We start from the raw sequence: 110,483 nt of genomic DNA, 5'->3' as shown, positions 1-110,483 counted from the left end.
CAGGTAAGCTCCTCCCTGCATAATCGATCATAAGATGCGGAGCATGCACACCATTTGAATGGCATTGCCCATGAACCTGGGGGGGGTAGCCTCAAATATTTTATTGGGGGGACCGAAGGGACCTCCGCCCATAATGAGTTGGCTCCTATGGACAAGGACTGGGAAAACCACAAGATCCAAATCCTCACTTAGCCATGCAGCTCACTGGATGCCCTTGGGCCAGTCACTGTATGCCTAACCTACCTCACAGGGTTTGAGGGAGGATAAAATTGGGAGAACCATGCATGTCACCTTAAACTCCTTGGAGGAAATGTGGAATATGACTATAATAAATAAAAGTGTCGAGCATGCCTTCCACCAAAATCAGTAAGACTTGAAAATGGTGAACCTTGGCTGGATCATGGGCTGTAGGGCTTACAAAGCAGTATATGTGCGGGAAAGCTTAAGCTTCTAGGAAGTACTGTTAAGCTAATTGCTGTTCCTTAGGATTAGAATATTTTATGCAGCCAATGGCCAAGATGAGTCCCTGTTCTAAATTTGAGGAAAACAACTGGCATATGCTGGGCAATTCCCCCCCCCCCCATTACCAATAATGAATAAACAACTATGTAAAATGTGATCCCCCCCCTTTTCTGTAAAGAATATATTAGATCTATATTGTTGAATGGAGGAAATTTAGAACCTATCTTAAAAACCATTTAGGCAGCCCTGTTTAGGGAAGCTTTTAATGTTTGGTGGATTACTGTATTTTAATATTTTGTTGGAAGCTGCCCAGAGTGGCTGGGGAAGCCCAGCCAGATGGGTGGGGTATAAATAAATTATTATTATTATCATTATTATTATTATTATTATCATTATTATTATTAAAACTTGTTAGTAGGATTGGGATATCACTTGTAGCTTAATGGTGAATTTTGGACACAATGGAGATGTTAAAGATTTGGATTATCATAAAAGATGCAGGTGGAAATGATTAACGATAGGACCCACAAAGGGAAGGAGGGAAGTCCAAGAGATTCCTTGGAATCTTGTTTTTATGTTGTATGTTCGATATGTGACTAAATTTTAAATTTTGAAAAACCAAATAAATTTGTAATAAAAAAGATCAATATTATTGGTGCTCATTTTATTTCCTTATCTTTTTGCTAGTTCTACCAACTTATTTTCCTGCTCTTTCAATGCCCCTATCCATTCAAATGCCAGACTTTGCAATTTTCATCCGAATTTGGTTTATCAGAACTCATAAATGCTGAAGGAAGCTTCATTGCTTTTTAATGTTCGAATACAACTGCAGATGAATTACATCTTTCCCCCCAACGCTCTCCTAATGATCCCCAAGCACTCTACACCCTTTGGCACTAGCTAGAAGCATCTGCCCTCGGGGCATGTGTCAGTTAAGATGCAGCTCTACTTGATGGTTAGAAGGGTGAACAGAGTTTGAGCGCTTTTTCGACAAGTGACTGTAAATTGCTGGGACCAGGCTCATCTCTTCTCTACCAGAACTTGACAATTACATAGGAGAAGCTGCCTTCTACTGATTCAAGCCATCAGTCCATCTGTCAAGAAAGAAGAGAAAATATGGAGGAGGGAAATGGGGTTACCTAGAAGGGGAAAGTGGGTTTTGGGAGATGTTAATTGAAAGATAATTAATTTGCAGTTAGCGAGCAACCAAGAGCAGCACTGAAGGAGGGAAGGAGTGCCATTTCAATCGATTTTTTAATTTATTTTGTGGTGACCCACGTAAAAGAACATGTGTAGGTGGGGGATGCATGCCATAGCTGTCAACCCTCCCTGCTGTTTCCCAATCCTATAATAAGGGAATTTCCCGCCAAAAAAGGGGGAAAGGTTGACAGCTATGGCAATCACATACCATCAGCACTTGAAGTGTTTAGAGCTAAACCCCTAACACAGTTATTATGTATATGGGGCTCAGGGTTGGACAGGCGCTCACCTTGGATCTACAGAAGCTGTTCAGTTTAAGTTCCTAAGGCAATTTCCCCCCTGTTCTGATTGCCACCTTTTGTATGGAAAAAGCGTGTCAGAATTTTGACATTTTGAAATGCTTTTTCCTTTGCATATTTCTGATGTGCTCCCCATGACCCTGTTGACTGAAAAATAAGGCTGAGGTATTTAAAAACTTTAACTTGTTTGATCAACTGATCGTTCATATGCCATCTTTGGGTCCTATGGTTTATTGAAAACACCATGACTTTCGTTTTCTTGTAATTCACAGCCAGCCGTTCTCTTTGGCAGTATCCTGAGAATGCCCTCAGCAATGTTTTTAAACTCACTTTTGTTTCAGAGAAGTATGGCATCATCTGCGTATAATAATATAGAGGTGGCTTTTGTGGCCAATTTAGGGGCATGATACTCTGGGGATGTTAAACTCTGGACAATATCATTTATATATAAATTAAACAGTGCGGGAGCCAGGATCAACCTTGCTTAACTCCCTTTGTAGCTGGTACGGATCCTGTGAGCTGCCCATTTGTAGAGCAATGCACTTTCAGCACAGTGTTTTTATATAGACATTTAATCAAGAACAATAATATGTTCTCTATACTTGAAGAGTTCAACTTATCCCACGGTCTTACTCGAGAGATTGAATCGGATGCAGCTTTCAGATCAATGAAAGCTGCGTGTAGCACACCACCTGGTTTCTTAACAATACTTAACTATAAAATGGGCTAATACAAAGCAATGGTCTGTAGTGGATCTTCCTTGTCTAAATTCTGCTTGCTCTTCGGCAAGAGCAGCTTCATCAGTTATCCAATCAACTAGCTTATTGTAAAGATGCTTTGCACATAATTTGCTAACCACAGGTAGCAAACTAATTGGTCTATATCTAGCCGGATCGGATGTAAGGCCCATTTTGAATATAGGGATGACTACTGCTGTGGCCCAAACTTCAGGAAATAACTTTGAAAGTTATTTCCGTCTAAAATAAAGCTATCAATGGCTATCAATGGCATCAGAGCTTGTAAGTCTCTAAATACTAGTTGCTGAGTGCTGCTATTTATTATTATTATTATTATTATTATTAATAATAATAATAATAATACATATATACATACCTCATCTCTTTCCCTGACAGGGACTCAAGATGACCAATTGCAGTCATTAACAGTCGTCAACAGGTTTTCCACACCCATCAGCCAATCACCCATTCCCACCACCCTTCTGAGTAATACCCTTCCCCACTCCCTCACTATATATAAGGGTCTGGTGGCTTCTGTTTCAGTGTATCTGAAGAAGTGTGCATGCACACAAAAGCTCATACCAAGAACAAACTTAGTTGGTTTCTAAGGTGCTACTGGAAGGATTTTTTTATTATTATTTATTTTTTGACTATGGCAGACCAACACGGCTACCTACCTGTAGATAAAATAAGAATAGCTAAGAACATAAATTGTTCTAGCCCAAATGTGTGGAAGGATCTGCATTAGCCATGGAAATTGGTACGTTCTAAGAAAATGAAAAAGGGATTAGTCTCCAACTGTTTACCCATTTATCTGGAAATAAAACCTATGATTAAGATGGCACTGTTAGTGTTTTTAAAAAGTGCTGATTGACAGCATCACTTGGCCGTTTTTAGCTAACCAACAAAAATGGTACCATGAGAAAAAGCTTATATATTTACATATGCATAAAATTATGTGGTAGAATACAAATAATTAGTATGGTTTTAATCTGCTTCAATTTCAGTTGACCTTACAAAAAAAAAAAAAAATCTTGGGATTATTATTATTTTAGGTTTGTAAGTTGTCTTTGGCCACCCCTGAGGCAAAAGATCTCTGAAAGTGTTATTTGGCTGCCCCAGCCTCAGAAAGTAGCATCTTCATTCCAGGATCCCTTTCATATCAGAACTGGCTAGTCAGGAAGGAGGAGTGCTTTAAATGAGTCTTTGCAAAATTGGGTACAATACAATATGCCAAGATAATGGTTTCAAAGTAATGGCAAGTACAATACATTCGGGGCTCTCGCTCTGCATTATGTTATTAAAAACTAATTTTGTCTGGAGGCAGCTGTTGTGCTGGCTGGCCATTACGGTAAAATAGCTGGCTATATTGTTTATGTTAGTATTCAAGGGTTACATTTCAACTGTCTTATAAGACAGCCAAAAAGCTTTAACATCTGAAAGGAAATAAAAGGGCATAGTAATTTCAGACTCAAAAGGCTTATATAATAAACTTTGAAAAGCAGCACTTATCAGTTACACTAGAGTCTAGCCTCATCGCAGGGGGGAAAGGTCAGGGGGTCATTGCTGTGCCTTTATTTGCCTTGTGTCAAGTGCTTATATTGTTTCCCACTCTGCCTCCTGAGGACATGGCTTAGAAATACATTTCAATCAATTTTCAATTCATACCCAACCTTTGAAATTGCCTTTTCTCGCCCCCTCGCTTTCAAGATTTGCCCAGATTATGAATCCCACTCATTTCTAGACCACTTCATGCTGTTGCTGAAGTAGGCTCTAGATACAACACAACTTACAACACAATAGATGTGCTTTTTTATTTCTGGCATTTAGAATCCACTTCTCTCCTGATATAAAGATTCCTGTTGCATCTAAGATACATTGTTGTTCGTACTGCAACAGATTAAGGACAAAATTAGCCAAGGTGTGAGAGAGCTGTAAAATTTTAAGCAGCGTTAGGGAGGCCTACATTGGCTCATGGCCTTGCTGCATGGGCGGTTGTGGTATTTTAAACCCTTCTCTGCTCATTTAGGATAAGACTTCTGCCATAAAAATGTAACAGATCTTAAACCAAATATGGATTATTGACAACATGAAAGTGCAGGGATGCCCAGTTAAGCCCCACCCTGCATAACTGATCACAAGATGCCCACCATTTGAATGGCAATGCCCATCAACTTGAGGGGGGGTGGCAGCACCCTCAAATATTTTAGGAGGGCTGAAGGGACTTTGACCCCAAGGAGTTGGCTCCTATGTGAAAGTGCTGTAGTTGGATCAGTTGAAAGGAGAGCAAAATTTCCCAAATTCTGAGGTAGGGACAATGAAGGGGAGTGGTTGCAGGATGAAGAATTGAATGTAGAAGTCACATGGAGGAAGGATGGAAGAAAATGGCAGTTTGGGGATGGTCATTGGGTACAAGTTAAGTCTGAAAGAAGGAATGTCAAGAGACGAGTAAAAATTATTGGGAAAGTGTGTTTGTGTGTAAATAGAAAAAGTTTTCCACTTAAAGCCACTAGATCAGTAAATTCTGACTAAAATGGGCATGCTGTGTCATGCAGTCTCCAGAACCAATGTCTGTACATGAAGAAAACTGAATTCACTTCTGCAAGGAAATCACAGTGGCAAAGAACAAATTCCAAGAGGGAGTAGATACCGGTATTTTAAAAGTCAGTAATTATGGTTGGTTATGCCAATCTCTGCCCAGGAGCATAGGAAGGGGGCGGGGGGCAGTTCGCCCCAGGTGCCATCATGGAGGGGGGTGGCAAATTATCAAGGAACAATTACTGCCCTACTAGGGCAGTTCATAAAAAAAAACTTTAAAAATGCCTGCTCCAAAGGTTTTATCTTACTACACTAGGGATTATATAGCTATATATGAAATTTCATGCATATCAGTTAATATTTTGACTCTCCTCCGTGAAAATAGCTGTTTACGTGGCCATTTTCCTATGTCGTGAAGGCTGAAATTTCAATTCAGTGGAGCTGGGTCAATATATTAACTGATATGTATGAAATTTCAGATATACAGGTGAAACTTGAAAAATTAGAATATCGTGGAAAGGTTCATTTCTTTCAGTAATTCAACTTAAAAGGTGAAACGAATATATGAGATAGACTCATGACATGCAAAGCGAGATATGTCAAGCCTTTATTTGTTATAATTGTGATGATTATGGCATACAGCTGATGAGAACCCCAAATTAACAATCTCAACTTTGGGGTTATCATCAACTGCATGCCATAATCATCACAATTACAACAAACAAAGGCTTGATGTATCTCGCTTTGCATGTCATGAGTCACATATTAAACTCCAGTAGCTAATGAAAAATATTGCTTACATAAATGGACTTTTCCACGATATTCTAATTTTTCAAGTTTCACCTGTACCTATATAATCCCTAGTTTAGTAAGATAAGACCTTTGGAGCAGGCATTTTTTAAAAAAATGGTTTTTATGAACCGCCCTACTGCCCTACCGTCTGCTGGGCTTCCTTCCCCCACCTCCAGTCTCCGTTGTTGTGTGTCCTGGCTAAGTGGAAAAACAGAAGACGGATGGACATCGGTCAGGGATAGGTTAGTTGAGATTCCTGCATTGCCCCAGGGGTTTGGCTAGATGACCCTCAGGGGTCCCTTCCAACTCTACAATTCTCTGGTGCAGGCTTATGCAGAGTTTTAGGTACAAGTTGGATGCAAGGGGTGCATAGGATTGCAGCCCATCTTATGCACCGTTGGCTCAGGAATAAGTCCCACTGATCATGATGAGACTAGATTGCTGTTGCGCAGTCCTGTTTTTTAAATAAATGTTTTCCTTTTCAGATAATACAGAGTATGGTGAAATCACAATAAATAAAACCTCCCCTTCAGTAGTTTAAAGCACTACTACAGGTTCCACATAATATCTGTACTGCATTGTTTACTGTGACAGCACCTGTACTTTGGAACTCCCCGCCTATTGCAACAAAGCCCGTGCCTTTGCTAGACTCTTTTCAGGCACCTGCTAAAAGCATTCTGCTTTAGGCAAGCATACCTAGATGCTTAGGAAGTTGAAGCAATTTTAATTTTAATGTTTTAGCTTTAGTATGTTTTAAGGTAGGATTGTTATTTTTTTGTTTTGTTTTTACTGTTGTGGTGTTTTTTGTTTTGGTAAACCACTTTGCAGGTTTTTAAAAATAAATTTTTAGTAAATAAACAATAAATATAAATAAAACAACACAAGCCAAAACACAATCCATCCTGTAGATTTAAGTACCGGTATCTGTCCACAGTCAACTACTTGTTATCAGAGGCCCAGAATCCACATTCCTTTGTAAGAAAATATGAAATAACGTAAAACCATTTTTGCAGGCAAAAAATAAAAATAAAAATCAATGTGGGTGGGTGGGTGGGGGTGACAATAAATTTTCTGCACCGGGTACCACCTGACCTTCCTACGCCTCTGTCTCTGCCCCCATTCACATCCATCCTGTGACTAGCTCTGCCCTTGGACCACTGCCTCAGTAAATTTTAGCCCTCCCAAGTGGGCCCTGAGGATGGAAAGTTTGAGATGAAGAAGAAGAAAGACATTAAACCAGGAGGGCTCCAGTAGAAGTGCATTCATAAACCACATAACTTGGAGACTGACGTCCTCCAAAGAAAGGGCTTTGAATTTTGAGTGGAATATCTGACAAGAATTGTTCTTATGAGTTGGAAATCCTATCCCAGTACTCTCTATTTGTGAGAAAAAAATGGTTTCTTGCAATCTATCAAGCTACACAGTGGATAGATTTATTCAGTGCTTTTTTCCTAAAAAAAATGTTTAGAGGTACTCTCATTTTCCTACTCATATTGAAATATGAGGCCAAACCTAGATTCACAAAATGTTTAGGGGTATGTGTACCCCTGTGTCCTCCCAGAAAAAAGCACTGGATTTATTTGAATAAGGGCTGCTTTGCACACTTTGTCATAGAAGGCTTAGAAGAAACAAGAGGAAAATCCTGAGGCCACCCAGATTTAAGCAATGCTGTAAATTATGTAGTAACACTTCCCTTCCCCCCCACCCACACTTGCAGTTAGGTGTGATCTCATACACCTGTGGTATATGAATGAATATCACCACAATGTTGCTGAGCAGATTGGGTTTTTCCCAATCAGTTGTTGTCTTTTTTTCCTGGTAAAGTGAAAATCATTTCAACGAAACCCGTACAATCAGCCCTGCCTGTGTGGCAGAGTACTAGGACACTTAATTTATAACAGACAAATTAGCAGGGGAATGATCAAGTAGGATGCCTTTAGGAAATGTGTTTGTGGAAGAGGCATTTTGTTCTGCAGCCTCAAAAGATTTACTAACTGTGTCTCAGACAACAGTCCGTTGGGGCTAAGCGAATAATGGCATTATTACGAAGCTTACTTAACACACTGCAAAAAGTTTTGAGAAACTTGGGTGCAATCCTACCCGATCTCCTGATGTTGATGACAGAGGATGATCCTTCTGAGGGGCTTGGGTCTCAGCTGTGCCTGCCTGGAACTAGTGCAGTAAAAAGAAAAAAAAGGAAAACCATTACTCTCCCATGAGCATCTGCCCAGAGGCAATGGAGAAGCCGTTACTCTGCACTTCCCAGGCCCCAACTCATATTGTTCTGTTATATAGAATGTACTATAGAAATGTAAATATTGGATGCAACTTGTTCAGATAAGTACAATCATTCGTTTCTAAGACTTCTACAGATTCTGAAAGCAAGCTTCAATTTTATTTAGAGCCACTTTTAAAACTAGGCAAACGCTGGCAAGCTAATAGAAAACTCAAGTGGTGGGTGACTGGCGGGTGATAGATGCATGTGACGTGACTGGGTGGGGGACACTTTGGTAACAATAGACAAGCTCACTATCAGTGGGTGACGATTAAGGCAATGCAGACACAAGCATTCTCCGTCTTGATTAGACAGATCAGCTGTTTTCTCCAAGTTCTAATCCTGACTGGATGAGTTTTAAAAACAGAAATAAAACGCACTCAATGTAATAACATCTTTGCTGGTGTAGCAGAGCACTCATTAGCCAAAAAATAATTTATAACAAATAAATATTTTTCAATATGAATGGACTGCACAAATTATTATTTTTTAACCAAAAAAACCTCCCAAACAAACCCTATAGGAACTTATGAATATAAATTCATTTGCACAGAACCAACCTGTCAATCAGACCTGCTGTTCTGTAAGGATTTGTGCATCTGTTTGATGTCTTTCAGTTAAATAACATCCCTTTATATCATGCCATACCAGCTGCTTGCAATGTCTGTTGCCTTTATTTCAGAATTATGTGGACAAGATGCTGGCACAGCTCCAATGGGTCCTTTTTCTCTTGGACTCTTGACCTAATTAATACCCCTCATAGGCAGTGTCAACTTGGGGGGACCCTAAGTGTCGAAACACCCACAATTTTTCTTACTGTGGGTGCCTGGCTAGTTGACCGAATGCAGTGTGCGCATGACGTCACACAGCACAATGTCATCTGCATGCTGTGGCACGCCGTGCGATGTCACCTATGCGACATGCATGACATCACATGCAGGCGGCAGACACCCACATTGTGGGGCGGAACCTGGCACACCTGATACCCCTATTGCACCTAGCAATAACTTGCCCACAATACTCATGATGTGCAGCTTGATGAAACACCTGTAAGGCTGAAGTGGCCTATGGATAAGTTGGCTCTCCTCACGGTTGGCATACATGTGTTTGAGAGGCATGTTGAGTCTTTTTTATATAATGAATGTGGAAATAATACTGTACATCATTGCGTGGACAGGCGGAGTCCCCCCAACCCCAGGCGACCCCCGAGTGGAATAATGACTCAAGACAACATGCTATGTGATTAAAATTGGCCACAACTTTATTAAGTTTCAGATGTAGGGAGACCTTGGCTCAGGCATTGGGCTTATCCTTCCCAGTCCCCAGCCAGGGATCCGGGAGATTTCAGGGTTATCCAGAATGTGTGGGGATTGGGCTGGCTTTGGAGAACGTATGTTCAAGCAGAGAGCCTTCCCCTGTTTGCCGCCGTTGCAGGGGAGAGCAATGACAACCTCTCGGCGTATGGCTAATTCCTCCCCCTTTAACAGAGAACCCTGGTATCACTGCCGCAAGGGGGGGTGTGGGTCACCACTTCACACCCCCCATTTAGGAAGATAGATTAAAGGATTCCGCCGAAGGCCTGAAACTGCCAAAGTTGTGATGTTTTTCTATGGCAAAGGCAAGACCTGCCAATCAGAAAAATTCCTTTCCGGCCCTTCAACAGCAACCCTGACGTAGCAGCGCCTGTGTACCTGTGGACAAGAGGTTAACCTGGAAAAGAAGACTTAACTGAAGGAGGGCTGGGTGGGAGAAGCTCTGGAGCCAACTGCTGCTTCGCAGGTAAGATTCACCTTCTGTTGTGTGGGCAGGGCAGTCCCTCCCCTTACCTGGCCAATCCCCTGGCAATGCCTCCCCAGGCGGGATTGGGCGATTGGCTGAGGTAGATGGAAACCTCCAAGTATCCAGCCTGGGGAGGATGAAGCCAGCCCGAACTACCAGGAGTCGCACTGGGATCCGGGGGGCTGCGCACGGCCACCCAAAAGGCGCCCCCCCAATTGATGTGGGGAGGAGTCATTACGATTTTTTGTTTTAGTTAATTTAACAATGTGCAAAAACAATAGAATTTTGGTTTAATTTTTTTTAAAATTTAAAAACGTATATTGTTGTCCTTTGCTATATTATTGTACATGATATGAATTTAACTTTAAGAGACAGAGAACTGAAGGGCAGCCTTCACCATCATGATGCCCTTCAGGCAGCCATCAGCCTCAGACAGCACAGACTGCTTTCCGTGTATATGTGAAGGCCTTTTTCATCCACTGTTAGGCAACTCATGCAGTTCTCAGATTTAAAACCAGAAAAATAATGTTTTGGCTCTTCTACCAGGCTAGCCCCTGACTAGTACTCTCTGATGAGGGCGGGGGAATCTAGCTAGGCACTCTAGCTAGGATTCTCCTGCCAAATGGCTGAAGTGTATGGGAAGACAAAACGTTAGTGATCTGACACGGAGCCCTTCCTGCCTCTGTTCCTTCCCCCTCCCTTATTGATGGTATGAGAACAGTCTTTAATGTCCTGAGAAAGTTGGGAGGAGGTGAAGTCCCCACACACAGCTGCCTTAATCAGTTGAGGAGGATAATGCCGGGTACCTTCTTTGATGCTGGACATTGTTTTGAGAAAGCAAGGCGTTGGGAGCGGGTGGCTAATGGATGATCTGCACGTAACCAGTCTTGGAAGCCACACAGGCTATCTATAAAATCGGACGGTTTGGGCAGAGCTTCTTTGAAGCTCATGCATGGACTGATCGGCTGCAGGGCCCTGCAAACTGAGGCTACCTGGGGGAGTCACTTCGCCGCTTCTTGGGGGCTTCCAAGTGGCAGGTTGATGTGCCTGATTGGTATGTATACATTGCTTGCTGTCTTGGAATAAAATCTTTAAACTTCTCACTCACTTGTATATTTTGTATTGCTTCTGAATCTCATTTCAAAAGAACCACAAGAAGCATGAGAAGTAGATACACGTGGCAAACCCCAAATACTTAATAAATGAATGGATTTCTTGGATTAACATCAGTGGTGATCTTCTTCCCCCATGTCCCTATTAATATTTGCAGGATGGGGGGTTAATGTCACACGTCCCTTTGGATCCAGCTATGGCTTTTGCCTTCTGTATGTGGAGCCCAGTAGTTGCTTTGTGAGTGTTGGTGATGACTAATATGAGCTCCGAGAGCCCATCAACCTCGCTTCCTGCAACTGAGTTCTCCCACTAAAGGCATGACCTATTTAGAAGTTCTTAAGATACAATAATGATCAAATGTCAGCAGGACGGAATGAGTAATGACAGCTTTGAAATTTATCCCTACTTAGACTGGAATAGCTGGGGGTTGGTGGGAGGGAGGAGAGGCACTTGCATAGGGTGTTTCAGTAGACAGTTGCGTGTTATGCTGCCAAGCACTCTTGTCCACTTGAAAACACATTAGAGATTAGGCGTGCCTTTGTCTGCTTGGAACCGGCGAAGTATGCAGCATTATTTTCCTTTTGCGACCTGAGAGTTTCTTTTGATCTCTTCTCCTGGCACAACTTGTTAGTGGTAAATCCAAATTGTAGGCCTTTTTGAGGCCAAGGAGCAACAGGGCATTTTCACACGGCATGAAACAGATCTAATTGCTTTTGCATACGCAGGGCAAACTGTCAATCAGGCGTTCGATAGGTGGCTTTCAAGAGTAAATCTGAACATTTGCTCACCACCTGGGCACCATTTCAATGCATTTTTCATAGGTTGAGTAAAGAGCCCAGGAGAGCCTCAGTGACAAGCTGACCTGATTTCACAGTTAGCGAAAGCTGCTAATTATGATGACTCCATTGCAAGGTCTGTATGCGCCGATTCTACAGATGGCCTGGTTTGCAGGGCTAAACAAAAGGAAATGGTGGAGGGCTGCTCTCAGATTTTCTTTGATTTCTGTGACTTTTGGCAACTATGTGCAGTAGCGGTGATCTGCATATTACCAAACGATCAGCCCATAAAATATTGCCATTTCATTACTGTGGATGGACGTCTCTCCCTAAGGATTTGCCATAAAAAGAGATGCTCAAATAGAATCATGCTACCAGAGCAGGACTTTGAGGCAGAGGCCTAGGACCCAGGACACCACTCAACAGAATGAGTAGGAGAGCACTTCCCTAAACTAAGCATTAACCAGATGGTTGGTTTGAAAGCCACACTTAACAGTTTTGTATTTTTACAAGGGGTAGGGGATTGACTTAAAATGCTGAGTTCATTGCTAACAGGACCAACATCAGCACCGGATACCCTTAGGCAGCTGCCAGGGATCCAGCACTTTGTGTGGGACCCACCTTTAATTTTTATTTCAGCTCATCTCTCCTGGTCACTATCTGACATTTGGATTTTATGTTGTAGCATCACTCTGGGCAGGAATGGCCCACCCATGATGTAAGGGGTTAATTCAATGGTGTAAAGAAAATAATCTTATGCTTAACACCAAAAAAACCAAAGAACTTATAATTGACTTTAGGAGAAAGAAAAGTGTATTTTTACCATTGCACATAAATGGCGAGGAGGTGGAGAGGGTTGGCAGTTTTAAATACCTGGGCATTTACATCTCCGAGGACCTCTCATGGACTGTAAATATTAATATGGCTGTGAGGAAGGTGCAGGGGAGGTTGTATTTCCTGAGAATGCTCAGGGGATTGAATCTATCTCAGCACCTACTCCTGTCCTATTATCACAGTACCATTGAGAGTGTCTTAACCTATAGTATACTATCGTGGTATGGGAGCAGCTCTGTAACGGATAAAAAGGCTTTACAGAGAATAATTAAAATTGCCCAGAATGTTATTGGGCTCCAACTACCAACCCTGGACGAGATCTTCACGTCTCGCTGTTTGAAGAAGTCACACAACATCCTGAGAGATCCCACCCATCCTGCTCACAACCTTTTTGAACTGTTGCCTTCGGGCAGAAGATACAGGATAATGAAAACTCGAACCACACGCCTTCTGAATAGTTTCTATCCAAGAGCTTTGATTGCACTTAATAATGATCTCAGGGTCAGTAGTAAGTAATAGTAAGCAGTGAGTAGTAGGGAATGAGACAGGCTCTTAGGTTATGCTATGCTTTTAATAGGTTATGTTATACTCTGGATTATGTTATGTTTTAATAGATTATGTTTTAATAAGGATGAGAGTGTTGGAGATATGTGCAAATGTGTATGGTAAATCCGGTCTTGGGTGTTTGATTTTCGTTGTTGTGTATACTGTGTATATACGGACAATGACAATAAATAAATCTTATAAGGTGAGGCCACCGCCTCAGGCGGCAAAAGCCACGGGGGCAGCAGATCCGGAATGCATCTCCTGCCGCTGCCGCCACTGCCTGCCACTGCCATGGTGGCAGCGACAGCTGTGGCGTGCTCCTTAGAGGAAGGACCTGCTGTTTCCTTGGCAGCCCCCCTCCCCCCCAAAATAGTGCCTTTCCAGCAGCAGCCTCTTGGTGAACAGGTTCCAAAATGTCTTGGGCCAGCCCTGGTTCTGGGAGGATGAAATGGCAGCTGCTAGGCACCTGGTTGCTGCTCAGAGTGCTAATGCTGGTTGCCACCACTGCCATATCTATGAAGTAAGCTTCCCAGGTCCCAGAGGAGAGGGCCTATCCAAAGGCCTCCTCACACCTGCCACTAAGCCTGGTTGTTACCAAGTGCTTCTCCATCTCCATGTGCTGCTTCAAGATATAGTGGCTTGTATCACTACCCTCATCATTATCACTATTATTTCAATTTTTCATGGGCCCTTCACTATCTGGTCCCAGGGAGGGATGCTACAACAACCATTTAAAATTCAATACTCAAAACAGTTCAAAACAAATTATAAAGACAGGGGTAAAGAAGCGCATTTTCAGCATATGACAGAAACTGTAGACTGAAGGTACCAGGTGCATTCGGTGTGGATGAAACGCCACAGAAAGTGCCCTCTTGCAGGCTGCCAGCAGCCCTCAAACACACGAGGGCAGTGCAACTACCAAGATGGCCCTCGAGGGGATCTGTAGGGAAAGATGTGGTCTTCCCTATAGTGGGGTCCTGAATCATTCAGGGTTTTAAACAGTAATGTAAGCACCTTGAATTGGGCACAGAAATGAACTGACAGTCCAGACTGACATGGACAATGCTTGACAACAGTAGGCAATTGCAGTTTCCCCGTGCTGGTCTTTTAATTTAAAAAATGCTGCAGCACCCAGTCTTGCCTTTGGAACAGTTGTTTTATACCTAGGGCATTATAGAACAGAACTGTTGACGTCAGTTACCAATTTTTTTAAAAAACACATCTAGTTCTTCATTTAGAAAGGAGTAAGGTGTCATAAGTAGATTTTACACAATCCAGACAACCACTCGAAGATTGTGGCACTCTATTTCACGCTATCTCTGTGCCTAGAGAAGATAAATCTTATTACATTCTTTTTCCAAGAGGCAATGTTATTAAAAATAGACTAAACTAGTCGCAGGATAATTTATCAGCATTTCTTATGCACTCTGTTTTAACCTACCAATTAAAGAAATTTTGACCTTTCCACATAATTAGTTATGGTGTTTGTTTTGTTTCCAAATTTAACAAAGAAAAGTCACCTTTCACATGAATTAGTTCAAACAACGGGAAACATAAAAATATGACTGAAATATTATCACACTGAAAACAGCCAAAGTTAGTAAGGAAAGCAAATTAGCCATTTCTGACAGCAGCTAGAACTTGAAATGATAATATGCCAATAGATAAGGAACCATTTATCATCTCAGTATGGGGAAATGGTAGAAATGTTTCCACCAGTTGTACATATTTGTGTGGTATCTGATTTTCCTCACTATATTGCATTAAACATCCTGTGGATACTAAGTCTAAGAAATTTGCTGCTGTATACTGACATGTTGAAATGTTGATGATTATAAGTCCTATCTGGGCGTTCAGACTACTTGCATGTAGGGAGAGTAGGAAGTGTGTTGCAAAGCCCTGCCCCCTTCAGTCAGTCGTCAGCCCTCCCCAAGTTTGAGGGCAACTGAAGCAAGGAGCCTCCCCCCAATTGTGGAGTAGAGCAATTGATGTTCTAGACTCTAAATTGTGTGGAGTCTCTATGCGTAAAATACGTTTCCTGCTTCATACAATCACCCCCAACTCACAGAGGGCTAAAAATGGACTGAAGGTGACACACTGGAGGGAGCAGGGCATTATTTGCACACATGCACATAATCTGGACATCTAAATAAGGCAAAGGTGGCCAACAAATTAGGACTGTCTTTCTTCAGAACTTGGTGGAGGCAATCAGATTTCAGAACTCTGTGGGGATCTTTTCATTATTTTTGAAGACTGCCTTTTTGAGGCAGTGCAGATCTGTGGAAGTGCATGTTGATTACTACATTTCTTGACAGGGCTTCTGTCCCATACCCTACCTTCACAACAATGTCCTCCTGGTTATAAATGAGGCGGTTGCAGCCCATCTTGTTTGATGATCCAGCCCATCTTGTTTGAGGTAGCACCATTTAATCACACTCTTGCAGGATCAATAATTCGTTGCTCAAACAGGGTGAATAAAAAGGATATATTTATACACACCCATAAAAGGAAATAAAATTCTCTATTCCTGATCTGTCTAAGTTGGGAGGTGTGTGTGGAATACAGTAGCTTCAAGGATCAGAGAATAAGGAAATAATAATATTTCATCTCCTCTGGTTTGTTTGTATTTAAATGTTGGGGTGGGATACCTTCCCCCTGTGGCTCTGGTGTTCTCATGGGTGTACATGACTCACAAAGAACTATTTGCATATGGAACTTGGTGTTTTTTATGCTGTTTTCTGCAAACAATAGGGAAACTTCTCATACATCCATAAAGCTCTTCAGCTCATTAAAAAGAAGAATGTAACCATGTCATGTGGGAAGCTCAGCTGCTTATAAGCAGTTCCTAAACCACAGCTGAATACTTTGTTTTTACAGTGCAACATTTTGGTATAAAATGTTTCGTGTTTTACAAAACTGGATGAAGGAGTGTTGGCTCTCAGCACATTCTGGATACTTTTAACAACCTAACTGGAGATGGATCTCCATTGCAAGGCTGCTTTCAATGGCATTGGATCCAGTCATGCTTAGGGGAAATATATTGAAAAATGGCTTTACTTAATTTACACTGGCTTTACCTAATTTATCTGCTCTGTTTTTACTTCATGGTTACATCACATTGGACACTTCTCTAGTAGAATAATGTTGAATCAATTTAGCTGCTCAAGGCACTTTTGAATGCAAAAGAAAAAAAACTATTTTTTTGAGTTTGTGTATTCAGTGGAGAAAGAAGTATAGTCGATGGGCATTTAAACTGTGGTGATAGATTACAGATAATGTGGTTTCTTCCCTGTTCAGGTGCACATACATGCAATCCTATTTCAGCTATTGTGTCAAAGGTCTGCACCATGAATCCTGCTAGTAATTGGTGCCTGCAGTTTAAAAGTAAATAACAACTTCCTTCAAAGAGATCCAGTCCCTTTCCTACTGAACCTAATTATCTTGTTATTAGGTCACCAATTCTCAAAGCCTGTTGAATCAACACTTTTTGTGAAAGTCCTATCTTCTGCAAATCTTTATTATGGCAAGCACTCTTTCCCCTGGGCAGATGTTTTAAAGAGCACATTAACAAGAGCAGATATAATCCGTAAACAATGGCTTTATACTTGGCTGGCTCAAAATAGCTAATTGCCTTTCTGAGTAGAATCTAGGAATAGAACATCTAACCTTTGCTCTCTCTCTTTTTTAACTGTTAGCAGCATTCAACGTTTGCACGAGCAGACTATTTGGAGCCTTGTTAGCACTTCGGCTTCTAGTCAACTTAACATAACTTGCAGTATTTCCATTCCAACAGGACATCTAGACTGCACATGAACCCTAAGGCATTCAAAGATGTGGGAAACTCATACACTTGGATGCCTCTATATTAATAAGGATTTTGGACCAGGAGCTAATGTGGTCCATAGCTGTCAACCTTTCCCTTTTTGCGGGAAATTCCCTTATTATAGCATTGGGAAACAGCAGGGAGGGTTGACAGTTATGTTATGGTCTGAAATGTACCATACCTCTGAAGTCCTTAATGGCACATCAACAGTGGCCATGAGTGCTTTCTACCATCTTTGACTGGTTTGCCAATGGCAACCTCATCTGGAGCGTACATTTTTATAAGTTTGAGGTTTGAGAAACTGCATTCACCACTTGCCATTAAACACTGGAAGTGTGAGAAGGATCCATAAAGCAACAGAAACATTAGGCCCATTATTCAGGATTGATTTATTATTATTATTATTATTATTTGCTGTAGTATGAAGAGAAGTACTCTTTGTGGCAGCATAGACTTTGAACGTCTTTGGGCTATTGTTATAAGTTCACAGCACAGCTCTTCATCATCAATATCTTTGTTTCCATTGTGGATTTATTATTTTTCCAAATTCTTGCAGGCCTTAAGTACATCATTAGTAGATTTTAAAAATAATATTTCCAAGTAGGGCATTATATTGTTGCATCTCTTGTACCAACAGATTGTATGGTCATGTCTAAGAAAACACAGGAGGAACCTACTTTGAATTTCTGCTTTAGATCTTGTGGTGCCTCTTCTTGGGCCTCATACTCAAACTGCTATTTCTTTCTCCTTTCCTAACTTGATCTGTTGCAAGGTTTGGTGGTATTTCTAGCTCCTTGCGATCTCAGTAGCATTTATCAAAACTTTGAAAACTATGCATTCCACAAGGTAATAATTGATCACTTGTAATTGGCTCGTAAAGGTAAAGGGACCCCTGACGGTTAGGTCCAGTCACGGATGACTCTGGGGTTGCGGCGCTCATCTCGCTTTACTGGCCGAGGGAGTCGGCGTACAGCTTCCGGGTCATGTGGCCAGCATGACTATGCCACTTCTGGAGAACCAGAGCAGCACACGGAAATGCCGTTTACCTTCCCGCTGGAGCAGTACCTATTTATCTACTTGCACTTTGACGTGCTTTCGAACTGCTAGGTTGGCAGGAGCAATGGGACCGAGCAATGGGAGCTCACCTCGTCGCAGGGATTTGAACCGCCGACCTTCTGATCGGCAAGCCCTAGGCTCTGCAGTTTTAAATCAGCTTCCTTGTTTTTTGATAGCTTGTTTGTAAGTTTGACTTCAAAAAGGATGTTGTCCTATGTAACAAGGGATCTCACAAACTTGAACTTACAAATTGAATCACCAAGGGCCTCATATTCAATTTGGGAATTATTTCCAGATAAACCTTTTAGGCTTGTGTCATCAAAGATTTAAAAAGAATGCATTGCATGGTACAAAAAAGGGCACATGGGTTTATGTCCAGGACTCTCTTTCGTATGCCATTTTTCTTTGATTTTCATGTCACTCCCATTAGTGAAAGCACACCTCTAGTTAAGAACAGTTTCAGGTTAAGAACGGAATGAATTAAGTTCATAACTAGAGGTATCACTATAATCTCATTTGCGCAAGCTGTCCAAAACAGTTTTTGTTATAAAGGCACCTGTTGTCTCCTTCAGGAGAACAATTCCCAATAAATATTATCTTAGATAACCTGAGGCCCAGACATATCATTATCTGACTGATTACATTGACATAACATACAATCATTGTCATTTCTTCTACATGACTAACATCAGATGTGAAGTCCAGAATAAATGAGTAGTTTTCATTGAGGAGGTAAATCTCTGTCTGGATGCTACCATTGCAGATAAGGGCTCACCTGATTGAACACTGTACCATATGAAACATGCCCTCTGAACAGAAAACGTATGGTGTTTTTGAGCCCAGGCTTGCTCCTGATAGGATTGTTTTCTATGTGCAGGGTACTCTAGGGATGTGGCCAGAGGTTGCACAGGCTGGACCACAAATTCTCTATGTCAGTCAGATCTACATCATCTAACTGTCCAATTCTCTGACTTTAAAGATAAGGGTAAAGGACCCCTGACATTTAAGTCCAGTCGCAGACGACTCTGGAGTTGCGGCACTCATCTTGCTTTACAGGCTGAGGGAGCTGGCGTTTGTCCGCAGACAGTTTTTCCGGGTCATGTGGCCAGCATGACTAAGCCACTTATAGTGCAACGGAACACCAAAACCAGAGCAGCGCACAGAAATGCCGTTTACCTTCCCACCAGAGTAGTACCTATTTATCTACTTGCACTTTTTGGTGTGCTTTCGAACTGCTAGGTTGGCAGGAGCTGGGACCGAGCAACGGGAGCTCACCCCATCGCGGGGTTTCGAACCACCAACCTTCTGATCAGTAAGCCCAAAGGCTCAGTAGTCATTCTCTGACTTCACTAGTAAATAAAACACTTTGTACTATGCATGTATTAAATTTCAATGGCTTTGAAAGTTTATAAACTATTTTGGAGCACACTTGTTCATCCCAATCTAGAGACACATATCAGGATGTGGATATGACTTCTTCTTGAAAAATCCCCTTTTCTGGACTGGAAGCAACAGTGGATAGTATCTAAATTCTTCCCTCTGTCCACATGCTGGCATATGAATAGTAGCTTGAAGGATGTTTCTTTCAAACTGGTGTTAGTTCCAAGTAGGCCCTGGAAAACATCTTTTTCCAAGTCACCCTCCTATGCTATTCTGTAAACTGCAGTACCACAAGTAAAATTTTACCAGGTGATCAAAGTGATACAGGGATAGGCAGTCTTTCAGTTCATATGCATGTAGGTCTGTTCATGCAGTCTAATGAATGCTGGTAGGTGTGTGTGTGTGTGTGTGTGTGTGTGTGTGTGTGTGTGTTGGGTAGGTGGTCGTCTTTTGACATGCTCTCCTCTATGCATGTTCTCTCATTCAATTTTTTTGTTCGCAGAGGGCTATGAGCTTTCCTTCCTGAAAAGTAACAATCCTTGAAAGTTACTGGCTTGCAGTTCCTAGTTTTTCTATTGAAGCGAGCTATGATTAGACAAAATTCTGCCCCCTCCCCAAATTTAAAATAAAAACAATGTATATTGCTTAATGAAAGGATGCTGAAGATAAACCACATATCAAGTAGCAAACCACTCCCCTTAGAATGCCACACATGCTGAAGTGCTTTGTGTTTTTTTTCTCTCTTCTTCTTCCAGGGCCCAGAAGACAAATATAGAAACAAGGGGAACTGCTGGTGCCCTGTGCAGCGTTATCATCAATGACCTTGGTAGAAGGTGTATATAAAGTCCAGAGCAAGCACAAACCTCTTACTTGGTCCTTTACTTTTCAGGGTAGGTACCAACCTCTCTTCTATATATATATATATATATATTTGTAGTCCAGAGTGCTGTAACCTTTTCTCAGTATTGTATTTTATGCTGCTAAGATGTAAAGGTTTTAGTTCTGATAGCCGTGTTTAAGCAGCTCTGTGATGCTGCCAGCTAGCATGGGGGATCCGGGAAGAGATCTTTCTGCTGAGACCCGCAAAGCCAAACGCTCAATCAGCTGGAAGGAACCATATTCCTTTTGAAAGGAGATTCCTGTCCTTGGTATGCTGAGGGTGGATTGATCATTTATTATATGCAAGTCATGTTTTCTATCTTTCCAAATACCTCAGGGAGCTTTTCAGTTATACAACTTAAATGCTCCAGTGGATCAGCTAGCTAAAACATGCTTAGATGAAAACGAGGCTGGAGCACCTTAGAAAATGCACAGCTTAAGCCAGTTTTCAGTGATATTGCAGACAAGAAAACACTGGTTGGGATTGTAGAGGGCAAAAAAATACAAATTTTTGCTTTGGGTTTCAGTGGGGAAATAATTCCTTTTAACTTCTCATTGTGTTTCACTCCCTGCCCCCTCCAGAGGCTGTATTTCCTTCGGAGACTATAGGCTGCTCCGTAAATTTTACTCATCCCCCTTTCAATCCCGAGCTTTCATACCCACACCAGCATTCATGCCCAACACCTGTTTAGCCCAGGAAGTATGCCCTAGTTAAACTGTGTATAACCATCACATCATTCATACTGTGCACACAATGCATTATTTCCTGGGAATCTGTGAAACTTGACTAATACTGAAGAGCCTCAATGATTGGAAAGGCTTCATGAGAGAGTCTCTTATGAGTGAACTCAGTTCCAGGTAGTTCAGTCTGCAATCCTTTACCTAAGAATGAACCCTACTGAACTCACTGGGACTTTCTTCAGAGTAGACTCATTTAAGAGTGCAGTGTCAGTCTCTGATGCATGAACACATACAGATCTGAGACAGTGAAGACACGAGAAAGAAACCCTGCCGAGTGTTCTTATATTTGGTAATGAGATTGCAAGCTTGGGTCAATTGCTATTGATGTAGTCTAACGTTAATGAGGCCTCTGCTACATAGAGGTTAGGTGAGCTTTCTGCCTTCTTGTTTTTGACAAGGCTGTCTTGTTGTAACATCATGCATTGACTGTTAGAGCATTTGTCTAAAGTTAAGGAGGAATGACAGCAGCATGTACACTTCAAAACAGAAAAAAATAATCTTGCAGTTGGACCAGAATATTTTGCTCAGTTGTTTCAGTAATAAAGTATCATTCGGCACCCAAATACAGTACCCGTTGAGAAAAACCCAGTGCCAATTTAATGTTTCCCAATGCAACCCTTCTCCCAATTGGTACTTGATTTTGGAGATGAAAATATATCACAGCAGCAGAACCTGCTGCAGCAAGATCCAAAGGGACACTTTTAATACAAAATTCACTTTGGTGCAGGATGAGAATAATGCACAAAAATGAATGAGAGCCGAATGTCTATTTCATTTCCCTTTAAATGAAACTTCTCATTTAAAGATGGCTATGATTTCAGGCACAGGGAGAGTGATGTTTCAGCACTTCCATTATAAACCTGCAAATGGTTTTCAGTCTAGCTGGTCTCTGCTGGCCTACATAGATGAGAAGCACAAGTATTGCATGACTACAGACTGTTCTGTCTTGAATCTTGTGTTAACTGAAGGTAAAAGTTAGCTATCTTTCCCCAGATTGCTCTTCTGTCTCTCTGCCTGTACACTATGTCACTAAATACAGAAGGCTCATTATCCAAGCGTTAAATATATTATTATTTAGAAAGCAAAACACACAAGGATCCTTCCCTCACCCATGACTACCACAAGTATTCTGGGATGAATAAGATGAAAGGACCTGTTTAAGGTGACAATCCTGTGCATACTTACCTCACTGAACATAACAAGACATTGTTCAAAGTAAGCATCCTTAGGATTGTACCGTTAATAAACTTAATGCCATCAATCTGCTACTCTTTAAGGGCTGCGTGTTTGGGAAATGTATTAGTTTCTGCATGCAGAGAAAATTGATTACTGCCAATCAATCAGTCCTTGGTAAGATTCCCTTTTCCTTCCAGAAGCATTTCTTTATTTCCTGACTATAGATCACTGTTGCGGCTTGTTTTGAGAAATCTACCAGATATGACACAGGATGGGAGACAGACATAGGGTTTGCTCAACTTGGCCTGCTTTACTGGTTGTTTTTTTTTTAAGTGAACTCCTTGAATCACACACAGATTCCTCATCAAGCAGTCTATGTATTGCTGAATCATGAGAGCAAATGATGATCTCTTAAAGAACATTGTGTTCATGGCTCATATTGCTAGCTCTACCTGTGTCCTTAGAAAGCCAGCAGCAGTCTAGAATAGACAAATACTAGGCAAAATGAACTGATGATCTAACTTAGAATAAGGTAGACGAATTTTCGGAGATCAAGCTAAAACGATAGGCCATTTATTTTGTCTATGTTTATTGAATTGTCTTTTGGATATGTTGTGAGTTGTCTTGAATATAAATGAATTAAAGCTTTCAGTGAAGATTAATTACAATAAGTAAATACAATAAATGTGCAACAAAAAAGAGAAAGGAATAGAAATATTTTAAAGAAATAAATTAAAATCAATGGTACCAAGTAGTATAGGAAACAGCCCTACTAGAAAAACTAACTAACCAGTAAGCTGAAACTGACATGGGGACAAACAGAAAAGGACACCTTCATATATTCAGTACATATATTCAGTAAAATAGAAACATCGTCAGCCCACCGCACCCATCTCCCCATCCCACTCACCTCTTTCCCCCTTTTCTTCCTAATGTCTCAACAAACAAAACTGATTTGTAAAAATGTTAAATGGAAAAAAATACGAGAGAGACATTACACTACCTTTGTAAATCAAGAAAATCTTTAATAATAATAAAAGAAATAAATTAAAATTCCTTCACCAGTGAATGATGACAGAGAGCTTTCCTGCATTTGTGGCTAAGGAAAGGGCCTTCAGACACAAGTCTTTGTATTTTTACACACACACACACACACACACACAATTTATTTCTTGCAAATCTTAATCAGATCCATGAAACGACCTGTTCTCCAGGTCAGATTTCAGCCCTGAAGTTACAAATCTCCACCCATTCGCCTGAGAGTGGGACAGCATTTGCAGCTTGGCAGAGCCCTGCTGCCACCTTCTGGCTTCCATGTGCCAGGCTCCCACAGCCAATGGGAGATGTTGCTGCCTCTCCCATCAGCTGAGGAAATTTAAACTGGCCTGCCTGCCAATTGGCCAATCACAGGTGGGCCTGTAGGTGGTGCTTTGGGGGGGGGGGCAGAGCGAGGTCTGCTCCCTGGCCATTTAAAGTGGTCTACCTCCTTGCCTGGCACTGCAGTTGCCTCCCTCCCTCCCTTGTCCTTTGGCTTCTTTGTACTGGTATTCGATTGACCTTGCTATGGATTGCTTCAGTCTCCGTATTTGGGGCCAGGGAGGAATTTCACCCTCAGGCTAATTGGGCCTGTCTGGTTTGTTTGCCTTCCTCATAGCAATCATCACAGCTTTGGTGGTTATGGCATTAGTCTTTGCCCGAGGGGAAGACCCTTCCGTGGCAGTGATGTATTCCATTAAATGAATCCAGCGGGAGGAGCTTCTGTCCATACATCCAGGTGGCAGTTAAGGGCCATAGCGCTCCCTAGCATGGCAAAACTGTCAGATGGTATCCATTTGATGTATGTCATAGGTCATCCTTTAGCAGGCTTGACCCACTCCCCCAGTAGCTGACCAGCAGGCAGGCTGGATAACAGCAGAGATGCTCAATGCCATGCCAGACTTGCATCCATACTCAATAAAGTTGTGGTCTAATTTGAACCCATGATGCTTCTCTGAGTCCTTGCTTTAATTGTTGCAGTGAATAAGAGGGTGCTGAGCTGCATTGCTTGGGCATGCAACAAACCAACTCCAAACATGTGTGGGATTAATTTTACGTAACCTTGTACAACTGCAACTTACCTCTCAAATACCACGTTGCAGGCAGCTTTTAGCTGTGCAGAACAGAGTGACAAGACACACATTTAAAAAATAAATGCATGCATAGTTCAGCTTTCCCTGGAAACAGCTGCCATGTGGAAGTGCTATATATCGCTCTGCTTTGGATACAGATAGATAGATAGTAATTTTGTTGTTGTTACAGGCTAGATTGCTTTGTTTTTCTTTTGGGGAGTACAACTTTCTGCTTGCTCGCCAAGATGATGGACATGTCGGAATTTGGGGAAGCTGCTCCCTTCCTCCGGAAAAGTGACAAGGAGTTGATGGTGTTGCAGACTGTGGCTTTTGAAGGTAAGGTGTTAGTTGTTGATTCTGCCATTGACCAGGAAGGCTGAATGATGCATACTTCTATAGCTTATGATTAGAAGTTCTATCTTAATGGGCCAATGTCTTTACAGCAGTCTGTTTAGACTGGTTCCTCTTAAGTGCATTTATTCTGCTGGTCTGACCAGCTGCATGTTCCATATGTAGCGTAATTCTTGAACTGCACTGCAATTTGAATATATAATAGGTAGTCTTTCCATTTTACTTGACAAGACCCCCTTTTCCCATTGGTGATGTGATTATGCTGATGTCAAGATCTTGCAAGAAAGGTTGCAGAACTTTGATGTTCACCATCTCAAAGTATAAAGTAACACTGTCTGGAAATAGCATAGCAGCTCTTTGCCAGTTCGGAGAACATGTATTGTTCTTAATGGTATTTTAAAAAGGTAAGTACGTCTATTGCATGTGGGTGACATATGGCCTGCCTGGTTTCAGTGTGTGCTTTTAGTCATCAAAGCAAAGAACACACAGCTTCCCAGGCATTGTCCTATAAGCATCAACTAGCTGGAACCAGAAAAAAAACTTGAAAGCAACATAGTTCAGAGCGTGATGCCACGTCTTTAGGGTGTTAAGAAAAGGCTGAGGTCATTTGCAGCTCTTATGACTTGCACTGCATACGGTAAGATCAACAGTATAAGTGCATCCATGAAGTATACTCTACCCTGTGGTATGATAGATTTGGCACTGGTACATTGTGATGATGTGCAAATGTGTCAATTATTGCATCTCTGATTCTTGAATTTTCAGCTTGAGTTTGTTGGCTCCTTTGATTTGAGCAGTTCATAAAAGTGAATGCTCCAAAAGTGTTGCAAGTAAAAAGTAAGCTAGTGTAAGAGGGTGGAGCAATGGGGAGTGGAACATTCTTGTAAATTACTCAAATTCCAAACAATAAAATTGTAACTACCAGACTTTTAGAAGACATCTGAAAGCAGCCCTGTTTAGGGAAGCTTTTAATGTTTAATAGATTATTGTATTTTAACATTCTGTTGGAAGCCGCCCAGAGTGGCTGGGGAAACCCAGCCAGATGGACAGGGTATTATTATTATTATTAATTATTATTATTATTATTATTATTATTATTATTATTATTATTATTATTATTATGTGCATTTTGCTGAGTTTAACCAAAAGCACATTTGGGTTGTTGTTGTTTTTGTAGTGCAGAAATGGTGCCAGAGCATTTGCTGTGTGCAGTAGGCACAGGTTATTCATCTTCTGTCTGGAAGGACCAATGCAAGTGGAATATAGTATTCAGGAAAATGAACTACCATATGAGCTGGAACATTTCTAGTTAAAATCTCACTTGAGCTGCTAACTCAAATGATGGTCTTGTGCAAGGCCACTGTCCACTTCAGCACCTTCTCCACCTGTTGTAAGGATTACTTGAGTTTGTGAATGTGCTCTGAGCACATACAAAAACAACACAATTCTATTATATTAATTAATATTATATTAATTCTATTATATACAGTTCGTAATTTATTTTGCAATATTGAGTATCGAATATTTTTGCATAACAACGAAGGACTCGTTTTTCTTTGCCAGGGAAGAAGAAATGCTGGATTCCAGATGAGAAGAAAGCTTATATTGAAGCTGAGATAAAAGAGTCTGGCGATGGCAAAGTCACTGTTGAGACTGTGGACGGGAAGGTAAAGAGTCCCCCCTCCCTCCGTTTGATTAGTTACAAGAATAAAACATTCTAGACATAATGAGGACAGAGAAACAGTTTTTGCTGCGTACAAACTTAGGCCAGAATCAGTTAAACAGAAAGAAGCAACAATCCAAGGATGGGATGGAGGATCACACAAGAGAGAACCACAGAGAGGGCTGGAGATTTCCTTGCTGCTTCGCCATGTACAATCTCACTGTGATTCTAAAACCAAGGGCCAAAATGTGCGTTAAGCTCAACGCGTATATATACAGCTACACCTCCAGATTTTGTTTAATTCATTTTTGCTGTGTGAGGAGGAGCCTGATAGTTATCCAGACCGCAGCACAAGGGAAAGGGAGGCTTATCTGTCTTCCCCCAGCCATGTTCACGATGAAAATCCTCTTTCCCCCCTCTCTCCCCTCCTCCCAGTATAGATAGGATATTTTTCTCTAAGCCTCCTAGCTCTTTGTGTGTATGTTATCTTCATATATCCAGGAGCCTATAAGCAACTGCCTATAGGTGCACATGGGCTTATGAGACTCGCAGTCTTGTGGGGGGGGGTACCCTACAGATATGCCATTTATTGGTACCTGCATCATGTGGGTAGTGTATGAGAAGCCCCCTGCATTTATGTGAAAGCATTTTTGTTTAAGCTTCTACCCATGGCAGTTGGGGTGACTGAGAATATGTGGCACATATGGAAGCCACAAACATCTCCCTGTGATTCCTAGGTTGGAATCCTGGTGGCAGTCCCCCGAGACTAGGGAATACATGAAGAAGGCCTTAGTATATTGAATTTCATTTTATATTGTATGCATCAACCCAAAGGATTAAGCAAGAAAGTCTTTTAAAATCGCTGTTGACACAAACAAATGAATAAAACCTGAGAGGTTTAGTCATGAGTTTGCAACATTAATAATAATAATAATAATAATAATAATAATAATAATAATAATAATAATTTTTATTTACACCCTAGTCACTCTGGGTGGCTCCCAACAGAATATTACAAACATGATAAAACATCACACATTAAAAACGTCCCTAAACAGAGCTGCCTGCAGATGTCTTCTAAAAGTCAGGTAGTTGTTTATTTCCTTGACATCTGATGGGAGGGCGTTCCACAGGGCGGGCGCCACTACTGAGAAGGCCCTCTGCCTGGTTCCCTGTAACCTCACTTCTCGCAGTGGGGGAACTGCCAGAAGGCCCTCAGAACTGGACCTCAGTTTCCAGGCTAAACGATGGGGGTGGAGACGCTCCTTCAGGTATCCATGAAACCGATGCACTGAATTAAGGTTCATGAAACACCTCAGTGCTATGACCTGTAGACTGAATTGGGACATATGTTTTTTATTTATTAAATTTCTACCCCACACCATGGTCCTGCTCACACATGACACTAAGCCAAACAATGGCTTAGCATGAGCAAGCAAACATGTGGGTTTCTGGGCTCCTCCTTTGACCATGACCTTTTCTCCAGGATCATGACCTTTGCTCCTGCACATCTGGTCATGGCTTGTACAAAGCCATGGATTGACTTGGCATTACATGCGAATCAGGTCCGTGTGAGTTAATTGACTTACCAATGCTAAGATGTCTCTGATAACAACAACTGTCCTTTGTGAATAATGAAAATTGTTAATAATATAATTGTTGTGGTCTGTACTTTCTGAATTTAATTTCCCCCCCTGACCTCACTGTTTACAATTACCCCTATCCCACCACCACTTGTATACATACCTACAACCCAGGATAATGCTTAATGCACTTGTTTAAATGGACCATCACCCACAACACTCTTTTGTCATAATAAATTTGTTACTTTTTATGATGCCACAAGGGTCTTCATTGTTTTTGCTGCCATGGTCTAATATTGCTACACCTCTGCTAGTAATTTATCTGCAAACTATAATGCTTAGTAACTGTTTTGTCTTCATTGGTTCCTGTTTTGTTTTAAAATCACAGCAGCTTCAGGTTAATGCTTTGCTATGTCCTTCATAGGCAAATTGGGATAGCATTTAGCTTATAACCAGTTCTCAGTGTTTGACCACTTTCTCCATCTTGCTTTAAAAACTTCAGATGGCCATCATCATTATTACTTTCTTAAAACCATGTATTCTACTGCTTACAACAGCGGGTGGCAGTATCCAACAAACTGAAATGGATAAGAGATGCATTTTCTTTCCCCCCCCCTTTCTATCACTCTCCCAAGACACCAGATATTTAGGATTGTACAGAAGCCTTCAAAGTTGAGTTTCCATTTGTTGGCAGCCTGTCCTTGAAAGTAATCCTTAAACAATCTTTTAATTTTAAAAAAGTTTTGTCAGATCACTCTGTAGTACAGGAAGTTTGGAAGGGCCGTGGTTACAGTGTCTCCTTTTCTTGCAGACGGTCACTTTGAAGGAAGATGATGTTCAACAGATGAACCCTCCCAAGTTTGACATGATTGAAGATATGGCTATGCTGACCCACCTCAACGAGGCATCTGTGCTGCATAATTTGAACAGACGCTACAGTAACTGGATGATCTATGTATGAGTCATTCATTGATTTTCTTTTAAAACTGCATGTTGAATTGCATCTCCATTGTGCAAGATAAGAATCAATACTTCCAGATGGACATTCTGACCTTTGACCCCTTTGTGGTTCCTGCTCTTGGCTTATTATGCATGAGGGACACTCCTCTGTATACTCTCTGCTCCCTTGTATATTCACTTCCGTGATCTTCCTTTGAAACTGAGTTTCTGGTGCGCACTGCTGGTCAGAAATTTCCAGAATAACCGTTGTCAGGGAAGAATAGGCAGACAACCAAAATACCCTTGGGTTCAGTTCTCTCCCCCAAAAGTAGGTTAGCTCTCTATACCCCGTCAAGGTATAAGGAGGTTATTGCTGCACATAGTGTTAAGTATGTGGTTAAAATGAGTGGTAGATTGTGTCATAAAATTGTAATTCCGTATGAGCTCTCTGGCAACTCCTTGAACATGGATTATCTGACATTTGAGCCTTTACAACTACTCAGAATGCATGTTACGGAATGGATGCTATTTTGGAAACCCCCCTAAGAACGTAAGAAGAGCCTATTGGATCAGGCCAGTGGCCCATCAAGTCCAGCATCCTTTTCTCATAGTGGCCAATCAGATGCTTATGGGAAACCTGCAAGCAGCAGGACTTGAGCACAATAGCGTTCTCCCCTCCTGCAGCTTCCAGAAACTGGTGTCCAGAAATTCCCAGAAACTGGTATTCAAAACCATTACCTTTCTCATGTGGTTTTGCCTACTAGGAAGAAGACAGGGATGAGACTGCCCCTATGTGATTTCTTTAATATGCCTGTCTCAAATGTTGTGGTGACACCAGAAAAAAAGGGGGGCATAGAAGGGGTAAAGTATATTTCTAAGTGGGCGAGTTGTTCTCTGAATTAAAAATAGCAGTATATGTTATTTGCAATGATGGTCCAAGTGGGGGTGGGGGATGCCGGATCACCTTGTTTGGAGTGCTAACTCCCTGTCTCCCCTCTGGTGCGCCCCATGTTTGTACTGCTCAGTACTAACTTTGCTCAGTACTAACCTTGCCTCTAGCAAGCTAAAGTGTTGTTTTTTTTAAATCACCGTAAGTGAATTAAATTTTTGTCACTGTCTCTTCTTAGATGCTGAGCAGTATAGCTATAGCATATTAAATGATCAAAGGTTGACTAGAGGGCTACTTTTTCATTTTTTAATGTCTGTCACATCCTTAATTCACCCATTTTATGACTGCGTCTGTGCCTTGGGCAGCTGATAGAGGTCAGAATGTTCCTAATTCTGTCTCCTGAAATACAGGTGGTGTCAAACAGTAGACAACTTGCCTCTGTGCACCCAATCTCTAAATATGCAGGGAGCAGCTCTCTTTCTAATATATTTTAATAACTGCGGGCACCCCTAGAATTTGGGTACATCAGGTATCTGTTTACTTTGTCTCTGTGGCTGAGCCAGCCTTTACCTCTTGGTTTCACTCTGGTTGGACAATAAGTTTTCATGCTTTACACACTAGCAAAAGCAGAATAAAATATGCATATTAAGCAAATACACATGCTGCATAATATTATCAAGATGCAGTAGTTTCCTTTTAAAGTGCAAAGTTTGGATAATTGCTGCAGGATCTGGATGTTTATAGCATGGCGTGTGCCCAGTCCTGCAACAAGAGTTGAATGCCTTTCTTAACAAATATTGTTAGCCATGAAGATTGCTTATCTTTCTAAATGCCTTGTGCATAATTTTATTGTAGTAGATGAAGTGTTGGGTATTGGAAAATCATGTTCCAATGCATACTAGTTTGCAACGAAATTTATCGTTCCTGGCCATGTTCCTCATTTCCAAGGTTAAACTAATTTCTACTTGGGTTGTACTAATGAAATGAGGTTTTTTATTTGTGAGATTTTCTTAGTGGACTTCAGGCTACACATCATCAAAGTCTGGGGATATTTCATATATACCACACCTTTCTTCAGTAGAATTCCAGGTGGCATGGATATGATTCTCAGGTAGTTTTCCATCCCATTTAGTTTTAGAAAGGTTGCTGCATCAAGTGACTATGGACAGTGGATGGAAGCCTGTAGCTCTTCAGATGTTGTTGGACTCCAACTCCCATCAACCCTAGTCAGCATAATAAATAGCTAGGAATGATGGGTGTTGTAGTCCAACAACATCTGGAGGGCCACATGCTCCCCATCTTTTTACCGTTATACAAATCCCTATCAACTAATGTTGCTTTCCCTTCAAAATGTTGTCAGCATTTATATTTACACAGGTTTGCATTTTCAGGTGAATTCTTGGAGGCTGGGATTACGAGGAAATCTTGAGCTGAAAGATACAAGTGGTTGGCTGTGACCAGTATATCCATTGTTCCAAAATGAAGCAGACAACTTTGATACAAACCATTCTGCTACCGATGGGATTCACTTTCATTTTGTGTGTTTAGTATTAATATATGAGTGAATTTCTTAATCAGATTTCCATGCCAGGGCAGTCTGGTTGTGTTAAGCCATATTTTGTTAAAAACAACGACGACAAACCCTACAAATGAACTGCACTGTTGGCATTAGGGCACAGTGTGAAATCTCCATGTTCTTTACCAAGCTTCTTAGTGATTTCTTCTGTTTTCCTTTCCAGACTTATTCGGGTCTCTTCTGTGTGACAATAAACCCTTACAAATGGCTTCCTGTCTACAAGTCAGAAGTTGTTTCAGCTTACAAGGGCAAGAGACGTTCAGAGGCTCCTCCTCACATCTTCTCCATAGCTGATAATGCTTACAATGACATGCTGCGTAGTAAGTAGCGTCATTTGCCCACATGGCCCTTATTTGTTTGTCCTACAACTAAATCTTGCTTTCAAATGTTTTCCAAATGCTGACAAGAGAAGCTTCTAGGAAGGGCATTTAGGCTCTATATCACGAGCAAAGAGCCTGGAGATGGTAAGGTCTGTGATCTTCAGTGCCACTCAGATTAGGGATAATATGTACTGAACTCCTGACTGACATTCTTGAAGTGTCTTGTAGCCTTACAATGCCAGAAGGGCCACAGGTTCCCTGCTCCTGGTTTACAAGAAAGAAAGAGAAATTGTTGAGAGAATTTTTTTTTAATTTCCCCCAGTAACGCTTAGATTTTATAAGACACTAAACCATCATTACACAGTCTTCACATCTCTGAGCAGTAAGAAACTCCAGGGATGTGCAGGGCTTACTCTGAGTTAATTTATTTGAAAGAAGATCAATGAAAGGTTATGATAGTTTTTAAGCATTTGAATTTATTTACAGGTGCAGAGCTAGATTTAATATTCCAACAGAAAGCCAAATTCATTGTCATGTGTCAGGTCTCCAACTTCCCTGACACAGTTTGCTTACTGTGCTCCTAAAAATTCAGCTCTCTGTGCCTGTCTCCCAGAAACTAGAGTTTATCCCTTTTGTTCACTTCCCAGGCACACACAGACCTAGCTTACAGCATCCTTAGCTGGATAGGGAAAGAACCCACCCTCCCACCCACCTTCAGATGACTTAAGGGAGATCCATCTATCAAGAGCAATCAGTTAGTAATCTCCCTTTAAAGGGTTTTGCAACTGTGTCTTAAAGGAGCTTCAGCAGTCATTCTGGCTCTCTAGTCTCTAACACTCTCTTGACAAAACCTCCAATCTTACAACACGATGATCCAGGTCACCTCTCCTGTGTTCCTGTGCTCAATTGGACCACCTACAAACAAGAATTTCTCCGTGGACATCATTGTCAGAGGATGAATCTGTGTACTCAGTAGCCGCATAACTATTTCTGACAGTAAAGTGAATGGCAAACCTTGGTTTGCTTCCATCTCTATGTGCACATTTCTGTTGCTCCTACCCCTGCCTGCTCCCTGTTCACACAGAGAAATAGTCACCCAGTAGGTCAGGGCACTTTCTTTTCTTTTCTTTTTTACAATCCTGCTTCCCTTTGGCTGAAAGAAAGGAATGTACTGTAACAAATGAGCCTTCTTTGAACAGGGACCATGAGGCAGAAACAGTGGTCTCAATAACTGGAGCAACTGTTTAAGAGAAGGAGCATGCGCTCAGCTCTCCTGTTGAAATCAATGTGTGCTAAAACTGCCTGGCTTTGGCTGAACTACAGCCAAATGTTAAAGGCCACTGACTCTAGCCTCCCTCAAGCACTGGAGCAGTGATATAACATCATGCCACCAGAACTGGAGCACATTGCAAATTCATGTCCGAGCAGCAGACATTCTTCCATCAGAGGGCAGTGGTGATGCATGCCTGATATCTGGAGCACTAATATTTGTGCAGCCATTGACATTCTGGAACATTACCAAGGGAGCTTGGGGTTTGTGCTCATCTGTTTTAAATGTGCCGCTGCACAGAGCACAATAGGTATACTGCCATTGATAACATTAAAATGATATATCAAAGTATGAGACATTTTCCTGTCTTGTGCATTTTGTTGGAGCTGGCTGAGCTATAACAATGGTTGAAGCATAAAAAGCAAAGCAAAATCTATAATTATGCTTGGCACAGTAATGTGTTTGGCTTTCTGGGCCCTTATAATTATAACATCTTTAAATGTGAGGTGCCTGCCCTTAAGAGGCATGCACTATTGTTACAGAGCTACCGGTAGTTTGTCTAGATTCCCTGAACTAAGAACTTTCACCTCACCCCTATCAAGTCACTGCAATACCCCAGCTGTGTGGGTCTTGTTTGCTACTCTTGTATGAAATGACCATTCTGGGGTGGGGAGGCAAGTACTTCAAATTCCATTGACTGTCATTTGCAAAATAAAGCACATGCTTGCCCAATATAACATAAATTCCTCTAGATTCTCTCCTCTCTCAAATCACTTGCAAAAAAAATATTGCTAAGCTGACATGTTATACAGCTGCTACTATCAGACAATCTCTATGCCAGAGAAGGGGAACCTGTGGCCCTTTAGAAATTGGACTGCAACTTCTATCAACCCCAGCCAGCGCAGCCAGTTGTCGAGGAATATGGGATTTGTAGTCTAGCAGCAGCTGGAGGGACACAAATTCTGCATCCTTGCCCTGACCAGTTGGTTGCCAATGCTGATTTCCTTTTAATTCACAAAACATGCCCTATTATTATTATTATTATTATTATTATTATTATTATTATTATTATATTTATTTGTACCCCGCCCATCTGGCTGGGCTTCCCCAGCCACCCTTGGGGGGCTTCCAACAAATGTTAAAATAGAAAACGAACAGAAGTCCCATGTTCTCGAAATTGTTGCGGGGCAACCAAACCTTTTAAATGCAAAACTTGAAATTTCACTACGTTTCTTCCATGTAACACAAATAGAACAGGTTGAAGGGAAGCATCTAACACAACAGGTTTAGGAACCCTCTAATCCGAATGTCTTTAGCTGAATGTGTTTTCCATGTTACAGAGCCTTTGATATGCTAATTAACCCCAACCTGTCAAAAACCCATCCTTCCTTTGTTTCTCTTTGCTCTCTTCATTCCTACTTCCTTTGAAGAGCCCAATGAATTTCAACAGCACACCTTGCTCTTGGAATTTCTACCAAGAAACTGATCTGGTTCAATTGTCTTTCGTCTGCTTGTGATGGAGTCATGCAATGGCTTTTGCAGCTACCTCCACAGCAGGGATACGGCACTAAATAATGGAGAGAACCCAAAATGAACTGGATTTGCAGGCCAATGCATTTTGCCAAAGCACTTAAAATATACTAAACAAGATATTTCCCATGTTGCGGGAAGTTTGCCTGAATGGGTTTCTTCTTGTTTATTTCTGTTTGTATAAGAAATTATTCCATGGTGACTACATAGCAAGTGCAATTACAGGTTCCTTTTTTCCCTTCTGCACAGATCGAGAGAACCAGTCAATGCTGATCACGTAAGTGGATCTTTTTCTAGGGAGGTTATTTATGCAATGCCAAAAAAGGGAAAATGCATCTTCAAAAAGATGGACATAGATTCACTTAACATTTCCATATGCTAATTATAGTATAGAGGCAAATCGAGAAATAATTGCTATAATATAAATAAAAATACAATATATCCCACCACAGTGGGAAAGATTGTGACCAAGTGATCTATGTGCCTACTCAGTAACTATTTATAGTTACTTCAAGGCTCGTTCTCCCTTCTTATCTTCAAATCTGATCAGACAGTCCTTCACACAGAGGACTCCTTCAGAAGAGGACTGTTCTATGTAAAATAGGACACATAGCCACCCCGATCTTTTCAGATGCCTCACATCAGCAAAAGCAATTGGTTTCTAGTATGCTTACCAGAGCATACAAAACTGAATACATTTTATTTCAAAGCACATATTCACCTTTGCTAATTTGTTTGCATTTTTTTCAGCATGGGCATTAAGAGAAGTAAATTTTACCCTTGGGTTCTGGTTATAAAGTTAGTTATTGGGTCAAGAGTAAGTACTTAAAGAGGGAACGCCTGGCAGGGGTGAGTGTGAGCAGAAAGGCAGCGTGGGCCTGGGTGGCAAGGATTAACCAGGGCTCCCTGGCTGCTGTGCTTAAATATTGCTGTTCCTGATTGGATTTACCTGAGGTGCATTGAGCCTGTTTCTAAGAAAGAGAGCTCTGTTGGGTCACAACTCAGGTTCTGATACTCAGGTTTTAGTCAGTGTATATTTTTCTGGTACCTTTGTTCCAGAAGAAGAACAACAACTGTGTTGTATTAGACCAAAGACCTACTAAGTCTGGGCCCAGTTTCCCACAGTGGCCAACCAGGTGGCTCTGAGAAAACTCACAAGGAGGGCATTCAATGGCGCACTGTTGCCTCCACCAACTTCTACTCAGTGGTGTTTCACATGGCCATCAATAAGACTAAGGCTTGTATCTAATGTAATGCTAAATAACTTGTTCCCTTAGCACAAGCATTTGCCCTTGAATAATTCTATTTCCCCTCTCTCTGCCCCCCATGCCCTCCCCTTGCCCTCCTCAAATCTGCTCCAGAAGGCTGGGAGAAAGCTCCATAACAGATTTAGGAGGTGAATGAGAGGGGGAGAAAGTTCCAAATGTAAATTATTGCACTGATGGAATGAGTTAGTGGTTTACTGCCCTGATAGCTACTGATAGAGCTATCCTTTCCATATTCCTACCCTCTTGTGTGCCCAGATGTCACGGTTCTCAGCATCCCAACTTAGAAAACAAAATCAGACATAACACGGTGTATTTGGGTCAAATAAGGCCACAACTGGCCTCCTTTTATAGGCTACTCAAGGAGCAGACCCAAGTGAAGCCTGCTGCCAGTTGGGTACGCTCCCTGGCTGAGCACCCACCGCTTAGCCTGCTCACCATTGGCCAATTTAGCTGCAGACATGGATTCAAACTTCTTGGCAGGCATCCATCACACAACAAGCCTGTGTCGAATCAGTGCCAGTGGACTTACCTGTAAACATTGACTGAAAGTGAATTCCTTAAAGGTGAGGTTGCTGAACATGATTCATTCAAATGTAGCACAGTTTAGAGTTTGGGGGGAAATGCAAATGTATAAGGCTGATTGAAGTGAAAAGCTTGAGATTAATAATGTCATCTTCCTTCTGTTTTATAGTGGAGAATCTGGTGCCGGCAAGACTGTGAACACAAAACGTGTCATTCAGTATTTTGCCACAGTAGCAGCAATCGGTGACCATGGAAAAATGAATGTAAATATTCAAATGACTGTTTTCTTCTTCTGCACGAATAATATTTATTACTCAACAGGTGGAAGACATTCTGTTTCCAAGGCCCTGCAAGCACCAGTTAGCATGATAGTTAATTGCATGGGGATATGTGAGAAGAAGCTGTAATATTTCAAAGTGATTCGGGGGAAGCAGAGCTCATGGGAGTTTGCCCAATGAGTCTGGCTGTTGTTTATCATCATATCACCATATTTATTGGGTTCTGAATGTGAAGAAAGGGGCAAAATGGAGAGTAAGGGTATAGAAACTGGTTCAGTGTTTCAGAAGACAACGGTCCACTTGAGCTGCTTTTAATTCTGTTTGAATATTGCAATTTGTGTAGTATCTTGATCTGTGAGTTGTAAGGCTCAGTCTTCTATTCCAATGTTGTTGATGGATTAGGCTTCAGTGGGTAGGTACATTTGATGTCCATTTTGTTCCAGAAGCTCCTGAAGAGGTTGGTGAAGGTTACTAAGAATTTTATATTAGAGATCTCTAGTCCTTCTTCCAGGATGACAGATCCCAGGGAGGAATGAATGATTGTAAATCCAGTACAAGCCTGCAGTGTAAATGTACCATGGGGACCTGGAGATAGAACAGTGTCATAACTGGTAATGTTCCATTAACAGCTATGGCCATTCCTGGTTCTGCTGTACTAGCACAAGCATTCTCCACCTCTGATCTGTCACCTCTTTTTCCTGTGCGTTGCAACAGAGTCATCTGGACACACTGTGAAGCATCAGGAGTAGCATAGTGTGAATAGGGACAGAGCCCGTGCCTTGCAAATCTAGTATGTTGGGTCAGTGGCTGGGCTTCAGACTCTGATTATGGGTGGTTGGATCTAAAACATGGCAGGGACTGATGGTTTAATACTGACAGCTTGATAGGTGTAGGAACAAAGCATGTGCAAAAAAATAAAATAAAAAATCGGGTTCTGAATGTGAAGGAAGGGGAAGAATGGGGAGTATGGATATAGAAACTGGTTTTGCAGCCGTAAAGAAGATCCACATATGATCCTATGACTGGATGCCTCTTCTTGGTTCAGGACAAGCAGCTTAGAAATGTTGGGAAATTTACTCTAGAAGTTTCTGCGGAAAAGCACAGCAGCTGCAGAATAAAAAAGGTCTCTGAGATCACAAATAGAGAGCGATTGATAAGCAATGTCAAATGATACTTTCTAATCACTTAGACTAGCTGTTTGTTTAATTGTGTTTTCGTTTTTCTTTGAAAGCAACCAGCAACCAAGACTGGGGTAAGTAGATGACTTTCCTGTAATTGAATTTGTATTTCACAGATTTTGCTGAAGTGCTGTGAATGTTGTTCACAGGTGTATGTAGAACTTCCTTTGCACTTGCCCTGCTTCTAAACCTAGAACAACACAGCTGAAATTAATTTTTGTTACAAAGCCAACTCAAAATCATAGAAACTGGCTCTGAACCATCTAACTGTGTATGATTCTAAACATTTTTAGCTTTCTAGACCAATCCTATTGCATCTTTTTATTCTTAGTGTTTCTTTCATTTTGTGGAGCTGGGGTCAGCCTAAACGAGAAGTGCTTATGTTCTGCTGATTTCAACTGGTGAATATTAGCACAGGTTTCATTCAGTGACATGATTGTTGTTGTTTTCGCTTTTTACACAAACTTGCCCCTTCTTTCCCTTTCCTTCAACTTTGTTGCATGTCTTCAGCATAAAGTATGCTGGCAAGAGACTTTATTTTTTTCAGTAGGCATTAGACTACACATCAAATCTGTTGGTTTTTTTAATATTTTGTGTTTCATTTTAATGGCAAGTACTATAGGTAAAATAAAAGGAGAATTCCCTAGATGCCTGAGATTCAGGTTTGGGCAAGTACTCTTTGGTAAGAGAGCCTCAGCAGAGATTTAAAACCACAAAACATACAGCATAATAAAGTATGGAAAGATAGCCTGTAAGACTTTTTAAATATCCCCTTCTAAGTTGCTTCCCAAGTTCCCCACTTCCCTTAGCATAGAAAGAGACCACACATTTGGCATCTTTGTAAATCGCTTTCAGGTTTCTTTCTTTCTTTCTTTCTTTCTTTCTTTCTTTCTTTCTTTCTTTCTTTCTTTCTTTCTTTTAACAGTTAAGCGGTGCATAAATTTTATGAAATAAATATTTGGGAGTTTCCACAAGCGCATTTTTTTAAATGGCAGAGATGCTTTCTGCCAGAATCGTGGAGTTTCCACCAAATCTTAAAGCCCTTTAGCTAGCAAATTGTGAGTGCAGGGTTGTGCCCTAAATGTACTTCCATCTTTTGCATTGTAAGGGAACTTTGGAAGATCAAATCATCCAAGCCAACCCAGCCTTGGAAGCCTTCGGGAATGCTAAAACTCTGAGAAATGACAACTCCTCACGCTTTGTAAGTATGCCTTATTGCTGTGGTACTTTACCAGTCTGCCTTCATTAGTAATACCATATTTATAAAAAATGTTCAGCATTCAACATAGACAGCAGTACGGCTGATACTTAGGGCCTTTTCACACCTACCATTTACAGTGGAAGAGTTGTTGTTTGATCTGACATTTGTAAGAGTGAATTGGTAGCTAGTTATCGACACTTTTGCTCACACATCGTTATTATTAGAGAGCAGTGAAGGGATTTCCTGTCAACGTGATTGGCAGGTTGTGCCTGAGCTGAGAAAAGTTCAGTAACTGTAGTCACACCCCTAATGAACTCTCGTGTTCTGCCAGCCAGTAAATGTCAGAGTTATGAGCATGTGCATGGGGATAGCCCTTTCACGGCTATTTAATCAACTAATTCCAGCATACCGACCTTCTGGAAGTATAGGAGTTTAGAAGAGGAACTACATGCCTGCCTGAGGCAATAGCAAGCCTAGTTCCTATGGTGAAATTTTGTCACGGCCAGTACTTTGCCTCAGTATCTTTGTCTCTATCTGCCACATTTCTTCTCTGAACTGAACTTGCATACCAACAGCTTGCACCCATCAGAGAGAAGCGGCATGAAACAGGCATCTCCCACCCCACCCCCACCCTCCCCACAGAAACTTGGATGGTGCTTGCACACATGCCATACAACTGAATATATTGAGAATCCATTCTGGATCTTTCACAAAAGTTTGGGGGGGGGGGGTTGCATTCCAAGAAATATGGGGTTGTGAGGCCATTATTCTGGGATACTAGCTGAATGATACCGATGTTGTCTAGCAATATGCCCCCAAATCTAAATCCCCAAGTAGCTATTCCACTGTAAATGGTAAGTGTGGAAAGGCACTTATTGAAACATCTACAGATGTTGCTTCCAGTCCCACCTTTTGCCCTTCTGACTAAGCACTTCGCAGTAGTCTCTGCCATGTAGCGGGTGGAATAGGACTGAAGCAGCAACCCCTGTCTTCACCAAACATTCACCCAGCCAACTACACAATCCATGCAACTGGAGACATGGCTTTTTGCAGAGTTTCTAAACTTGCAAGGCAGGAGTTGTGCGGACAAGCTTTGAATACACGTTGGCTTTGGCTGGAGGCTGCTGCCATGATCTTGCTTCTCCCTGTCACAACAGGTGTTTATTGAACACATTGCACTTATTTTGAATGTCAGCCAGCGGACTTGAGTTCTGTTTGGACAACCACTTGATATTTATAAAGCACCCGTTACATCCTCCATACAGATATTTTTGGACCACTTCACAGCAAAATAACAGAGCTTGCTAATTGGAACTAGGAAGGGATGGACATAGCAGCATGCATAAACCACAGGAAATGTCAGAAAGCAGAAAGGTGCATATATCCATGCAAGAAGGTTGTCAAGGGGATAATTTGACCAATTAATCAAGTACAGCACTGACGTATCAATGAAGTGGGTGCTGCATCCTCCTGTCCAGCAGATGTAAGGTGGTTACATCTTCTGAATGGATGAGTGGGATGCAGATAACAACTGCAGCACAGCACAATTACAACCTTCCGTTAATAAAACAGAGCATAACACTGTGTTAAGTAAAGCACACAAGTCATGCGGAACAATGCCCAAAGGATGCAAAGCAACCTGGTCACAAGTCAACAGAAGGGTGCTGTTGTTATAATTATGGTATGTGGAATGCAAAGCTGCTGAAACCATAGTCTGTCTCTGCAGTTTCCCAGTTCATTTACTTAGCAAAGACAGAGGAGATGTGAGAATCTTTAGACACCTGAAGGTTGCACAATCTGTTTCAAGCAGATTACATGCCTCCCCCCCCCCCCCACAATCTCACTTCGTACATGTGAGATGATAAACCTTGCCTACCCGAAAGGAATGTTTAAAATTATTTGAATGTATCCACTCACCTTTAAATGTGACAACCAATATCTAAAGCATCTCCAAACAGATGCCCGCCCTTGCTTTTTGTTCATATTTCTAATTGGTTATATATTCCTTTTCTGTCTGTTGGTTGTTGAGGTTATGTGTATTGATATATTCTCTTTTGTACAAATTAGGGTAAATTTATCAGAATCCATTTTGGAACTACAGGCAAGCTATCTTCAGCGGATATTGAAATTTGTAAGCAACATGCTAATTTCTATACTTACTTGAGCTATATATTCAGATTGCATGTTTCAACCTATTTCTCAATGTAATTCTTCATTACCCAACCAGATCTGCTAGAGAAATCCCGAGTTATTTTCCAACAACCAGGTGAAAGAGACTACCATATCTTCTACCAGATCTTGTCTGGGAAAAAAGCAGAGCTGCAAGGTAAGGGAAAGGAAAGACGTAGTGTGTGCAAATTAAGAAATGCAACTATGATCAGCACTGCCAGTGCTGCATTAAAGAATGAAAAACTAAAGACAGATGACTTACAGCACACAATTAGGTTCAGTGGTGGGTTGTTGTTGTTTTTACACTTTTTGTAACTGCTTATTGGTGCAATCCTGTGCACACTTTTATGGGAGTGAGCCTCATTGAAACAAGTGGGGATTACTTCTGACCATGCACACACAGGATTGCACTGTAAAGTTACAATCAACACCCCACAATGGTCATAATTCAAATCAATAAAAGCTCTGCTTTTCATTTTTTCCATTTGGGGTGTGTTCACATTGACAGCTCAAAACATGGCAAGGTTGTTCCCCTCCCCTGCTGTGTTTGAAGCCTCAATTTACATGGTTTTGTTCACCTCAGAGAGAAGTCTTCACCCAATACTCATGAGCTTTTTGGTTTTCCTGTCTCTGCAACCTCACCCCACCCCCACCCCGCCACTGAAGCTGTCATCTGCATGTGTGCAATGGCTGTCTCGAATGTTCAAACCATTCTGCAGTATAAAGCAAATGTGGCTTAATTTTTCTAATTGGATTGAAACTGGTTTGAGAAGCTACAGGGCTGATCTGGATTGGGACTAATGTTGTGTTAATGCATACTAACAGTGGGAGCACACTGGGTGTGGAACTATTATTTGTTTATTTGTTTATTATTACACCCCATCCATCTGACTTGGTTGCTCCAGCCACTCTAAGCGGCTTTCAACAGATATAAAAACATAATAAGACAGGGTTTATGTGAACATACCCTTAATATGCCTTTGGGCTTTGCCATGTCCCAGAAGGTTATTGGTGCTGGTGCTAAACAAAGGAATCGGCAAAACTTCCCAGGGTATCTTGCTTCCACCCCATTGGGTGGATCTCCTTGCTTGATCCCCTTCCATATATTTTCACTTATTCTTTTTTAAAAAAAAACAAAACAAAAATCAAAAACCATTTTAATTCAATCTGTGTTTCATTAATTGCTATACTTGGGACCAATTTAATGTGTACATGAGTTCAAACGATAATGTTATATATAGTTTCATTTCATTTTAGAATAGTACACTGACTTGTAAGGGTATTATGTCCTATAAGGCAGCTTAGAATTCCTTTCAGTAAACAAATGCTGGAAACCATGGGAGGTTACAGTGCTCAGGTGCCCGTGTTCTGCTTGTGGAATCTGGCCACTGTGAGAACAGGATGCTGGAACTAGGTGGGCAATTGGCCTGATCTAGCAAACTTCTTTTTTATGTTCTTATATATTATTCTCTAATATATTATTCTCTTTGAATCAGTAAGATAGGGTTTTGCCTAAGACACATCTTTGCCTCGTGACATTTATACATGCTGATTGTGAGTTGATGCAGATTGCTAGAAATCCCCAGCTAGGCAGTGCTTCTTCTAATATAGCGAAGCATCCCTTTATCCATGCGCTAAATTGCTGCTTGGCAAAAGCAGTAATAATCTCATTTGAGTTCTTGTTATCCCGGCAGAGTGGTCCATCTGCTAAACCCTTAACCCAGTTAGCCTTTGCTGTGGTCTAATTAAGGAAGATTAAAGGAACTGTTTCAAAGTAATTTTGTGCTAACAGGATTTGAACGCAAATATTGTACTGTGAAAATGTACCTTCCATGGTGAATTTATTCCTCTGCTACACACATTTGCAGAGATGGTTGCATGCATCAGTCACCACCCAAATTTTTATTTAACTATTACAATCAGTTGCTCATATGTAGTCCTACTGAGAGAGAGAAATTACTGTTGGTAATAATGTCTATAGTACACAAAATATCCTGTTGTCTTAACAAATCTCCTGAGTCTTCCTTTTGTCTTACTTTTTGGCTAATATTCTTGACTGTCATTTGAATTTCCAGTGCTTTTCTACAGGGGATCAATGCACTGGAATCAGCTGAGGTTCTTTAGTTAACTTAGTTTGTTGGGCCCTGTGCAATTGCTCTTGCCTTTTATCTATTGCAGAAGAGGAAGGATCTGAAAGCATGGCACCGTATGATACCAAGTTGACCAAGATGTGAGACTTGGGGGGGGGGGGCTTTTTGGCCAAGTGGAATTAGCTGTATGAGCACAAGAGCGACTAGGTGGCACAGTGCAGCAAGGTCCATTAATTTCAACTGGCCTACTCTGAGTAAAACATAGTTGAATACCACCCTTGATTATTTGAGCACAGGAATAAAGATCATTTGCAGTTCTACCTCAAAATGAAATCCAGGCACTGCAAGATGTCAGAAGTGGGTTACTTATTTAACCCAGCAACATCTGAAGAGCAACAAGTTCCCTAGCCCATATCAAAGTGGTTTGTGGTGGAGGAAACTTTTATGTACTTTTGTGAACAAATAGCAGGTTGGCTCAGAAGAAATAATGGCCAGACTTCCAAGTGGTGGTGTCCAACTTCTTTCTCCTGGTCTTTCCTGTGGAAGTCATGGATATGGCACTTATAAGTGATCCAATTTAGGAGCAAAAACTCTACACGTTTCTGCAGGTCTAACTTCTTCCAACGATATTCCACTGTCATTGTGATGCCACCATAAACCTTGTATCATGACATTGCACTTATGGGTACATGTTGGCTCATGAGGTATACTCAGTAACAGACCAGATCTCAAGAAGAGAAGCTGTTTTAATTTTTCTTATTTGCAGATATGCTCCTGGTGTCAACAAATCCCTATGACTTCCACTTCTGCTCACAAGGTGTAGTTACTGTGGACAATCTGGATGATGGGGAAGAGCTGCTGGCAACTGATGTAAGATATGATTCATTTTGATTAAAGATTGCAAAATCTTGCAAGCCATAATCTGTTGCAGATATTGCTGTGGTTAGATACTTCTTTTGTTCTCACTAAAATTGTGGCAGCATATTTGAAGAACTGCACACCCAGCCCATGGAAAACGTGATGTAGCATAGTGTAGCTGAGCACAACTGTACTACCAAGTCAGGGCATCTGGTGCATTTCAGTATTTAGGATGCTCTTAGCATAGGGTCCTCTTCAGACAAGCCTCTCTTCTTGCTTTAAGTCTTTCAGAGTAGGAAGAGTGGGGAAATGCAGACATAGCCTTAGGGCTGTGGTTCCCATTACATTTTGTAGGTTTTCATTAGGTCTTGAGTACATAGGAAAATAATTCTTATCTCTATATGTACATATATTATGAAAAGCAACAATAAATCTGTGTCTCAGCATTAATAATTCTTTAAAACTTGATCTTCCATGGCAGAGACAGTGGGTGGTATCCAAAAATTTTGTTCCACAAGGGATTTCCATTGAACATTTGATACAACACAATGGTCATATCATAGAATTGTAGACAGCAGCACTAAGAAAAACACACCAGGTATAAGAAGTCCATTTTGATGTAGGGCAGTGGTGGGTGATTTCCAGTCCACAGGCCGAATGTGGCCCTTGGGACTCTTCACAGGCTATGCCTCTGAGTAGGCCATGCTCTGCAGCCACCTCAATTGTCTAGGCTGTGATAATGCCTATTGCTTACCCACATAGAGGAAGGAGAGACACGTGGCTGGAATGTAGCCTATTGTACAAAGGTAAGAATCAAATCTGTTGTCTCTGATCCCACTCACTTTCTTATCTCTTGTCTTGCCCACAACTGGCATGAAGGCCCCAGAAGGTTGTGCGTGGGATGAAGGTTCCCCATCTTGATGTAGATACCTATGTGGAGATCAAATATTTTGCTCATTGCAGTCTCTGTAGTCAACCTCAAGTAATCTTTTGACAGTTCCCATCAAATGTGAATGGTGCCTTGCTGAGGTACTCTTGGTGACTGTTCCCCAGTTGTAAAATTTCATTCTTCTGGGATTCACAAGATATTGACATCATTATGTGCACATATCCCATAATGGATTTTTAATGCTTTCCTATAATGTGTTTTAATGCTATTCCCTACACTTTTGATGTTCTTAAGTACTTTGTCATACATTCACTTTGCACATAATACATATTTTTTGGTATGGACAACATAGCAGTCCAAAATAATCCCAGTATGTTTCCCCTGATATTAGTATTAAACCACCCATCCTTTTATAGTCTATTTAGGAATTGGAAAGGGGAGAGATCTTACTGGCTAAGGTACTTCTGTATTAACACCCCTCATCTGAACAATGGGAACAACAATTTGAGAGAAAGATAAGCCAATGCAAAAATCACTTGCTTAGTATCCATCAGATAAATTATGTTATTTCCAACAGAGCAACTGAGCAGCAAGCAACCAGAGGACTCATGCATTTTGAGAATGTAGTTTTGGATACGGTAAATGAGCAGAGGGTCCTGGTTTCTGCATATGTTAGAATAGCCCACATGTGGTATTATACCTCACTGAAACTGACACACATGCAGGGCACAATGTTTCCAGACCATTGGAGGGATTGTGGTCAGTGCTGAGAGTGGCAACAGACAGTGAGATTTTAGGTACTCAATGAGAGTAATATAATAACTAAGCAGATTTTGGGGGGAGGGGGGGAGAGAGAATGTAGTATTTAAGGGTTTGATTAGATTCATTTTAGCTGCTGAAAGATTTGTTATAACGAAACTGTGGAAAGAGCAATAGGACTCTCACAGTACATATTGGTTACAGTAAATCTTGGGAAATTACCATTGCAGAAAAGCTTATACATCAAATCCATTTCATCAAGCAACAAGCAAAACAGAGCACCTTTTTTTACAGGAGTAGCTTTTTAATGCTAATAGATTGACAGGACAAGACAATAATAGTGATTTAGGAAAAAAAATCAATGATTTAAGTTTGTGGGGAATTCTCATCGGTGGAATACAGAAGAAGACTCACTGTTATATTTGTCAATCAGGGTGACTTAAAGCATTATAAACAATATTATTTATCCTCCCCCATATTTTAATTGATTTTCCAATAATATATATTAAATGAACACAATTAAATCCACACAGTGAGAAAGGGTCCACCCTCCTCTTGCCAGAAGTAAGTGTTCTTGTTCATATGATATTGTGTATGCTCTTCAATCATATTCATTTACTGTCTATTTTTGTCAATCCTTCAAGCAGGGATCTTCTATATCATATCATCACCATCATCTCCATCAATCAAAGGAGACAAGACATACACAAACATAGTTCTAACAAGGAGGATGCAGCCAGGAAGTCCAGATCTGTGCTGATGGCAGCCAACATAGTGTTCTCCATTCCACATGTGTAAAAAAAAAAGGCCACTAATTGGCACAGAAAGTATCTGGCTTCTTTTCTCCCCTCTATACTTCTACATCATGGGTTAATCTCTCCTCAAGAAGCTTTCCATACATTGCTAAACCATAAATCTAGTCCTATAGACCTTGTAAATTTCACTGTTTGGACTATAAAGATTCTCACTACTAATGTTCTGAACAGACCTATTGTATTAATATATTTATTCATCTCAAAAAGAGAAAGCAGAGACAAGTGAAACAACATTGTTTATGATGCCTTAAGTCTTTCTGACTGATGAATATGATAGCAGTGATTGTCTTCTTCTGTATTAGTCCCGTAGCAAAAAAGAATATTGTTACAGGTCTGGGGCAACAGAGTTAGTGAATGCTAGAAATTAATAAATGGTAGAATTTAGATAATGTTTGGAGTATTGAAGGAAAGATGCTAGGCCAGGGCCTCACATAAGATAGAAGTTATTAAGAATGCAAAAGGTGCTGGAGTCATTAACCCATCAATAAAAACCATCAACAGGGCAAGAGATTTTCTGACAAGGACCTAGTGGGAAGCTCCCATGGTTACCATGGGTGGAGAAAGGTGTATGATTTCAGCTTCCATGACAAAGGAAAACAGGGGGGGCTGTGCCCACAGGGGAAAAAAGCTGTTTTACATGAGGCTTGGGGGTTTTTTTCTGGCAAGGGTCTTTGGGAAGGAGAAGGGTGGAGCCAGAACTCCAGGCAGAAGCCATGCAGGGCAGAACCATCTTGGCAGGCTGGGACAGAGACTCCAATGCTGTGCTGCTGTGGGAAGCAAGTCCCTCTTGTGATGTAATGCTCTGAACTCTCTCCAAAGTAGACCCAGGTGTAAATATGGGTACAATAAACCATATTTCTTCAAGACTGTGCCTTGATTTCCCAATGGAAACACAACCCTGGCTGAGCTCCTGGAACCCCTGGAATCTCAAGCAGCCACTCGATGGAGACTGGGTTGGCATGTAACACTATTATGTTCAGCTGTCGTGCCATTGCAGTTTGGGGCTATTTTTTTGGTCGATGGTTTTATTTGCTTACCTTAAAAAATGAAAAACTCTCTCTCTCTCTCTCTCTCTCTCTATATATATATATATATAATAATCAGTAGATTATTAGCGGTAGGAACTATTCTCCGTATTTGAGGAATAGGGCAGATTGAAAATAAATAGCAGAGGCTTCTTGTTCCTCTAGTTTATTTTTTGAAAGATCAATACCAGAACAAGCAAAAACATCAGCCGTGCCGTGAAGGAGCTCTAGAAAATAAAGCTGCATGTTGTTTCACAGGCAAGTGACAAAACGTCCTGTTCTTTTTACTTTCCACAGCAAGCCATGGATATTTTGGGCTTTGTGGCGGATGAAAAGTATGGTGCCTACAAGCTCACTGGAGCCATTATGCACTTTGGAAACATGAAATTTAAACAGAGACCCAGGGAGGAGCAGGCAGAAGCTGATGGCACTGAAAGTAAGCTCTTCCATACCTGCCCATTCACAATGTTCCATGCCCTGTGTTGAGCTGCAAGGCTGCAAGGAAAGGTCTCTTTTAAATGACTGCAGGGATGCTCACAAGTTACATTCAACGAGTGCACAATCTGTGTACACAAATAGTTGGGCTGTGCACATGTACAGTTATTACAAGTAATGTTCAGCAAGTGTACAGACTGTGTTAAGCTATACATCAAGGGTACAATCTTTCACACAAACACTTGTACATTAGTAGGGCCAGCTTATACCTCTGTTCATTGAAACATGTGAATAAACCTTGTTATTGCTGTATGATCTCTATTCAGATCATACATAATCTTAAAGTTTTAATCCTCTCACTTCTGCGATTGTCATTTCCATGTGATTGGAACATACATATCATGACACTTCAGTGCTCTGCATGATGCTGATATTACTCTCCTGTGGAAAAATAAATGTCAAAACACAGCAAGAGCAGCAGCTAGACATTCAGACTCGGGTACTTGGGGTTAGAGAAACACAGTGAATTCAGGAAGGATCTATGATGTAGAGGCCTGCAATCTTTTAAATATATTAAATTCTAGTACAGAGTAGGTGTTAGCTAGGATTTATATAGTCAATTTTATTTTCATGCTCCATTGTTGCTGTTTAAAAAAATGCTAGTCTTTCCCAGTAAATGAGTGATCTATAAATCTAAACCAGTCCAATCCTGTGTCAGTGAACTTGTTGAAATATTGTAACTCTCTATCAGGTGCTGACAAAGCTGCTTACCTGATGGGAGTTAACTCCTCTGATATGCTTAAGGGTTTGGTGCATCCTAGAGTGAAAGTTGGAAATGAGTATGTCACCAAAGGCCAAAGTGTGGAACAGGTAAGGAGGTGTTTAAACTACATGAGCCAGCATGATACCAAACCCATACGCTGGGATGGAGAACCATCATTCTTTTGAGGGCTGCAGTTCCCTTGGGAGCAATCTGTCTGGGACTGCATGCTACTGGGGGGCTGAAGCCAGCAGTGGAGCTCAAAGTGGGTGGGGTACACTTTTAAGCTTCAATTTATTATTTGTCTGACCCTTTCCAACAAATACCTGTACCTTGAGCTCAGATTGGCTCACAATAATAACAAAGTGTTAAAAATTAGCAAACAACATTTCCAGCATATTAAAAAACAACACAGCATATAAGTGAAGCAAAAACAACAACTCAAAAACAATTAATGCAAGAACTATTTGGATACAAGCCATTGTATTTCTTCAGTACACATTTCCTTACCTCATTTCCTCAGAAGTAAGTGCTACTGATTTTGATACGAGTTAGTTGGGCTTAATGTAGACAAATTTTAAAACCGCCCACAACAATATCATGAAACAGGAAAGTAGCTGGATTTTCATAAAACAAAACTGTAAATCCAGCTTCGAAGATTCCGAAGCTATATTGAAATCCATCTTGCATACAGCTGTTTGAGCATATTTATGCCGAGTTGAAACTGCAAAACCTATGGCTTTGGGCAATTATTAAAGCACACATTACCACACCAAAGTCCTTGCCATTGGACAAAGCAGTAAACTATGCAAGTGCAAAAGGAATTAGATAAATTGCCATTCAGCCAATAAATATGTTGCTTGGTGATGAAAAAATATAATTCCTCCTGCAGATTTCATATGTAGCTATATTTATTCCTATTTTATAGGTCAGGCACTAAGGGTGAGAAATGATTTGCTTTATCAAGGTTGCATAGTTGGATCAAGTATCCCAGGTCCAACACCCTCTATATTGGGCTACACTGATCTATGCTTTAGGTCAATAATTGCATGCTAGGTTTAAACCCAGAATGTCAATAGATCTGAACCTGGCATGTAGGATGCTCAAAGGTAGTATCTTCCGCAGACTTTTGATCACAAGGATTATTATGGTATTGCGTGATTGTTCTACCTCTCTTCTACAGGTTTCCTATTCTGTTGGGGCCTTATCCAAAGCAGTGTATGATAGGATGTTCAAGTGGCTTGTTACTCGCATCAATAAGACCTTGGACACCAAGTTGCCAAGACAGTTCTTCATCGGGGTGTTGGACATTGCTGGCTTTGAAATCTTTGATGTGAGTAATTGCCTCCCAAAATTTTCATGATAGCAATGAATTGATTTAAAGTAATCATGTCTCTGGTGTGCTGTGGTCCATGGGGTCACAAAGAGTAGGACATGACTAAACGACTAAACAACAACAATCATGTCTCTTAGCTAGAAGATAACATTTGTTGCAAGAGTCAAAACAAAATAAAATTAAAAATTCCTTCCAGTAGCACCTTAGAGACCAACTAAGTTTGTTCTTGGTATGCGTGGGAATACACTTCGTGGGTGCGCTTGCACCTACGATCATTTATACCTGTTTAATGTCAATTATGTGCACTATTTTATGTATACTTCCAAGTTAAAGCGAAAGTGAAAGTAGGATCCAGTGGGCGACTTGCCGCTGAGATCCCTCCGCTAAGACTTTTTGGCTCCAAGGTTTTAAACTTGTTAATGGTCAGTTAATCTGCTTCCCGCCCTTTTCAAGGGCAGCAACAGTGTTCTGATTGGTAAAGGTATTGATCATGATGTTGTCTGTTCGTTGTCAATAAAAGGCTGCGGCTCCCCGTGTTAGGCAGATAGTTAGGTTAAGTCGGGAAAGATAGACGGTCCTAGACCGTGGGTTATTTGGGTTGGTTGGAGGGTTGGTTGGGGTAGAAGAGTGTGCAGGAGGTAGAAAGGGTTAGATCGCAGAAGAATTGGCGGTAAAGGTTTAGCTAGCTTAAGAGAGGGATAGATCACGGAAGAATTGGCGGTAAAGGGTCAGCTAGCTCAGGTAGTCTTAGAACGGACAAACCCAGAGAGAAGAAATAGCCTACGCGGGTCAGCCAAAGCCATCAAAAGAAACCATGGTTGTCTGTCTTCATTTCATTTCAGTTTAATTTTTTGCAGTTTATTAGCGCTTAATTTGGTCGTAGTTTTGGGCACCCTTTATTTGGGTATTTTACTTAAGGGAACAACTTAGGAGGTCGCAAGTGCTTGCAGGTACACGTACGAGGCACTTATTCATCCAAACGACTCACGCATCCTTCAGATTAAGCCTGGCGGACAACTCTCTTCACGGCGCGGTGTGAGTTAAGCTCCGGAATTACCGGCCGTCCCTTCCGCAGCCTTGGCCGGCGCCCGTGCAAGGACGCATGTGAGACGCTGGCCACAGATCCCCCAGCAACTGGTATCCCGTGCGCAGTTGACTTTGTCCTGCGCGCGGGAAGCTCCAGCGAAGAATCCCTGCAGGTATGAGCTTTCGTGTGCATGCACACTTCTTCAAGAACAAACTTAGTTGGTCTCTAAGGTGCTACTGGAAGGAATTTTTAATTTTATTTTGTTTTGACTATGGCAGACCAACACAGCTACCTACCTGTAATTGAAAGAGTCAGTTATCAATGTTGTATTAGCAGGAATGTCAGCTCAGATGTTGCTTGACTCCCATCATTCCTGACCACTGGCCATGTTGGGTGGGGCTGATGAGGGTTAGAGTCCAACAACATCTGGAGGGCCACAGATTACACACCCATGTTGTACAGCTTGCTGAGTATCAGGAGCAGTGAGAACTAGTCAGTAATGTGTAGGTGTAGTTTATTTATCATTGATAAAAGCATGAGGAATGTACTCCCAAACCCATCTTGGAAAGCAAGGAACTGTAACTAGAATTAGTCAAGTTCTCATACAAAAGTTGCAAACTTATACTTGCAACAGGCTTACCAGTGTTCAGCTGACCTAATTTATTTGATCCACCCAAGGGCAGTAGGAATGCACATATAAATTCACACACAAAGGCAGAGAAAATGCACATAAATGTTTAAACATAAAATTTTTTAGAAGGGTCAATGAACTGTGGATAGTATTTATATAACTTAGCACCATCCACTACAAGGAAAATGCAATAGTTTGCACAAATTTACTTCTCATGTTCTTAGCAAACAGCCCCAACATTTGCAGGACTTCAATTCTTCTGTCACTGGAAAGTGGAAAATACCGGTATTTGCCTTTTGACAGATACCTTTCATAATGAGTCTACTTCAGCCTCAGTCCAGGAAATGTTGGTTAGGCTTTGACTTCAGTTCTGCTCAAAGTTTCATCCAACAGCAGTTCCAATGGGACTTAGGCACAAGGGGAACTTCTTTGAATCGGCTTCAAGAAATATGCCGGGCATATTATGCCTGGCACACTTTGGGAATTTAGTGGCACTCTTCTATCCATATCTGCAAATTAAGCAGTTGTGTTCTGCACATTAGCACTGAAGTTAGTCTTAAAGGAATTCAGATCATATACTAACAGACTTTACATATATTTGCCTTAGTTCTTGTTTCTCTGTAAATTTAATTTTATGAATTTCCTCCCCCTCATAGTTTAACAGCTTTGAGCAGCTTTGCATCAATTATACAAATGAAAAACTGCAACAGTTTTTCAATCACCACATGTTTGTCTTGGAGCAAGAAGAGTACAAAAAGGAAGGCATCGTTTGGGTGTTCATTGACTTTGGAATGGATTTGCAAGCCTGCATTGATCTCATTGAAAAGGTATGGAAAACATCATTGGGGTTTCTGTTTGATAGTAGGAAAGGCTTACCATAAAGACAATGAGATCAGGGTGGATTTAGGGGAGCGCGACTGGTTTGGTCGCACTGGGAGTGGAGACTTGGGGATGCCACAGACGGTGCCACAACTATGATGTAGAACAGAAGGCAAGATGTGAGGGGGGGGGGCAAATTTTGGCATTGCATAGGGCACCGCTGAAATTTGATACACCAAGGTCTACCAGTGATGTGATATAGTGATTAGCGTGTCTGACTAGGCCCTGAACTAGGTTATGTCTTTGTGCAGCTGTAAAATTTACTGCTTGACCATGGGCCAGTAATTGCCTCTGAGCATAACCTAGCTGACAAGCTAGTTTTGAGCATAAAATTGAGGAAAATAACCATGCATGCCAGCTTGAGTTCTCTGAAGGAAAGAAGGAATACAAACATACTTTTGAAGATTGATTTCTTCTACTAGCACCATGACAGGCCTAAACAACAGCAATACACCTGGTACCTTTTGATTCTTGATGTTTCCTCTGGAGATACAGATATATCTATATTTATTCATTTTTCCATAGCTGCCCATGCTCAGAGATGTACCAGTCACATTCAAAACAAATAAATCTTCTTGATCAGTTTTTTCTATTAGTTAGGAGAGACCATTAAACAAATTTTTACCCACCACGGCAAATGTTGCCCAAGAATGCAAGAACTGCAGAAAAAGACTGGGATGGGTGTCAGTAAGTTGGCAAGCCACGAGACACAGCTGGTAGCATGTGTTCATTACGCTGTGTAGTACGTTATATAGACCTCAGCTATTATAACGCTGGGTTGTTTTCTGACTGATTTATTGAGAAAAGTAAGTCAATCCAAGCCTTTTGAAAACCAAAGCATCAATATTGTGTCAGCAATCTGTATAAAATATAATATTTTCACACTGTGTCGTCAAGTCTGATAGCAGTCTGAAAGAGTAATATGTTAACAGCTATGGTGGGGCGGGGAGGAGATTCTGCAGATGCAGTATTCATTCATGCTAACCTAAATGACATCCTTGGAAAACAAAACCCTAACATTTATCTCCCTATTGCCATGCGTAGCCCTTGGGGATCTTGTCTATCCTAGAAGAAGAATGCATGTTCCCAAAGGCTACAGATATGACCTTCAAAGCCAAGCTGTACGACAATCATCTGGGCAAGTCACCCAATCTGCAGAAACCCAGGCCTGATAAAAAACGGAAATATGAAGCTCATTTTGAACTCCTGCACTATGCTGGAGCGGTAAGTGTTTTTTTTTTTGGCATTTGCAGATGGGGACAATGGCATTAACCTCAAAGCATGAAGCCCTGTTGGAATGAATGGAGCCATGGGCCAAAGTGGTTGCAATGGCAAGAGAGGAATGCCACGCTGTGAGTTTTGAAAAGTTAACTTGGGGGTGAAGTCAGTCGAGCATTCTGAGTGTGCTGGAAGCAGTTTGAAATTCTCTGCTCTTGAAACATATGCCTTAGAATTCAACCACAGAGTCCCTGTCTTCATCTCTAGGCATTTTTATTATTTTTGTCTCTACAAAGAAGGACTGGAACTCAGTGGTAGAGCACATGCTCTGCATGCAAAAGGTTTAATTCATGTGGTCCCCAGGTGGAGCTAGGAAAGACCCCAATCTGCAGCCCTAGAATCAGGAGTGATGGGAGTTGCAGTCCAAGAACATTTGTCACCACGTTAGCTAGCTATGGTGTGGACAAATGGATTAGTAGTCTGACTCAGTAGAAGGCAGTTTCCCATGTTCCTAAGGGATAGGAGGAACTGAAAGACTGGGGAGATGCATGGAAGAATGATGTGGTGATTATTTAGGAAAGTGGAGATCTGATATTAAGATGAATATATTACTGGTAAGACTCCTGAAGTGACCCATAAAATCCCTCTTAATTACCTCCCTTCTTTCAGATGTCCTTTGGAAACTATATTGTGCAGACAGGCCTTGCAATATGAATGTTCTCTTTTCAAACCAACCAGTATTTACTGGTTTCTTTTAATTATGTTTTTATGTATGCTTTTTGTTGATTTATTCTTAGATGTTGCATTTCTCTTCAATTTTTTAATGAAAGTGCAGTTTATAAATACGTAAATAAACAATGTAAATAATAGATAAACCAGAATTTTAAATGGTTGTAAGGTAAAAGCAAAAGGCATTAGAGTTGATTATTTAATCTGTTTTACTGTTTTGCTTCCCTTTTGTCTGTCTGTCTATCATCTCTCTCCTTCTCCCTCTCTCTCTCTGTCCCTCTCTCCCTCCCCCCCTCTCTCTCACACACACAAACACTAGGTGCCCTATAACATTATGGGTTGGCTTGAGAAAAACAAAGACCCACTCAATGAAACTGTGGTGGGCACTTTTCAAAAATCTTCCAACAAACTTCTAGCAAGCCTATTTGAAAATTATATCAGTGCTGACAGCGGTAAGTTGAATGACCATTTCCCTTTAATTCCTAGATCAAAGCTTAGCAGAAATGTTGAGTAAATATACCATCTCATGAGATCTGAAGGTCTTGCTGCCTTAAATGTACTTTTTTCCCTAACATCTCTGTGGGGAACAGAGAGATGGTTATTTCTACTGATTCAAACAGTTGGTGCATCACTTAGCTTTCTTTCTGGCTCAGATGTTGGTACATAACTCAGCTGCAGCCATAGGCACTATGAGTTACATTTTGAAGGTGCACCCATAAAATGCTTTACAGGTACATCTTTAAATGCCAGACAGTTAGGAATGTCTTTAACACTCCTGGTGAATACACCGTTGGTGGGAAGGATACTGTGTAATGAGTGAAATAACCTCTGCAAAGAACAGATTGGAGTACTGTGGGAGGTCAGAACCATGAATCATGAAAATACTAGAAGTAGCAAGTGTATATTACAGACATGGCCCCACTTATGTGAGATCAACACACATGTGACCACATATATGCACTGCGCCAGGAAATAAATAAATAGATATATTCAAACCGAGAAATGGCAGGAGAATTGGAGAGTCCTTGTGGCTCGTGAGGACACCCTCCCCAGAGCCCAAAGAGGTCTTCAGAGACGGTGGAGGAAGCCCCAAAGAGACCGCAGGCACAGTGGGGCTTTGGTTAGACTGCTGAGTCTCCCCGCCAAGCAGCTGATGCGTGCGGTAACCACCACTTTTCCACATCCTCCAGCCTCTAGCCATCCCCAGAGCATCAACTCCAGTTGAAGAGAGTTGTGCTGAGAGGCAGAGAGAGCTGGAGGGCAGAAAAGGGGGCTTTTTTGAGGGTGCTCCCTACTTACATGATTTTCAGTTATGTGTGCGGGCCCTGGAACATACTGTAACATAAATGGGGAGACACCTGTACTACACACAAATAGTATGCATTTCCCAATACATTGGAATTATATATCCTAGTTGGGGCCATGTTATTTTTCAGTCACAGCCTACTTGGGCATGAATGTTCCGGTGCTCATCAACATGGAGGCAAGAATGCACCAATTAAACTCTTCCGCTAGTCCTAAAATGCAAAAAGCATGACCATTTGTAACAACAGAGTTTTTGCCCACAGCTGTGCACACAAGGCTTCTAGGATTCTGCACCATTGGGAGTCCATATTTCGAGGAAACCTTCATACGTAGAGCTGTACGTGTGAAGGCTCCACTGCCACAGGTGGTTGTGCTCTTTGTGCAAAGGCTAGAGGATGATGCTTGAAATGTCACAACTCCCACACAGATGAACATAGGAGCATGAATGCCTGCGCAGGGCTTCTGTAGGGGTTTTGAGGTGGACACATAGTGAACTGGCTGTGTGAATCAGCAACCATGAGCACAAGTTACTGCCTTGAGCACAAGTAATGTGTGAGCTCATTGCACCTGAGCCAGCAGGTTGATGGCTTATAATGGGCACTATGGAAGAATGGTTATATGGGTTGGAAAGAAGGGGCAGTATCCAGCTAAACCCTCCAGAACATCTTTAGGGGGCACATGGACAGAAGAGACCATACATACCATTACTTTATTACGGTCATAGACCAGCAAAAGAGAAAATAAAACGATAGTACATAAATAAATATTTCTTAAATATCGTCTTTTAACAATACAATTTTCAGATGGACAGAAGAGAGGGAGAGGAAACTCTGTTGTGCCGCAAAGCTGGTTGCACTAGGGGAACTGCTTACTTGGCTGTCACCCAAAGTTTAAAAGGAATACAGTAGTATGAATTGTTTATTTGTGGATATAGGCTATGTTGTGTCACTTATTGGAATATAAAGGGTTTTTAAAAATTGCAACACCTCACCTATCTTTTAGTATAAAGTAAGGTAAATGCAGCTTCAGAAAATAAAAAATATTGTGCACCTGATAATTAAAGAAAATGGTGGTTCTCAATATCAAATCTCTTAGTTTTGAAGGTTCTGCTCCACTGAGCAGAAATATTCTTAAATAACCGCATTTGCCAACTGTCCCTCTTTGGGCACTGCAGCAATTTGCAGGTTTCCATAAAATGATGTTAAATAAGTAGGAGTGTGACTCATTACAGAGATTTAGCTGTTATATCCTACAGCCACAATCAATTTAAAGAATATTTATTAAGAACCTCATTTGAGTAGATGTAGTTGTCATGAATCATAAGAGGGTGTCTGGAAGACGCAGCCAGAATGCAGGCTCCGTAACGCAAATTGGAGAAGGAGCTGAGCCAAAATAACACAACCTGCCACTTGCACATCATTGCAGGTAACTAGGAATCGTCATCTTGCCTGCGGGGATTTTTTGTTTTTTTTAATCTGCCATGGAATGTTATTCCTGGGACTTGTTATGCGGTTTTCACACTCTGTCCGCCAAAGGGCATGGCCATCTTAGTAGCAGCACTTAGAGCAACATGAAACACATGGTACAACTCAGGTCTTTTTTACATGGACTCTTACTATCAGGAGAAGCTTCCTAATGCCGAGAGGCATTCTGTATCAGAACCAACACATCTGGAGCTGGTGAGGTCTCCTTCCCTGGAGGCTTAAGCAGAGGCTGGATGGCCATCCGCCAGGGATTCTCTAGTCGCATCCTGCATTGTTGGCCCTACATGGATCAGGGGACTGGACTAAACGACCCTCAAGATCTCATCCAGTTCTAAAATTTTATGCTGTAGAAAATAGCAAGTGTCCTCTCAGATTCTTTGCAGGTCTTCAGAACTGACTCCAGCTAGCCCCATCTGCAGTATACCTTCAAAGCAGTGCCACACCACTTTAAACAGTCATGGTCCCCCCCCCAGACTCCTGGGAACTGTAGTTTGTTAAGGGTGCTGAGAGTTGTTAGGAGACCCTTATTCCCTCACATTGCGCTGCAGTTCCCCAAGTGGCATAGCTGTCAATCTTTCCCCTTTTTGTGGGAAATCCCCTTATTATAGCATTGGGAAACAACAGGGAGGGTTGACAGCTATGTATATAGCAGTGGGGAACAGCAGGGAGGGTTGACAGCTATGCCAAGTGGTGTGACTGTCAATCCCTCTTCCTCTGGAACTCTAGGAATTGTAGCTCTGTGAGGGTGCGTACGAGGCAACATCACACTAACCCGACAAGAGTGTTTGGAGCATGATCAGGGTATGCTTAGAGGATGATCAGAGGACACTTTACACCACAACAACATAATGTTCTTGATGTCATCTGTAACCCACACATGGTGTTAAGCACCAGAATATATGGCTGACCTATTAACTTTCCTTTCTAAAACGTTCCTTTGGACACTCTTCCTATGGCATATTTAACTTATAACCAAAGCAAATGCCTCATGGAAAGTCCGCTCCATGAAGTTCCCCTTATTAATCAGTTTAGATGCCTATATTATCCCTATACTTAGGGGCCTTATGCAACCATATTAGAGAAAGTCGTACATTGCAGACAAAGCCAGAAAGTCTCTAGGTGGAATTCAACATTCCTTGCACGAGGCCGCCTCTGATAGGGTTTGTTAAGTGAATCCCTCCCAATGTATGGATCCCATTCTTATGGAGAATACTCAGAAAGCTACCAAGTGGCACAGGAACTAGTACAGTGGTGCCCCGCTAGACGAAAATAATTCGTTCTATGAGTATCTTCGTAGAGCGAATTTTTCGTCTAGCGAAGCGGCAATGCAGAGCGGAGGTTTTCGCGATGAACATTTTTTTCCCCCGTCTTGCGGGGCAGCCTTCCGCTAGCGAATGCCATTCGTCTAGCGAGTTTTTTGTCTAGCGAGGCATTCGTCTAGCGGGGCACCACTGTATTACTGGACAGTTGTTAAAGCCTCAACACTATGGAAGGACTCACAATTGCCTGGAGCCCCCATTGCTGCTTCTTGCTGCCATTGCCTCTTGCTCACCTGAGGGCCCAATTCTCACGGCTGCCTAGAGAAAGACTTGTAGCTCAGTGGGAGAGCACCTGCTTTGCATTCTTAAGGGTTTCAGTTTCATTTCCTGGAATTTCCAGATAGGGCTGAGACTTATCCTAGTCTGAACCCTTAGAGCAGACCTTTCCAAACTTTTCATGTTGGCGACACACTTTTTAGACATGCATCATTTCGTGACACAGTAATTCAGTTTTACTAGCAAACCAGAGGTTAAACTAACACCTTTCCAGCCCTGAGAGGAGCGTGGGGAGCATTTGCGCGACACACCTACACACTGCAGCCGACACAGCAACATGTCATGACACACTGTTTAGAAAACTCTGCCTTAGAGAGCTACTGGTAGCAGTGCTGCATTTAGGATGGTGTGGGAGGTTCCTCCTTACAAAGAGGAAGAACACAAGGAACCAAGCCAAGGGGACACAACAAAGCTGCATCGTAGCTTGTAGCAGCTGAAAACATCACGGGACCCACATTGCTGCATATGGCTTTGCAGAAAGCCATTTGTTATGTATTGAAGTTCTCACCTTGGCCACCAGGGGTGTGTGTATATAGTTTATTCTGCTGCGGTTTTCACTCAGGTCAGCTTATGCAAATGAAGGATTATAAACTGACACTCAGGGATTGGATAGCTGCAGAATATTGTTACTGTTGCATTGTAGCTGAGTTCTATATAAGCAGGTGGCTGAGGCCTTCAGCTCAGTTCTGTTCCAGCCTGCAAATAAACAAGAGCTGTTTGGAAATCGCTGTGTCGTCTGCTGTGTCCACCCACAACTTAACACCATTGATAAGCATGCAAACTGTATCAAACATTTCTACTTCATGTCAGTGCTGTAATCAGTATTTAACTTAGTTGCTCTGTCTTTTTTTTTTTTAAGCACAAGCTGATAAAGGTGGAGAGAAGAAACGCAAGAAAGGTGCTTCCTTCCAAACAGTGTCATCCATGCATAAAGTAATTTTTCATTTCTTTTTTAAATGTAACCTGTCTGTTGTCTTTGTCGCTTTACACCAATGACCTGGAACATTCCTAACAGAGAACCTAAAATATTAGAAACAGACCTCCTTACAAGACCTGATTGTCTAGCTTCCTAAGTCATAAGCTGTACATTTTATTGATTTCCTCTCCTGATTCAGCACTTGAAACCAGATGGGTAAACTATACTCAGCTGTCATAGCTCATCAAGGATGGGGTTCAGTACAACCACAAACACATCCAAGAGGACTTCAAAAAATTACAGGGTTTTATTACATAAACTTTAAGGGAATAGAGTATGCTTTAGCTTACGTCACAAAGAACTTGTTAACCTTTAAGGCACCATAACAGACAAATGGTGGCAACTCTTGCATTTGCAGCAACGGTCAAATATGACTTAGCAGGTGGTTAGCATGGTTGGATTTGACAACATCAATTGCTTATTTTGGGATTGGGATCAGAAGCTACAGTTAGATACTGGCACAGTTAAATAAACCATAGTTTAAACTAACCAGTTTGATTCTCTTGAGATGTAACTGTGAACTGTGCTTAATTTAAACCAAGACCTGGGTGCTTCCAGCCTTCTTCTCATGACTACATTACATGGGAGGTGAGGAGAAGCAAGTGCATGAGCAAGTTCATTGACGTAGCTTAAACTATGGTTTAGTGTTACATCCAAACCAGAGCAGTGATTGTGAAGCAAGTGTACTAAGAAGTAACCAGGCACCAGAAAGTCCCAGTGTATGTACCTGCCTACTGAATCACTTCTTTATCCCATGGAGATGGGTGGCTTGCTCATCAGATGCTTGTTGTTCTGAAATGTTCCATGATTTTGCTTGTTTTAATCTCCCTTTCCTCTCTAAAGGAAAATTTAAACAAACTGATGACTAATCTGAAGTCCACATCTCCCCATTTTGTGCGCTGCATTATTCCCAATGAAACAAAAACTCCAGGTAAAGAAAATCCAGCATAATTTTATTTGATCTACATTTCAACGATGCACTTTTCATAGGTCTCACAATACAAATAATTGTCTCTGGTGACATGTGAAAAAGCCACCATGAAATAAAAGCCTTACGTTGGATTTTCTTTCCAGGTACTATGGACCCTTTCCTTGTCCTTCACCAGCTTCGCTGTAACGGTGTCTTAGAAGGAATTCGTATTTGCCGCAAGGGATTTCCAAACAGGGTTATCTATGCCGACTTTAAACAAAGGTATCGTGAAGATCAGTGGCCTAGCCAAGTTCGTACTTCTTTTCATCCCCCAAACCCAATAAGCAACCTTCCTTTTTAATCATCCTAAATCACTTTTGGGTGGCCTTTTTTCTTTACTTGATTGTTCTTGAGAGCCAGTGTGGTGTAGTGGTTAAGAGCGGTAGACTCGTAATTTGGTGAACTGGGTTCGTGTCTCCGCTCCTCCACATGCAGCTGCTGGGTGACCTTGGGCTAGTCACACTTCTCTGAAGTCTCTCAGCCTCACTCACCTCACAGAGTGTTTGTTGTGGGGGAGGAAGGGAAAGGAGAATGTTAGCCGTTTTGAGACTCCTTAGGGTAGTGATAAAGCGGGATATCAAATCCAAACTCCTCCTCTTCTTTCCGCAGCTGAGCTGAACCAGAAATTTTGCACATGCTGGAAATTTGGCAGATGTGTGGATTTTGGCCCAGAATTTTATTTATTTATAAAAGTATTTCTAGACCACCAGTTCATACTGGGCTCTCTTTTGGCCCAGCGTCTGTTAGCATGCTTGCCTTAACCCTGTAGCTTGTGAAATGCATGCTTTTGAACATGTACTTAGCCACTGCACGCCTGAGAGTTGAGCAGGAGGGTAGAGAATCTAGACAGGATTGCGCCTGGTTGCCTCTATGTTGTTGTGGGGTTGTTGTTTTTTTAAATCAGTGTTGTCTACCCTAGTTTTCAGGAAACAAATGTCAACGTTTGTGCCATTCCTTTTGAAAAAAAGGCAGTTGTCTGTGTTTACTGCTGCTGCTACAGATACATAAATCTGCATCTGGAGACAGATAAGCTCATTAGGTTTAGTTTCCGGAAGGAGAAATGTTTTTAAGTATGTTTTGTTAATAGCACTGCTATACTGGGAATATTTATGACCCTTTGCTGCTTTAAATGCTTTCTATAACTTAAAGTTACAGGGCAAAGTTTGCTCAACTGGCTGTTAGGCTGAAGCCTTGGAAGTTCAAAGCTGTCTCCTTTCACCCTAATAGTCCTTATTTTACATTATTATCTAGCTAATGTGTTGGGGGCTGGGTTAATGAGGAAAAAAGCAAATGACTGCTCTGACTTCACTGGTTAATTGGGTGCATTAATTGAGGAAGGGCCATAGATCAGTGGCAGAGCATATATTTTGCATTCAGAAGGTCCCATGTTCAGTCCTTGGCATCTTCAGTTTAAAGGAGTAGGTAGCAACTGATGAAAATGGCTTCAGCCTGAAACCCAGAGAAACCCCTATATAATGGGTAGAAAGGCAGAGAATCTGGTATTCTGTCTGACATACCTGCTGTATTCCAGTGTAAAGAGAGGCATAGCAAGCTGATCCAGAGTTTCATCTGCTTACACATTTTTTAATCTATTCTTGCCAGGTACCGCATTCTGAATCCTTCTGCAATTCCCGAGGACAAGTTTGTAGACAGCAGGAAAGCTGCTGAAAAATTGCTCGCCTCTTTAGATATTGATAACAACCAGTACAAGTTTGGACACACAAAGGTAAAGCAATGGTTTCAATCTTTCCTTGAGCTCAGTTAATCATCTGAGAGAATCTGATGCTATAACACTGTTGAAGGTAAATGCCTGGATGGATGGATGGTCACTAGAAGATCAATATACACTATTCTGTCCCATCTATGAAAGAGTGGTGGTTGTGGGGAAGTAGGAAATGACATCTGGTTAAAGAGAGGCTATCGTTCTATAGCCACTTACCCAAGGATAAAAAAAATCATTGGGGCTTACTTCTGAGTAGCCTTGTATAGAATTGTGCATTGATTAATCACGAGTGTTAATCAATCTCATACACGTTACATCAGTTAAAATAACAACATGACAATTAGAAGTGGAACTCAAGAAGAAGGTAGCTCCCCAAAGATGATGTGTGGCACTTAACACATTACACCAAATTGAGGCTCCTTGTGTGTCAATATTCAGCTTTAAGCACCCAGGCCAAGGGGCAAGCCAAACAAATATTCAACAAGAACAAAGATTAATGCAAGTAGAAGGCTAACTACAGAGACTCTCTAAGTAATAACTAGGCAGGATGGATCCACCCATTAAAACAACTAGTTAGGTTGGGCCTGCCTAGTCCCCCTGAATTCAACCCCTGAACAATAAAATTGCAGCATGACTAACAGTCAGTACAGCTAGGCATGGCATATAAAAACAACATTAAAAGCAAAAAAATTACCTGGCAAATGCCCCCTAGGAGTAAAATAGTCTTCACTAAGTGACAGAAAACAGCAAGAGAATGGCACCACTGCCACTTTATCGCTTCCATTCTGTGTTGTATTTATGTAAACCACTTAAGATTTCTATTGAAATATAGAACAGTATATTAGTTAAGGAAATGAAAGAGAGGGGCAAATGGAACCTCATGTGACAAGTGTTCCAAAACACACAAAGAAGGCTGACTATCCAGTCCAGGCATCCCCAAACGTCGGCCCTCCAGATGTTTTGGACTACAATTCCTATCATCCCTGACCACTGGTCCTGTTAGCAAGGGATCATGGAAGTTGTAGGCCAAAACATCTGGAGGACTGCAGTTTGGAGGTGCCTGATCTAGTCCATGGGTAGGCAAACTAAGGCCCGGGGGCCGGATCCAGCCCAATCACCTTCTAAATCCGGCCCACGGCCTGGTAATCAGCCTGTTTTTACATGAGTAGAATGTGTCCTTTTATTTAAAATGCATCTCTGGGTTATTTGTGGGGCATAGGAATTCATTCTTTTTTCTTCTTCTTCAAAATATAGTCTGGCCCCCCCACAAGGTCTGAGGGACAATGGACCGCCCCCCTGCTGAAAAAGTTTGCTGACCCCTGATCTAGTCACCATTGCTGCCTTCACATGCAGCTTATTTGGCTTATTGGAATTAGTGTGCAGAGGACCTGGGCTCATGCAAGGAAGTTGGTTTGCAAAAGGAACCCCATTTCAATAAACCTTAGCCAGAAATGCTGTTGATTTTCGTGGGTGAAGTGTTCTAGTTCTGTGCTAGACACTATACGGTTGGCCATAGTGAGAAATGGGATGCTGCACCAGGTAGGCCTCTGGCCTGATCCAGTCAGTGGTGGACTTTGGGCTCTCAAATTTCATCAGTGCCCTGTGCAACACTAAAATTTCGTGCCCCCTGCCTCTCACATTCTGTTCTACGGCAATGTTGTGTGACCCCCTGCAGTCCAATACCCGGGTCCCCCCCTGCAGCCCACACTGGTTCTGCTACCCCAAAACTGCCTCCGGATCCAGCAGGTCTGTTCTCATGTTAAAATCTCTAGCTCTGTTCAGAAAACTGATGTGAAGAAGTAAGGGAAACACCTTTTCTAGCACTTCAGATTAAATGGCCAGAATAAACGCACCCCATAATGTTAATGTCAGATCAAATTATAAAAGAAGGAAGTAGATCAGAAATACCACCAATTGTCTACCACCCAGGGATATATAATTCACAGCTCTGATTGTATCTGTAATGCTTCAATTGCCATTCATCATTACTAATAGCTAGATTTTTCAAAGGAATTGATGTAAGAGAATAAAACTAATTGCCACTTTTATGAATAATGTTTTTTTAAAAAGACATTGCCAAGGGTGGAGACATACCCCCTAGCTTTCAAACATCCAGATATGTCTTTATCCTTTTTCTTTGACTTTTTAAAAATATGGCATGCTTTTTGCAAGGTAGAGTACTGTAATATAGGGTAGATATATGATAGTCTGTTGCTATTTTCAGTTGCATTGCATGCTGGTAAGTTCAGGATGCACAGTTATAGTTGATTGGGAAGTATTGTGCAACAAATCTGCTCCACCCCCCCCCCCCATCCATACTTTTTGCAATAAGGAAAAGGGTGGTAAATTTCACTGGAAAGAGTAGATAACAGTTTGATGCAACATCATCTGATCTCCTGGTAAACTAAACAGAATGGATGCTCATTAAATAGCCAGTGCTGTCCAATCTCTCTGCAAACAAATCAGGATGAGTGTTCAGTAAACAGGTCATCTGGAAGCATTTACAAAATAACATGCGTAGAGCTGTAGAAATTTATGATGCAATCCTAGCCATGTCTACACAGAACTAAGTGCTACATACTACCAGGAAATGGGTGGGTGGGTAGGATTGGAGCCTTGAGCTGTTTTGAGGATCAACAAAGAACACAGGACACTATGTCACTTCACCTTCACTGGGTACAAGATTTTACGCTATTCAAAAACCAGCCAGTATAAATTGTGTCATTAGTAATCTAACCCAGTTGGCACTGTTGTTTTGGAAATCTAAGATTGAATTGGACCATATTACATGTCTTTTAAAAAAATATTATTCATAAAAGTGGCAATTAGTTTATTACATGTCAAGGGTTTGTTGAATTTGTAAGTCTTAGTTTCATGGTATACATTTCAGGTCTTCTTTAAGGCTGGTCTTCTGGGACATTTGGAAGAAATGAGGGATGAGAGATTAGCCAAGATTTTAACACTAATTCAAGCAAGAGCCCGAGGCAGATTGATGCGCATTGAGTTCCAGAAGATCGTAGAGCGAAGGTATTTATGTACAGACTGCTTATGTTGTAGTAGACAGATAAATATTTGGACACAAAATCATAATGTTTTCTATAATTGATAATGCCTTTCCAAGTTCTTCCTTACGACTGGGGAAAATCCAAGTGATGAAACAGTAGATGTTTGCTAGGAAGGGACTATGTCCTTGTAGCATGAGTGGTACTTTGAGGAAAAACTCTGACAAGGCTTTTGGATGTTATAATGATGTGAAGAAAAAAGGAAATGTGAATGTTTTATGCTTCCTGATTCTTCACATGCACTTCTCTCTAGAAATTGATCTTCTGGCATAACCCTCAGAAAGGAGATAGGGAAGTGTGGGGGCAGCTTACATGGAGGGATGAAAAAGGTTTTGCATAGATGGAGAAGAACAGAAAGCATAAGACACTTGCCAGTCCTGTTCCATTTATCTCCTGTCTTTCTCACCTTGAAGGACAAGACAACTCATGATATGATAAATATTGATTAAAGGAGAACACAGGTAGCTTGCTAACCAACGACAATTATCATTATTGTGACTGGAACTGTTTCGGATCCAGGAGGCAAAATAAGTAACCATGCAGTCATTGCTTTCAAAATGAAAAAAAAAATGTAGAAAAGAAGCAGACAGTTCCAGCATGGGCTAGACAAACTACAAATGAGAACCATGAAAATATTTTCAAAAATTGTAAGATTTAGCAAGGTCTCATCCACAGCATACATGTAATGCACTCTTATACCACTTTAACAGTCATGGAGACTCCAGGGAACTGTAGTTGTTAAGTGTGCTGGAAATCATAGCTCTGTGAGTTTGGCACCCTTAACAAGCTACAGTTCCCAGGATTCTCCATGACTGCTAAAGTAGTATAATTGTACTTTATATGTACTGGGTGGATGTAACATAAGAGGAAACAAATGAGTAACAAGTGTGTACTTGTTGCAAAAAATAAAAATAACAATAAAAAATGGTATTGTGATGTGGGAAAGTCAAAGGACAACAGATAAATTTGCTCCATTTAAGAGATCCTATGAAGCATGCTCAGAGGAGTGTCTTATTTTTCTTAAACCAGAGATGCCCTGCTTGTGATCCAGTGGAATATCCGAGCTTTTATGGTTGTGAAAAACTGGCCTTGGATGAAGCTTTTCTTTAAGATCAAGCCTCTGCTGAAATCTGCAGAAACTGAAAAAGAAATGGCCAATATGAAAGAAGAGTTCCTGAAATTAAAGGAGGCCCTGGAAAAATCTGAAGCCAGGAGGAAGGAGCTTGAAGAAAAGCAAGTGTCTCTGGTGCAGGAGAAGAATGACCTGCTTCTTCAGCTGCAGGCAGTAAGTGGACCAAAATTATCTTGTTGTTGGAATATAGACCCATTTGGGGGCAACAGCATAGGAGATTCGTCAGACACAAAGTGCAAGCCTCACTTTAAAGAATCACATTTAAAAAAAAAAAAAACCATGGTGAATATAATTCATATAACATTTTATTGCATGGCACTTGCTATGAATCATAAAGTGGAATGAATAGTGAAACAGAGCTCTAAAGACTTAGCCAGAGCAATTATTAATATGCTGCTCAGTATCTAGTAAAAATAGAATCTACAGGCATTCGTGTTGTTTACAAGAACTGGCTCCGACTGAGAACAGATTGCCAAACATTTCCACATTTTTGTGGGGGGGGGGAACAGAGAAGATAACTCGAACCTTTCCAGATATGCCAAGGGGGAAACAAGTTCTTTCTGTTTGATTTGACTCGTTTGCTGGTGGCCCGGGGCAGTGGTCTGCTTGCTGTAGGTGAGGATGGCTCGAGTAGAAAGGAAGGGAGGGGTTGGCAACAGGTAACCTCAGACTGAATCTTAAATAGAAATATTACACAGCTTGTGAGGTTAGCTCTGCCCCAGGTTATTATAAATTTATTTGGGATGCCTTGTGGCAAGGAATTCATAGATGAAATGAATAAATAATGGAAGCTTTTTTAGTTAAAAGGGGCTTGCCTGTTTCAAGACTGTGGTTCTGCTAGGTCTTCTGGACTGGAGGCACCAGAGTCATAGGATGACAAAGGTCCTCTTCAGGTCTGATTGGTGTTGACAGAATGGACTCCTCCTCTGCTGGAACTTCCAGGGCAGTGGGGACTTCCAAGGTTGGCTCAGAGGGCAATTTCCCTCCAAGGACCCTTTGTTCCCTGAGGAGGTGTCAAATCAGAAGCTTATAACAAGTAGGCAGAGTATTATCCCATAATGAATATTACCCCATAACAGCAACAGCAGCAGCAGCACCACCACCACCACCATATTGAATTCACTAGGAGTAAATAGTTTACACGCCTCCCAAATCTCCAAGCAATGCAAAATTCCAGGGGTTTTGTGCAGTGAGGGACAGTGGAGACTGTGGTGTTTTATGATACTGTATATGGTTTCTTTACACAGCATGAACTTACAACATCAACACCCCATAGCTTTCCTCCTAGCCACAGCCTTGAATTTAAGCAGACTTCTGCCTGCTAATAATAATAATAATAATAATAATAATAATAATAATAATAATACCTTTATTGTCAATGTACAACCTGTGTACAATGAAATTAACCGAGCCTCCCCCCTCAATCTCATTGCTCTCTTTGTACTTGTTGCACCACACACCAACCCCAAAAGTCAGTTGCACTATATTATTTTCCGTTCAGCAGCCTAACAGCCCACGGATAGAAACTGTTTTTTAGCCTGATTGTACTTCTATATCTCCTGCCCGAGAGTAGAAGATTAAATTGGTGCTGGCCAGGGTGTGAATCGTCCCTGAGCTAGTCCTGCTCTCACTCACAACTCTGACTCTTGTGCTTCTCACTACCAGCCAGGTGAGGGAGGGCCCCCCACTCATTTGCCCTCTGGCACAAAGCCACTTTTTTATGATAAAAAACCCCATATTTATGGGCCCTTGGCTGCTTCATTCAACAATGGGATCCTCCATTAGATGTTAATCCTTGCTGGATCCAGGAATAGAATTGAACATTGCTTTTTAAATACCAAGGAATTAATGCAAGATACCAAAGGAGCCCCAAATGGATAGAATAAACCTGCACTAGGCACTTTGAAGACCTCAGGCCAGCTTCCAGATTAAGGGTGACTCCAGCAACATAACTAGGATTCCCAAATATTAACCTTTAAAAAAAAAGTTTGAGTTCCTTCAGATGAACCCTTTATCAATTTAACTTTTTCTGCCCAAAGTGGAGAAGTGGAATGGACATGGAACACCTTTATCATTCAGCCTGGACACTGAGATCCAGCTCCGAGGGCCTTCTGGCAGTTCCCTCATTGCAAGAAGTGAAGAGGGCCTTCTTGGTAGTGGTGCCCACCCTGTGGAATGCCCTCCTGTCAGTCATCAAAGAGATAAGCAATTACACAACCTTCCATAGACATCTGAATGAAGCCCTGTATTAGGAATCTTTCAATGTGTGATGTTCTGTTGTGTTTTTGTATATCATGTTAGAAGATACCCAGAGTTGCTTGGGCAACCCAGCTAGATGGGTGGGGTACAAAAAATAAATTATTTTTATTGTTAGAATTGGTTCACACATTCCACCAGGAGGCATCTGTTTAGAGTAATCATGTGAGGAGAAATCAAGAGATCACATACATGTGTGAACCAGCCCCCAGTCTAGGTGCAAAGTTAAATTGACCAAGCTTCTTCATGGCACTCCAAATTTTAAAAAAACCCTAAAACTTAACAAAATGATGGGCCATTGCAGTAGAAGTAGACTTGCTGTAATAAAAACCATAATTTTATTTTATTTTATTTAAAAAAGTTGTTAGAAAGGCATTTCCATACTGTAGCAATGATGGAAGTGAGTCTTCGGTAAAATTACACACACACCACTAGGAATTATGCCACTTCTCATTGGTGGTATAATAGGGATTGCTCCATAGGTCCTTGTGACATACAGACAACCATCACATTACAATCTCAATATCTGGGAAAGAATAGCAGTTTTTCTAGTGACTAAATACTGCAATGGGAATGTTGAGAGAATGTGATTTTCTAGCAATAGATGTGCTGTCTTGAAACATAAACTCCAATTCTCCTGCAAAGAAACAAGTAATATGCTTGCATTTATTACATTCAAAGCAATCATACTGGAAAGTCTCTTTAAAACTGTGGACATGTGCAATGGGAGATGTACAAACTACCTAGAGAAACCATGATAATATGTAGAAATTAACAAAGGGGCATTGTCAATCTTTTGATCTACAAAATCTGAAAGAAATAAGTTCTTTTTATATTACTGTACAGTATTGCAATTCATAATTAAATATTCAGAAAGTTTCTTCCTCACAGTAAAAGACAGACATTAGGAACATTCATATTCAGTTGCGAGATGTCAGCGTGTATATTTTGTATTAAATTTAGACTTCTCGGGAATCTTTATCTCTAAATAAGTATCTTAAAAGAAAATAACAATTGCTTTCCATAATTTGTTCAACTAAGGATTGGCGTCTTAGTTTTGCTTTGCATTAGTTTACATTACTTTACATGCAAATAAAAGAACTGCAAAATTTAAAAGGCTTGGATATAAATACTAACGTTTTTCATCTATATTCCAATCAGTTGAGTTGGTTACCATGGCAAACCACTGAAGCAAGGAGATGTTAAACTTGGAGATGTGGCATTTTACATGCAATTTGCAAGCATGCTGTTGAACTAGCAAGGAAATTATTTGAAAAGATGACAAAGAATGCACATTTTAAATTTTTGAGAGCTTACAGCACATTCCAAAATGAGTGACTGTTTATTATTAGTACACAAAATGTTTTTAACACATAAAGTGATTTGTAATCACTATCGTGTTCATCTTCCCAAATCCCTTGTGGGACACTATTATTTCCATTCAGAAGATGAGGGACTGTGGCTGAAACAGTCAATTGAATTGTTTCCAGATGGCAGCTTATTGTACAATCAGTGTTAACTCATGTACACAAGTCTTTTTCAACATCTACATGACAGTGTTGTCATCAAAATGCCAGGCCATACCTTAATAATAATAGTAATAATAATAATCATCCAGTTTTCCCCTTACAATCCACAAAAATAACCCGTTATATATCTGCAGTCACTGCTAGAGTGTAAACTCGATTGCGTGTTTTTTTGTGGTGGGAAGTTTGTCACGTGGGTGGTGACATTTCAGTCAGTGGCCTCTAATGCAAATACCACTGCCATTTGCTCCTCACCTGTGAACCACCTAGCTATGTTGTTTGTGACAACCCTAACAGTCTGAGTGTGCTTATTTCCCCTAATTGCTGCATGCTGAAAGCACTTTCATATTACAGCAACCAGGCCAGAAGGAGCTCTTCTCTCAAGATGTCCACACAGAACATGTGTGGGATTCTGTCGGAGACTGTAACTGCAATGGTCATCAAAAATGTTATTATTTATATAATGCAGAGGTCTTACGTGAGATCATTCTAGTGCCAGTCTTAGCTAAATACTTAGCTAAAAATAAAATAGCCCTCTAGCACAAAACATCGATATTACTTAACAAAACAAATGGAAATGGATATTGCCCCTCCACAACTTTCCATTTTGCCTGTTGTGAAGCATGATGACTAAAGCTGATAACATTTGCTCTTGTAGACTTCCTTGGGACAGAAATATTCGCATTCCTAGGCAGAACAGAAGCGTGGAGGAAGTAGTGGAGTGCAAGGGAAGAGCAATTGAGGGAAGGGACAGCAAACAAACATCCAGATAAATTCCATCCAGCTCTGCCCACTGGTTTGGATAGCAAGTGGAGAAATAGCAATGAATAGCCATGACTGAAAAATGGGAATGTGTAGACCCAAATTAGACCCAAATGGCTGATTGGTGAGCCAAGGCCCTCATCTGGAAGCATCCCCTATGTCACCACTGTCATTCATTCATGTCTATGCATACGCAGAGATGTTGTGGTTGTTATTTAAAGCAGGCCTTTTTCACCAGGAGGAACTTATTGCCTCAGAAGGCTTGCTTAGCAATCTTTTGGCTCTTGCAGGGGGTTAGGGAAAACAATTATGTTCAGAAGAACCTTTCTGTCACCTGCAGGGTTGATAGAGGGTCCTATCTTGACCCAACGCCTCTTCATAGCTGTCAACTTTTCCCTTTTTAAAAGGGAAATTCCCTTATTCAGAATAGGATTCCTCGCAAGAAAAGGGAAAAGCTGACAGCTATGGCTCTTATTTTGCTGCATAGCAGAGATGGGGAATCTGTGGCTCTTCACAAGTTATGGGACTGTAGCGCCCATCATGCCAGACCATTGGCCATGCTGACTGGGTCTGATGGGAATTGTAGCCTAAAAACATCTGGATTGCCACAGATGTAATCCCACTTTATAGTCTCTGCTCAGCTGTTACATTATCTTCCAATGGTGTGTTTCATTGTTAACCTTTACCAAGAGGACTCATAATGGGTACATTTGGTGAGGGGGCAGAAATGAATACCAGTCATTCAGGCCTGTTATCTATCTACAGGGTTACGAAGGCGCCCAGAATTAATACGCTGAACAATTAATGTCAATTATCTCCCAAGCTGTTCATATCTGATCGTTCGTCTGCGCGTGAGATTGATATAGCAATCTTTCAATGTGTGAGAGCACACGCATCCTCAAGAGAGAAAAAAATTGTGGATGAGAAGCTGTTTGCTACTTAAGTTTTCTCCCTAGCCACTAACGCAGTCCCTTGCAAATCCTGACAGGAGCAAGACACCCTGGCAGATGCAGAAGAACGATGTGACTTGCTGATTAAATCTAAGATCCAGCTGGAGGCCAAAGTCAAAGAGCTGACTGAGCGGGTGGAAGATGAAGAGGAGATGAACTCTGAGCTGACATCCAAGAAGAGGAAGCTGGAAGATGAATGCTCTGAGCTGAAGAAGGACATTGATGACCTTGAAATAACACTGGCAAAAGTGGAGAAAGAAAAACATGCCACTGAAAATAAGGTAGCTTTAATACTTGGCCATTTTTTTTAAATAAAAAAAAATCCACCCTCAGAACAGCTTTATGGCAGTGACAGTGATCAATATGCAAGTCTATAATTTTCCAAAACTCTTGGTTGGGACAATATCTGGCTACATGCTCCGCCCATACTATGTCAGGCTAATAAAAAGACAGCTATATTTTTGCCCATGGGAACAGTCTAGGGATTCTTTGAAAGTACCTATAAAGACTGATGCAATTTATGCAGGAGATCTGTGATCTTGCTATCCGGCAACCTCCTGGTCTATTTACTATATTTATATTTTGTTTTTCTCTCATAATGGAACTCAAGACAGTGTACATATGGTTCCCAGGAGATCTCCTGTTAGGCACTGACTAAACCTGGACCTGCTTACCTTTCACAAGGTGGCTACAACATATTCCTTAGACTAGAAAGTTGTTGTGCAAGTTGTTTCTGGCCCTATATTTAGTGCCCGGATTTTCACGTTTTAAGAACTGGGAATTGAACAGTACCACATTAGACACCTGATGTATGCTACTTGCTTTCCTTGCTTCCTCACCTGATATCTGGAATTCAGTTCACATGAGCATATATCCAAGAAAGCCAAGCATCACTTGCATGGATGAAAAATTATTTGTGGGAATCAGTCCCACATTCATTCATCACACTCGGTCCACTTCAACCGCAGCGCGGGCAGGGAAGAGAAACCTTTGAGCTAAGATTTCTCTGCAAAAACTTCTGATCTGTGTCTTCCTTCCCCAACAGGTTAAAAATCTGACAGAAGAAATGGCAGCACTTGATGAGACCATCAGCAAGCTGACGAAGGAAAAGAAGTCATTGCAGGAAGCTCACCAGCAGGCCTTGGATGACCTGCAAGCAGAGGAGGACAAAGTCAACACGCTGAGCAAGGCTAAAGTGAAACTGGAGCAGCAAGTTGATGATGTATGTTTGCACTGCTGTTCGTTCACCTAGGTTGTTTGGGGGTCGGGGTTGGACATTCAAGTGGCTTTGATTGCACCATTATAAATGTTGGACCTATTATTGAAATAGGTGACAATGAAAATCGACCTGTTGTTCAGTTTCTGAATGGAAGGTAAATGCAACGAATTGATTTGCATTCCAAGTTTCACATAGAGATGCAGTGGCGGGGCCATAGCTCAGTGGTAGAGCACACCAAAGTATAATCCCTGGGTCTCCAGGTAGGGCTGGAAAAACACTCCTGTCTGGAGCTCTGGAGACTCGCCAACATACTAAGTTACAGGTAGGTAGCCGTGTTGGTCTGCCATAGTCAAAACAAAATCAAAAATTCCTTCCAGTAGCACCTTAGAGACCAACTAAGTTTGTTCTTGGTATGAGCTTTTGTGTGCATGCACACTTCATTCCTTCCAGTAGCACCTTAGAGACCAACTAAGTTTGTTCTTGGTATGAGCTTTCATGTGCATGCAAGAACAAACTTAGTTGGTCTCTAAGGTGCTACTGGAATAAATTTTTTATTTTGTTTTGACCAACATACTAAGTTAGTGTTGACAATTTGGAGCTAGATAGATCAGTGGTCTGACTCAGTATGGTATCTTCATATGTTCCTATGAATGGTGGGGAGGGGAAGGTAGTTTCACACCCCTGTCTAGTATTTTGTTCAGCATGTTCCTTATGGGGAAAGAGGGCAGTCTGCATACATCAATATAAAGAGGACTTGGTTTCTCCAAACTTCAGTACAGCTTACAATACCTGAAGATGCTGCCAAATGTTTGTGGTCTACCAAGAACTTGAAAAGTTGAGTGGCTATTTTCTCCTGTATCTGTCCCTTTTCATTTCTGCAGCTCGAAGGCTCTCTTGAACAAGAAAAGAAAGTGAGGATGGATCTGGAAAGGGCCAAACGCAAACTGGAGGGTGACTTGAAGCTGACTCAAGAGAGTGTCATGGACTTGGAAAATGATAAGCTGCAGTTGGATGAAAAGTTGAAGAAGTAAGGTGGCAATAGATTTCTTAGCAGCGGAGGCTGTTTTTATACTGTAAAACATTCACTGCCCTATGATGCTTTGTACTCTGTGTAAAACACGAGAAGTGAGTAACAATAATATCTTGCAGTGCCACTATATTTTCAGTCCCAGGAAAGCAGCCAAAAACAGGAGGTTTGTTTAGTCCCTGGTGAGTTGCCATATGTGATTGGTGGGTGTGTTTAGCTTGATGGGTCAAAGTTTATGTAGGCCTGCTATACACACACACACCTCAACTAGAAATAGGGTTGCCTAGTGAGACAGTTCCATAAAACGGTAACAGCATAGAAAATAGAAAGGTAGACCAAGTTTGCTACCTCTAAGTGGAGGGCAGCCAGCCAGATTCAACTCCCCATGCTCCAGTCTGCTTTTCTTCCTTCCATCTGGTATGGTTCTGTGCTCCACGTTATAGCAGATTGGGCTTTGGCAGGCAGATCAAAATGTAGTTCACTTAACCAGCTTTTCCCTCCAACAGAGTTCTAACAGGTACAAGATTTCTGTGTTACTTAGATTGCAAATTTGCAGGCAGCAATTCCCTAAGGACCTTGAAAAGTAGCAGGAATGAGTCTTATTCGGGCATTATAGCTCCTGTGTGGAGCATCAGAGGGGTAAGGAATGGAGACACACTAAGTAGCCAGTCCCCCTTTTGTAGTGTGTGCTGACTACTAGCCCTGTCCTTGGCATCCTTGCATACAGCGTGAATGTACAGTGGTGGCTAGTCTTGCATCCAACCTGGAATTCTGCGTGTTTGGGGAGAAGACTCCACATGTGCTGCTGTACACATGAACACCCCTCCCTGCAAAGGGGGGAAGGGTTAGTCATGCATGCATGCATGTGTTGCTCTTTGCAAACACCTGAATAGGGCTATAGTCATTGTTTGTTCTGAGATGGCATTTCTGCTTAAAAGCAACCAACTAATTACTCCATTGTACTCAACCCCAATCTGTTGCATTAATAGGAAAGAATTTGAAATCAGTCAGATGAGCTCCAAGATGGAGGATGAGCAGGCCATAGTGATGCAGCTCCAAAAGAAGATAAAAGAGCTTCAGGTAATTACTCCTGTTCAGTTTCTCTCAGTACTGGATATACTGGACATTGTATTGTAAGAAAGCCTTGGGCTTTATACAGGCTGTAATCCCATTTGATCTGAATTCCAGGTTATTAGAAATCTTTAAAGGTCACAAGAAAAGCTCTGCTGGATCAGATTAGACATCCATCTCGTTCATCACCCTGTTTTCCAGAGCAGACAGCTCTGGGAAATCTTGAAAGCAGGGCTTGAAGATGACAGCTTTCTCCCATTGTTTGGCCTCCTCCTTCCCAGCATCTGGTATTCAGTGGCATACTACCACCAAACCTGAAGCTATCAATTAGCTACCAGAACCAACAGCCAGTGACTATAGATGGCAGAGAAATTAAATTAACTGTGCATTGAAAGGTGGACCTACCTAATTTGCATATTCCCAAACAGTATGAGAACCGAAACACAGCCATCCTTCAAAATTCACACTTCTCTGAATTTTGTGATGCAGTTCTTCAACCAAACAGTGTTTACAAAAATGTGTCTTATTAGGTGAAAGTGTGCATAAACATGAATATATTAGTGAAAGTAAAACACAACAATTCATTCTATTAAGGGAATCCTTACAAAAGATGTAGATCAGACACAACTACATACAACAATGGGTTTATTCAGAGAAATTCACAACAATATTCTGATGAATTTTCATGAGGATTAAAAAACTAGCAAATTTTATAAATTTGTTATGTGTCGTGTGAAGAGCTATGTTACGTAAAGAATGAGGAGGAGGAGAAAGATTTTTGGGCATATGATTTGGCTTTTTCTATTTTTTGATTTCTTAACCTATTTTGAAGGCTCAGAAAGATTAAAAAGTTAAAACTAAATCTACCCAAACACAGATAATAAAATTCATAAGATGCTCTGTATTGGCTCTTTTCAGACCTTCAGGTGAACATGTAGAGCAAGGATGCAGAGCCTAGATCCTTCCAAATATTGTTAGATTCTAACTCCTACCAGTCCTAGTTCATAGTCAGGCTTGGGGATGACGGGAGTTGTGGCCAAACATTATCTGGAGGTCCTCAGATTTCCCATCCCTAGTCTATAGTCTGAGAGTGGTCACAAGTCTGCTCTCTCCCCTTCTCAGTGTGTGTTCACTGAACATCTTTACAGGTCTTGTTGTGCTGGATTTTGAGGGTGAAACCATTGATCACAAGCAGACTTAAATGAAATTCCATTCTTGAGCAACAAGAATCCTAATAACAGAAGGTGCCTTGTTGAGTTGGTGGTTGGGAAAGATAATAAGAGACACATTTAAAGAAAAGATATTTAAGAAGAAAGGGGTGGAAGCAAAAGAGGGAAATTAGCTTCTAGGCAGGATATCCTTAATGGAAAGGGTACATTCACCTCTGACTGTAGTTACAAGCACCTAGGGGCTTGCGAGTCAGTAAAAGGACAGAATACACCTCAGAGGAGGACAATGTGAATTGCAGTGATGTGTTAATACTGGCAACGAAGTTTGCACAGAAGTAAGAAACTCTGTCAAGAATAAAAACAGTCCCTTTGGCTGCTGATCTATGGAGGTTCTATGACCTCCTTGGTTTTGCAGCTGCCAAAGTTGCTCTTTCTTTTCTCTGGAGGGGGTGGGATGTGGCATTAATAATTCTGCAACTTGCTTGCTGCCCAGAGGCAGAATGTGTGACTAACCAGTTTTGACAGTTCTAGTACAGAGGTGAATTACGGAAAGGGACCACAAATGCTTGATGTTATCCTATATTTTACCCCCTACTCATAATTTTAAACTGGCAGGGGGACACTCTTTGTAACGGAATACTCCACTTCCAATATTATCTTGCTTTTTAAAATGTCCATTTTGTCATACTGTTGGAGCAATATTAGTTGGAAGTATTTCCCAATGGGCAATGGAGGTAAGTGTAAATAGGACTGCAGCCTGGGTGCCTGATTTCTTGGAAAGATGGCAGAGAACCAGGGGCGTAGCAAGGGGGGGCGTAGCAAGGGTGGATCGCCCCATGTTCCATAATGGAGGGGGTGACAAATTATCAAGGAACAATTACTGCCCTACTAGGGCGGTTCATAAAAAACTTTTTAAAAAAATGCCTGCTCCAAAGGTCTTAACTTACTATACTAGGTATTATATAGCTATATATGAATTTTCATGCATATTGGTTAATATCTTGACCCTCCTCCACCAAAATAGCTGTTTACTTGGCTGTTTTCCTATGTCGTGAAGGCTGAAATTTCACTTCAGTGGAGCACTTACTGTTCCCAACCCTAACCCTGTGGAAAGCCATCTGATTAGACTTTAATTTGATTTTGAGATGTTTTTAGGAGGTAATTTAATTATTGTTTGATTTTATACCAATGTTATGTATCTGATGTTAGCCATTCTGAGCCCGACTTCAGCCGGGGAGGGCGGGATATAAATAAGTTTGTTATTATTATTATTTGTTATTATTCCTTTGTAAGAAAATATGAAATAATGTAAAACAATTTTTGCAGGGGGGGGGAATCAACGGGTGTGACAAGAAATTTTACACACCGGGTACCACCTGACCTTCCTATGCCTCTGGGGAGGGTGACAAATTTTTTTTGCCCCCAGGTACCAATTTACCTTGCTACGCCCCTGCAGAGAACATTTCCCCAGATGATTAAAAACATCTAACCGAGTTGTAATTCGTGATTTAAAGTTCTGACCCAAATTCAGAGTGAGAGAACACTCTGAATTTGAGGGTTCAGAGTTATCACAAAGGTTACTTGCAATGTCTTAAGATGGAGGCACTGTGGTGTCTTGGGCTGTGGTATTATGCTCACATGCTTCTCTGTCTGATAGGCCCGCATAGAGGAACTCGAGGAAGAGCTAGAAGCAGAACGAGCTGCCCGCGCAAAAGTTGAGAAGCAAAGATCAGACCTGGCCCAAGAGCTGGAAGAGCTGAGTGAGCGGCTGGAAGAGGCTGGGGGTGCCACTGCAGCACAGCTGGAGATGAACAAGAAGCGGGAGGCCGAGTTTCTGAAGCTGCGGCGGGACCTTGAAGAGGCCACTCTGCACTACGAGGCGACCGCAGCTACACTCAGGAAGAAGCACGCAGACAGCATGGCAGAGCTTGGGGAACAAGCGGACAACCTGCAGCGGGTCAAACAAAAGCTGGAGAAAGAGAAGAGTGAGCTGAAGTTGGAAGTGGATGATCTGTCTTCTACTATGGAGCAAGTGATCAAGGGAAAGGTAAAGCCTCTGGGGTTTACTGTGAAGACAGACCGGATGGAGATAGGGGTATTTTCAAGCCGACCTGGATTAGCTACAACCAAAACTAAAACCCATTCAGTTCCACAGAGTCTGATCAGTGAAACAACAATAGGAGGCTTTGTCCAGCCAAGTTCTGCTGGGAGTAGGCTTGCTGAAATGAATAGAGCCAAGTTAGTCATGTTCACTCATTTCTTAGGGGAGTTGCATTCTTTGAATAGCTGCAAACAATGTTCATGCAATACATCAGGTATGCATATAGAAAAGGCCACACAGAAATGCCAAGTGCGTTAAACAATGGAGCAAAATGTAACAAAAGGTTGGATCCAAAAATCTCTCTTGTGGGGATGCCATTGATTCTTTCCTGGCTCAGCCCTCCTGCATCACATTATGTGTCAGTCACACACCGGAGGGTCTCTTGATCTGCTGGAACAGCTTTTCAGGGGGTTGCTGGGGGAAGAAGGGAGCTGTAGCCAGGGGGATCAGTAACTCCCAGATACAAGCAGAAGAACATTTTGCTCTCAGAAGGGAAAACCTTTCAATCCAAGAATTTGCAAATGTAAAGCAGGCAATTGAGAATCACGGGAAGGAGTAAGAGAGGAAGTACAACGTGTGTGGAGATGCAATGGCAAAATATTGTTACACCCCATGCCAATCTCCGAGCAGTGTGTCCGATTCCAGGGGTCCAGGCACTTACCAAGGGTTTGTGTTTCCTTTCAGAAATGAGGCACAGCAGACACTGCAGTGTTTTTTTTATGATATATGGTTTATTTACACATATATAGGACTGGAGCCTACAATGAAGAGGTTCCCAGCATTACACTTCAAGAGGGTCTCTTGCTTCTCCCACAGCCTTGGATCCAAAACAGAAATCAGCCATGTTCTCTGTCTCCCATAACAGCTTGCCACAATTTTGCTAGTACATCATTACTAACTGCCATCCTTAAAAAACTTACATTAGCCTTTTGTCTTATTAACTAAAACCAGAGCCCAGGGAGGGGCTTCACCCATTTGGGTGACTGGCATTGAATCTCCAGATGATCCATCTGGTACCTTTGGTTGGGTTAAAGACTCAGCCATTATCAAGTGCTTACCTCATGAGGAAGCTGGCCAGTGTTATTTCCAACCTTTGCTCGATCCAGGAATTTAAGGATTTGCTTAAATTCAAACCCTTTTAGGGGAATCTGATCCCACCACAAACACATAACAATAAGTTTCTCTCTTGAGTGCCCGCCTTCTCTGAGAATCATGCTTGCCTAACTTGTTAGCCTTCAAGTGTCCATTTTAACTTCTTAAATGAATTATATACTTTACTTTTGCTCATCTTACTATGCCTTGCAACTCTAGGATATTCACCATGTTGAATGAAGCACTGGGGTTTCCTAAATTTTCTCCACATATCATCTTGTAATCATGTCTAAAACTCCTTAAGTAGTACTTGGTACTAGCTTTATGGCAAACCATAGTGCATCACTATTAATAAATGTCAAAATCCATATTAGGGTAATATATTTATTAGGCCAACCAAAATATCACCAAATAGCATGCAAGCTTTTGCATCCTCTAAATATTCATAGATATTCTGATATATTTATGATGGCTTTGCAGATCACACTATTCTCATACAGAATGCTAAACTAGTATACTTTCTGATTTTGGCAGGAGGGGGAATGAAGGTGGAGTATGTTTTTTCACATTATGATCTTTGGAAAGCTCTCGTCACATGTAGGTTTGATAAATGATATACAGAACAATTGAATAATACTCCTCTGGGGATATTTAACTCCCAAGCAACTCTTAAGGAATCTCTTAAGAAGGATGTGTTTATGGCTCACAGATGTGTAATTTTCAGCGTGAACTTTTTTCCATCGCATCAATTTAGTTCAATAATTCAGAGCTGTTATTAATTACATGATTGATTCCCTTCCATTTGCCACACACTGTCATGTAACGATTTCTACTAGAGGAGTAGCTGTGCTAGTCTTTTGCAGCAAAAACGACAAAGATTTTTGTGGCACCTTAAGCACTAACAAATTTCATATGGCATAAGCTTTTGTGGCCTACAGGGAACATTGCAGCTGATGAAGTGAACTCTGGTCCACAAAAGTTTATGTCATAATAAATTTCTCCATCTTTAAGGTGCCACAAGACTCTCAGTGCAAACAACAAGCATATAGTAGCTCAGTGTGTTTGCTTTTGCATTTGTATGACTCTAGTAAGATATTAACAACAGAAAATAATGTTCTTCTTGTTGTCAAAATATATAATATAGCTGAAGCAAACTGGTGAGTATGTATGTGATAAAGACAAAAGGTTGTCGTAGTCTTGTGTGCAAGATTATGTAAGTCTTACTGTACTTCAAAACTGTTGGACACAATTAATTATTTTAAAGGAATATGTTTTTTATTATTCCTTCCATTAAACTGAATCTTTGGTATATGCATATAAAAAAAACTTTAAAAAATATAGCATTGCAGCTATTGCTCTTTTTCTGACTATAATAGTTGGTGGGCCCTTTTCATTTTTGCAAATTTTGTAAACCAAATTTTATACTTTGCACAGAAATTGTGGCCCTAATGTTGGATGGTGTATGTTTTGCCTCCTGAGTTTCTAGACTAATTGGCCTATGCCAAGTTTTATCTTTCTCTGTTACATAGAAAAAGATTGTCATTATCTTTCTTAATGTTGTATCTTATTGTCAGATATTGGCCTTTTTATGGGACAAATGAGTTGAGCAGTGCACTTTGATTGGGATGGTGTTTGATTACCTCTGTTCCAACCACATTAGGCAAATGCAGAAAAACTCTGTCGTACTCTGGAAGACCATCTCAATGAGGCAAAAACTAAAGTGGACGAGATGACTCGTGTGGTGAATGACCTCACTGCCCAAAAAGGGAAGCTGCAAACTGAAAATGGTAGGTTGGGCAAACACTATTATAGCCACAGGACGTGTGAGCATAGCAACACCTTATATGAGTCAGGAGGGATGCTTGAAGATTTAATTCAGTCCACATGTTTATGTGATTGCAGAACAAACTGATTTGCACTCACTGAACCACTGTGTGGAATGAAGTGCAATTATCATTTGGATACTGTATTTCTCCAAATTTTGTGAGAATTTTTTTACTCTACACACACACACACACACACACACACACACACACTATACATAAAGAACTGCCAGAAATATGGTGAAGACACATTTTTAAATTTCATACTTTTTGTTCTTTTTAAAACTTATCAGAAATATGTATATCAGAAATACACTGATCTGCACATCCCCACATAATTGCACATGTGCAATATTTTCATGAAGAACTCCTGTTTCTTTCTTCTCCCTTTCCCCTACATAAGAACAGATCCCTTTCATCTGCTGGTCAGTTGCTTCTTCTTTTCCATCTAGTTTTCTGTCCTCTTCTTATATACCTGTCCAAGTGATGAAACATGGGAGAGGAGGGAGGACCAGCTTCATGGCTATACAGCATTTATCAGATTGACTCCCAACCTTTACTGCTGCTGTTGATTTAAGCTGGATGCTCAGCAGGAGTTTTCCTGATGCAAAATGCACTTGTCTTTCCACAGCACTCCATTCATTGCCCACCAAGGACTCGTTCCGGTTCAGCTTGCAATAACAGCTTTCTGTGATCTTTTCCCAATTGGCGACTTCTTTTTCCTGACGTGATGATATCATTTTATTAGATTCCTGGGCATGTTCAGACATGGCTCACTCAAAGTGGCTTACAAATAAAAAGCAAACATGAAAACAACAATGACCCAACCATTAAAACACAAATTAAGAAATCTAACAACATCGCAAGAAGCAAAAATGCAAAGAACAGCACTAATAAGCAGCAACAGAGGAGACAAAACATTGTTTGGGAAAAAGAAATGTTTTCCGATGCTGGAGTGGGGTGTGTCACAAATCAAGAGGAAGGTACTTCTGCACATGGGGTGTCACCATAGAAAATGCCCTCTTGCCATAGCTGTCAACCTTTTCCCTTTTTTGCGGGAAATTTCCTTATTATAGCATTGGGAAACAGAAGGGAGGGTTGACAGCTATGCCTCTTGCATGTTGCTACTACCCTTGCCTCAGAAGGCAAAGGCAGGGAAGACGGGTGTCCTAGCTAGACAAAGGACAGCCAGATTCACACATGAGAAGGTAACCCTTAAGCTGCCTAGGTTGTTATAGCTAATAACCAGCACCTTGAATCATGTGTTCACATTATTGTTTTTTTCTGGAGCATTTCACAGCTCCGTCCTCCCGTCCCCCGCCTGTATACATCAGCACAGCTTCATTAGCTTCTGATTCATTTCTGTTTGTGTAAACACTAGGAGACATTGAGGGGCCGGGATGTTTGTACCCTATGCAAAGGTGTTCACCCCTTGGCTAGAGATGAATTAGGAATGGCTTAAAGACTCCGGTCGGCATGAAGCTGGTTTGAGAAACAACACATCAAACAGTAGCGTTTTATAACAAAGTACAGGATGCATTTTGGAGAAAGTCATGTGAACGCGGATTAAAGATAAGCACAGGGAGTACAGTGACTGCACAGTAAATGGCCCTAGAAGATTGACCGGGAGCCCATGCAGCTGATAGAATAAGGGGGAATCACATGACCCCAGCAGCCAAGATTTTAGCAGTGGCATTCTGCACCAAATGAAGTTTCTGAATGGTTTTCAATGGCAGCCCTGCATAGAGCACGTTACAGTAGTGTGTTCAGCATAGCATATGAGCACTTTAATATTGTGATCAGCGGGACTCTCCCATGCACGTTTCAAGTCCATCATCAAATACTATGGTTTCCTAGTTCCTTTGACTGTGTCCAGAGGACTTCTTAGGATGTCTCCTGTAATGCTGGCTTAGGCAAAATGTGGGCCTAGCTAATTATGTCCAATGCCACAAAACCTACCTCATCAAGCCACCCCTGTATGCCTGAAGGGCAAAAGGGTCACTGGTTGCTTTCAATTATTCAGAACTCCTGGGAATATCTTCCTCTGGAAGCACAGCCCTTGCCCTCCTCCTCCCTTGTCATGGGAAGCTGATGCTCATCATCTTTTTTGTGCTACCCCTCCGGCAGGTGAATTTACAAGACAGCTGGAAGAGAAAGAATCGCTTATAAACCAACTTTCCCGAGGGAAGTTGTCTTTCACTCAACAAACAGAAGAGCTTAAAAGGCAGCTGGAGGAAGAGACCAAGGTAACGCTTTGATTGAGGCTCCCAACGTGATTCTGACTCGGCTTGAAATGACGACTCGGTTTTAAGGTATTGCCCTGAAGCAGGTATAGAACTGCATGCGCTCAAGTAAGTGCAGTGGAATGGCACTTAATTGCATAGGCTGAGGGTGTGCCTCAGTCTGCAGATATCAGTGAAATACAGAATGCTGGGGATACAATAGTCCCAATATGACTGGGAAGTGCTGTTGTTGCTATTAAGGATTGAGACAGAGTGATGGAGTTTGGAAAAGGGGAAATTTCCAGATGGCGAACCCACCATCAGAACGAGTTTCAGTGCTTGTAGTAGCTGCTTTGTCTGCAGCTGAATGTGCTAACTAGAGCCCCCCCCCCTCTCCTACAGTCAAAGAATGCCCTCGCCCATGCTTTGCAAGCTGCCCGCCATGACTGTGACCTCCTACGGGAGCAATTTGAGGAGGAGCAAGAAGCCAAGGCAGAGCTTCAGAGGGCGCTATCCAAGGGGAACGCAGAAGTGGCACAGTGGAGAACTAAATATGAAACTGATGCTATTCAAAGGACCGAGGAGCTAGAAGATGCCAAGTAAGATATACAAGAGATGCCATCCTACGTTTCCACATGTATTCTTGTTTTAAACTGTTACATTCTAGATCACAGACTGCATGCAGTTCAATGCAATGAGATAATAGAATTTTTTTGAGCCGGAAGGGACCCAAGGGTCATTTAGTCCAACCCCCCCCCCCCCGCAATGCAGGAACCTTGGCTAAAGCATCCAGGTCAGATGTGATTATAAATTACAATCCAAACATAACTTAACTCTGCTCATTAACCAAGCTGACTTCCTCATGGCACCTTTCCTGATCTGTGGCACACACTCCTGCTGAAGTGTGAGGTCCCTTTTGAAGGGTACCTAGGCCCAACTGCTATTTGGCTCTTCTTTTCCCAGAAACGTCTCATCAATTCTTCTTTTGCTTGACTGCATTGGAGGCAGAGATAAGACAGCAAAACCCTCTCCATCAGCTTGCCCTTTGGCTCCTCCCTTCCTTGAAATGTCTTACCAGTTTTCATTCCTCTTGGCTGCCTGAGAGGCACAGATGAGACAGCAAGACCCCCTCTGTTGGCTTGGCTAGGGCCAATGGCCATCCGATTCCTCTTGACCCAGAACTGTCTCTGGCAGTTTCACAATGTAGTTTCATAATACAACATGATTTTATTTTATTGGTGGGTTTTAACTGTATTCTTCATCTTGTGTGTGCATGTGTGTGGTCCCTATTGGTACTCTTGGTTTCAATGTACACTGCTTGGAAATGGTTATATAAAGCGGTATATAAAAGCGGTATATAAAAATGCTCAATAATAATAAAAAGGAAACATGAAATACGGAAATAAATTTGCTTATTTTCATCCTTTACACCCCCATTCCCTTTCCCTTTTATATCAAGCATCTTAAGCTGTAAGCTGCTATTTTAAATTGTAAGCCACTCTGACTGCTTAAATGTAGCAAATAACAATGCCACAAAGGGAAATTCACACTGTTTTGATTTTGGTAATGTTAAGAGCCTTTTCATTGTGGGTTGTTTTACCACGTACCTTTTCTGTTAGGAAAAAGTTGGCAGCTCGTCTCCAAGAGGCTGAGGAAGCCATCGAGGCGGCCAATGCCAAATGCTCTTCTCTGGAGAAGACAAAGCACAGGTTGCAGAATGAGCTGGAGGACATGATGATTGATCTGGAAAAGTCCAACGCAGCAGCAGGGTCCTTGGACAAGAAGCAGCGCAATTTTGACAAGATCCTTAATGAGTGGAAACAAAAGTATGAGGAGTCACAAGCAGAGCTTGAAGGTTCCCAGAAGGAAGCCCGAAGCCTCAGCACAGAATTATTTAAGCTGAAGAATGCGTATGAAGAGAGCATAGACAATCTGGAGACCTTGAAGAGGGAAAACAAGAATCTCCAAGGTAAGTCCTGCACTTGAAATGTGGGGCAGTCAAGCGAGTTGAATTGGAGAGTGGAGGGGGAAGCCAGATGGTAAAAGAAAGAGCGCGCATGAGTCCTAGCAGTTTAGCTTCACCATTGCGCTAGACAAACAAGGCAAGGAAACAGTCTCTACATCATAAAATATTTCTGCTCTGAGGACTGAGAGATATATTAGGGCCAGATGCCTTTTGTCATTAATCTAAGAGCCTAGCTTTTCTCCAGTGAGACCAGCTGGTATCAGATCCTCCTGCTATTTCGAAGACTGGTGACATAGATGTAATCGAAAGAACATAAAATTGTGGGAATGTTTTGGGATGCAGGAGAGGATATATTGTTTAAGATATCCTATTCCAACTTGTGTTTACAAGTCCCAGAAATTAGCAGAGTTCTCATTCCCCTTTTAAACACACACACACACACCGGAAAGCTTGCTCAGGTTCTTTAAAACCTCTGTAATAAAATGTCCTGGTATTTTCCCCATTAATCCCTCTCAAAATAACACACTACACAGTCTTCTATAAACGCATAAAAAGAGTTTACTTACATAGATTATTCTGTTCACAAAAGGATCCCAGTAGGCAGACTTAAATTTAGTAAAAGTTACATTTACTCAGAACACTGTTCCATAAGGGAAAACCAAGAAGAGCATCTTAGCAATGCAGCTTCTTTGAGAGCGTGGTCAAAAGAGGAAGATGGAGTCTGGTCCCTGTGGTTTTGTGTTAACCTGCCCAGGTGAGACCACACCCATCTCCAGTTACACAGAAGAAGTCCATCCCAGCCCAGAATAAACAGGAAGTTCCGGCTGGTGGACTAAGATATGATAGCAATGATGAATGGGAGTGAGGAATGGATAGTAATAACCCTGTGCTTGCCTATTTCTTCTCCTACAGCAAGGCTGCCAATAATAATATAAAATAATAATATAAAATGGGACTTGGACAACTCTCCAGAGCCAGCATGATATGAGAGCCAGCGTGGTGTAGTGGTTAAGAGCAGTAGACTCGTAATCTGGTGAACCGGGTATGCGTCTCCGCTCCTCCACATGCAGCTGCTGGGTGACCTTGGGCTAGTCACACTTCTCTGAAGTCTCTCAGCCCCACTCACCTCACAGAGTGTTTGTTGTGGGGGAGGAAGGGAAAGGAGAATGTTAGCCACTTTGAGACTCCTTCAGGTAGTGATAAAGCGGGATATCAAATCCAAAATTCTTCTCTTCTTCTCTTCTCCTGCAAAGTCTAAAATAATCTAGGGGCATGAACTAACCGTATCAGCACTTAAAGACCCCTACCACCTCTGAAGATTGCTTATAGCTAGGGGCCAAACTAGATGTGGCCATATTGTTCATTTGCCTGCCCCATTCACATATAAAGCCATGGGTAAGTGGTCTTGTTTTAATACAAAGAGGGGTGTGCAGGTGAAAAGAGTTGAAAATGTGCATGTGCCTCTCTTATCTCCCAATACCAGAAGTTAGGTGGGCTGGGGAGAAAACGCCCTGAAGTGATGAAACATTAGAATGTGAGGCAGTGTAGGATGGAAGGCACAGCTGTTCTCGCCCATGAGCCCATTTCAATATCCAATAAGATATCCAGCCATGCTTCACATGTGGATGGGACAGGGATGTGCATAAGTAAACCTGAATATCTTATCATTGCCTCTTCTATGACCCATGTTAATGCTGTTTTATATACTAAACTGAAATACATTGACACAATATATTCAATATTTCGTCCTTCCACAGAATATGTTCTTTAATAACGATTGCATATTGACCATTTTATAATAAAATAGCATGTGATTGTTCAAAATATTCCCTAACTTTAAGGAAGCCGTTTGAACTGAGCTTGGAGGATCTTTCCCCCTCTGCCATATATAATCTATCTTAATGATAATTGCAAGCCATTCATTAATACAATGAGCTTAACAAGATTTGCAACAGCCTTTCCGGACTAGCAGAGTTTTTGAGAGCAAGACAGTATTGCCAGTTATATAACAGGACTTACAAAACCAGGAGGATAAGAATCAACAACTGCAAGAGGAGACACTGGATCTTAATAAACACATTTTAAAAATAATTGGTGCCAGTGTGCACCCCTGTCTGAGTCCCTCATAAGTGCTGGATGGAGTGGTAAGGTGGCCATTTATCTCACAACAAGTCTGGAGTGGAGTACTGGTAACTGTTTATCCCACTAAATTTCACAGGCCACTGTAGCAAGAAGCAAGAGCAGATTTCAGGTCAATTGGCCCCTGTCTGAATACTATACTTCTCAACTGAATGGGGTAGTAGAGAGCAATGATATAAGATACACTGGCCTTGTCTAAAGCCAGCTCCTTCGTTAAATAATATACTTTGTGCTTCTATCTAGTCAATTCATTTATTGTATAAGTGTTTAGCTTAAAATGTACTAAGAAGACTTACTGGCAGGAATTGGCTGGATCATTTCTAAGCCCCCCTTTTAAAGATTGGCACCGCAATTACCCTTCTCCAGTCAATTGGCATGCATCCTGTTTTGTCTGCGACTGTGAACAGAACTGCCAGAGCTGTAGCGAACCAATCAATGTTTGCTCCAAGCGGTTCTGTCAGGATGAAAATGTAGCCATGTAGCTTTCCCTGATTTCAGCTGTGTCGAATAAGAGTTTTCACCTCTGTTTTCAGGAACTGGGAACCATAGAGGAAGGAGATCAAAACCCAGTTCTAGATGACTGGTTGTATTGTTATCATTATCACTTTTTATCATTAAAAAACAATCATAAATATAAGAAATATTTCATTGTTCTTTGGCCAACTAGGCCTAGAGTATGCACACACTCAAACCAATACACACATCACAAAGCAAAAATAAGCCTCAGAGTAAGTAAATACAGAATACATTATTCATAAAAAATACCTTATAAATATTCCCTCACAAAAGGACAATGAATGAATTTTAACCTATGTGATCTTCAGATGCAGTCGATAGCTTTCATTTCTCCATAAGCCTGTTTAATAAATTTGATGGTTCTATATGACACGCACCCACCAATTTTTTAATAAATAGATAAACATAAATTTCTCACTTTTAGCAAGAATCCAGCTAGACAGGAAAAACTAAATTGAGAAGAGATAACTTGGTGCATTCAGGACTTTCTGACGCTTTGGTCTTTCATTTTTGGAAAAAAAAATCAGAGGAGATTTCAGATCTAACTGACCAGATCAGTGAAGGAAACAAGAACCTTCATGAGGTGGAGAAGATGAAGAAGCAGATTGAACAAGAAAAATCGGAAGTCCAGCTAGCCCTGGAAGAAGCTGAGGTAAGACAAATGTTTGGAACAAGGAATGAGGTTTCTAGAGTCACTGTAAGTTTTCGACCAAAAGGAAAAACAGAGGAAACAAAGGATAAGCAAGATTTGCTTCATGTGCATAGGTGGGGAAAAACATGCAGGCCCTCACTGCAAAGTGTGGTAAAATGATCTAGTAGTTATTATATGGAATATTATTGTGATTTAGATTTCTTCCTCCCCTTCTCTTCACGTAGGGATCCTAGGGTAGGCTATGTACAAGTGCTGTTGCAGAACACTTTTCAAAAGATTTCAACTTCCATGGTTTGAAGTTTCTGTTTGAATTTAGTGTGGGTTTTAAAAAAAAGTTTGGGGGGGGGGAACCCAATCAGATTAGACGTTTGAGCTATGGATTCTAGAAATCCTTGGGTGCATCAGGAATGGCAGACAAGCTTCCCTGAAGGTAGCTTTTCCACCATTACCTATTTTACCCTGTAATAAACAGCTGTAGGGGAGTGTTGGGCATGTTCTGGGGCAGCGATGGGAAACTTGCAGCCCTCCAGATATTGCCCAATCCCGAGTTCCATTGTCCCGAGTCAACATGGTCAATGGCCATGGATGATGGGAGTTGTAGTCTAACAACATTTTGAGCACCACAGGACCCTGTCCTTGGTTAGCACGTGGTGATGAGCCAGCACTACAAGTCGGTACAGAGTACTGCATCAACGGAGACTATTCCCCTGGAGAAGGAATGGACAACTAATGACTTGTAGGCAGCAGTACCCAAAAGCAAGGTTCTGGTCCCTGGTGACTCTGCCAGAACATGTTCAAGTGTTATTATATTCATCTATGCCTGCACAATGCAATTAAAAGAACACACACACACACACACACACCAATAAAAATATTTTTAATGATAATAAACAAACACATATGTAAGAAAGAGGGATTCTACACTTCATATCACGTCTCTCATTTGGATTTTATATGCAATATGCAAATGGACCTACCTGGATGTAATGTGAGGCTGTACAGCACGTTCTCCATAACTGCGAAGGTTTTGCAGCTCCATGGTGCTGACCATTCCTGGTTTCCAGACACAGTCTAGAGAATCAAGTGGTCTTGAGGATCAAACTATATGTGATGTTAAGCAAGGCTCTGAATCTCATAACTGGGATTCTCTTTCTCTTTTTAGAGCAGATGTAGGGGTGTTGATCTCCCCTCCCTGCCATTTGCCTGCTGAAAATCCCCCCTTAAAAGAAAAACAAAACAAGAAACACCGTTGAATGCTGCTAGTTAGCCTCAAATAAGTGGCATGAGGGGGCAGTTTCACTGGGAAAAGAAAATGGGGCTGGTGGAACTTTTAAATCTTTCTCCCCATGATACCATGCTCCTAATCTGAATTGTCTCCTGCTGTTAGTTAAAAAGAGATGGGAATTTCAGTCATGGGATTTTTAAAAAAACACATTTAAATATATGCTGAATGTACCCCCAAGCAGTGGCGGAGCTTCATGCTCTGGCACCGGAGGGCGGAGAAAAGGTGGAGGCGTGGCTGGCATGCATCCCAGGGGCATGGCACACTGCCTGCAGGGGCATGGCACGCATCCTGGCGGCGTGGCACGCTGCCTGTGGGGGTGTGGTGCCCAGCACGGGCAGGGGGGCAGCCGCGATGGCACCCCACCGGATTGCGCTGCCGATGGCAGTGTGCTCCCCCACCCCCATCTTCCTCCGCCAGTGCCCCCAAGACTATCATGAGATCATTGGTTCCCTGCAAAAGTAGGATGAGATTGAATATTTGAGGACTCTTGGATGCAGGCAAAATTCTAACACCTTTTGGGGAGAGTAGGGGCTTACCTTGAAATAAGAGCCTAGGATTTCTCTTCTCCTTTCTTTTAATTTTCTTTTATGCCTGGCCACTGTTTCAAGCTAACTACAGTCATCCATCAGCCTCATTCCCAGGAGTGTTTTTGGAGGGAGGAAAAATGGCCGCTTATATCTACTATGATACAGCCAATGCCATCAGGATAATGTGAGGACTGGAAAGCTAATATACCCCCCAAATCACTTTCATTTTTATGAAGCTAGAGTGAATATATTCTTAAAAGCCATCAGTTATTCTCATGAGCACCTGAAACGTTTTGGCTTCTCCACCTGGCACCTGCATTTTCTGTGATATCTGGAGGTTTGTTCAATGCACTGGAACATGATTTGTTTATATTGTGGAATAATTTATTATCACCAAGGGCATTTTCATGAATTAACCTTAAAGAATCACACATAATTAGCTTTTTTTAAAAAAAGTTCCATTTCTTCATCTGTTAGAAATGTTTGGAATACTTGAAAATAAGATTTAGCTTAAGCTATTTAATGTTTATCAAAATCTTTTATTTTATTTTTATATTGCAGGCTGTTTTGTATTTTGCAGGGATTTCCCCTCCAAATAAAAAGGTGTTGCTATCAGAGCAGAGGAACAGCATGTTTCATTCCACTGCTTTGAATAGCTAAGCATGATAGATGATAGATAGAAAATAGATAGATAGATAGATATATTATATTTATATATATAATATATATTGCGGATATACTCTAGCTGATTGGTCATAATGCATCAGTTTGTAGTGTGTTCAAGAGCTTTACCTTGACAGATCACGCTAGAACGTGCCATGGCAAATTAGTGCTAAAAGCAGCACGGCCGCAGATCTGAAAACAAAATGGAAGGGGAAGTGTTTTGCTCTTCCCCACTTCTTAAGCAGTGTGTCGTACTAACAGACCAACCCTATAGGTCTCCATTAACTGCAGAAATGCTTTCAATACATACTCCCAGCCCTTTAGCTGTTTGGATTGCACATATCATCCCACCCCTGGCCATTGCTGATGTATAATTTCTGCTTTTCTGTTGTGGCAGTATTGGGATTTAGGTGTTTTTTTTCTCAAGGGCTGCGCATTAGTAGTGGTGGTGGTGCTCATAGCTGTCAAGTTTCGGATTTGAAAATAAGGGATCAGCAGTCTCACCTATCCCGGGGACAGTCACATGTCAGTGGTGGTCGGAGCCAGAAGCAAAAGTGGGCGGAGCAGCAATGTAAACTCCAAGCGGGCTCGGGCTCGGAGCGGAGCAAAGAGGAGGGCAGCCATGTGCTCCGCGGGATGGAGCCCCATCGTCTTCTTGCCTGATCCCATCAAAACAGGACAGGAAGCAGCAGCTGCTGAAAGGCAGCCAGGCTCCGCCCGCCAGCTAACCCTATTGGCCGGCTGAGGGGCTTGGCGGGAACGGATAGGGGCTGATGCAGGGGAAGGAATACACCCCCCTGTGAGTGCGGGAAGCGGCTCCCACTTGCTTTGAGGGCTGAGGCTTTTCTCTCCAAGTAGGCGAGGTCATCCCACCCAGTCCCTGGCCAGCAGGGAAGGAGCTGCTTCCATTAAAAACGGGAAATTTAAGGGAAACAAAAAATAAGGGAGAGCAGCGGGAAACTGCTTAAAATAAGGGAGAATCCCGGGGGAAATGGGATACTTGACAGCACTGGTGCTGCTGGTAGGCCAGGGACTGGTGCTTGGAAACATCAAAGAAAGCTGCAAGCCATTTGGGAACATCCAATATCATTTACAAGGGTTGGTTGTTTTCCCCCCCAGTTGTCTGGTATTCCTGACTATCCACACTAAAGAGAACAGCTCCAAAGGCCTGATGCAGTCAAGCCTCATATCTTCTAAACTCTACCAGCACCCTGCTCTCCCTCTGCAAAAGCCCCATTACTCTGCTGTGGTAGTTATTGTACAGAAATCGGAACCCGGCTAGGCCATGCATCTTTCCCCTTGCTGACTCAAGATGGGGGAAGTTCACAGCCATTGCTTCTGAGCACTGTCCAAATATTAGAAAGCTTGAGTCAGTTGTAGATCACCAACAGTTTCAGTACAGGAATTATGTACCTTACTGCTTCCAGGATTTGAGACCCACCAAGAACAAATTATTTGCTTAGGATATGAGGCAGCCAGTATTAAGTGGCTGCCTTCTGATGCTAATTTAGTAGGAACCCCTCCTTTCCCCTCTTGCACAAATGGGTTTTTATTAGGAAGCGCATGAGTGAAATATTACTTATGCAAATAGTGCATGATGTATTTGTATGTGTGTATTTTCGCTGGCTATTATCCTGGAGTAAAAAAACCCCTCTATCCTTCATAGAACGTTTCAAAATTCTCTGGCTTTTGTCACAATCCAAAAGCAATATTGGACAGCATTCAACCAGATATTGCCCCTATCTTTTATTTCTAAAGGTAGTAGATGCCAAACCATATCCAATAACTATATAAAGACCTTATTTGATTCTGGCTGACAGATTGTTTAAATCAGGTAAATGTGTTGCTTCATTTGCACTGCTTTTGCTAATAACTGAATGGCACAGATTTCCCAGATGGCATCTGCTGATGACTGGATAGTCAAGAACTCCACACACCCTGACTGATCTTCATATTGTGGGCAATGATTATCTAGTGCATACTAAGGTGGCATAAACTGACTGTACACAAAGAAGAACAAATTTCCATTTTTATGGATCTTGAGGGAGAATTAAACAGCCCTTAGACTGAGCCCCTATAACCCATTAACCTTATTTACCGTATAGATTTAGCTCCACAACACTCTTACATTCACAAACACGCACAGTCCAGCCAAATCTCCATGTCTTTTGCAGTCCCTAGTCTGCAGAAATGCCAAGTTCTTCCTCGACTTATCTCAGTGTCAGTCCCCGAACCCCCAGCCTTACCACTTAAGTTTTTCCTTTTTTATCACCTTCCATGCCTCTTTGCTTCTCAGCTGATGGAGGGGAGAACTCTTATGCATGTTTAATATAAACTCTGCAAAAAGATTGTGCAAGGAGAGGGGAAAGAGATGAACTCGAAGGCCAAAACAGACATGACAGTGCAATCTTATACCTGTCTACTCAGGTATAAGATTGCAATGCTCACTGATTGCAATGAAGTTTAATCCCAGATTCCCAGGTATGTATGTGAAGGATTGCAGGTGAAATGTGTGAATGCATTTAATATAATCCCCCCCTCCAACTTTAACAACAGTAGCTGCGGGGAAGAGTTATTCTTTCCAGTCTCACTTCTTAAGAGCCTGCCACAAAATCCCGTATCATAGAAGTTGAAACTGGAGCAAATTACATCAATTCTTTCTTCTTATTGATATTTTAGGGGATCAATAAGAAGTCTTGTCTGCTAGAGAGGATGTTTGCGCGAGAATAAAACGAAAGACTGTAACTTACCTCTTGAGTCCCCCACCTGAGTCCACTGATGTAGATATTAGAACAACACAAGCAGTGTCTTACACGAGGCAAGTTCCCGGAGCACCCTTTGCTGAAGGAAAATACTCTAGCAAAGCTGTGCTGGTGCTACTTATGAAGCTGCTCTGACATCACTTTGGTTGCTACCCGATGCTCATTAACCCAAGAACAGCGCTGGTGGAAGACATTGCACCGACTGAGGTGGGCTGTTGCCACTGTCTTCCTCCTCTGTCTCCACTGCAGCTGCCGCCTCCTGTCCTGCATTAACATGCAGGCTCACCTAGTCAAACACTTGCTGACAGCAGCATAAGAATCACTTCTAAGATAACCGGGATCACCACATGCCTCAGTGTCAAACTCTAAGAAAGAGGTCCTTCATCAGAGCAAAGCATTGTTTGCTGGGTGGCCCCAGAGAGTGCTTGTGCTGCCCCTGCTTTGCCACAGTTGTGGAAATTATGGCTGAATACTGTTTACGGAAACCTGTGGCCCTCCAGGTGTTGTTGGACTTCAGCAAGCCCCAGTCAGCACAGCTAATGGCCCAAGATGGCGGAAGTTGTAGTCCAATAGCATCTGGGGGGGGGCACAGACTTCCCATTGCTGCTTTAAAATTTAAGTACCCTAGGCCATCCCACCCACATTGCTGCAATCTTAGGAAGGGGAGATGTAGGCCTGGGCTCCACTTCCCTGCAAAAGCAGCAGTGCCTCATAGTGGATTGGTGACTAGGTGGCAACTGCAGTGGTGACAGCAGCAATGGCAGGTTCATCTGCCACCTGAACCACACAGCTAATGCTAGGGCTAGCCCTGAGTCAAGGGTGCTCCCCAGCCAAAAGAATGCACACGGCATATAGTTAACTCTTTATTTTCAAAGCTCACACAGTAGGCTCCAAGTACCACACATGCCAGTTTAGCATCTAGGCAGCTATTCCCAGGTCTAAGCTCTATGGAGCAGTTGCAGCAACAGGGAGCCATGTCCCCTCCACCAGCTTATGTATCTTCCCCCAACAAGCTGCGCACACACAGCCAGAGACTGCACCTGTGTGGAAGCTGCTACTGCTCTTCTCACTTCCACCCGCTCCTGATTCTGGGAGACAGTGGTGCAGGAGAGGGTGAGGAAGGACCCAGCTCTTCACTTGCCTGAACCACCTGTTCTTCCTCTAGCTCTGAATCTTCCCTTGCTTCTGACTCTTGCCATCATTGTACCCCTCTCCTGAGTCAGACTTTCCCGGTGCACATTCATGAGAGTCCTACCAGTCCCTGACTCCCTGCCTGAGAAATGCAGTGCAATCCTATAGATGACTATTTGGGTTAAGTCTCACCGAATTCATTGGGAGATACTTCCAAGTGACCATACATAGGATTGCATACCTAAGTCCCTTTGTGCACAATGGGACTTACTTCTGAGTAGACATACATAGGATTGCACTGTTAGGGTGTGATAAACATAGCTGTTGATATCCCTTGATTCTCACTCCTAGAGACCCATGCAGCTCCATTGCACAATTAAACATAGGATTAGGCTACACATTTCAAAGTTATTATCTCTGTGTTGTTAACATGCATTACATATATATTTTAGGGGGCTCTGGAACATGAAGAAAGCAAGACATTGCGTTTTCAACTGGAACTTTCCCAAATTAAAGCAGACTTTGAAAGAAAACTGGCAGAAAAAGATGAAGAAGTTGAAAATTTCAGGTATAGTATGCACACAAGGCAGTTAATAGAGCCAAGTTGTATATGAAGTGTGATTTTAAAAAAGAACAGAGTTGGAACTAAAAGAAAACAAGATTTCTAGTTTTAGTATTTCTCGGCATCCAGAGTAGGTTAACTGAATTTAGATACAATTTAAACTAATGAGACAAACTTGAATTATGAATATCTCCCCCCCCCATGGAATTCAATAGGACCTAATGTAGTCTGGCTCCCACACAGGTTTTTTGTTTCTTTTAAAGAACTAGACACAAATGATCTGTGTGTCTCTTACCAATCATCAGAATTTCTCAAACTTGTCCTGGCAGTAACACATTATGTAGAAGAGGGCAATTTTCTTCTGCTTATGTATCTGTTTTGCCATCTGTACATGCTGTCTTAATTTGCAAGAATGTTGTTAAGGCTGATTGATAATTACTGTCTGCACAATATGTTGACAAAAGATACATTAATAAACAAGAGGCAATAAACAAAACAAAACAAAAACCTGGAATCTTTCACAGTTGAGAGTATTTCAGGGAAGAGATTCAAAATGAAATGATTTTACAGAGAAAAGTAAGAAGATCTGGAGATGGGTATGGAGCACAGGGCACTGCTTGAAGTTGGAAATTAGGAAAAGAGAAGCCTGTGCCCACATTTGCTTACATAACATGATTTCAAAATCAGGAGAAACCAGCAACGTGCCATAGACACATTACAGTCCACCTTGGATTCGGAAGCCAAGAGTAGAAATGAGGCCGTCCGAATGAAGAAGAAGATGGAAGGAGACCTCAACGAGATGGAAATCCAGCTCAGCCATGCTAACCGGCATGCCTCTGAGGCAACAAAGACCACACGCATCCTTCAGGCTCAAATAAAGGTACTTCTTGTTGCTTGTGGGACCTGTGCATTAACAAAAAATATTCTGAGCGATTGCACTCAAAATAATGATAATTATAATAATGATAATGATAATATTTATACCCCACCCATCTGGCTGGGTTTCCCCAGCCACTCTGGCTGACTCCCAACATAATATTATTTTAAAAAATCAAACATTAAAAACTTCCCTAAACAGGGCTGCCTTCAGATGTCTTCTAAAAGTCAGATAGTTGTTTATTTCCTTGACATCTGACGGGAAGGTGTTCCACAGGGCGGGCGCCACTACCGAGAAGGCCCTCCGCCTGGTTCCCTTTAACCTCACTTCTTGCAGTGAGGCAGGCATAGGCAAACTCGGCCCTCCAGATGTTTTTGCCTACAACTCCCATGATCCCTAGCTAACAGGACCAGTGGGCAGGAATGATGGGAATTGTAGTCCCAAAAATCTGGAGGTCCGAGTTTGCCTATGCCTGCAGTGAGAGAAGCGCCAGAAGGCCCTCAGAGCTGGACCTCAATGTCCTGGCTGAACGATGGGGGTGGAGATGCTCCTTCAGCTTCAAACTGATGGTTAGAAGGCAAACAAGAGGTTACCTTTCCCTTGTAGTGCAAAAATGGTTTCTGGGGAATACTTGCAACCTAGGGAGAATGTGAGGGAAGGTGTTTAACCTTTTCCTGTCCTCTTCCCCATGCTGATTTTATTGAGCATTCATTCTGAGTTGTTTGCAAGGCGATTATATAACAATGAGCATCCTTATTTGCTTCTAGGGTGTTTATATGCCTTCATGTTAACCATTCCATACATTTCAATGCAGTTCCCCATCACTTTCCTAACAGCAAAAAGTCCATTGCAAAGAAAAGTGGATTTGTTGTGCTAGGTAGGGATAGGGAACCTCCGGTCCACAGTCTGATTAGGTCTGCCAGGTCTACCCATTTGGCCCACCAGGTCATTTTGGCCAAGCCACGACCATCTGCCCTACACCTGACATCATATATGGTAAAGGTGAAAACCACGTATGGGACAGGTGAAACCACAGTAGGAAAATGAAAGGTGGTTCCAGGCACTCCTGGCCTGGATCAGGGGTGCCTGCGAAGCCCTTTGAAGCTCCAAGCATCAGCTGACTGCCAGGGCTTCAAAGCACAGTGCGCCCTTGGTTGAGGAATAGGATTCCCTGCACTGCAATACAGTCAATCCTAACCCTGAAAGACAGCGATATGGGTGATCCCATCTGTAAGATTCTTTCTCTGCATAATAGGAGTAAAGCCTGACTTCATTGGGCCCAGTATGTGAGCATGCTGCTGTTTTTCTTCAGGAACTGCAAGTACAACTTGATGATTCAACACACCTGAATGAAGACTTCAAAGAGCAGCTGGCAGTCACTGACCGACGTAACACTCTCCTCCAATCCGAGCTGGATGAGCTCAGGGCTCTGCTGGACCAGACAGAACGTGGCCGTAAATTGGCAGAGCAGGAGCTGCTGGAAGCCACTGAACGTGTGAACCTTCTGCACACCCAGGTTGTTATGTCAAACGTTGTTTCCCTAACCTGCCGCACCCCCCCCCCCATCACATTAGATCATAAACCAGACATTATTACATAGAGTAGTGATTCAGAGCAATGCAGGTTTCAGAGAAAGTATGACCTCATTACCAAGGGTACACAAAGACTGTTCATTCTTGAGGGGTGAAATAAATTAAAGTGCAAAACAGTAATTTTAACGCATTTATAGTTCGAAAGCCTCTAGATAAAAGAAAAATGGCTTTGCTTAACATTTCTGTGACATCTACCACCTTTTAAAATTGTCTAGTTTGCCTCCCATTGTGCTCTCTTTCTGTCAAAATGATCTCTTTCATGATTTTACTCTTCGCTTATCCCAGTCTCTGCTACAATAACATTAAAGACCTATCCCTGTCAAGGGAGAGTAGAGTATTCACCCAGGTTCCATTGTTTTTAAATTGGCCTTACCTATATTGTAAAGATTGAACTGGGCCTTAGAGTGTACTGTTCTCAATAAATATAGCCTTTCTTTATTGCTAAAAATGTCTTCAATGTCCACGTTTCAAAAATATGACACCAACCACTACTTCTGAGAACTTTCCAATATGAAACAGCTGAGTTGATAGTAAAACATTAGCCGTTTTGGCACAGACATTATGTTCCTTATTACTGTTGTCAACCATACTCAGATCAGGACATGATCCAGTCAATATTAGTTACCTTTAAATCCAATTATTTTAGCAGGTAACAGTTAATTGTAATTCTTTCTTATGGAAATAATGAGATTTACAAATGCATCATTTTGGCTCAATCACACTCTAGCTCTCTCCTTCACAGATTAGCATAAAACTATCTGTCCAATACTGATTGTGTGCTTAATTATCCAGAGAAGTGGGTTAAGTGACATTCGGGTTATTTTGATGAGGGATGCTTTTGAATGTCATTTTTTTCACGTCAGGTATAAAAAGCAAAGACTTTCCTACACTACTGAATTAATTTCTCTCATAAATTCTGATGCTGAAAGCAGAGGGCAATATTCAATGTTAATCTTACTCAGAGTAGACCCATTTAAATCAATGCCTTTAAGCTGCATGTCCATACATTTCACTAGGTCTATTCTGAGTATGACCAATGGTAGATATCACTCTGATTCTATCTTAAAACAAAAACGTGACACTATACTTTTGGTTTGTTCTATATTGCTAATTCTATTGTCTGCCTAGGAACTACAAAGATAGTTAATGACACACATTTTCTTGTGCACCCAAGTATAATTTGTGAATTATACCCACCCCCCCCCCCCCCAGGTACAATGTGTGAATAGCCTCAGTGTAGCACTAGTCCTAGAAGTTGATAAAGATGATCTTGTGTCCCTGAAGGATCTTCCTTTCTCCTCTTCCAGAATACAAGCCTGATAAACCAGAAGAAGAAGCTGGAGACTGATATCTCTCAAATGCAAAATGAAGTGGAGGAAGCCATCCAGGAGTGCAGGAATGCCGAAGAAAAGGCCAAAAAAGCAATCACTGATGTAAGTAGACAGCTTATTCCTGCTTGCACAGATGTCCAGTTTTATTCTTCCTGGTTTGCTGATCTTTCGTTGCCCATGGTTTTCGTTTCTGAATCAAGTACTGCTTTGCACGCTGGCAAGTCAGGGATTGTGAAAATTTATTTATTTAGATTCACTAGCAGTGGTGATCTGTTGCCTTCAGAGGTCATATATGTTAGAACAACTGTCATAATTCAGAAGAATGTTTGGCATTTTTGTAGCGAAAGTGACCTTTTCTCCCCATATATCTTCATGCAGATTGGCTTTCACTGCATTTCAAAAACCCAGATGTGAAATTTGGAGAAAACTTGTAGAATAACAGCGGTGTTCCTAAATTGGGTGGGAGAAGCATTTGCCTCTCTGAAATATTAACTGTGTCTGTTTCGGATTTTTCCTATTGTCAACTCTCATAATAATTACAAATGTGCTCAGTTACAGCTTAAATAGAAGATGGCTCAAGTGTAGGGATATCATAAAGTGATATCCGTATATAATACCTATGTGTACAACAACTCACTTTGTGCTTAACTATACTACATGAAGTTATAAATAAAATTTTAGACCATGGGCTCATCCAGCCTTGTGATTTGGAGAAAGTAATGGTTCATTACTTTCTCCAGATCGAGAGAACCTGTGATCCACCAAATGCTGTTGGACTCCAACTCCCATTGGCCCCAGCCAGCATGTCCAATGGTCATGCATGATAGGATTTGTAGCCCTTCCTCCTGTTGTAGATATTCTCCAGGATTTTGTAGTTGTCTCAAAATTATTGGGACTCATTGTTTGTTTGGGGTGGCATCTCACACATTTATGTTATTATAGGCAGCAATGATGGCTGAAGAACTGAAAAAGGAGCAAGACACCAGTGCTCACTTGGAGAGAATGAAAAAGAACATGGAACAGACCATTAAAGATCTACAGAAGAGACTGGACGAAGCAGAGCAAATTGCTCTAAAAGGGGGAAAGAAGCAGATTCAAAAGTTGGAATCCAGGGTAGGCTTCTAAGAGTCCACCTTTAGAAGCTGTTGTGTCAGCTCCCTTGGAAAATGGTTGGCATTTTTAAAATGGGAGTTCAGTTCTGGCTAGTATAAGACTACTTTTTAATCCAGGAAAATCTTCTCAAAAGTCAGAGGTCGTCTTATACACCAGGTGGAGAATCTGCGGTCGAGTATATCTCAAACTCTATATTTTAACTGGAAAAGTTGGGGGTCGTCTTATACGCCGGAAAATACGGCAGTAATGTTTTATTTTGAAATGCTAAGTGCAGGAGAATGATGTAAAGGAGCACTCAATATAACGTGCCAAAAGCTTTTGAACACATATTTATAAAGCACATTCTGAAGACCTATTGCTAAGACTAAGTTCTTTGAGCTATTCCTATGAGGCAGAGCCCAACAGGAGCACATAAATGCTTTTGATTCTGTGCAGGTCCGCGAGCTGGAAAATGAACTAGAGGCAGAAGCCCGCCGCAATACGGAATCTCAGAAAGGAGTGCGCAAATATGAAAGGCGCATCAAAGAGCTGACATACCAGGTAATAATAATTAAAGTGGGTGAGCTGAAATATTGCGCTAGGACAAATACACATAATTTCCAATCACAGAAACGTATTCTGATGTAAAGCAGCATTACCAAAGACTTCATATATTATAGGCAGCAGCTAACAGCCTGCAGGCAATTCTCTACCACTTTTCTTTTCCTTCTGGCTCTTTCATCTCCATGCTGACTAAAATAGCTTTGTGGGATGAAGGACAGAAAGATGTCTGAGTCAAAGGAGGAAATGTTATTATCTCACCAGCATTCTTCAGTTTCTGTCTCCTCATCTGCCTGAACCTCTGACTCATTCCAGGAAACACTGAAGTAAGGAAATGAGAATGAGGATTGGTGGCTGAGAGGTCAGTGGAATTCTCCAAGCATCCCTATAGCTGGTATATTACAGCTGATAAGAGTACCAGACTAGCAAAATTTGGGTTCGAAATCTTTGCTCAACCACACATTTTTTTCCTGGGTGAAGTTCACTGTGCAACTCACTATCAGCAGAAACCTCAACAGGATGTCTGTGAGATAAAATGCAGTGACCCAATTTAAGTCATCCAGAGCTCATTGGAGGAAGGGTAGGATAAAAATTAGATAGATAGAGTCTCTGAGTTCCATAATTCTAGATTTCCAGTGAAACAAACTATCTAACTCTGAGGAGTGGGTGGTTGCCAAGTTAACACTTAACTTATTTTTTCCCCCTATTTGTTCTACGAAGGCAGAAGAAGACAAGAAGAACTTAACAAGGATGCAGGAGCTGATTGATAAGCTGCAGGTGAAAGTGAAAAGCTACAAGCATCAGGCAGAAGAAGCTGTAAGTTGGTACAGTGTAATGTGTGGCTCTTATCAAATCAGTAATCCACCTAATTTCTGACTGGAGTTGTATTATTCAAACTGGGGAAGGAAGACAAACTGCTGGTGTGTGACAACAACATTGCACAGACAGGTATCATCAAATCACCTCAGAATCCTGAATATTGCAGCAATTTTTGTTCCCTTTTTTGAAAAGCACATTTCTTCTACCTTCAAAAGCATGGAGGAAAGTTTAGAGGGTACATGTAAATCTCCTACTAAAGATTTTGAAAACCATGGGGCACAGAGAGCTGTGTCATTGCTTTGATCCTAAGTCCAGAATGTTTCCAAACTCCAATTTTTAAAATGGTTTTCTTTTCCTCAGCCACACTAGACCTTTCCAAAACATCTAATTTTACAACAAGAAAAACTTGAATTGGAAGCACAAATAAGTTAGGCACAGTTACTTAATTTTGTTCAGTTTTCATAAATGGTGTTGATGGGTTGTTGTTTTTTTAAGAGCACAGCACAGAAGCTTCTCAGTTTTTGAATATTTGGTGTATTTGTTTTTTTATTTAAAAAATCCCATCTCCTCCCCCTAAGAAATAAGGATGCAGACCTTCAGCAAATTGCTGTATTGTGAAGCACCCCTATTCACTGTCAATCATGCCTCATTCCGTCAGACTTCATTCCATGTTCCTCCTCCCTGCTAGGTTTCTATGTATACCTCTCCCCCGCCTTGGAAAAATGGTTAGGCAGCATTTCATGGTCACTGGGCACACTCAGTCCTGACTAGGCTGTCTTGATAGGTTCTCCCAACCTTAGAGGCCACTTTCTCAAGATATTTTGTACTCCTGGAACCTTGCATGTTCCTTCTCATCTGCTGGTGCTGCTGTCTTTTGTGGGAGTGGTGCAGTTTTGGCTTCATACACAACAGCACGCATGCTGCATCTCTTACCAAAAACAAAGAGGATGGTGTTTCCGCTGCATTCCATTATCTACAACAAATCTAAATACAGTTTCATCTCACAGAATGGAAAATGAACCATACTTTGGTACAGAATCATTTGTCTAGGCATTCCAGTGCTTGACAAAATGATGCCGCTGTCAGAAAACATATCACTCTGTATTCCCATTTTCGCTTCAGTGAATACCACAGACAGATCTTCTGACTTAATGCACTAAAGATCTGAAACAAAGTAGTATGTGTTTACTAAAAGTGTCTCAATGTATTTGGAGTTCCATAGCACAGCCACTGGCTGTACAAGCAACTTTCACGTGGCTTTCTGCCTAGAATGAGAGTTCTCAAAGGGCGAGGCAGGCCTACTTACAACAGTGAAATCTGTTGCTGAGCATTCCTGTAAACTCAGATGTTTACATTTCTGGATTAAGTCACAAGGCTGATTATGGAACTGTTTATGGATTCTATGGATATTTCTTTCCCAACTTGGTGTCTTCTAGATATTCTTGGATTCCATTATCCCTGACTTTACTTCTCTCTTAAATTCATATCTTAAGTTCCACATCTCCACATCAGTCTGCAATTTTTTTAAAGTCTTTGTGGAAGCACACCAGCATTTTAGTGTGAATTTCTCCTAATTTACATTTTTAATATGCCAGTTTGCCTAAAATACACATTTTTGCAAAATAATTTCCCCATAACATGGTTATGTTATGTTTACTAATGCATTTATTTTTATGGACATTTTACTAGTTATATGCATGTTTGTACACATTACGTGGCTAGAGACTGCATTGCCAAAGTTGGATATGTGCGAATTTCAAAGGATGAGTGTTTCAGTTAATGTATTATTTTGGAAAGTGGCTCATTTTTAAATGTAAACTGAATCAGATTTCTCTTCCATCCCTATCTTTAACTGTTTGCCATGCTGGCTGGAGATGATGGGAGTTGTAGTCCAATAACATCTAGAGGGCATCAAAGGTTGCATTATTTAGTCGCGGAGGCCTTTGTGATAATAGCACAACTTGAGGGTCTAGACTCGAGCAATTTGCTATTACTTCACCACAGAATGTGGAATTTTTCTACGCTGTTTGCTTTCCAACTAAAGGCTTGAAATCATTACCTGCCATCTACAAAACACTTTCACTGATCACTGATGGCCTCCCAGATAGACTTTTAAAGATGGAATTGCTTTTCCTGTGTAGCAAATCCCACAAAGTTCCATGAAATGTTTACCATTGATTCACACGTGCTTTTCACAAGTAGTGGAAGGTCCACTACTTGCTAGACTATGGAGGCAAAGCACTTTCAATGTTCTTTTGTCCCTCCTACCAGGAAGCTCAAGCCAACCAGTACCTTACAAAGTACAGGAAGCAGCAGCATGAGTTGGATGATGCTGAAGAACGAGCCGAAATAGCTGAATCCCAGGTCAATAAGCTCAGGACCAAGTCAAGAGATATTGGCATAAAAAAGGTATGTCAAGCGAATCAGGGGAGAATGTTTCTGGTAGAACCTTCAGAAAAGCAGGGCAGGATGTTGGAGTGAAGTGAGGATTTCATGGGCCTGCATCTCAGACAACCCATCTATGTGCCTGAATACTTGGAATAGTCTTTCCTATTTCTCCTCTGCCTGCCCAGTTTGGGAGAAGGGGCAGCAATTCCAGCCTGATGGGTTGACTCCTGAGGTCCCAAAATGCAGCCAAGAACCACTGAAGGCTGAATCTTTCTTGACAGTTTACAGCCGAGCAAGGTGTGCAGCAAAGAACACTACAAAGGCACAGCTGTGAATGAAACACTGCAGATTGCAGGAAGCCATTCTGTTGTGGAATGCTTGTTATTCCAAGCCAAACTGCATGGTATCAATACATTAATTTAGTCTAGGCAAAATCAGATAATGCCCAACACATATTAATCACTCAAACTCTATGTTTTGCCCATGTAATGATGCCTTCGAACCTACTGTAATTAATATAAGAATTAATCCTCAAAGGTGCAATCCAGATCTATTAAAATCAATGTGGAGGGTTGACAATGATTTTGTTAGGATTTGGATTACATCCTAAAACCAGCTAAAACTAGCAGTTAACAACCTTGGCACTGGCTTATTTGCATTATTTTGGCAGCTGCAACTCATAGTTTCTGGTTATATCAACATTATTTTCTCTAATGATGGGTATTGAGAAAAATCTTATTCAGTAATATAAACGAAAGCCCCCATATAAAAGTAGAGGCTAAGGAGGGAGCCTGTTCTGGCCGACATCCATATTGCATAATCCTATGATGCTGTTGTCATGGCCACCATTCTGGGAGCTACACAGGGTGACACTAAGGTAGAAAACATAATCGCTTTCAACCTGAGTGAAGCAGCAAAACTTCCACCTTCACATGATGTCTGTAATAGTCAGAGACTCACAACCATTTCCACTGCAGGTGAGGAAAGTGCCCACATTGCCTGTTGCGTCTTGTTACAAGCAGTTACAACGCTATAATAAATCCCTGTTGTGATTTTGTAATGCACAGTGGAGGTGGCAGTTCCTAGCAATTTTTGGAAACTTGGAGGCGGATAACTTTTTCCCCCAAATCAAAACCATTTAGCTCTTCTTCCTGTTTTTCAAACATTACCAAAAGAATGCTACTCACAAGTAGAAGTGCATTTCCGCATGCAGGTCAAGCAGTGCTAAATGCTGATGTTGGACAGGGGACAAGACCTGGTTAATAGATGTGGAACTATGTACATGCCATCATTCAAACATATGAAAATATTAAGACATTGCCTGCTTCTGCTCTTAGAAATAAATCCTGTGGGGTAAGCATAATATATGTAGCTATAAGCCATTATCACGCTTTTGCCTTTTAGGGTTCCCAAACCGAGAGAGGTGACACAGTAAACAATAATCACATGCATGGTAGGCTTATCATTATGCAAAAAATATTAATAGAATTCTTCCAGAAGTTTTTCAGGCGACAAGAAAAACAACACTCCACCAAACACCCAAAGCCAAGTTTTAGTAAAGAGATTTATCCTTCATTTTACTTTTCCACATTTGTTTGGGCAGCAGAAATCCATGCAGATAAAATGCAAATAGAAAACACATTTTTTTTAAAAAAAAATTCTTAATACATCAGGCCACTTGATATCTTGAAAACTGAGGTTATTCATAATTCGTACATTTTAACCCTGCCAGTACCTAATATCTGAAGAAACATGCTTTTTAATAAGGTAGAGGAAGCTGCAACTTTGTTTATCACCACAACACTAGACCCTTACTCAGCACCTCCATTCCACACAGTTCTTAAAGATACAGATTCCCTTTCAAAGACAGGAAAACTTTCTGCCCAAATGTTTTCAGAATATCCCATGGTATGTGGGCAGACTGGCTCAATAAGTCCCCTTCATAGCCTCATCCCCTACAGTGCAGTTTACATAGAATCATAGAATTGTAGAGTGGGAATGGAGCCCGAGAGTCATCTAGTCCAACCCCCTGTAATGCAGGAATCTCAGCCATTCAACCTCTGTTCAAAAACCTCCAAGGAAGGAAAGTCCTCCACTTTCCAAGGGAGTCTCTTCCCCTGTCAAACAGCTCTTACTATCAGAAAATACTGCCTGAAGTTTAGTCAGAATCCCCTTTCTTATAACTCGAATCCATTGGTTCAAGTTCTACCCTCCAGAGCAGGAGAAAACAAGCTTGCTCCGTCTTCCAAACTTGCCCTTGGTTACCTATACATCTGCTTCCTGTACACTTGGCCCTCTTACATGTAATGTACCGTAATCAAGTAGAACAAACATGTGTGGGGCAGGGATAGCAAGCTCCACCCCTGACTTGCACATCAGAAGAGAATGGGCACTCACCTCAATTCTGGTTGGGCAGCGGTTGCAGCTCAACCCAGTGCTCCCCGGGACACAATGGAAAACATTATTTTCCCCATGGCTGGCCGGTGTAATCCTCCCTGGCTGGCTGAAAGGGCTTGTGGGATTGCCCACCAAAATTTCCATTTGAACTGGCCAATTGCGGGGAGGTAAAGCAGCAGACCAGAGTAAAGAATAAATTAGTTGAACTTAATGGAAGTTATGACTAATCTGTCCCATTGATTTCGGTGGGAATGATGTTCAAGGAACAATGCAATTCTGCACATGTCTACTGAGAAGTATGCTCCATTGTGCAAAATGGGTCTTACTGCCAAGAAAGTGGGGATGAGATTTCAGCGTAACGCCACCTTCCTACAGTTCACATAGTGCTTTATATGCAAATCATCACTGGATGCCACAGCCATGAGGTGGTGTACCATTCCTCATGGATGCTACTGTACATTCTTAATTTTGTACTTAGCTATGTGCAAACGACGTGTTGTGCCCTGGTACTTTTTGAAACCTTGTAAGACATTCTGCGTTGCACTTCTATCTATATTGTATATTTTCCTACACAAAAATGCATTTCACATAGGAAATTCAGGATGAATTCAGTGGGCCATCTTTACTAGGAAGTGTGTAAAGGATTGATGCTTTAAAAAGCCATGCAGTCATTTCTGTTGAGCCTAAACTGTGTTGTCATATTTTATAATGTATTTCAGGTTCACGATGAGGAGTAAACCTATTATGCCTTGAGTAGCTGCTGGCTAGACTGGTTCTTGCATAGAAACCAGCAGCCCACCGCTGAAGCAGAAGAAAATAGGCATCTTAACAAATAAACAAATATCAAATTAAAATCTGCTGATGCCCTTGTTATATGTGTTTTCAGTTATGTTTCGCAAGGCTTGGTATTTGGATGTGAAAAAACAATTTCAGCACTTTTTATTAGTATTTAGGATGTTGGAGATGAAGTGCAGATTTCACGGGAAAACATGTTTTGTGGAATCCCCATTGAAATATCTGGAAATTGCTTAATGACTGCCTTTTGATGTGGCTTGTACAGGACAGATTTCAACCACTGCCCTAGACCTATGAGTCAGATAGCTTCTTATTCATGATCTAGAGGTGGTCATCTGGTTTAAAGGCACAGTAAAGCATACTAAATGCTCCCATGCCAAGCTTCTGTTTTTGGAAACGCAAGAAATTCAAAGAAGGTGAGCTATAGCTTTTTTTTTTTTTTTTTTAAAGTCCCTTTGAAGACTTTGTAATGAGTTACCTTAGCAAAGAGCAGTCTGTCACATACAGGGCCCTAACTCCCAATCAAAGGCTTGTACCAATCTCGAATTCCAGCAGGCTAAATCTTCTAGCATCTCCTCCTTGATGTTGTGAGCTTCAGATCTCCTCTATATATGAACCTGCTGCAGAGGAAAGATGTGAGACGCATGAGCAGGTGTGTGAGATGACAAGACGTTAGAGATAGGTAATAACTCAGCAGTCACCCAGTTTATGGAGAGATTGAGGCATTCAGATAAAGGAGCCAGGAACTCTATGAAAAGCAGCAAGGAAAATATAGCTCTTATTAGGCTTATGCATGTTACCAATTTTTATCACACTATATTTTCTGCTTTTCATTGACCTTTCCGCTGAAGATTTTCATTGAAAGGGGACATAGCCTGGATCTATAGTATATATTCAGGCATAATCATTCATATATCTGGAGTCATACAAAGGGACTTTCCATCACAGCTGGCTGCCACCAGTAGCTGGTGGACAAAAAAGGTTAATTTGTTTTTCTTATCTATCCTTAGATAGTGGCTTCAGGGTGCATGTCTCTTTACAGTAGTGGTAGGGAACCTGAGGAACCCATTGTGGTTGGACTCCAGCTTCCATCGGCCCCAGTCAGCATGACTAATAGTCAAGGACAGGCCTTTGCCCAGAGGATTTTAAATCCACTTTGCAAAGGGAGACGGCAGATGAAAGAAAGGTGAAGTGGTAACACAGTAAACAGGGAGAATATGCATTATTACGTACGAAGATAGTACAGTCGTACCTCGGCTCCCAGATGCCTTGGGAGTCGACGAAAACTGGAAGTGAGTGTTCCAGTTTTCGAACGTTCTTTTGGAAACTGAACGTCCGACGGGGCTTCTGCAGCTTCCAATCAGAAGCCACACTTTGGTTTTCGGAAGTTGAACGGACTTCCGGAACGGATTCCGTCCGACTTCCAAGGTATGACTGTATATGTATTTAGGTTTCATAACAGTAGGGCAAGGGGAGTAGGTGGTTGTGCCAAATGCTCCACAGAAAAGGTGGGTTTGGAGGAGAGAGTAGAAGGAAAAGGAGGCCTCCATCCTTTCCACTAGGTCCAAGGCGAAGATGTGGAAGCCTCTGGTTTTGCCAGATTTGCCGTGACAGCATCAATGCTCTTCCACCCACTTTGTCAAACATAAGTCAGGCGTGCCTTCTGACAAGACATGAGGAAGTAATTATGTACTAATGATTCCAGACTATTAGTGGATTCTTCGGAGAGCGAGTGACAAAAGAGAAAGCATAGTCTTTAATTTTGGAAAGCGTACCTCTGTCACTGCATTCCATTCTTCCTTGACAGTAGACAAAGTGGCTTGAATGCATAATCTAATGGCCACGAGGGATTTTAAAGCTTCGCATTGAAATATGAGCCAGCACTCGACTAGCACTCTGTCACTTCAGGGTTACACACCGCACACTGACAACACGTCCACACAATGGCAAAGATTTACCGTAAACGCATTTCTCTTAACTAGCATTCCCAAAACTGGTGTCCTCCAGATGATTTCAGTTACAACTTACATCAGCCATAGTCATAGTCTGGGGATCATGGGAGTTGTAGTCCAAAAAATATGGAAGACACCAAGTTTGGGAAGGCTGCTCTTAATGACTGACAAAGCAATTAAGGATTTGGGAGTTAAAATGGGTGTCTACTTCCAGAAAGACTAGGGAATTCTTAGGTTTTATATGAACTTGCACCAATCTTCCTTCATATAAGGGACTAATAAGCACATGAATCAATCATGGCTATTCCT

The 110,483-nt window shown here is 41.5% G+C and overlaps 1 protein-coding gene across 2 annotated transcripts; it reads left to right on the top strand.

The window, feature by feature from the left end:
* Positions 1-20,403: 20,403 nt before the first annotated feature.
* On the top strand, positions 20,404-108,284 carry MYH15 (myosin heavy chain 15). 2 transcript variants are annotated; one of them, XM_033146686.1, is made up of 42 exons: positions 20,404-20,500; positions 24,705-24,850; positions 26,429-26,532; positions 28,923-29,066; positions 31,679-31,835; positions 34,885-34,912; positions 36,595-36,706; positions 38,990-39,082; positions 41,150-41,213; positions 41,310-41,408; positions 44,108-44,211; positions 47,985-48,123; positions 48,874-48,992; positions 50,066-50,215; positions 52,533-52,703; positions 53,800-53,979; positions 55,022-55,154; positions 59,946-60,019; positions 60,906-60,993; positions 61,137-61,254; positions 62,635-62,758; positions 65,646-65,782; positions 66,847-67,102; positions 72,482-72,724; positions 73,489-73,665; positions 74,544-74,689; positions 75,679-75,769; positions 78,587-78,976; positions 81,783-81,909; positions 84,073-84,191; positions 84,570-84,766; positions 85,787-86,136; positions 89,316-89,440; positions 96,261-96,376; positions 97,058-97,250; positions 98,560-98,763; positions 100,147-100,272; positions 101,113-101,283; positions 101,719-101,823; positions 102,544-102,639; positions 104,914-105,051; positions 108,147-108,284. In XM_033146686.1, the coding sequence occupies exons 2-42, from the start codon at positions 24,760-24,762 to the stop codon at positions 108,162-108,164; spliced, it is 5,817 nt and encodes a 1,938-aa protein (XP_033002577.1). In that variant the 5' UTR covers positions 20,404-20,500; positions 24,705-24,759; the 3' UTR covers positions 108,165-108,284. The 2 variants fall into 2 exon arrangements, with proteins under 2 accessions (XP_033002577.1, XP_033002575.1); XM_033146684.1 differs by lacking the exons at positions 20,404-20,500; positions 24,705-24,850; positions 26,429-26,532; ... (2 more) ...; positions 34,885-34,912; positions 36,595-36,706 and adding an exon at positions 37,936-37,955.
* Positions 108,285-110,483: the final 2,199 nt, after the last annotated feature.

Source organism: Lacerta agilis, chromosome 4, assembly GCF_009819535.1.
Source record: "Lacerta agilis isolate rLacAgi1 chromosome 4, rLacAgi1.pri, whole genome shotgun sequence".
NCBI lineage: Eukaryota > Metazoa > Chordata > Lepidosauria > Squamata > Lacertidae > Lacerta > Lacerta agilis.
Note: the sequence above shows the minus strand (reverse complement) of the source record. Positions and strands in the feature narration are given on the sequence as shown.

Bases quoted from the DNA above. Each gene is read 5' to 3' on its own strand.
- MYH15 (XM_033146686.1), top strand. From the start codon at position 24,760: ATGATGGACATGTCGGAATTTGGGGAAGCTGCTCCCTTCCTCCGGAAA. The intron at 31,836-34,884 runs GTAAGTAGCGTC...CCTTCTGCACAG, and splicing joins TTACAATGACATGCTGCGTA to ATCGAGAGAACCAGTCAATG. The intron at 65,783-66,846 runs GTATTTATGTAC...TTCTTAAACCAG, and splicing joins CAGAAGATCGTAGAGCGAAG to AGATGCCCTGCTTGTGATCC.